This window comes from Coenobita brevimanus, chromosome 61 (genome assembly GCF_032717465.1).
Source record: "Coenobita brevimanus isolate Jiangsu-jjx chromosome 61, ASM3271746v2, whole genome shotgun sequence".
Classification (NCBI taxonomy): domain Eukaryota; kingdom Metazoa; phylum Arthropoda; class Malacostraca; order Decapoda; family Coenobitidae; genus Coenobita; species Coenobita brevimanus.
Genome location: NC_137014.1, coordinates 37738180 through 37864857, shown reverse-complemented (window position 1 = coordinate 37864857; position 126678 = coordinate 37738180). Strand labels below are relative to the sequence as shown.

Genomic DNA, 126678 nt, shown 5'->3' with positions numbered 1-126678 from the left:
TGTTGTGAATAGTCAATATATATCGCGTAGTACTCATTTACAAAGGCTGAAACTGCATTATAGAGAAAAAAGTCCATTTTCGGAGCCTATAAAAGGCTGTTCTTTCGCCTCTCTTCCGTACGGTTTGCACATCGACTGTGTGCTGATGACCCCATGAGAACAGTGTCAGCTTACCTGGGAGGGGTTAGGGGAAGTTTGGGGAAAATTGGTGGTAGATATTTTGGGGGATGATTTTTTTCGAAAATTTGTCAAAATGAAATTTTTACACTTTTATTTTTTTCTAAATTCAGTACTTATCTCATTTAAAGTGATAAGGAGTTCCTAATATGTTTACACAATGGTAAGGTGATTTAACTTTAAGGTGAAACAGTTTGGAATTAAAAATATTTATATATATTTATTTATTTTTTAATTTCCCAATATCGGGTATAACATACCCGAGTTTAGTGTAAGTGTGACCGGATTTTAAGCTTAGTGTTCTAGGGTTAAGAAGAAAAGTTTTACACAGCAATGAAAAGACTGAATTTTAATACAAGTGAAATAAATGACATGAAGGATGCTGTAGAAAAAAATTACCTAAACAGTACATTAGCTAACTTTACAACAATTGTGAGTAGATGTCTTGAAATATACCAGAACAAACATGTCACACTGCTATTCCATTGCGTTTCATGCACAGCTATGTGCACATAATCAAAACTGTGTCTTTACGGGAAGACAGCCACAAATGGTTGGACAAAGGCGCCTTTATCTCTGTTTCCCTGGGCCCACCATGATGCACTACAATACACGTGAAATATTTGTCAAGGAAACGTTGTATAGTATTTGCTCCAAGTTGTTGACATTTATGCATTTTCGTGCCAAGAGCCATGAGAGACACTAATCCACATCTCTCTCTCAGTAGACCAGAGTGGGATGAGGGAACACTCATTCCGACCTACCGGGCTTGAGGAGCGAGCCCGGTTCGTATGGCTGTGGGTGGAGGGGTGGTCTGTGCGTGCCATTGCCCAGCACACCGGCACCAGCGTCACCACGGTCTGCAGGTGGATCAAGCGATGGCGCAATGAGGGCAATGTCAACAACAGAGCACGAAGTGGCAGACCCTGTCGCCATCCAAAAAGGAATGAACGTTTTAACCTGGTGTCCTATGCTGCAGAAGCCAAAAGATATCCTGACGAACACTTTAAATTTTCAAATGATTATACAATTGCTTCATTAATCCAGCCTGTGGACTACTCTACCTCCTATGGAAAATTCATTACTGGCTGTCACAACCTTGCCCCAGATGTGTCGCAGAAAAGGACCATTTAAGTCCACGCCCTGCCCCTCCCCCAGCAGCCTGCCTGGACAGCAAACCTTCACGACCCACACTCCCGACATGACACTGGACACCTTACTATTTGTACTGGTCCACTCATTAGCCACTAAACCTCTGTCATGCTATTAAGTTGTCATTATAGTAGCCGCAGCGAGAAATGAACGCTGTGGTGGGGCAGCCGGTCATCCGGGGATTCCCCCACTGTAGCCATATCCACATGTCACCGACCATAGAGGTAGGATGTCACCGACCATCGGCCACCGCTGCAGCCCCGCTCCATGATCCTTACCCTGTGTCTCTGGCTTTCTCTTTCTCTCTCGGTTTCTATATAAACTGCTGTATTTCCGAAACTAATTATGAAATTATTATGACTTTTGTTCCACACCACCACTGAGGTAAAAATCAAGGAGAGTTTTCTGTATAAAGGTTTCCCCCCCTTTGTCTGAGGGCAGGTCAGTTCTGGCGAGTGTATAATTATAGGTCAGGCGGAGGTATCGGCAAGGCCGCACTCCCCCGCTCAAATGCCACATTTAGGAGGGGGGGGAAACCTTTATACAGAAAACTCTCCTTGATTTTTACCTCAAAGGTGGTGTGGAACAAAAGTCATAATAATTTCATAATTAGTTTCGGAAATACACCAGTTTATATAGAAACCGAGAGAGAAAGAGAAAGCCAGAGACACAGGGTAAGGATCATGGAGCGAGGCTGCAGCGGTGGCCGATGGTCGGTGACATGTAGATATGGCTACAGTGGGGGAATCCCCGGTCATCCCGGCTGCCCCACCACAGCGTTCATTTCTCGCTGCGGCTACTATAGCTGTCCCTAAGCCTATTGTAATTTGTCAGAGACTGTACACATTGAATTGACTTGGTTCAGTTTTTTACATTAGTTTCTTGACTTTGCTGGACGTCAAAAACTAATTAAGGTTTCACTAAATTCATTAACAGTGACTGTCACAAAAATGATTTCGTAATATTGCAAAACTCAACATGGTTTAGTGTATGGTAGTATTCTATGAAAGCTGAGCAACTGATAAAGCATTTGTTAGTAGAGATTACCCATGTACAAGGTGACCTTTATGTGCAAGTAATAAATAATCAATGTTTAATCCTGTTTTTATTATACACCCGCGAGCACTTCCAGCTCTTACAGTCAGCTGTGTCAACCTTTTCTCTCCATGAACCCGAACCCCGCGTTGGTCGACTCATTATCCGAACCACCACTAGTGAGGGGGAGAGGACAGGGGAGAATTGTCTGGAACAAAAGTTGGGGGGGTGGGGTTGGAGGTAGGAGGTGAGTGGTGAGTAGGAAGCTCGGAGAGAATAACTAAAATAGGTAGATAAGAAAAAGGAAGGATTTAATACAGTAAGACTCGTAATTTAGGCACGGTGAACACAATTCTGGAGTAAAGAATTTTTCACGAATTATTTATGAGTATGAGTATCTCATGAGGGAACTGCTTGGACACCTCAATATTCATTGTTAAAACACACACACACACACACACACACACACACACACACACACAGATGACAGTGGGATGACATGATCTATTGAAATAGCACTAAAATGGCGCCTATGCAGCTTGACCGGTAATGGTCGAGACAAAAATTTTTAGGCAACTCCAGTCAGAGTCTTGCTGGTCATGCACTGAAGCTGCACAGAACAAATACTGACACAATGTAATAGCGATGTTGGATCAGATGGCAATATCAGAATCTCCAGTGCACCAGGATATAATTTCAACATCGCCCAAACATATACAATAGGTACGCGCCTTGGGTACGTGCTTCCTCTTCGCACTTCACCCTTCCTCCAGACTTACCCTTATTACCCATGTGAGGCTATTTGTTTTCTTCAGTTACCTACACACAATAGGAAAATCAACCATTTTAGCCCCGTGGTATGCTATATATTCTATTACTGATGCCACCAGACAATTTCATTTAGCTTTGGAGAGACTTTCGAACTGGCGGAGTTAGAGACAACCTTCATGAACCTCTTCACTACTGAGAGTCTGTCCTAAGTTGGATAAAAATCATTTAGTGGCAACAATTAAATCAAATATATACGTCATTGAACTGAAGGGGTTAATGACTACCATGTTTGGAGGTAAATGATGAAGTATTATCACAATCACACTGAGCAGCGACATTTTTCTTTGACATGTCAGCAATCCTAACGGCAAATAGATGCAGTGAAGGACTTTTGCTATAATCACACTTGTCTTCATATTAGGATGAAGATGAGAGAACAAGCCAGCCATTTTAGGAGGTCCGCATTTCTTAATGGTTTGATAGCAATAACATCATGTCATGAAATGCCTTCTCACATGAACAACAGATTCAGCTGTCAACAATAAAAATTATAGCCACAGAGAAAGTGAGATACAAATATGTATAATTTATGAATACACAGATGTCTTAAAACACCAAGAGACACTTGACTTTGGATAACAGAATGGATACGTGAAAAAATATATACGATCAGTTCACATGGAGAATAATATATGTGCGTACAAGCTGAAGCCCCCACCACAAACATGGAAAAATAGAAAAAGAAAAAAAAAAGAAGAATAAAAAGGCCTGTATAAGGATTACAAATATAGGTCGCCTACACAAAGAAACAAAAGCACTCCCAATCAAATAATGAGAGGATCAAAAGTTAATTAACCTCATCTTTGTAAGTGGATAGATGAAGGTAGATTCAGACACTGGAACTTGTTACCCGTCCCCATCCCGGAGGGGCTTGGGGACGGGTATTGTTTTCACTCGGTTTGTCTATTTGTTTGCTTGTCTGTCTGTCTTTCTGTTAACAAGTTTACGCGAAAACTACTGGTGCGATTTTTACTGAAATTACAGGGATGATGGACTAAGACCTTTTGATCGCCTGATAAAATTTTTGGTCAAATCGGGCCATGGTCTAGGTTGTAGGTCCCCCCAAAAGATGTTAACAAAAACCTTGTTTTCGCCATAATTCCTTTAAAATTCGTCGTATCGACATGAAACCAAAACCTAAAGGTGCATCTTTCTAATCTGCATCCTATAACTTGCCTCATTACATCAGGGGGAGTCACCCCCGAGTTAGCGGCAGGGGGTCAGTGTATCGTAGCCGTCGTCGAGACGTTTCCAGAAATATTAGTTTGTAAGGATCTTAATAGGAGAGAATGTTCAAGTTGGTCTTGGTGTGGATGGCAGGAGAAAGTTAAAGCTAAGTCTGGGGTCTGATTTCAGTTTTATTCTCAAAACAAAGTTGTCTTGACAAGAGCAGTACTAAGGCGAGAGGGGTTTATGGTAGCTAACTCCAAGCCCTTTATTCCTGCCTTTTCCACAGTGCCTCTTGTCTCTCCTATTGCGTCCTAACCTCATGCGCCCTGTCTCTCCAATTTCCCCTGTATATGACTGGTTGGGTTATGTGTTAGGGCACGTGTGTGCGAGGAACTTTCCACACTTGTGGAGTTCTCCATCCGGCGTCATAGTGTGCTGTGTACAAAATTCCCTAGCTATAATCTGCACTGCTGTGTCCTCCAGCTCACTCTAGCTTAGGCATGACTTTCTGTTGTGTTATGATATTTTAGTGCCTTGACATATGTCAGGTGGGTCGGGCATAAAATTTTAAATGGGCAATGGAGAATGAAAGACTGACCAAGAGGGTGTATGTAGGTGAGGTGGAGGGAGGGAGAGGGAGGGGTAGACGGAGGATGAAGTGGAGGGATAGTGTTGAGAGGTATATGAGGGAGGGGGGGAGTGAGTTGGGGGGAGGGTAGTCAAATGGTGGGTGACAGAGCGACTTAGAGGCGTTTTGTCTGCGGCCACCCTTTGCGGGATGAGGGCGTCGGACTATAGACAGATAGACAGCTCGCATAAAATCGTCAGTTTTCACCCGACTTCATATTTGATATGTGACATCTTCGGCTAGATATCCTTTTGTGTTTATGCGTCAACACGAAAATGATTACGGGGTACAGGTTTACTGTGCCATGGCACCGCTTTTTGTTAAAGATAGAATCATGGCCATCGTATCAAATTTTGCAGACAGGAGGCAAAACACAAACATGGCTTAGTGGCAGTAAAAGACAACACTACGGCTCTACATCTTTCGCATAGCAATTCCTTGTGACTAACACCATATTCTAGTTTTAACCTATTGTTAAGCCTGTCACACATGAGCGACTGAAGGGCTGACCACGGCGCGACTCAAGGTCGTGACTCATTTTTTCATTGATCGTCCCTTGATTCACCGACTAAGCCCCGACTCTTTAGGGCGCTCATGAGCTGCTGGGACGACTCGTCGCGGCTCACGATTTTTTAATGCACATGTTAAAAAATTGTGGCCGCCTCACGACTTGCCAAAAGTTGTGTCACAGTTGCATCACAGTTGGGAGTGCTTTAGGACGGTCGTGAAGCAGTCTTAGCTAAATTGGATGCATCGTGATGCAGTCATGGTGTGTCACGATGCAGTCGCCGACAGACAAACCATTACGACTGTGTCACAATTGCGTGACGAGTCGCCGACCACGACCAGACCATGCCAAGACCCCGAGATGACCATGCCATGCACTTTGACCGTCCATTTGGTGAATCGGAATTATGGCTCACAACCACGTGACGACTGCAACAAGACCACATGAAGACTGGGCTATGCCTGAGTCAAGACCATACAAAGAGCATGCCAAGAGTCTTGGCAGGAAACCTGGCGTGGGTGGTGAGGTGGCAACACTGTTCACACATGGCAACTGCGAGTCCTCGAGTGCACAGCGTATAAACCACGACAGGGCCGTGCCTACCATCAGTTCACGCTTGGCTGCCTGTCTCCATGCGTCACCCCAGCCGTCTGCCATGCCTTCCATGCCTCCACAGGGGGTCGTGATGCATTCCCCAAACACATCATGCAGTCGTGTTGCGTTCGTGGGCAGTCGTGCCACGGTCATGGCTGACAAAAATCCGTTAAATTTCAAATTTCAAGAATCGTAGCTCTGTCGCCTCGTGGTCACCTCGCGATCTTGTCGAGTTCTTAAGGACGTCACCACCGGTCATAAGGCAGTCATAACACGGTCGTGAGGCAGTCGTGACGCAGTCGTGAGCACAGCAGACTCGGGGCCAGTCGGGAGGCGTGGAAGCCAACTAGGACATGACCTTGAGTCGTGCCACGGTCGGCCCTTGAGTCGCGTATATGTGACAGGGGCATTATAGTTCAGATTTTAAGATGGACAAATGACAACTTTAGTCCAAGTTAACGTAAAAACAGCACATTTCCTCCAGTCCAGTTAACTGTACTCATTTCTACATTTACTTCCAGCACCCGTCTCTCCGTTTTTCCAGCTGAGTGTGGCTGTGGGTGTGGATACTGATGGGGGTGGCAGTGTGGAGGAGCTGTGGTGGTGTGTGGTGGTCAGTGGTGGTGTGCATGTGGCTGTATACGATGGTGGTGGAGGCGCTACTGCTCACACCACAATCAACGGCGCCAGGTAAGACGGGGACACTACACACTCCGAGTACACACACTTTGAGTCATATTCTCGTCGGTTAAACAAGCTCCCTAACATCTTTTCCTAAGCGACTTATTTTGCCTATCACTCATTCCTCTTCTGTGTTATTTAAATCATTCTAATGCCGCCATTTTCAGGATATCAAACAGATATTTACCAGCAGTACCCAAAATTAATCACTAAGGAAAATGTGTTAGGGAGCTTCCTTAACCGTCGAGAATACCTGCCTTTGAGTTGTATGTTAAGTGACTTGGGAGATTTCGTAACACATTTTCCTTAGCAATTTAGAATGAAGTTGCCTTTCTTTTGCTGCCCCCCCCCCCAGTCCTCTTTCAGAAGGATAGAGAGGGAACTGAGGGACATTTGTATTACCAGGCAGCTCTAACGCTCAGTCATATCGGTACAATTGCATGAAGGTGTCCCTCCCTCATCAGCACCGTAAAGAAGGACACAGTTCTTGCTTACGCCTTCCTGTCTGCGCAGGGGATGAGATTTTGAAGGCGGGAGTCGAGGCGGCTGGTGCTGTGTTGGCGGCTGACCCGCAGCCTCGCTGTTCCCTCCTGCTCCTCACACACGCCCACACCTCACCAAGTGTCGTCACTGAGGTGACGTTGGGTTGTCCTTGTCGTCACGCCACTGACTCTGTTGTCACACCTGTCAGTTGTAACATACCACTGCCTGTTGTCACCAACTCAGTTCTGACGCCACTGTCATTATCACAGTTCTATCATTGTTTTCATCCTACTGTCATTGTTGTCACACCAGTCACTGTTGCCATACAACTGTGACTGTTGTCACACCACTGTCACAATTATCACATCTGTCACCTGATGCACCACTGCACTTTTCACACCTGGCACTTGTCACATCACTGACACTGTTGGCACACCACTGTCACAGTTGTCACACCCTTGTTAATCGCTGTTATTAGAAAACCTATACGTAACATATGTTTCTCCATTACCTCCCCTGTCACAACTGTATAGCATCAACCACTGTAGATGTTGACTTTTCCTCTTAGCATATTTTCATCATCATTATCGTCCTGACTCCTTCCCACCTGAAGATGGCGAGAGGTATGATCCAGAGTCAAAGAAAGTACAAAAATGGGAGAATAATCAACAGCATGACTAATGAAAGGGGCCACACAGTCATTTACACTTCATTCAAGCCCCTGGAATCTTGAATCTCACAGGCCTAACCATCTGCATGTACCGTACATTTTTTTCTGTTTTTTATTTTGATGTGCGTTACATACACCCGTAAATAAGAACACTCATATTTTTGCCAACGTTTGTAATACTGAAATGCAATTGCGTACAAGTGTTTGCGTCTCTCTTATGCTCGATATATTATTACGATTTTTCCTGTGCCTCTGACGCTGTCATCTGTCGCTATAGTTATTCGTTCTACTGGTATTGTAGCCCCAGGCTAATCTGGATGTGCATACAATGGACTGCAGGCTGAAATTACCCTGCTGCAATCGAACATCCACTTTTAGAGAATTACCAAGTAAAGGCGTCCCTCTCTAGGTTCGTTATGTGAAATGATTCAGTAACAGGTTTTCAGATCACATGCCATGCGATCCCATTGTTCTGGACGCTATTTCTTATATCCATAAGGCAAAACATTCTTACCTCTTCAGCCAGTGGACAATTTTTTCCTCAAATCTTGCTATCACCAGATTGTTTTATTTACCTCGATAAATTTTTCAAACTTGGCGGTTTACACACAGCTTTCATTAGTCGGTTTACCACCAGAAGTTCTACTATGCTGAATAAAATCGTCTGAGAACAGTAAGAGTAAACTACAAAACTGTCATATTGAGTGGTTAAAAGAAAATGCCCATCAGTGTGAATCTGTCAAGTAAGTGGGATACATAACAATAATAAAAACCTCTATGTGTGGCAGGCGTTGAGGCAGGTAAGGGCTGAGTGGGGGGCAGCAGTGCTGGAGGCAGGAGTCAGCAGCAACCACAACACAACACACCATCTTCTGTCCTCACTCCTCACCCACGTCAGCCAGGTGGGATCCTTACACCAGTTAAATTCCACTCTAGGGATAATTCACTCAGAGGGAGGGGGTAGAAAGGCGTGTATATATCTAGGTTCAACAGAGATTATGTTCAGGCATTCGTGAGGTTTATATAGAGCCATCTGATCCAGCTTGATATAATAATTTTCAGTGGCTTTGCATTAATCACATTACAACCAACTTGACACTGACCTTGAGATGCATCGGTATGTATTTAGACCAGCAAAGGATTACTGAATTAAAATCTCTAAATTGTTCCCTTCCCCAGCCTGGAATCGATCTCTCGTCCGCTAAGGCAGCAGCTCAGTAATCAACCACTGGACTTGAATACGCCAACTTATGAATGTCCATGAGCTGACCCAACTAGATCAGAATTGGCCTCTGTGGACTAGATTTGACTGGATTTTTGTCAAAATGGACATGAAGGACCTGAGGGGACCATAAATAACCTGAAGGGATCTGACGTGGCTTGCATGGACCTCACTGGACCTGAAGTGGTTGAGAAAAATAAAGAAACTGAATAGAGCCACATTTACCAGAACTGATGGAATTGAACCTGGATGAATCTCAAGGGGTCTAAATGAATGTAACTGGACCTGAATGACTTGATACTGACATGACTTGAGCTACAATAGCTGCAAATAGCATCAGTTGGGTTGACGTGGGCTGAAAGGACCTCACATGGTGTAACTGGACCTGAACAGACCTGGACCGACCCGTTTGAAGCACAACAGAACTGAAGCTGAATGAATATAATAATGGCCCTGAACTGACCTAACTTTGACTAAACTCATTTGTTTTTTGCCTTACAAATATATAGTGTGATTGAAAGTGACTCGTACTGCCTGGATATAAACTGGACATACATGATCCCCCATACAAAAGTACTATTCACACATCTACGACTGGGATCATTTCTTCATTACTACGTCAAGAGGCAAATACTGCAAGATTTTCTGTGGCTTTCCGAGTTTCTCGGGATTTTATGCAGTGTTGCGGGCAGGCAGTCTAAGTATACGCCTCTTAACAGATTTCTCAGTTATTAATTCGCGTGCGTGGTGTGTGTGTGTGTGTGTGTGTGTGTGTGTGTGTGTGTGTGTGTGTGTGTGTGTAATTAAAGTACTATTTATGCAGGTCTTGAATGACAGTGGATTTTTTGTGACCGAGTGGCGAAGTGGGAGGAGTGTCAGTATGGAGTAGGATGGGGACTTTTGTTATGGAGTGGTGTACTGGACCTTGCCAAGAGACTCCACGTACTTGTGTCCCGAGTCAGGGCATCAACAAAGATTGCTTCCAAGAATGGCATTGTGGGGCTCAGTGTTCATACCGACAGTCCTGTTTTCTTTTCATCATTTAAAGAACTACATCTTATCTTTCTTCTGATTATTTAGAATATTTCTTTCTGGACTTATTTTGGTTGGTCATGTTGGGACGATCCTGCGGTCCCTCTGGAACACATCGGTTTGGATTTTTTTTTTTCCAGCATACTCAATATGAATGAAACTCAGTCACAATGTCGGGCAGATATGCTTGCAAACGGGCTCCGAAGCCAGGGTTTATCTCTCTTTATAATATGTACACATTTGGGAATGTTTCCTACTGTGAAGCATCTGTATCATTTTTTATTTTTTTTTTATTTTTTTTTTTTTGAAGTAAGGTACTGCAGTCTAGGTATTGCAATATCAGTATATATGTTTCCGTTTTATAAGATTTCTGTGCTGAGGTGTGTTCCCCACGTACAGTTCCTGTGAAACCTCATCACTTTCAGGGTGTGCGTGAGTGGTGGTGCGTCACATTTTTAGTGGCGAGTGATGATCTTGACTTCACTGCCAGTTGGACCCACCTGGCCTTTAGTGAGGGTCTGCTGCTCTGGCCCACTCGCCTCCTGGCCCTCACCCGCCGACCCGACACCCATTCCGCCCCCCTCCACCACACCCTCTCTCAGGTCAACGCCCTCACACTCTCTTGTCAGGAAAGGTGACCAGCACACTTAACGTGTATGTGGTCCGGGTGGCAGTGATGATGATACCATAAGAAGAATCTACATATCTAGGTGTATTGGAAAGTTCCCATTGTGTGTGTGTGTGTGTGTGTGTGTGTGTGTGTGTGTGTGTGTGTGTGTGTGTGTGTGTGTGTGTGTGTGTTTGTGTGTGTGAAAAGCATGTGGCTGAATTTAAAGTACACATATTTCTCAGACACCACGTGAACGTCATTCATTTCATAATCATCATAATTATCATAGTCATTATTCAGTTTCACATTACTTTAAAGTGGCAAATAAGATCCAGAAATATTAAGAAAGTGACATGATCCAGAATATTTACTTCAGTTTTACAAGACATCGAAATTCTCTCTCCTGCAGACTGTACCATTTACCCTCAGCTTCATCTTGCCTCCTTTAGGGGTCCAGTGAGTTAGAACCATTCTCTTAACTGCCAGGTTATATATGTACCCCTTATGTACAGTACTTTATCCATCCAACACTATCTCTTGTTAGTTCTAATGCTTTCCCAAGTCCACATCTTACTCCCTCTCATTATCAAAATATTAAACCATTATCCTGACTTTCATTGCATTATATTTCCAACCTCGTATAAATATACCCTTTTCACGACTTTCGTTATATCCCATTTGTGTGTTACTTTATCGCTTCATCACATATAAGATGATGATGTCCTGCCTGTCTGATCCTGAGTTCCCCTTGTTTCATGTGCGTGGTTGCAGCTGCAGGGTGTTGTCGCACCTGCCATACTCCAGCCAGGTAGCGCAGGTGGCCAAATGGTCCTCCCACCGCGGCCTCACCCTCACCTCACACCTTCCGCTCTTCCCACAAAAGTTTCACAGGTGAGACCGAGTGACAAGTAGATCTATGTGGCACTGTTGTGAGTAGTCCTTATTGTGAGGCTGTTAATGTCAGATCTGTGTTAGTGCTGTTGTATGATTTACTGTAGAATGAGATGCTTTGTTAGTGACAAGGTCTGTGTAGCGCCGTTATGAGTGTGATGAATTATGAGAAGTTTGTTGTCGTCATATACAGTAGGTCTGTTTGGCGCTTGATGGATTATGAGATTAATAAGCTTCTTCATGAGAAAGCAATAGAATGATGAGAATTAAGCCGGCAATTACAGTGTTTGAATATTGCCCTTCAAATTCATTTTAGGTTCATAGAGAGACCAGTGTTACTGACAACAGCAGAGGAGTTCCCGCCTCATATCGTAGTGAAGGAAAGGGAGGACACATCATTGGCAGAGGCAGGTTCAGAGGCATTGAAAGGCGGGGTACTGGAGGCAGGGGAGGTACCTGGCAACAAGCACATCTTCTCCGGTTCCATGAAGCAAGTGGCTGACCTCATGGCAGCGTCCATGAATTTCAGGTGGGTGATCAGTGTGTATTTCTAGTTAGTCAAGGGCGTTTCTGGTTTCTGGTTGCCTCTTTATTTTGCTGACTTAATTTTGAACTCCCTTGTGAGAACTGGGCATGGATAATTCAACCATAGAGAATGTTATGGAGTCATATTGTATCCCTTGGTGAATGGAGGCATACCATATGGTTTTTAATGTCAGTCCCCTGCCATACTGGACGGCTTCTGGACACCAAACCTCAGTATGTGGTTTTCCTTTGCTTGTGCAGCTTTCATAACAGGCCAGACCTGCTGTTTTTCAAGGATTTAAATCATCTGTTCACTCCCCCTCCTTCCAGCAGCACCTTGCACATTACAGCTTGTGGATGCCACATTATAGTAACTGAACCACATTTCATTGTATATAATAATGTCACATACCCAACAGGCTTGTGGTAAAGGCCCAGCCTATTTATTTTCAGTATTCTAGATCTCCTTTCACCACAAAACCTCACCCTCACCCACGTATCACTGTTGCAGCTACACCATTCATCTGGCTCCGGATCGCTCCTTTGGTGTCAAAATGCCGAACGGATCCGTGTCAGGGATGGTGGGCATGGTGGCCAGGCAGGTCAGTGCATTCCCTTGTGGTTTTCGCTATTTACTTATTGATTTACTTATTTATTTATTCATTTATCTATATATCTGGTTACTTATTACTGTTTTATCACATAACCTTGGGTGCATTAACTCCACTTCTGTGCAGGATATACTTTAATAGAATAAGACGCAACATAACCAATTTCATTCTGGCATTGTGTTTAGGTGAAAGATTGTCGTCAGTTCTCATTTTCCCACCACAACTGCTGCAGGAGGTAAACTTTGGCCTGGGTCCCTTCGGCATCGCAGCTTGGCGAGCCAAGATAATCGACTACAGTGTCCCGGTGGTGAGTGACTTTCTGAGGATCATTGGGGGCAGGGGTCTGCCTGAGGTGGATCCCTGGGGTTTCCTGCTGCCTTTTGCCCCGTCGGTGTGGGCTGCCATTCTCGGGGCGCTGGTCCTTCTACTGGTCACTGTTGTCATGCTTGCTTCCCCCTTCTCTCTGGATATCCCCGACCTGGCACCCTACCTCAGGGTGCTGCTGCAGGAGAGTATGTAGTTCGATGTTTGTCTATACCTAGTGTTCTGTCATAAGTACTGGTACAGAAAAACTAGTCGTGTTAAGTTATTTAATTGCTTCTTTTTAATCTCCTCAATATGATGATTTTTTTTTCTTTACAGGCTACCATGTTGCGATTGTGTTTTGCGATTTTGTTTAACTCTGGTTACACAGATGTTCATTAGAGGTATATCTAACTGCTTCTGTTTAAGAAAGCTTTACTGAGGTAAATAAAATCTTCTGGAGATAGCGAGAATAAAATGTATTGGACGTTCTCAGGTTGAATGAGTTAAAGAGAGTATGAAGGAACTGCAATTACTCTTTCATGGTACAGCTTATATTATTAAGTTGCTGAGATAATGGCCTGCTCTTTGAGATGTAAAAAAAAAATCCAAATAAGTAATTCTCCTCAGTTGTCATAAATTACATGGACATTTCACTGATTAACTGTATGAGACCTGTAACTGCCTCTTCTTAACCTTCTTCCACTTAGAGCCCTCCTTATCTCTCACATTATTCTCTACCCCACAGCTTCTCTTTCTCACTGCCCCTTGTCTGCACCTCCCCGCATATCTGTTTTACCCTCTCTTACCCACCTCTCTCTCTCTCTCTCTCTCTCTCTCTCTCTCTCTCTCTCAGACACAACCCTGCCCGGTATGCGTCAGTGGGAGCGTCCTCTGCTGGGTGGGTGGATGGTGGTGATGTTGGTGATGACGCAGAGCTACACTGGTACACTCATGTCACTCCTCGCTGTCAGGTGAAAATGACTGCTACTGTTTATAAATCACGCTTATTAGGTCGTGCTCACAATTTTCCTTGGCCCTAAGTGTGTACAGGATTACCTCTCCATACTTTTACCTTCACGCAGAGCTATATGGGCAACCTCGTGTCACTCCTTCCTGATAAGTGAAATACAAACTCATGCCTGTCGTTGTTTAAGCCTAAGGACGTCCTTTCAGTTTTATTTTTTCTGTTGCCAGACTATATTGGATTCAGGTTAGGACAGCATCATTGTAGTTCGTGAAACTTATACCAGTAACTGTACTAAAACTGTGTGTGTGTGTGTGTGTGTGTGTGTGTGTGTGTGTGTGTGTGTGTGTGTGTGTTCATTTTTCTCTACTGGATTTAATCACGTTTGTTGTGTTCCATCTTCTGTTATTGTTATCATATATCTTTTTTTTTGGGGGGGGGAAATTTTGGTGCACACAACTTCACTTGGCAACTGCTTCCACGAGTCAGTTATCCTCATCCGAAAACTATATTTCCTTACATCCTTTTCAACCCATATTTTATGTTGTTTCAGGTTTGCAGGAATTATGTTTTTCTTATCAGTACATTCCTTCCAGTTACAAAGTTGTATATCTTACTTCCTCTTTTTCTACTTTACTAAGGAGAGATCCAATCCTTTATTCACGACCACAATCCCTCAAACGTTGTGATGTTATGGAGTACCTATAGTGTCGTGTCAATACATCCGGCAGCTGTGTCAGAGCGTTATACTGGATCACTCGCTCACCACCACCACGGAACAGTTGTGATCTGTAACACATCCATGTTAGTATCTATTAAGCCCCAGTCACACTGCAGGTACGACTTGTCGCAAACCTAAAAATCGCGAAACCAGTCCCCGACCACTGAGGTCTCCGAGCAGTCGTGCCACTGATCGGCTACCGGTGGTCATCCAGTGTCCACCCAGCGTCCGTTCAGTGGGCGGCCAAACGGCGACCATGGCCAGGTACACACAGGTTAAGACACCGACAGGTGGCCGGCCGGTCCGCGTCCTGTTGCAGTTTAGACCGCGACCACTAGACCGACACCAGCCGCGGATTGGCCGGCGGCTGGTCTTGATCCAGCCCACCACCTGTCACTTGACCAATCGCCGGCTGGACGGCGGCCGGACTTCAACCACCACCCCAGACAGGAGGCTTGTGGACAGCGGCCGCCGCAGTCCAGTTGTTGCCTTGACGGAGTGCAGACGGCCACTGCACAGAGCGGGCGGCGACCGGCCTCCATCTGAATGGCAATCACCACTTAAAAATCAGGTGTCACCGATCAGTCGCAGTCCGTAAGCCAGCCAGACGCAGTCCAGCCGCCCACCGGGCGGCTTCTGTGCCATGACATCGGTGGTCGCGGGGAGGTTTTTCGTGCAGCACGAAAAACCTCGCGACGATTTTTTGGTCCCCATGATGGCGTGCGGCTAGACCGAGACATATGAAGACCGGTCGTAAACCTCACCAAAACCACCCACGACTTGCAGGTCGCGGGTGGTTTGCGATAAGTCGTACCTGCAGTGTGACTGGGGCCTTAATCGTAGCATAATATTCTGGCATAGTGAGGACTGTGGGTATTTTTTATTCATTTATTCTTTTTTTTTTTTTTTTTGTCAGATACATCCCGCAGCCATTCCAAAGCCTGCGTATTCTGCTGGACCATCCCGCCACCACCATGATCTGGGAATACGATACAGTCTATGTGCAGCACTTCAGGGTAACCTATCTCCTCGCTGTATCCACCCTCATACTCTTGGGATCATATTCTCCTGGGTCGGGATTCTCATATTTATGTCTGATTTCTCATATTTACGTTCGATTTCATATCTTAACTTCCATCCATTTTTTGCAGGAAGTACCAGAGGCAAGGGAAAATTCGGCACCTATACCATGCTCATCCTACAGAAAACACATATATTCCAGGATAATTTTTCTTTCACTACTAAGGTTTGGAATTGTAGGAGGAATAGGAGACACTGAAAGACTAAATATTTTCCTCCTTTTCCTTCCTGCAAAAACAAAGGTACAACATGGAATCGACCGTAAATCTGTTGGAAATCCCAGTCCAGGGGATTTACGGGGTTTTCTGTATCACCCCTCTCTCGTCCACTCATTTTTGCCTGTGGTCACGTTAACATTACCTCGGACGTTATTCATGCAAAGTCTGTGGATATTAAGAAGATATAATTAACCTACAAAACAGTGCTAAGCTGCAGTAGGCAAAATAAATCATCAAGGAAAGCTGGAGCCATTGAGAATGCAGTTTTATGCTCGATTTCCTCACTGGATTCACAGGCTTTCGTACACCTCCCCCTTACCAGTTACGTTTTTGCACAGGAAGTTAATATTCTGTTTTGTTGTTGCTGTTATTTATGTGTAATACGTACTTGTTATTTTATGACTAAGATATAAGGACCTGAGGTGTAGTATGTAAAAATTAATTGCTAGGGATCATACTACAAAAAATACAAATCTTTGTGCCGTGTTCATGTGAACTTTGGACCATTTCCGGTGCGTCTCCACGTTCCCCTGCCACCGATTCTCCTCCCATGCCACAGATCCTCTTCCCCTGCCACGGATCCTCTTCCTCTGCCACCAGTGCTCACTGATCCTCTTCCCCTGACACTGATCCTCTTCCTTTACCACCAGTCCTTTTCTCCTGCCACTGATCCTCTTCCTCATCCACCGAACTTTTCCCCTGCCGCCAGAACACTGAGATGGGCATATTTCGCGAGGTACGTGACGTGGACGAGGCAGGAGGCATAACCTACGTGCTGGCCACCAACTACCCATCGATGCTGCGTGAGATGGTGAAGCCAGGCTCGCACGTGTTCATCGGTGAGCACCTCACCGCCATCGTCCTCATGGCACAGCAGTTCTCACAGACTGGTGGGTAAATAAAGTTACGTTCAGTTAGGTTAGGCTAGGTTTTCTGAGACTGGTAGGTGGCCGAGGTTAGACTAGGTTTCTGTGACTCATGGGTGGCTGAGGTTAGGTTAGATTAGGATAGGTTGGATTAGATTAGATTGGACTAGATTAGATTAGATTAAATGATGTTAGGTTAGGTTAGTTTTGGTTACATTGTCCAAACTGTTCAGTGGCCGTGATTAACTTGAATTTATGTTTGCATCTTCAGTTAACCTCTGAAATTTGGAACCTACTTGAATGTCACATGAATTAGTTTAGTGGGTGTGATAGAGTTAGCTGCAAATCCATCTGTAAAATGGTTACTGTTTCCACAAATTCAGGGATAAATGCGAGATAATTCCATCAGTTCAAACACTTCACTGAAATGTTGGTGTTTGCTTGAATTTATGACAGGATCCCAGTTAGCTCTGATTCACAGATGACTGTATTTTCTCTGATGGCACCCTCGAATCTGTGACTAACTAGGACTGAAACTTTGTGTTCCAGTTAACCCTTACTCAAATGCATTGCAAATTTTCACATAACAATGTATGTTCCAAAGTTGACAGTGATGCCAATTTGCCTAATATTAATAAAATCACCTGTGAAATATTAAATTATAGGCTGGTTTCCTTCAGTTTTGGGTGTATAACGGAGGAATAGTCAAGATTATGTTGCAAGAAGAAAAATTTCTGAGCGCTAAGACCAAAACGGCCAATCTCACCTCAGCAAATGTTCTCTTTGTCACCTCTGCTGCCTTACTGCTTCCTGAGAATTGCTCAGTATGTCAGTGTCTTGACAGACCTGCTTCCAGGATGCTCTGTCCTCACTTACCTCTCAGACTCGCTTACATTCCATCACACTGTCTATTGTTTAGTGTAAAGTGTCATTACTACATCACTTTGAGCTAAGAAGTCCAGTTACCCTTGGATATAATCGATTTAAATACACTAGCAGTGATTCACCTCTTATATTTCAGGCCAGTGTGACTACTATACGTCCCACGAGGGGTTCATGCCCTTCACCTACTGCATGATCGGACCCAAACACAGTCCCATCGTACCCGCCCTCAACACGCGGTGAGTGGGCCAGGGAGAGAAGAGAGGCAGGGAGAGTAGGTGGGGGTGCAGAAGGGTGAATGAAGGAACAGCGGGGCATGTGGAGGGAAGGGAGACTGGAGACTAGAAAGGAAAGCAGATAGAAGGACATGAAGACTGGAATGAAGATAGGCAATTTGGAAGACATACAACAGCTGGAGCAGAACTAAGACTGAATAAATGTAACATAAATTAGGATATGTAGTGCTTACCTTCGAGAAGTTGGATCATAACTAAGACTAAATCACTGTTAGGCAAAATTGGAAATAAAGTGCCCATTACATACTAGGGACTCCAAGATTTAATTTTTTTTCCTTGCCCGCCTAAGTTTCTGACCTCTTCCGCCACTTGCCGTTCGTCAGGGTGCGGTGGCTGACGGAGGCGGGGCTGTACGACCACTGGATGAAGAGTCTGGTCAGCAACTCCACCGTCTGTGTACGACCCCCCACCAGGATCACAGTCAGGACCACACTTTCCCTCCTCAACCTATGGGTACGTCACAAAGGCTTGTATTCCCGTCAGTTAAGGAAGCTAACACCTTTTCCCTGAGAAATTTATTTTGTCTATCACATCCTACTGTCATATTCTGTCATTTAAATCATTCAAACACCACCATACTCAACATAACATACAGATTGATATTAACTAGCCGTATCCAAAAACGAATCGCTAAGGAAGAGGCACTAGGGAACTTCCTTAACCGACAAGAATACGGGCCATAGAAAGAGATGTGAGGGAATGAAGGGCGGCGAATGAGAGACGAAGAGTAGAAGAGCTGATAGACTGAGAAGTGTTGAAGGAACCAGCAGGAGTGAATGTGGTGATGAATTGTGAAAATTGGATTACTGTATTTTAATTTATGGATGCTGTGTCGCGTGTTTTAATAAGCCTGTCTTTGCAAACTGGATCAGAATTTGTAATGTCTGTGAGTTATGAGGTCTGAATGTAAATACAGAAAAGAAATAAATGATGGTATAGGAGAAGTAAATCAAATAAAGAGTGTTGTGCTCTTGTAAACGAAGAGTGACTTATAAGTTTAGTATCTCGGTGCTCGTTGTGAAGAGGTAACCTTTATCTTAAATACACTCACCTGCACAGTAGATACGAGACAATTATTAAAATACAAATATGGAGATAATTATGACGCTAGAGTGACGGACAGAGAAATGCCAAACATATTAAAGATTTTAAGATATAATGATGTGTTCAAGTTAGAACTACAGACTAAAGGCAATAACACTGGTGATAAGAGACAGAGAGTTGCTGATAAAAATTTGAGTAAATGATGAGAAATAAGTAATAATGTTGTTTCAGGGGATGTTTGTGGTTCTGGGAGTTGGTTATCTCTTTGGTCTGTTGGTCTTCTGTCTGGAGAAGTTCTGGTCTCGATGTGGTCCTACCCTCATCACCACCACCCATCTCTCATCCTAATTTCTGCCTCCACCTTTGACCTCCAATTGTAATACACAATAACAATTTTCCAGGGGATGTTCGTGGTGCTGGGAGTTGGTCATCTGCTGGGGCTGTTGGTCTTCTGTCTGGAGGCGACCTGGCTCCGCTGTGGTCCCTCTCTCACCCTCCCTCTCATCTCGCTCTCACCCACACCACCTCCGTCTGATAGCCACATGCCCTAGGTCCAATGGAGACATGGGGAGTCCGTCAAAACGACCACTGCAAGAATATAAACAGTATATGAAAACAGTGAAAGTTATATAAGTACTGCATTCAAAGTCTGACCTCTGCTCTGATTGGCCAACAGAATTTTATCCTTTCAATTAACCTTACTATACACAGTGTGAATGACACTCACTAGGGTTAGAGGCTATGGAAGTTGACCAACAGAAAAATCTAGCATTATGAGCAGGCCTGCCTCCTAAAAACTACATCTTGTGTTGAAATAGTTCTAACAATAATAATAACAGCAGCTCTATTGATACATGATATATTGTAACTTTGCTCTGTTTTGTGAGTAAAAGTTAACATTGCAACAAATGTTTAATGCACCAATAATAATAATAATAATAATAATAATAATAATAATAGTGATAAAAATGAACATATTTTTTCTTGCACCGCACCTTCCTCACACATGGCGGAATTTATAATTAGCCAGGTTAGTAAGTACAATCTGTATTTTCGAGTGAAACATATTATCCGTTACTGCCATGAACTTCGATCGCTATAGAGAGATCAATAATGTATAGAGTATTTTTTTTCTTTTTATTAACTGTTTTATTTAAGTGACATGTAGCATCAACCAGAGACCCCCAAAGTGGAAAGTGACAAGTTACAACCTACACGTATACATTTTTTTTTTTCCGGCAATCCAATGGCAGTGCAGTAATCATTGCTTAATTACAAAGCAATTATATCTATTCCACATGTCTGCTGGCTGGGACGGTTCTCGCTGATATTGACGTTTTAGAGAGCAGAACTTTCCTCATCTGAATAAAATAGTCAGGCTGTAGGTAGAATAAAATACCTGAGAGTGTAAGAGAACATATAAAAGCACAGACAACAGCAACAACAACAACATCTTTGCGTTATCTCTCGTGTGCTTTCTTATATACAGAAGGGAAGGTATTGAAATAATACACTACATGTCCTGAGTCAACATTTACCCTTCTATATTATTTTGTTCATGACATTAAATAAAAAATAATAAATCCTATGCTTGAATCACCAAACACGAAAACTAGAATGAAACAATGCAGACGCAGAGTAATTGGAATATTGGGTTACGTTCTTGATTATGTTGGTAGTGCATAATCCCACACCTTTTTTTTTTTTTTTTTACTAATCCAAATAAATAACAGTGCCTGAGAATGACATACACATTACTTACAGCCCTCCATACTAGATCAGGCTCACTCATCACCACAAAAACGTTAGGCAACATTAGTCCTCAGTAGAGTTGGTAGTTCCTCTGTGTGCCTTGAAAAATTAATCCCATGCGCATCGGACAACTAACGTTAACGTAGCAGTGTGTGTGTGTGTGTGTGGTTCACAGTCCCCACCACTCAGAACACCACCCCTTTTTTGCCACCCCAGCCAATCACTGCCACGCAGCACGATACGCACGACCAATCCCGCTGCGTCCGCAAAAAAAAAAGTGAAGAATCTTGTGTTTATAAAAGGTGTTGGATGGGTTGAGGTGGGTACAGTGTTTGGTGAGCTGCCAACATCCCCACTACGGCAATCTCATTCCTCAGCCACCACTGGGCTTTTTTTAGGTATCGTCTTCACTATCGTCTGAGTTCAGTCGTCACCTCTTCCCTCACTACAGTCACCTCTCTTCTTGTTACAACTGAACAGCTAAAGGTATTGTTTTCAATTTCATCTCGGCTCCAATTCCACACCTTTACTGCCTCAACGCTCCTCACTGTGATCAACTCTCTCCAGCTCAGCTAAAAGAAGCATTGTCTTCAGCTTACTTTTCGGTTCGCTTGTATATGTTTCGCCCCTTCTGACTACATGGCCAAACAGTTATTTATTACCCACGCCTGGGATCCTTGTAAACATATTAGAGTCTTCTCCATGTTGTAATTTAGATTTTTATGGGAAGAACTAGAGACACGGGAAGATTCAGCACCCATTCCTTGTTCTTACTGCAGAAAACAGATATGTGATATTATTCTTTCGTAACTAAAGTCTCTTGTGGGGAGAACAGGCTATATGAGAAGATGACCTTTTCCTTTTCTTGTTCTTCCCGCAAAACAGATCCTAGTTAAGACTTGGACTTGATCGTATATATATATATATATATATATATATATATATATATATATATATATATATATATATATATATATATATATATATATATATATATATAGTCCGCTGCCCACCTGAGAACCACACCATATGCCCACCGGTTGAAGACCACTGCGGGCCTATGCTTACTGTACAGGGGCCCCATACTCCGGGTCCTATACTAATTGTATAGGGGCCCTTATGGTTGTGAATATATTATATAATGAAATACTCGGTGTTCACTTGAAACAAGGTTATACACTGGCACTTGAGCGACAAATTAGTGTCAATGGGCCCCCAAATACCGGTGGGTCCTAGGCCAATGGCCTACATAGCCCATTGGTAAATCCGGCCCTGACAATTATATCTTGCCACGTGCCAAACTGCAAGTGGGCAGAAGCGTGCAAATAGTGGGGTTGTGGTGGAAGTGGATTTTTGTCTTCGTTAAAGGGGTGGATGTGGTCGTTAGTCAGTTTAGGGTGGTGTAGTGTGTTTATTCTCATCGGGGAAAGATCTCCAACCTCTTTTCTCCTTCGTTGATGGCCATGTATAGTTAGATAAGGGAGTAAACTTGACTGGTAACACAGATGGCTCATTTCTATACTGTTTTTTACTTTAACTTTTTTACTCTACCTTGGCCAAAAATTGACACCTCTCTATCTTGAATGCTCAGTTGTAACAATAGATTAACACAACACCAGTGAATAAAATCAGGAAGGTAAACTCATACTTGGTTTACCTGAGAGTAAAGTTTAAAAAAGGTAAACTTATGCGTGGTTTACCTGAAAATAAAATAAAGGTAAACTCATACTTGGTTTACCTGAGAGTAAAGTTTAAGAAAGGTAAACTCATACGTGGTTTACCTGAGAATAAACTCATACGTGGTTTACCTGAGAATAAAATAAAGGTAAACTCATACATGGTTTACCTGAAAATAAAGTTTAAGAAAGGTAAACTCATGCTGACTCATAATAAGGTAAAATTTTGCTGACTGTGTCCTAATGATTCTTGAAGATATTGATTCAGAAAGGGGTCAGTTATTGAGATTAAGCTAACTATAATTCTCACCAACTTGGCCCAGATGTTCGTCCTTTTGTAGCTGATAACACGTAGGTCAGTGGCAGAAAAAAAGACAAAACTACGGCTCTACATCCTTTCCACGGAACTTCTTCCTGACTAGCATCATATTCTGGTGTCACTACAACTCAGCTATCAAGATGGAGGGATGGGAAGTCAAGGCCAAGTTGGTGTAAAAGTAGTATCGTCAGTCATTTGAGAAGAGGGAAAGGCGGTGGTGTAATGGTTTGCACATCCAACCCGCCCATAAATTAACCCGAGTTCAATTCCCGTACCAATCAGACTCGCGGACAAAGTTCGTTTCCCTTATGTCCCTGTTTACCTAGCAGTACAACTGAGGACGGGGATGTAAATTCGATTGTTGAGTGTCATATTCTAGGGAAAGATTCTGCACTGGTAGTAACTGACTGACTTTCTACCTTGATGCTACCCATGTTGTTGATAGGCATTCATCCAAAGCCTTCCTCTGGAGTTGAAAGCTTCATCTGCCTTCTCCATAAAACCTACACACACACACACACACACACACACACACACACTATACAGTGCCTTGATGGAGGAAAAAGATGGGGAAGAATTTATGATGAACATAACAAACGTCTTTAACAAGAAAAATTTTACTCAGCAATAAAACGACTGAATTTTAAGACAACTGAAATTAATGTCATGAAGGATGCTGCGGAAAAACTTCTCTAAACAGTACATTAGCTAACTTTACAACAATTGTAAGTAAACGTCTTGAAATACACCAGGATAAACATCTCAAATTGTTATTCCTTTGCGTTTCATGCACAGCTATGTGCACATAAACAAACCTGTTTCTTTATGGGAAGACAGGGCCCTTTGTTTTCCTGGGCCCACCATGATGCACTGCAATACACGTAAAATATTATTTTGTCAAGGAGTCGTATTTGCTTCACGTTATTGACATTTATGCATTTTCTTGCCAAGAGCCATGAGAGAACACTAATCGACAACCTCTCTCTCAGTAGACCAGAGTGGGATGAGGGAACAATCATTCCGACCTCTCGGGCTTGAGGAGCGAGCCCGGTTTGTGTGGCTGTGGGTGGAGGGGTGGTCGGTCCGTGCCATTGCCCAGCACACCGGCACCAGCGTCACCACGGTCTGCAGGTGGATCAAGCGATGGCGCAAGGAGGGCAATGTCAACAACAGAGCACGAAGCGGCAGACCCTGTCGCCACCCAAAATGGAATGAACGTTTTAACCTGGTGTCCTATGCTGCAGAAGCCAAAAGATATGCTGATAAACACTTAAAAGGTTCAACTGATTATACAATTGCTTCATTAATTCAGCCTGTGGACTACTCTACCTCCTATGGAAAATTCATAACTGGCGGCCACAGCCTTGCCCCAGATGTGTCACAGAAAAGGCCCATCTGAGTCCACGCCCCAGCAGCCGGCCTGGACAGCAAACCTTCACAACCCACACTCCCGCCATGACACTGGACACCTTACTAATTGTACTGGTCCACTCATTAGCCACTAAACCTCTGTCATGCTATTAAGTTGTCATTAGCTGTCCCTAAGCCTATTGTAATTTGCCACAGACTGTACACAACTGTTCTTCTTGATTTAACTCGATTAATTATTTTTACATTAGTTTCTTGTATTTGCTGGACGTACTGTACAAAAACTAATGAAGGTTTCACTGAATTCATTAACCCTGCTTGTCACAAAAATGATTTCGTAATATTGCAAAACTCAACATGGTTTAAGGTATGGTAGTATTCTATGAAAACTGAGCAACTGATCCAGTATTTGTTAGTAGAGATTACCCATGTACAAGGCGACCTTTACATACAAGTAATAAATAATGTTTAATCCTGTTTTTATTACACACCCGCGAGCACTTCCAGCTCTTACAGTCAGCTGTGTCAACCCCCTCTCTCTCCATGAATCCGAACCCAGCGTTGGTCGACTCATTATCCGAACCACCACTAGTGAGGAGGAGAGGACAGGGGAGAATTGTCTCGAAAATAGGTTGGGGGTGAGGGACGTGAGGTAGGAGATGAGTGGCGGAGTAGGAAGCTCGGGGAGAATAAGTTAAATAGGTAGATAAGAGAAAGAAAGGATTTAATACAGTAAGACATGTAACTTATGCACAGTGAACACAGTTTTGGAGTAAAGAATTTTTCACGAATTTGGAATATCTCATGAGAGAACTGATTGAGCACCGCAACATTCAATGTTAACACACACACACACACACACACACACACACACACACACACACACACACACACACATGACAGTGGGACGACATGGTCTCTTGAAAAAGCGCCTATGCAGCTTGACCGGTACTGGTCGAGACGAAAATTTTTAGGCAACTCTAGGTCAGAGTCGTGCTGGTCATGCATTGAAGCTGCACAGAACAAATGCTGACACACTGTAATAGCGATGTTGGATCAGATGGCAATATCAGAATCTCCCATGCACCAGGATATAATTTCTACATCACCCAAACATATAGGTACGCGCTTCCTTTCCTCTTCGCAATTCACCTTTCCTCCAGACTCAGCAAATTAACCTCTGCGACACTATTTATTAGCTTCAGTTACCTGCACATAACAGTGAGGGGAACATCAACTATTTTAGCCCTGTGATATGTTATATATTCTATTACTGATGCCACCAGACAATTTCATTCAGCTTTGGAGAGACTTTCAAACTGGCGGAGTTAGAGACAACCTCCATGAATCTCTTCACTACTGAGAATCTGTCCTAAGTTGGATAAAATCGTTTAGTGGTAACAATGAAATCAAATATATACGTCATTGAATTGAAGGGGTTAATGACTACCATGTTTGGAGGTAAATGATGAAGTATTATCACAATCACACTGAGCAGCGACATTTTCTTTGACATGTCAGCAATCCTAACGGCAAATAGATGCAGTGAAGGACTTTTGCTATAATCACACTTGTCTCCATATTAGGATGAAGATGAGAGAACAAGCCAGCCATTTTAGGAGGTCCGCATTTCTTAATGGTTTGACAGCGATAACATCATCTCATGAAATGCCTTCTTTCATGAAGAACAGATTCAGCTGTTAACAATAAAAGCCACAGAGAAAGTAACAAAAATATGTATGATTTATGAATACACAGATGTCTTAAAACACCAAGAGACACTTGACTGTGGATAACAGAATGATTCCATGAAGAAAATATACGATTAGTTCGCTTGGAGAATAATATATGTGCGTACAGGCTGCGGCCCCCACCACAAACATGAAAGAATCGTAAAAAGAAAAAAGAAGAAGAAGAATGGCCTGTACAGTATACTGTAAGGACTACAAATACAGGTCGCCTACACAAAGAAACAAAAAGCACTCCCAATCAAGAGCCACATAAAAATGAGAGGATCAAAAGTGGAGAAGGGTATTGTTTTCACTCGGTTTGTCTGTTTGTTTGCTTGTCTGTCTGTCAGTCTGTTAACACCTATATGCGGAAACTACTGGTGCGATTTTTACTAAAATTACGAGAATGATGGGCTATGACCTTCTGATCGCCTGATTAAATTTTTTGGCCAAATTGGGCGAAGGTCCAGGCTGTAGGCCCCAAAAATGTTTAAAAAAAAGTTTTAAAAATCGTTTTTTCCCGCCATAACTCCTTTAAGATTCGTCATATCGACATGAAACCAACACCTAAAGATACATCTTCCAAATCTGCATCCTATTACATCAGGGGGATCACCCACCCCCCCAGTCAGCGGTAAGGGGGACAATGGCAGGTGGATCGGGCCTAAAATTTCAAATGGGCATAAAATAGTAAATTTTCACCCGACTTATTGCAAATATGATGTGACATGTTCGACTAGATATCCTGTTGTGTTTATACGCTAACACTAAAATGGCTGCCGAGTACAGGTTTGCTGTGCCTTGGCACCGCTTCTTGTTAAGGATAGAATCATGGCCATCGTATCATAGTTTGCCGAGAGGAGGCAAAACACAAACATGGCTCAGTGGCAGTAAAAGGCTACTGTTCTTCATCTTTCCTTTGGCATTTCCTCGTGACTAACGCCATATTCTAGTTTTAACCTACTGTTATAGTTCAGATTTCAAGATGGACAGATGACAATTCTAGGTCAAATTAACGTAAAAACAGCACATTTCCTCCAACCCAGTTAACTGCACTTGCTTCTACATCTACTTCAAGCACCCGTCTATCCGTCTTTCCAGCTGAGTGTGGCTGTGGGTGTGGGTACTGATGGGGGTGGAGGTGTGGAGGAGCTGTGGAGGTATGTGGTGGTCAGTGGTGGTGTGCTTGTGGCTGTATACGGTGGTGGTGGTGGTGGTGGTGGAGGCGCTACTGCTCACACCACAGTCAACGGCGCCAGGTAAGACAGGGACACGACACACTCCGAGTACACACACTTTGAGTCATATTCCCGTTGGTTAAACAAGCTCCCTAACACCTTTTCCTAAGCGATTTATTTTGCCTATCACTTACTACTCTCCTCATCTGTGTCATTTAAATCATTCCAGTACCACCATTTTTAGCATAACAAACAAACTGATATTTACGAGCAGTAGGCCAATCCAAAAATAATCGCTAAGGAAAAGGTGTTAGGGAGCTTCCTTAACCGTTGAAAATACCTGCCTTTGGGTTGTATATTAACTGACTTTGGAGATTTCGTAACACATTTTCCTTGGCAATTTAGAATGAAGTTGCCTTTCTTTTGCTGACCACCATCCTCTTTCCGAAGGATAGGGAGGGGACTGAGGGACGTTCGTATAACCAGGCAGCTCTAGCGCTCAGTCATATCAGTACCATCGCATGAAGGTGTCCCTCATCAGCACCGTAAAGAAGGGCACATTTCTTGCTTACGCCTTCCTGTCTGCGCAGGGGATGAGATTTTGAAGGCGGGAATCGAGGCAGCTGGTGCTGTGTTGGCGGCTGACCTGCGGCCTCGCTGTTCCCTCCTGCTCCTCACACACGCCCACACCTCACCAAGTGTCGTCACTGAGGTGATGTTGTCATTGTAGTCACGCCACTGACTCTGTTGTCACACCTGTCACTTGTCACATACCACTGCCTGTTGTCACTACCATCATATCTTACATCTCTGTCATTATCACACCACTATCGCTGTTGTCATACCACTATCGTTGTTGTCACACAAGTCACCGTTGCCGTACCAGTGATTGTTGTCACACCACTGTCATGGTTATCACACCTGTCACTTGTTGCACCACTGCACTTATCACACCCGGCACTTGCCACTCCACTCTCACTGTTCTCACATCCTTGTTAATCACTGTTATCAGGAAACCAACATGCAATATCAATTTCTCCATTACCTCCCCTGTCACAAGTGTATAGCATCAACCGTTGGAGATGTTAATTTTTCCCTTTAGCATAATATTTTCATCATCAATATCGTCCTGACTCTCTCCCACCTAAGGATGGGGAGAATTAGAATCCAGAGTCAAGGAAAGTACAAAAGTGGTGGAACTGTCAACAATATTACCAGAGAAACAGGCCACACAGTCATTCCCACATCATTCAAGCCACAGGAATCATGGATCTCACAGACCTAACCATCTGCATATACCATATCTAATTTTTCTGTTTTGATGCGCGTCGTACACAGCTGTCAGTAAGTCCACTGACTTTCATAATTTTACTGATGTTTATAATAATACTATTATGGAACTGGTTATAAATGTCTACGTCTCTCATGCACTTAGTATATTATTTAATTGTTTTTCCTGTGCCTCTGACGCTGTCTTCTCTGGCTCTAGATACAGGTTCTGGTTCTTTGTATTGGTATTGTAACCTCAGGCTAATCTGACTGTGAAAACGTTGGACTGTGCGCTGAAATTACCCCGCTGCAGTTCACAATCCTCTTTGAAGGGATTACAACATGAGGGCATCCCACTCCTGGTTTGTTCTGCGAAATGCTTAAGTAACAGGTTTTTTGGAGCTAACACCAGGGGATCCCATAATTCTGGAGCCTATGTCCTTTGTCCTCTAGGCAAAACATAATAACCTTTTCAGCCAAAGAACCATATTTTGTTTGTAATTGCTATCCACATACTATTTTATTTAACTCAAGATAAATTTGTCAAACTTGACAGTTTACGCACAGCTTTCGTTATTCAGTTTATCACCAGAAGGTCTACTATGCTGAATAAAATCGTCTGAGAACAGTAAGAGTAATCTACAAAACTGTCATACTGAGTGGATAAGAGAAAATACCCATCAGTGTGAATCTGTCAAGTAAGTGGGATACATAACAATAATAAAAACCTTTGTGTGTGGCAGGCGTTGAGGCAGGTAAGGGCTGAGTGGGGGGCAGCAGTGCTGGAGGCAGGAGTCAGCAGCAGCCACAACACAACACACCATCTTCTGTCCTCACTCCTCACCCACGTCAGCCAGGTGGGATCCTTATACCAGTTAAATTCCACTCTAGGGATAATTCACTCAGAGGGAGGGGGTAGCAAGGCGTGTATCTATCTAGGTTCAACAGAGATTATATTCAGGCGTTTGTGAGGTTTATATAGAGCCATCTGATCCAGCTTGATATAATAATTTTCAGTTGCTTCGCATTAATCTCATTGCAACCAACTTGAAACTGACCTTAAGGTGCATTGGTATATGTTTTGACCAGCAAAGGGTTAATGAATCAAAATCCCTTGATTATTACCTTCCCCAGCCTAGAAACGATTTCTCGTCCTTTTAGACAGCAGAGCAGTAATCAACCACTGGGCCTGAATATGCTAAGTGATGAAAGGCTGCAAACTGACTGAATTAGAATAGATCTGGTCTCTGTCGACTAGACTTGGTTATTACTAAAATGGACATGAATGACCTAAAGGGACCACGAGTGAACTGAAGGGATCTGAAATTGCCTGAATGGACTTGAAATGGATGAAAGAAACTGAATGGATCCGAATGTACAATAACTGACCGAACTGAAACTGAGTGAAGCTGAACAGGCCCTTCACAAGCTATTATGCAGTGTGTTATAATATCCCACCACTGCCACCAATAATCTCGTAGTCGTCGCCGAGGTATTTCCAAAAATGTTAGATTGTAGGGGTTGTAAGAGGAGAGAATTTTCAAGTTGGTCTTGTCATGGATGGCAGGAGAAAGTTAAAGATGAGTCTGGGGTTTGATTACAGTTTTATTCTCAAGAGGGAGTTATCTTGACAAGAGCAGTACTAAGATGAGAGCGCTATATGTTAGCTAACACCGTGCCTTCCCCTCCTACCTTTTCCACCGTGCCTCTTCTCTTTCCTATCGCATCCTAACTCCTTCTGCTCTGTCTCTCCAATTTCACCTGTATATGGCTGGTTGTGTCATGTGTGTGGGTACGTGTGGTGATCTCCACACCTGTGGTTTGAGTTTTTCATTACGTCATTCTGTGCTGTGTGCAAAATTCTCAAGCTAGAATCTGCACTGCTGTTTCATCCAGCTCTCTCAAGCATGGACACAACTTTCTTCAAACCTCTGTATTATATATTAGCCCACCGCATCCTGGTAGATTTTTCACCAATGACCTCCCCCTATCCCGGCAGATTTTCTCTTTTTTTTTTTTTGGGGGGGGGGTGCCAAAACCGCCGCTTTTTATGAGAAACATCGACAATTCAGAGAGAAAGTGCTCACCTGAGCTTAGAAATGCTGGTACAGGTGACCCTACCCTCACCTGGTCACGTGTTCTCTCAAGCCGGGCTCCAGAGAAGACGTTTTGTATGGGAGGGGTAACTATTCCAAACCACTCAGAATGGGTAGATATTTATTTATTTGGTACGAATTTATATGTAGTACAAGACTATATAAGTTTTCACACAGTAATATAGGTGATATAAGCATTGTTTCACTCACCAAACACTTCAATATACCGCACACTCGTTGGCGATGTTACCTCCTCATCACTACCACACGTTTCTTCCTCTAACACCGCATAAAGTTTGTCCTCCACATTGTCATCGATTGGGGAATCACTCTTGCAATGAATTTCATACCATGGCGCGACACAACATGTCTTTACTGCCCAGGTCACTGGTAACAAGTGAGTTGCCAAGACATTGGCGTGTTGGGGGTGGAGGTCACACGGGGTAAGGCATTGTCCCCACCTGGCCTCGGGTAGAGGAAGGTGTCCCACGTATACATACCAAAAATCACGCACGAAATTTGAAAAATGTGCAAATGATGGGACTTGCAATTGCAGCGCATTTATAAACATCAACGGGAATCACTGTGATAAAACGTTCGGACGCATATGTACGTCAACGGGATGTGCCAGGTTAACAGTATTTATGTCACTAGCTATTATGTAGTATGTTATGATATTTTAGTGTCCTGACAGGCCTAAATAGATGGCACTGGACCTGAATGGCCTGAGACTAACATGACTGGACTACAGAGGCCGTGAATAGCCTCAATTGGACCTGAAGTGGACTGAAGGAACCTTACATGGTGTAACTGAACCTAAATAGACCTGGACTGACCCATCTGAGGCACAACAGAACTGAAGCTGAATGGATATAATAATGGCCCTGAAATGACCTAACTCTAAGTTAATTTGTCTTTTGCTTTATAAATATATAGTGTGATTGGAAGTGTCTCATACTGACTGAATATAAATTGGCCATACATGGTACCACATACAAAAGTACTATTCACACATCTACGACTGGGATGCAAGTCAGGAAGTAAATATTGCAAAATTTTCAGTGGTGTTCTGGGTTTCTGAGGATATTATGAAATGTTGCAGATAGACAGTCGGCCTACACGCTTGTTAACAGATTTCTCAAACATTCATGCCTGTGTGTGTGTGTGTGTGTGTGTGTGTGTGTGTGTGTGTGTGTGTGTACTGTGGCCAAGTGATGAAGTGTGAGTTACAGTGCGGGGTGGGATGGGGAATTATGTTGTTGTGGAGTAATATATTAGACTTTGCCAGTGGACTTCATATATTTGTGTCCCGAGTCAGGATATGAACAAAGAATGTGCCCATGAATGTCACTGTGGTGCTCACTGTACGTACTGAATGTCCTGTTTTCGTTTCATCATGCTAGTCAATTGCAGCTTATCTTCTTTGTGATTGTTCGGGAGGTATCATGCTTGAATTTGTTATAATTGATCATGCCCGGTCCATGCCTCGTCCCTTCTAGAACACATAGGTTTGTATTTTTTTTTTCTTTTCAACATCCTTAAAAAGACGAAGGGGAACTACAAGGCTTGGTGGATGAGTTTGGGAGAGTGTGTAAGAAACGGAATCTAAAGGTGAATGTAGGGAAGAGTAAAGTGATGGTCTTTGAGAGAGGTGAAGTCAGTGAATGTACAGTGAGGCTGGGTGGTGAGGAAATGGAAAATGTGAGTACGTTTAAGTAGTTGGGTAGTGTGATGAGTAAGGATGGAAGTTTGGAGGGTGAAGTGCTTGAAAGGGTACAACAAGGAAGAAAGGTTGCTGGTTCCTTGAAAACAGTGATAAGAAACAGGGAAGTGAGCATGGAAGTGAAAAAGCAACTACATGACAGTATTGTGATACCAACTCTGGCGTATGGAAGTGAAGCTTGGAACTTGTTGGAAGGACACAAGTCGAGAGTGAGTGCGGTGGAAATGAGGAGCCTGTGGAGTCACATGGAGAGACAGGCTGACAAATGAGGATTTAAAGGAGCGTTGTGGTGTGGATGTGGATGTGATAGGAAGCGTTAGGAGGAACACACTGAGGTGGTTTGGCCATGTGGAGAGGATGGAGGGTGAGAGACTGGCGAGGAGAGTGTATGTGAGTGAGGTGGAGGGGGTGAGAGGGAGGGGGAGGCCGAGGATGAGATGGAGGGATGGGGTGGAGAGGTATATGAGAGAGGGGGGGGTGAGTTGGGAGCAGGGCAGTGAAATGGCGGGGGACAGGGCGATGTGGAGGCGATTTGTTTGTGGCCACCCAGTACGGGATTGAGGCGTCTGGCAATAGATAGATAGATAGATCCTTTAAAAAGAATTTCACTAAAAATGTGTCAGTGTCATGCAGATATGCTTGAAGACGGGCTCCATGACCAGGGTTTATCTCTCTTTTCCGTATGTACACATTTGGGAATGTTTCCTACCGTCAGGCATCTACTTCATTCTTTTTTTTTTTTTAAGTAAGGTACCGTAGTATTCTATTCTAGTCACTGCAGGATCAATATACCCTATATACAGTATATATATTGCCATTTTGTGAGCATTCTGAGCTGAGTGTGTTCCCCACGTACAGTACCTGTGAAGCTGTCACTTTCAGGCTGTGCGTGAATGGTGGTGCGTCACATTCTTGGTGGTGAGTGATGATCTTCAGTTTATCACCACTTGGATCAATCTGGCCTTTAGTAAGGGTCTGCTGCTCTGGCCCACCCACCTCCTAGCCCTCACCCGTCAACCCATCACCCACTCTGCCTCCCTCCACAACGCCCTCTCTCAGGTCAACGCCTTAACACTCTCTTGTCAAGAAAGGTGAGCACACGTCATGTCATCTGCACACTTCAACTCCATATGGTCTGGTTGGCATTGATGATATGATGAGAAGAGTTTACTTATCTACGTGTAATGGAAAGGTCCCATAATGTGTGTGCAGTTATTTTGTTCAATTTTCAGATATCACGTGGCCTTCATTCTTTTTGTAATCATCATTAGTATCATAATCACTTTCAATTTCACATTAATTTAAATTCACAGATAGGATTCAGAAACAGGAAAAAAGTGACATGATCCAGATAATTTACCTCAATATTACAAGCCATCGAAATTCTCTATCATGCAGAATGTATCATTTACAAGTAGCTTCATTTTGCCTTCTTTAGGGGTTCAATTGAGTTAGAACCATTCTCTTAACTGCCAGGTTATATATGTACCCCTTATGTACAGTACTTAATCCATCCAACTCTATCTCTTGTCATTTCTAATGCTTTCCCGTCCAGATGTTACTCCCATTCACTATCAAAATACTAAACCATTATCTCAACTTTCAGTGCATTATATCTCCAGTCTCTCATGTATATACTCTTTTCACAACTCTAGTTATATCCCTTCTGTGTGCTGCTTTATCGCTTCATCACACATAAGATGATGTCCTGCCTGTCTGAGCTCCCCTTGTTGCATGTGTGTGGTTGCAGGTGCAAGGTGTTGTCGCACCTGCCGTACTCCAGTCAGGTGGTGCAGGTGGCAAAATGGTCCTCTCGCCACGGCCTTGCCCTCACCTCACACCTCCCGCTCTTCCCACAAAAGTTCCACAGGTGAGACCAAGTGAAACAGAGGTATATGTAGCTCTGCTGTAAGTAGGCCTTATTATGAGATGCTTCGTTAGGGACGTGGAGGTCAATGTGACGCTATTGTGAGTGGTCCTTATTATGACACGCTTTGTTAGTGACAACAGCAAGTCTAATGAGATGCATTGTTAGGGAGGTCTATGTTGCGCTATTGTGAGAAGTCCTTAATATAAGACTAATAATGACAGATCTGTGTGGTGGTGCTGTTGTATGACTGAGTATGAGAAGCTTTATTAGTGGCGTATAGGCCTGTGTGGCTAATGTCGGCATGATGGATCATGAGTATGCAATAGAATGATGAGAACTACGCTGGCAATAACAGTGTTTGACTACTGACCTTCAAATTCATTTTAGGTTCATAGTGAGACCAGTGTTATTGACAACAGCAAAGGAGTTCCCGCCCCACATCATAGTGAAGGAGAGGAAGGACACATCACTGGCAAAGTCAGGTCCAAAAGCATTGGAAGGCGGGGTACTGGAGGCAGGGGAGGTGCCTGGCAATAAGCACGTCATCACCGGTTCCATGAAGCAAGTGGCTGACCTCATGGCAGCGTCCATGAACTTTAGGTGCGTGATCAGCGTGTATTTCCAGTTAGTCATGGACGTTTCTGGTTTAAGCTGTCTCTTTATTTGCTGACTTAATTTTGGACTATCTTGTGAGGATGGGTCAAGGATAATTCAACCTACCTCAGGGAATGTTATGAAGTGTAATTGTATCCCTTGGAGAATGGAGGTATACTATATATAATTTTAGTGTCAGCCAGCCGCCATACTGGACAGATTGTGGACACCAAACCTCATTCTGGATTTCCTTTGCTTGTGCAGCTTTCATAACAGGCCTGTGTTCGAAACCAGACCTATTATTCAAGGTTTTAAGTTGTCTATTCACTGTCCCTCCTTCCAGGAGCACCTTGCACATCGCAGCTTATGGATGCCATATCATAGTAATTGAACTGCATTTCACTGTAAATAGTACAGTAATGTCACATACCCAATAGGCTTCTTGTAAAAGCCTAACCTGTTTACCTTTATTATTCTAGCTCTCCTTTCCCCCCCCTCCCCCCCAAACAAAAAAACACTCATCCTCGCCCATGTATCACTGTTGCAGCTATACCATTCGCCTGGCCCCGGACAGCACCTTTGGTGTCAAATTGCCCAACGGATCTGCGACTGGGATGGTGGGCATGGTGGCCAGGCAGGTCAGTGCAACTGCCTGTGATTTTCTCTGATCACTTACTGTATTTATGTATTTAATATATCATGGGATGCATTGACTCCACTTCTGTGTAGCATATATATTTTAATTGAATAAGAAAATTCACATAAAATTTTCTTCTGGCATTTCATTTAGGTTAGTGATTGTCGTCAGTTCTCATTTTCCCACCACAACTGCTGCAGGATGTAAACTTTGGCCTGGGTCCCTTTGGCATCGCAGAGTGGCGGACCAAGTTAATCGACTACAGTGACCCGGTGCTGAGTGACTTTCTGAGGATCATCGGGGGCAGGGGTCTGCCTGAGGTGAACACCTGGGGTTTCCTGTTGCCTTTTACCCCGACAGTGTGGGCTGCAATCCTCGGGGCGCTGGCCCTCTTACTGGTCACTGTCGTCATTCTCACCTCCTGCTTCTCTCTGGATATCCCCGATCTGGCACCCTACCTCAGGGTGCTGCTGCAGGAGAGTATGTAGTTCGATGTTTGTTCATACCTGGTGTTCTGTCATGAGTACTGGTACAGGAAAAGTACTCGTATTAAGTTATTTCATTGCTTCTTTTTAATTACCTCATTACGTTGATTTTTATTCTTTACAGGCTACCGTGAACCGATTTGGTTCAGAGATTTTATTTAACTCTGGTTACACAGATGTTCATTAGAGCTATATCTAACTGCTTCTGTTTAAAAAGTATTTTATAACGTGAATAAAATCTTCTGGAGATAGCTAGAATAAAATATATTGGACGTTCTCAGGTTGAATGAGTTAAGGAGCTTATGAAGGAACTGCAGATACTCTTTCATTGTAAAGTTTATACTATTAGGTTGCTGAGATAATGGCCTGCTTTGCAAGATGGAAAAAAAATCCAAATGATTAATTCTCCTCAGTTTGTCATAAATTACATGAACATGACCCGTAACTAGAATGCAGCTGCCTCTTCTTAACCGTCTTCCACCTACAGCCCTCATTATCTCACACTATTACTTACCCGACAGTTTCTTTTTCTTACTGTCCCCTTCCTTCACCTCCCTGCATATCTGTTTTACCCTCCCTGACCCACCTTTCTCTCTCTCTCTCTCTCTCTCCTTCCCAGACACAATCCTGACCTGTATGCGTGAGTGGGAGCGTCCCCTGCTGGGTGGGTGGATGATGGTGATATTGGTGATGACGCAGAGCTACAACGGGATACTCAGATCACTCCTCTCTGTCAGGTGAAAATGACTGCTACTGTTTAAAAATCATGCATATTAGGTCATAGTCATGATTTTTCTTGGCCCTCAGTGTGTACAGGATTATTTGTTCGTACTTTTATCTTCGCGCAGAGCTATATGGCTAACCTCATGTCACTCCTTGCTGTTCCGTGAAATACGAGTACACACTCATGCCTGTCGTTGTTTAAAGTCTAAGGACGTCCTTTCTGTTTTATATTTGTTGTTGCCAGACTGTATTGATTCAGGCTGGGACAGCGCCTTGTAGTTCGTGAAATTTAAACATTTGGTTAGCAGTTGTACTAAAACTATATGTGTGTGTGTGTATGTGTGTGTGTGTGTGTGTGTGTTCATTTTTCTCTTACTGGATTTAATTAGGTTTATTGCGTTTCGTTTTCTGTTATTAGGTTACCATATATATATATTTTTTTTTAACTTTAGCCGCACACAACTTCACTTGGCAACTGCTTCCACCAGTCAGTTGCCCTCAGCAGAAAACAATATGAGTATTTCCTTACATCCTAATCAACTCATATTTTATGCCGTTTCAGGTGTGCAGGAGTTTATGTAGTCATTCTTATCAGTTTCTTCTCTCCTGCTACACATATGTTTACCGTATATACTTCCTCTTTTTCAGCTTTACTTTAGTAAGGAGAGATTCAATCCTTTACTCAAGGCTACAGTCCCTCAAACCCTATGATGTTATGGAGTACCTATAATGTTGTGTTTGTTGTGTCTATAAATCCGGCAGCTGTTCCACAGCGTTTTATTGGATCACTCACCCACCACCACCATGGAACTGCTGTGAAAATCTATAATACATCCCTGTTAGTATCTATTAATGGCAGAATAGTATTCTGACATAGTGAGGACTGTGGATATATTTTATTTCTGTTTTCGTCAGATACATCCCACAGCCATACCAAAGCCTGCGTATTCTGCTGGACCATCCTGCCACCACCATGATCTGGGAGTACAATACGGCCTACGTGCAGGACTTCAGGGTACCCTATCTCCTCACTGTATCCACCCTCATACTTTTAGGGTCATATTCTCCTGGGTTGGGATTCTCATATTTATGTCTGATTTCTCATATTTACGTTCAATTTCTCATATTTATGTTGCCATGTCTTAACTTCCATCCATTTTTTGCAGGAAGTACAAGAATCAAGGGAAAATTCGATGCCTTTACCCTGCTCTTCCTGCAGAAAACTCATACAGTATATTCCAGGATAATTTTTCTTTCATAACTAAAGTCTGTAATTGTAGGAGGAATAGGAGACTGAAAGACTAAACTTTTCCTTCCCTGTCCTTCCTGCAAAAATAAAGTTAGAACATGGAATCGACCATAAATCTGTTAGAGAATCTCAGCCTAGAGGTTTTATGGGACTTTCCTTATCACCCCTTCCTTGTCCACTTATTTTTGCATGTGTCACGTTTTTGCACAGGAGGTTAATATTCTGTTTTATTTTATTTATGCAGGATATTGGTTTATTATTTTACAACAAGATATAAGGACCTGAAGTGTAATATATAAAAATTAATCGCTATGGATCATACTACAAAGAATACAAAAGTTTATGTTGCGTTCATGTGGACTTTGGACCCTTTCTGGTGCATCTCCATGTTCCCCTGCCACCGATCCTCCTTCCATGCCACCGGTCCTCTTCCCCTGCCAAGGATCCTCTTCCTCTGCCACCTATCTGCTTCCCCCGCCACCAATCAACTTTCCATGCCACCAATCCTCTTCCCATGCTACCAATCCTTTTATCTTGCACCCAATCCTCTTCCCCTGTCACCGATCCTGCCACCACACCTCTTTCCATGCCATCAATTCACTTCCTCTGCCACCAGTCCTTCTCCCTTGCCACCAATCCTCTTCCCCTGCCACCAATCCTCTTCCCCTACCGCCGATCCTCTTCTCCTGGTACTGATAATCTTCCCCTGCCATCAGTCCTACTCCTCATCACCAATCCTCTTCCCTTGCCACCAATCCTCTTTCCATGCTGTTGATCCTCTTCCCCTGCCACCAATCCTCTTCCTTTGCTGCCAGTCCTCTTTCCCTGCCACTGACTCTCTTCTCCATCCACCAGTCCTCTTCCCCTGCCACCAATCCTCTTCCTCTGCCACTGACCCTCTTCTGCCACCAAACCTCTTCCTCTGTCACAAATTCTCTTCCTCTATGACCAATTTTCATCCTCTGCCACTGACCCTCTTCCCCTGCCACCAATTCTCTTCCCCTGCCACCAATCCTCCTCCTCTGCCACTGACCCTCTTCTCCTGTCACCAATCCTCTTCCCCTGCCACCAATTCTCTTCCCCTGCCACCAATCCTCTTCCTCTGTCACTGACACTCTTCCCCTGCCACTGATCCTCTTCCCTTGCCACCAATCCTCTTCCCTTGCCGACAGAACACTGAGGTAGGCATATTTCGCGAGGTACGTGACGTGGACGAGGCAGGAGACATAACCTACGTGCTGGCTACTGAATACACGCCCATGCTGCTTGAGATGGTGAAGCCAGGCTCACACGTGTTCATTGCAGAACGCCTCACCGCCATCGTCCTCATGGCACAGCAGTTCTCACAGACTGGTGGGTGAATGAGGCTAGGTGAGGTTAGGTTAGGCTAGGTTTTCTGAGACTGATGGATGGCTGTTAGGTTAGATTACATTAGGTGGGACTAGATTAGATTGGACTGGATTAGATTAGATTAAATTAGATTGGATTAGGTCAGTTTTGGTCAGGTTTTCTGAGATTGTTCGTTGTCTGTGGCTAACATGAATTTATGTTTGCATTTGCAGTTAACCTCTGAAATTTGGAACCAACTCGAAAGTCACATGAATTAGACTAGTGGGTTTGACAGAGCTAATTGCAAATTCATCTGTAAAACAGTTACTGTTTCCACAAATTCAGGCATACTGAAAATGTGCGATAATTCCATCAGTTCAAATGCATCACTGGAATGTTGGGGTCAGCTTGATTTTATGAATGGGTCCATAGCTAGGTCTGTTTCATAGTTCTCTTTGTATTTCTCTGGTGGCACACTCAAATCTCTGACTACCTACAATAGTACTGAAACTCTGAGTTCCAGTCAACTCTCACTCAAACGCATTCCAAATTGTCACATAACAAAGCATGTTCCAAAGTTAACAGTGATGCCAATTTGCATAATATTAATAAAATCACCTGTTAAATATTAAGTTATAGGCTGGTTTCCTTCAGTCTTGGGTGTGTAATGGAGGAAAAGTCAAGATTAAGTCACAAGACGAAAAATTTCTGAGTGTTAAGGCCAGAACGGATAATCTCACCTTAGCAAATGTTCTCTTTGTCACCTCTGATGCCTTATTGCTTTCTGAGTCACTCAATATGTGATAGTTTTGACACTGTTCTCTCCAGGATGCTTTGTCCTCACTTGCCTCTGAGACTCGCTCATATTCCATCACACTGTCTGTTGTCTAGGGTCATGTGTCATTACACCATCGCTTTGAGCTAAGGAGACCAGTTACCCTTGGATATATTCGACTTTAAATACACTTGCAACAATTCATCTCTTATACTGCAGGCCAGTGTGACTACTACATGTCCCACGAGGAGTTTATGCACTTCACCTATTGCATGATCGGACCCAAACACAGTCCCATCGTACCCGCCTTCAACACGCGGTGAGTGTGCAAGGGGGACGAGAGGGGCAGGGAGAGTAGGTGGGGGTGCAGAAGGGTGAATGAAGGAACAGAGGGGCATGTGAAGGGAAGGGAGACTGGAGATTAGAAAGGAAAACAGATAGAAGGACATGAAGACAGGAATGAAGATAGGCAATTTGGAAGACATACTGTATAACAGCTGGAGCAGAACGAAGACAAAATAGGATATACAGTGCTTACCTTCGAGGACAGGTTCAAGACACAAGAGGTGGATCAAAATTATGACTAAAATTTAGTTTTAGTAATGATCCAGCTCTAACAGTGATTTAATCACTGTTAGGCAAAACTGGACGTAAAGTGCCCATTATGTACTAGTGACTCCAAGATGTTTTTTTTTCTTTGCTGCCTTATTTTCTGGCCCTTTCCGCCACTTCTCCTTCGTCAGGGTGCGATGGCTGATGGAGGCGGGGCTGTACAACCACTGGATGAAGAGTCTGATCAGCAACTCCACCGTCTGCATACGATCCCCTACCAAGATCACCGTCAGGACCAAACTCTCCCTCACCAACCTAAGGGTATGTCACAAAGGCCTGTGTTCTCGTCGGTTAAGCAAACTCTCTAACACCTTTTTCCTGAGCGATATATTTTGTCTATTACTTCATACTATCCTATTCTGTGTAAAATACCACCATACTCAGCATAACATATAGATTGATATTAACTAGCCGTATCCAAAAATGAATTGCTAAGGATGAGGTGCTAGTGAACTTCCTTAACCGACAAGAATACGGACCATAGAGAGAGATGTGAGGGAAGGAAGGAAGTCGAATGAGAGACGAGGAGTAGAAGAGCTGATAGATTGAGAAGTGTTGAACGAACCAGCAGGAGTGAATGTGGTGATGAATGGCAAAAATTGGATAATTGTATTTTAATTTATGGATGCTGTGTCACGTGTTTTAATAAGCCTATCTTTGCAGACTGGTTCAGAATTTGTAAATGTCTGTAAGTTATGAGGTCTGAATGTAAATACAGAAAAGAAGTAAATGATGATATAGAAGTGAAGCAAAATGAGAGTGTTATGTTCTAGTGAATGAAGTTATCTAAAAGAATGGAGGCTTTTTATTACCTCGGTGCTCGTTGTGAAGAGGTAAACCTTTATCTTAAATACACTCACGTTCACAATAGATACGAGACAACTATTAAAATACAATTATGGAGATAATTATGATGCTGGAATGACAGACAGAGGAACGCCAAACAGACTAAAGATTTTGAAGATATAATGATGTGTTCAAATTAGAAGTACACACTAAAAGCTAAACACTGGTGATAAGAGACAGAATTACTGATAAAAATTTGAGTTAATGATGAGAAATATGTAATAATGTTGTTTCAGTGGATGTTTGTGATTCTGGGAGTTGGTCATTTGTTTGGTCTGTTGGTCTTCGATCTGGAGAAGTTCTGGTCTCGATGTGGTCCTACCCTCATCACCACCACCCATCTCTCATCCTAATTTCTGCCTGCACCTTTGACCTCCAGTTGCAATAGGCAATAATATTGTTTCAGGGGGTGTTCGCGGTGCTGGGAGGTGGTTACCTGCTGGGGCTGTTGGCCCTCTGTCTGGAGGCGGCCTGGCTCCGCTGTGGTGCCTCTCTCACCCTCCCTTTCATCTCACCCTCACCCACACCACCTCCGTCTGATAGCCACATGCCCTAGGTCCAATGGAGTCATGAAGAGTCCGTCAAAACGACCAATGCAAGAATATAAACAGTATATGAAAACAGTGAAAGTTATATAAGTACTGCATGCAATGCTTGACCTCTGCTCTGATTGGCCAACAGATCTTAATTGTTTCAAATAACCTTACTACACAATGTAAATGTCACTAGGGTTAGAAACTATGGAAGAGGACCAGCAGAAAAGTCTAGCATTATATAAAAGAGCAGGCCTGGTTCATTAAAAACTACATCTTGTGCTGAATTAGTTCTAACAATAAATAACAACAGCAGTTTTATTGATACATAGCATATTGTAACTTTGTTTTGTGTGTAAAAGTTAACATTGCAACAAGTGTTTAATAATAATAATAATAATAATACAGCACGGCACAACTTATTAAGTGGGTAAATAGATGAAATCTGTATTTTCGAACGTAACCTGTCATCAATCGCTACCATTAACATTTATCGCTGTAGAGAGAGAAATAAGTGCATGGAGTAATATTTCTTTCCTTCTTTTTATTAATTGTTTTATTTGATTGACATGTAGCATCATCCAGAGACCCCCAAAGGGGAAAATGTTATCTTACAACCTACAGGTATACATTTTTTTTTTTCCTACAGTCCAGTGGCAGTGCAGTACCCATTAACAAATTACAAAACAGTTTATTCATTCCACATGTCTACTGGCTAGGATGGTTCTCTCTGATATTAACGTTTTAGAGAGCAGGACTTTCCTCATCTGAATGAAATCGTCAGGCTCTAGGCAAAACAGAATATCTAAGAATGCTCAGCTTTCTGAAGAGACAAGAGAACACATGATAGCACAGACAACAAAAGCATCCTTACGTTATGTCTCATGTACTTTCTAATATACAAAAGGGAAGGTGCTGAAATAATACACTGCACATCCCGATTCAACATTTAGTCTTCTGTATTATTTCGCTCATGATATTATAGTAATAAAATGGAAAAAAAATAAAAATCCTATACTTTAATCACCAAACATACAGAAAACTAAAGTGAAACAATGCAGACCCAGAGTAATTGGAATATTGGGTTACGTTCCTGATTTTGTTGGTTGTGCATAATCCCCCACCTTTTTTTTTTACTAGTCTAAATAAACAACAGTGCCTGTGAGTGACATACACATTACTAACAGCCGTCCATACTCGATCCGGCTCACTCATCACTACACACACGTTAGGCAACATTAATCCTCAGTAGAGTTGGTAGTTCCTCTGTGTGCCTTGAAAAATTAATCCCATGAGCATCGGAGAACTAACGTAAACGTAGCAGTGTGTGTGTGTGCGTGTGTGTGTGTGTGTGGTTCACAGTCCCCACCACCCAGAACACCACCCCTTTTTGCCACCCCAGCCAATCACCGCCACGCAGCCCGACACACACGACCAATCCCGCCGCGTCTGCAAAAAAAAAAAAAAAAAAGTTAAGAATCTTGTGTTTATAAATTGTGCTGGATGGGTTGAGGTGGGTACAGTGTTTGGCGAGCTGCCAACATCCCCACTACGACAATCTCATTCCTCAGCCACAACTGGGCTTTTTGAGGTATCGTCTTCATTATCGTCTGGGTTCAGTCGTCATCTCATCCCTCAGTACAGTCACCTCTCTTCTTGCTACTGCTGAACAGCTGAAGGTATTGTTTTCAACTTCATCTCAGAACCATTCTTACACCTTTACTACCTCAACAACTCCTCCCTGTGATCAACTCTCTCCAGCTCAGCTAAAAGAAGCATTGGCTTCAGCTTCTTCTCAGCTCGCTTTTAAATCTTTCACCCCTTCCGACTACCTGACCAGATTACTTGTATAATTTATTACCCACTCCTGGGATTCTCATAAACATATCAGAGTCTTCTCCATGTTGTAATTTATATTTTTTATAGGAGGAACTAGAGACATGGGAAGATTCAACACCCATTCCTTGCTCTTACTGCAGAAAACAGATGGTATTTTTCTTTCGCAACTAAAGTCTCTTGTTGGAAGAACAGGTTTTATGAGGAGATGGAATTTTCCTTTTCTTGTTCTTCCTGCAAAAAACAGAATCCTTTTTAAGACAGGGACTTGATCGTGAAAATACATGAGAATCTCAGCCCAGGCTCCTAGGATCCACTCTCAGTTTACGAAAATCATCTGGTGCGTCTATAACAAAATACTAGAGTTTTTCTAATGATATAAGTGTAAATGGTTCCTGTATTAACGTTTTCAGGCTCCTGTACTTACTCTGGTGTTAAATGGGAGAGAATACTCGAGTTTTTCCCGATTCTAAGATGATTAATAGTACCAGTATTAACACTTTGGCTCCAGTGGCTCATCATCATAATCATCATCATCATCATCGCAGCTTTTTTTTTTTTTTTCTCACTTCATCGATGGGATGAGGTCGGGTCCAGATCGTAAGAAAAGAGCAAAACACGTTACAGGGAGAACTAATCAACATCATGCTCAGTTAAATAGGCCATACACTCATTCGCTCACTGTTCTAGTCCCTGATTCCTAACTCCACCTTACAGGCAGAGTCAGGCAGATGATTATGAAACAAAAAAAAAAAAAAAAAAAAAATGTGACATTCCCTGCCACACAGTTTTTCGAACAAAACTCATCCACCCAGACACGCCTTCTGTCAGTTTGCCTCAGTAACCTTCACACCTCGTTTTCTCAACGCTTATTAACCACGTCTATCCACCTTCTTGGCCTTCCACTCCTTCCACCTCAAACTCACTCATGTATACCTTTTATCACCACTCTATTTGTACCCTCTCACTACAGTCAGTCTGGCGTTAGGTAGAAAAATACTAGCGTTTCTCTCGATCAGAAGAGGGTAAATTATATCTCCTTTCTGTACCTTCCCCCTCCTCGTCTCCCACATCCTTCCTCTGACTCATCCCTTCGAGTCGGTCTCCTTTCCAAAGTTCGTGATCCTGCCGGGATGACCCACAAAACATCATCAGTACTGTACCTCATTTGCACCGTGTCAGACTCTATCAGTATTGATGGTACCACAGCGACTATATCTCACCACGTGCCAAAGTACAAACAAGCAGAGGCATGGAGGTGTGGAAATATTGGGGTCGTGGTGGAAGTTGATTTTTGTCGCGTTAAAGGGGTTGATGTGGTCGTTGGTAAGTCTGGGGTGGTGTAGTGTGTATTCTCATCGGGCAAAGATCTCCAACCTCTTTTCTCCTTCGGTGATGGCCATGTGTAGTCAGATTGGAGAGTACACTTAACTGGTAACAAAGATGGCTCATTCCTGGGCTCTTTTTTTAAACTCAAACTTGGCCAAAAATTGACACCTCTCCATCATGAATGCTGGGTTGTAACTACAGATTAACACTAGAGAACGCCAGAGAATAAAATAAGAAAGATAAACTCATACATGGTTTAGCTGAGAATATAATAAAGGAAAACTCATACTTGGTTTACCCGAGAATAAAATAAGAAAGGTAAACTCATACTTGGTTTACCTGAGAATAAAATAAGAAAGATAAACTCATACATGGTTTAACTGAGAATAAAATAAACGAAAACTCATACTTGGTTTACCCGAGAATAAAATAAGGAAGGTAAACTCATACTCGGTTTACCTGAGAATTAAACAAAAGGTAAACTCATACTTGGTTTACCTGAGAATTAAACAAAAGGTAAACTCATACTTGGTTTACCTGGGAATAAAGGAAGAAAGGTAAACTCATGCTGACTCATAATAAGGTAAAATTTAGCTGACTGTATCCTAATAATACTTGCAGATATTGATTCAGAAAGGATTCATTTATTAAGATTAAGCTAACTATAGCTCTCTTACATCAAGTTGGCCCAGATTTTCGTCCTTTTGTAGCTGATAGCACGTAGGTCAGTGGCGGAAAAAAAGACAAAACTACGGCTGTTCATCATTTCTACGACACTTCTTCCTGAATAGCATCATATATAACATTATGTATTCCAATGCGAATCCGACGGCCTGCTAAAAGTAATAAACCCAAACGTTGGAATGCGAAAATTAAGCATTGCCTATCAGCTTAAAAACTTGCAAACAAAAATTATAGTATAACAAAGAATCAAAGTGAGATAAATATGATGCTCTTCTTTGAAAAGCAAAAAAAATTAATAAAGCAGAGTAAGAAAAACTTTGAAACTCACATTGCATGTATCTGTAAATCCAACCCAAAAGAATTTTTCAGCTATATCAGAAACAAGGAGGCAATATCACCAACAATTGGCCCACTAGTCACAGATAATGGAGAGTATACCGTAGATGAAACAGATATGGCTAACATTCTCAACACTTTCTTTGCATCTGTATTTACAATTGAAAATATGGAGTCCATTCCCACAGCTTTTCCTGTTACCTTAGAAGAGGGCAACATAATTAGTGACATTACTGTTAGCGAGAATGATGTACGACTTGCCATCGGAAACAAAGTGAGTAAAACACCAGGGCCAGACAGAATATCTCTGCGCATTGTAAAAGAAGCAGTGGATGTAATATCAAAGACATTAGCCGAGCTATTCAATAAATCACTAAGAAACAGGCAGCTGCCCCGTGAATGGAAACTAGCAAATGTAACCCTGATATTAAAAAAGGCAACAAATCACAGCCAGAAAATTATCAGCCAATAAGTTTAACTTCAGTGGTGTGCAGGTTGTTGGAAAATATTCTCAGAGATAAATTTGTTAAGCACTTAGAAATAAATAATCTCATCAAAGATTCACAACATGGTTTTCGAAATAATTGCTGCTGCCTCATGAATCACTTGGATTTCTCCTATGATATGTTCAGTATATATGATGAAACCAGATCTGCTGACATTGTATATCTCGATTTTCAAAAGGCATTTGATAAAGTTCCCCATAAATGATTACTTCAGAAATTGAATGTGCACGGGTTCAGAGTGAAGGTGCTCGGGTTGATTGATAATTGGCTTACAGAACATAAACAGAGGGTCGTAATAAATGGTAAAGAATAGGACTGAAAAGATGTTACTGGTGTTGTGCCACGGCACTCAGTACTGGGTCCAATTCAGTTTTTAATATACATAAATGATGTAGATGAGTATTTAATTTCTAAAATAACCAAATTTGCTGATGATACTATAATTGATAACAGAGCAGACACATCTTTACAGAGGCAGACAATATAGAGTGACCTCAAATGACTGTTTAATTGGGCCCAAACCTGGCAGATGGACTTTAATACTAGTAAATGCAAAGTGCTAAACATTTGAAATAATAATGGAAAAGCCAGTTACCATGAATAACATTCAGCTAGATAATGTCAATCATGAAAAGACTCAGGAATTATTATAACATATGATCTTAAACCATGAAAACAATGTACGGAGGCTGTTAAGGAAGATAACAAATTAATTGGATTCATTGGTAGAGCGTTCAAATATAAATCCAGTAATAACATTCTCACCTTATATAATTCTCAAGTTCGCCCACATTTAGAGTATTGTGTCCAGTTCTGGTCAACTTATTACAAAAAAAGATATACAGAAACTTTAAAGAGTACAATGACGGGTAACCAAAATGATACCTAGCTTGAGAAACAAACCCTGAGGAGCATTTAGAAGTCATGAATCTCTTCGCTCTAACTAAATGCAGATTACAAGGAGTTTTACTTCAAGTGTTTAAAATAGTCAAAGGGCACGATAACACGGCTGTTGATAAATACTTCACAGTCGATCACGTGAATTATACTAGAGGCAATGGGCACCAAATAATTGGCAAATGATTCCACTGTCACGAAGCTAAGCATTTCCTCTTTAACAGAGTTGTAAATATATGGAATAAATTGCCCACCAGTGTAGTAAATTTTGATACAGTACTAACCTTTAAAGGTCGCTTGGATAAATATTTGTCGTCTAACCCCCAGCTTAATATGTTTACTCCTGAATAAAACACTAGTGTATATATAAACTTTTTTTTCTCAGAGCCCAGATCAATTTATTAAATGCAAATATAGTATAAGCACAGATTGGGATATGCACAAATAGCCCTGAGTTAACGGCCTCTACTCTTACTTTCGACCTGTGATGTGCTGTGATCACTGAGGGTCCCTGTTGAAGTGACCACCACCAGGATTTTTTTTAATGTACCAGGGGTCACTGCTTCAGGAGGAAACTTGTATACATGTCCCACATGGGAAAGTCCCTTGTCCCGGTGGAGTGATTGGAGCTGGGACCTGATTGACTGCTGCCTACATTAAAAGCACCAGTCAAGGCTGCTGCACCACCCCTGAACATCCAGACTGTGCACTGTGCAATTTCCACACTGTGTCTACAGACTCCCCGTTAACCAACATACCCATACAGTACATGTCACGCCTTAGTTATTTATTATTTGATTATTCATTTTACTTTACTACTTTTTCTTTCAAGTTGTTCAAACTGGTAGCTTATAGATAAAGTATTATAGAATGTAACTTTTCCTTTCAGGCTTTCCTATGAAATTTCCATGTCAGTTTTTCTATGCTGCTTGGTGGTCTTTCTCACTTTTTCCTGTCAGTTTTAACTGGAGAGTCTGGCGGCGGGGGGAGCCTTCTTGTTTCACTATCCTTATCCTTCAGCATGTAGAATTAGATCTCGTAGTCTACTCTGTAACAAGCAGCCTCGAAAGGACCATAAGGTCTGTTGCTGTTTGCTTTACTTTGTGCTCCTTTGTACTCCTTTATATTCTGGTGTTAATATTTCACTACAGCTCAGCTATCAAGATGGAGAGATGGGAAATCTAGGCCAAGTTAGTGTAAAAATAGTATCGTCAGTAATTTGAGAAGATTGAAAGGCGGTGGTGGTTAGCACATCCAGCCCGCCCATAGATTAACCCGAGTTCGCTTCACGTACTGATCAGACTCGTGGACAAAGTTCGTTTCCCTTAGGTCCCTGTTTATCTAGCGGTACAGCTGGGAACGGGGATGTATATTCAATTGTTGCGTGTCTTATTGTAGGGAAAGATTCTACACTGGTAATAAGTGACTGACTTTCTACTTTGATGCTACCCGTGTTGTTGATAGGCATTCATCCTAAGCCTTCCTCTGGAGTTGAAAGCTTCATCTGCCCTATCTATAAAACCAACACACACACACACACACACACACACACACACACACACACACACCATACAGTGCCTTCATAGAGGAACAAGGGGAAGAACTTATGATGAACGTAACAGACTTCTTTAACAACAAAAAACTTACTCAGCAATAAAAAAAAACTGAACTTTAGGACAAGTGAAAGAAATGACATGAAAGATGCTGAAGAAAAAATTCTCTAAACCGTACATTAGCAACCTTTACAGCAATTGCAAGTAAATGTCTTGAAGTTTACCAGGACAAACTTGTCAAATTGAAATTCCTTTGCGTTTCATGCAGTTGCGTGCACATAAATAAACTTGTGTCTTTACGGAAAGACAGGCACAAATAGCTGGACAAAGGCGCCTTTGTCTCTGTTTCCCTGGGTCCACCGTGATGCACTACGATACAAGTGAAATATTTGTCAAGGAGACGTATTTGCTCCACGTTATTGACATTTATGCATTTTCTTGCAAAGAGCCATAAGAGAATACTAATCGACAACCTCTCTCTCAGTAGACCAGAGTGGGATGAGGGAACAATCATTTCGACCAATCGGGCTTGAGGAGCGAGCCCGGTTTGTGTGGCTGTGGGTGGAGGGGTGGTCTGTGCGTGCCATCGCCCAGCACACCGGCACCAGCGTCACCACGGTCTGCAGGTGGATCAAGCGATGGCGCAAGGAGGGCAATGTCAACAACAGAGCACGAAGTGGCAGACCTTGTCGCCATCCGAAAAGGAATGAACGTTTTAACCTGGTGTCCTATGCTGCAGAAGCCAAAAAATATGCTGATGAACACTTTAAACATTCAGCTGATTATACATTTGCTTCATTTCCTCAGCCTGTGGACTTCTCTACCTCCTATGGAAAATTCATTACTGGCGGCCACAACCTTGCCCCAGATGTGTCAGAAAAGGTTCATCTGAGTCCACACCCTGCCCCCTCCCCACAGCAGCCGGCCTGGACAGCAAACCTTCACGACCCACACTCCTGCCATGACACTGGACACCTCACTAATTGTACTGGTCCACTCATTAGCCACTAAACCTCTGTCATGCTATTAAGTTGTCATTAGCTGTCCCTAAGCCTATTGTAATTTGCCAGAGTGTACACATTAACTGTACTTCTTGAATTAACTTGGTTCAGTTTTTTTATTAGTTTCTTGTATTTTGCTGGACGTCAAAAACTAATTAAGGTTTCACAAAATTCATTAACAGTGACTGTCACAAAGATGATTTCAAAATGTTGTAAAACTCAGCATGGTTTAGTGTATTGTAGTATTCTACGAATACTGAGCAACTGATCCAGCATTTTTTAGTAGAGATTACCCATGTATAAGGCGACCTTTACATACAAGTAATAAATAATCAATGTTTAATCCTGTTTTTATTATACACCCGCGAGCACTTCCAGCTCTTACAGTCAGTTGTGTCAACCCCCTCTCTCCATGAATCCGAACCCCGCGTTGGTCGACTCATTATCCGAACCACCACTAGAGAGGAGAGGGCAGGGAGGAAATGTGCAGAACAAAGTTTGGGGGGTGGGACAGGACAGGAGGTAGGAGGTGAGTGGCGGAGTAGGAAGCTCGGGGAGAATAACTAAAATAGGTAGATAACAAAAAAGAATTATTTAATACAATAAGACTTGTAGTTCAGGCAGAGTGAACACAGTTTTGAAGTAAAAAAAACTTTCACAAGTTATTTGTATCTCATGAGTGAACTGGTTGGGCACTACAATATTCATTGTTAACACACACACACATGACAGCGGGACATCATTATCTCTTGAAAGAGCACTAAAAGTGGCGTGTGACCAGTATTGGACAAGACAAAAATTTTTAGGCAACTCCAGGTCAGAGTCTTGCTGGCCTTGCACTGAAGCTGCACAGAACAAATGTTAACACACTGTAATAGCGCTGTTGGATCAGATGGCAATATCAGAATCTCCCATGCACCAGGATGTAATTTCTACATCACCCAAACATATAAATACACACCTCCCTTCCTCCTCTCACTTCACCCTTCCTCCAGAGTCACTGTATTATCTATGTGATGCTATTTGATTTCTTCAGTGGGAACATCAACCATTTTAGTCCAGTGTTATATATTATATTCTGTTGTTGATGCCACCAGACAATTTCATTCAGCTTTGGAGGGACTTTCGAACTGTAGGAGTTAGAGACAACCTTCATGAACCCCGTCACTAGAGTCTGTCCTAAGTTGGATAAAATCGTTTAGTGGTAATAAATCAAATATATACGTCATTGAAGTGCAGGGGTTACTGACTACCATGTTTGGAGATATATGACGAAGTACTATCACAAGCACACTGAGCAGCGACATTTTTCTTTGACATGCAGCAATCCTAATGGCAAATAGATCCAGTGAAGGACTTTTGCTATAATCACACTTGTCTTCAAATTAGGATGAAGATGACAGAGCAAGCCAGCCATTTTAGGAGGTCCTCAGTTCACTCATGGTATGGCAGCAATGACGTCATCTCATTAAATGCCTTCTCACATGAACAACAGATTCAGCTGTTGACAATGAAAATTAAAATATAGCCACGGAGAAAGTGAGATAAAAATATGTATGATTTATTAATACACTGATGTCTTAAAACACTAACAGATGCTTGCCTTTGGATAAGTGAAGGAATCAATGAAAACACTGTATGAGCAGTTCGCCTGACGAATATACAAGGTCTAATATATGTATATACAAACTGCGGCCTCCACCTTAGTAGCGACGAACATGAAAAAAACTTGTTAAAAATCTATAACCGTGACGATAATAAGGTGCTGTATAAAGACCATACATGTAGATCACCTGTACAAAGAAACAAAAGCCCTCCCAGTCAAGGACCACATGAACACGAGAAGAACAAAATTGGATCCATCTCATCTTTGTCAGGGGAAAAATTAAGACAGATTAATATACTGGTATTTGTCAAAAAAAAAAAAAAAAAAAAAAAAAAAAAATTTACGGCCATCTTATCATATTTTCCGGAGACGAGACATAACACTAACATGGCTCAATGGCAGTAAAAGACAACACTACGACTCTACATCCGTTTCATAGCACTTCCTCGTGACTAGCACCATATTCAAGTTTTAACCTATTGTTACAGTTCTGATTTCAAGATGGAGAGAGATGGCAGTTTTAGGTCAAGTTAACTTAAAAACAGCACATTTTCTCCAATCCAGTTTTTTTTTTTTTTTTTTTTTTTTAAATAACAGAACGGAGGAAGGAAAAACAAATGGAGAAAAAAAATAATCCATACACCAGATTACTGGTGTCCTCTGTTCAAAAAATATCTGTAACAGTTAGACTTGAACAGTTGTAGGTTGAAATTTGGAGGAAAACAACTCTGGGGAAGCGAGTTCCAGAGAGATGCAGTTCGGGGAATGAAAGAATTCTGATAGGCAGAAGTTCTGCAATGTGGTTGAGTGACATTCCAGTCATGAGCGCTACCAGATGCCCGTGTAGCACGAGGGAAGGCATGGAGAGGTGGCACCATGGACGCAACTTCGTCGGAGCATTTGCCAAAAAAATATCTGTAAAATAATGCAAGGGAGGCAACATTCCTTCTTACTTGCAGGGGAGGTAGTTTATATGTAATGGCAGGATTGTTAATGATTCTAACAGCTTTATTCTGAATTTTGTCTAGTTGTCTTAATGCAACCTCTCCACAACCATTCCACAAGGGTGAGCAATATTCAAGCTGAGAGCACACATGACTCTTATAAATTATAGCTAACTGCTCATCAGCAAAGAAGTTACGGACTCTGTACAATAATCCAAGTTTCTTTGAGGCGGTTTTAGCAAGTGATCTGACATGAGAGGTCCAGCTGAGGGCACTGTTAAGTGAGACACCAAGAATTTCAATACTTTTGGAGATGGGAATATTAGTAGCACTGAAGGTAATGTACGAATCTGGCAATATCTGTCTATTAGTAAACTGTATATAAATAGTTTTACTAGCATTAAAAGAGACAAGGTTGTTTTGTCCCCATTCACTGATTGTAGATAGATCTTGATTTATGGAGATGGCTGTATTGAGTTGAGAGGTAGAGATATTAGACTTTGTAAATGGATGTCTGAGTGTGAATGAACTATGTAGTGTTGAGTCATCTGCATATGAGTGAATGGGATTGTGAGTGACAGATAAGAGATCATTAATATGAACCAGAAATAGGGTTGGCGCCAGAACTGATCCCTGTGGCACGCCGGCGTTAATTGAGTGGAAATTCGAATATACATCATCTACTTTTACTCTTATTTTCCTGTCACTAAGATAAGAAGAAATCAAAGGAACAAAAGACGTTAGTCCATAGCAAGGGAGTTTGGACAGCAGGGAACGGTGCCATACTCTGTCGAAAGCTTTAGAGATATCAAGAGCTACTGCATGAGTTTCTCCAAAAAGATCAATTGATTGATGGATGGTATGAGTTAACAGTACTCGCTTCTACATTTATTTCCAGTAAGCATCTGTCTGTCTTTCCAGCTGAGTGTGGCTGTAGGTGTGTGTAGCGATGGGGATGGTGGTGTGGAGGAGCTGTGGTGGCGTTTGGTGGTCAGTGGTGGTGTGCGTGTGGCTGTATACGATGGTGGTGGTGGTGAAGGGGCTACTGCTCACACCACAGTCAACGGCGCCAGGTAAGACAGGGACACTACACACTCTGAGTACACACACTTTGAGCCATATTCTCGTCGGTTAGGAAGTTCCCTAACACCTTTTCAAAAGAGATATATTTTGCCTATTACTTATTACTCTTCTCTTCTTCGTCATTTAAATCATTCCAGTACCACCATTTTCAGCATACCAAACAAACTGATACCAACCAGTCATATCCAAAATTAATCACTAAGGAACAGGTGTCAGGGAGCTTTCTTAACCGTCGAGAACACCTGCTTTTGGGTTACATAGTAAGTGGGTTAGGAGGTTTCGTAACACATTTCCCTTAGCAATTTAGAATGAAGTTGCCTTTCCTTTGCTGCCCACCATCCTCTTTTGGAAGGACAGGGAGGGGACTGAGAGACGTTTGTATAACAAGGCAACTCTAATGCTCGGTCGTATCTGTACAATTGCATGAAGGTGTCCCTCATCAGCACCGTAAAGAAGGGCACATTTCTTGCTTACACCTTCCTATCTGCGCAGGGGATGAGATTTTGGAGGCGGGAGTCGAGGCGGCTGGTGCTGTGTTGGCGGCTGACCCACAGCCTCGCTGTTCTCTCCTGCTCCTCACACACGCCCACACCTCACCAAGTGTCGTCATTGAGGTGATGTTGTGTTGCCCTTGTCGTCACACCACTGACTCTGTTGTCACACCTGTCAGTTGTAACATACCACTGCCTGTTGTCACTACCATCATTTCTTACACCGCTGTCATTATCACAGCATTATCACTGTTGTCATACCACTATCGTTGTTGTCACACAAGTCACCGTTGCCTTACCAGTGATTGTTGTCACACCACTGTCACGATGGTCACACCTGTCACTTGTCGCACCACTGCACTTATCACACCCGGCACTTGCCGCTCCACTGTCACTGTTGTCACATCCTTGTTAATCACTGTTATCAGGAAACCAACATGCAACATCAATTTCTCCATTACCTCCCCTGTCACAAGTGTATAGCATCAACCGTTGGAAATGTTAATTTTTCCTCATAGCATAACATTTTCATCATCACTATCGTCCTGACTCTCCCACCTAAGGATAGGGAGAAGTAGATTCCAAAGTCAAGGAAAGTACAAAAGTGGGAGGACAATCAACAGCATTACCAGAAAAACAGGCCACACAGTCATTCACACATCACTGAAGCCACAGGAATCCTGCATCTCACAGACCTAACCATCTGCATATCCCATGTTTTTTCTATTTTTCTGTTTTGATGCGTGTCATATACACCTGTCAGTAAGTCCACTGACTCTCATATTTTGCTGATATTTATAATAATATTGTTATGGAACTGGTTATAAATGTCTGCATCTCTCATACGCTTGGAATATTAGTAAATCGTTTTTCCTGTGCCTTTGATGCAGTCTTCTCTGACTCTAGATACAGGTTCTGGTTCTTTGTATTGGTATTGTAACCTCAGGCTAATCTGTCTGTGAAAACGATGGACTGTGGGCTGAAATTACCCCGCTGCAGTTCACAATCCTCTTTGAAGGGATTACAACATGAGGGCATCCCACTCCTGGTTTGTTCTGCGAAATGCTTAAGTAACACAGGTTTTTGGAGCTAACACCAGGGGATCCAGTAATTCTGGAGCCAATGTCCTTTGTCCTCTAGGCAAAACATACTAACCTTTTCAGCCAAAGAACCTTATTTTGTTTGTAATTGCTATCCTCATACTGTTTTATTTACCTCAAGATAAAGTTTTCAAACTTGGCAGTTAACGCACAGCATTCATTAGTCAGTTTATCACCAGAAGGTCTACTATGCTGAATAAAATCGTCTGAGAACAGTAAGAGTAATCTACAAAACTGTCATAAGGAGTGGATAAGAGAAAATACCCATCAGTGTGAATCTGTCAAGTAAGTGGGATACATAACAATAATAAAAACCTTTGTGTGTGGCAGGCGTTGAGGCAGGTAAGGGCTGAGTGGGGGGCAGCAGTGCTGGAGGCAGGAGTCAGCAGCAGCCACAACACAACACACCATCTTCTGTCCTCACTCCTCACCCACAGCAGCCAGGTGGGATCCTTACACCAGTTAAATTCCACTCTAGGGATAATTCACTCAGAGGGAGGGGGTAGAAAGGCGTGTATATATCTAGGTTCAACAGAGATTATGTTCAGGCATTTGTGAGGTTTATATAGAGCCATCTGATCCAGCTTGATATAATAATTTTCAGTTGCTTCGCATTAATCACATCACAACCAACTTGACACTGACCATGAGGTGCATTGGTATATGTTTTGACCAACAATGGGTTAGTGAATCAAAATCCCATGATTGTTCCCTACCCCAGCCTGGAATCGATTTCTCGTCCTTTTAGACAGCAGCTCAGTAATCAACCACTGGGCCTGAATATGCTAAGTAAAGAATGGCTGCAAACTAACTAAGGATTGAAGTGGTCTCTGTGGACTCAAAATGGACATGAAGGGCCTAAAGGGACCACAAGTGAACTGAAGGGATCTGAAGTTGCCTGAATGGACTTGAAATGGATGAAAGAAACTGAATGGACCCAAATACACAATAACTGATCGAACTGAAACTGAATGAATCTGAAGGGGCCTTTTCACTAGCTATTATGTAGTGGGTTATGATATCCCACCGCTGCCACCAATAATATTGTAGCCATTGCCGAGGCGTTCTAAAAATGTTAGATTATAGGGGTTGTAAGAGAAGAGAATTTTCAAGTTGGTCTTGTCGTGGATGGCAGGAGAAATATAAAGATGAGTCTTGGGTTTGACTGCAGTTTTATTCCCAAGAGGACATTATCTTGACGAGAGCACTTCTAAGGTGAGAGCAGTTTATGCTAGCTAATACCGTGCCCTCTCCTTCCACCTTTTCCACCGTGCCTCTTTTCTCTCCTATCGCATCCTAACCCCTTCTGCTCTGTCTCTCCAATTTCCCCTGTATATGACTGGTTGTGTTGTGTGTGGGCACGTGTGGTGATTTCCACATCTGTGGTGTGAGCTTTCCATTACATTATACTGTGCTGTGTGCGAAATTCCCTAGCTAGAATCTGCACTGCTTTTTCCTCCAGCTCTCTTGATATCAAACACGACTTTCTTCAAACTTCAAAATTACATATTCACAGCATTTATATCACTAGCTGTTATCTAGTGTTTTATGATATTTTAGTGTCCCGACAGGCCTAAATGGATGGCACTGGACCTGGACAACAGAGGCCATGAAAAGCCTCAAATGGACCTGTAGTGGGCTGAAGGGACCTCACATGGTGTAATTGGACCTAAATAGACCTGGACTGGCCCATCTGAGGCACAACAGAAATGAAGCTGAATGGATATAATAATGGCTGTGAACTGACCTAACTTTGACTAAGTTAATTTGTCTTTTACTTTATAAATATACAGTATAGTGTGACTGGAAGTGATTCGTACTGACTGGATATGAATTGGCCATACATGGTACCACATACAAAAGTACTATTCACACATCTACGACTGGGATGCAAGTCAGGAAGTACAGTAAATATTGCAAGATTTTCAATGGTGTTCCTGGTTTCTGGGGATCTTAGGCAATGTTGCAGATAGGCAGCTGACCTACAAGCTTGTTAACATATTTCCCAAACATTCATGCCTGTGTGTGTGTGTGTGTGTGTGTGTGTGTGTGTGTACTGTGGCCAAGTGATGAAGTGTGAGTTTCAGTGCGGGGTGGGATGAGGAATTATGTTGTTGTGGAGTAATATATTAGATCTTGCCAATAGAATTCATATATTTGTGTCCCAAGTCAGGGTATAAACAAAGAATGAGCCCATGAATGCCACTGTGGTGCTAACTGTCCTGTTTTCGTTTCATCAAGCTAGTGAATTGCAGCTAATCTTCTTTGTGATTGTTTGGGAGACCTCTTGCTTGACTTGTTTTAACTGATCATCCCCGGACCGTCCTTCGCCCCATCTGGAACACAGAGTTTGTATTTATTTCCAGCATCCTTAAAAAGAATTTCAATAAAAATGTGTCAGTGTCATGCAGATATGCTTGATGACGGCCTCCATGACCAGGGTTTATCTCTTTTTTTGGTATGTACACATTTGGGAATGTTTCCTACTGTGAGGCATCTGCATAATTCATTTTTTTTATCTTTTTTTTTTTTTTTTTTAAGCAAGGTACCGTAGTATTGTATTCTAGGTACTGCAGTATCAATATATATATATATATATATATATATATATATATATATATATATATATATATATATATATATATATATATATATATCAAGTATTTGCAGTGCAATAGGTAGCAGAGAAGGCTTGTGAGAAGGACCATAAGGTGTTTATGGCATTCATGGATCTGGAAAAAGCGTATGACAAAGTAGACAAAGAGGGATTGTGGAAAGGTTTGCGCATGTATGGTAATTCACCGGGTCGGTCAGGATCACTTGATGGTCGTGATCGTCAGCTTTTACCCTCCCGGAAGGGAGCTGAGAGCTCATATAGTCCGATCTAAGGGCAAGGCTGTGACCTTCACACACGCACACATACGTCCCCTTGCTCAAGGGGGACAGTAACCACCCACTTCGTCAGTGAAACTTTTCGCAACCTGAGCAAGGCGCGAACTCCCGTCCACCAGTTGGCAAGCGAGAGTGTTACCACTGCACCAGTGAGTGGTGTAGATGGTAAGCTGTTAGGTGCTGTCAAGAGTTTTTATGATGGTAGCGAAGCATGTGTAAGGGTTAATGGGCATCTAAGTGAGTGGTTCACGATCGGTGTGGGCATGCGACAAGGTTGTGTGATGTCCCCTTGGTTGTTCAATATATATATAGATGGGGTGATGAGAGAAGGAAAAACACGAGTAACGGAGAGAGGGATGGCGCTGGTAATGAAAGGTGATGGATGGAATATCTCAAATTTGTTGTATGCTGATGATGCAGTACTGCTTGCAAGTACCGGACAAGAAGTTGGTAGGCTAGTGCAGAGATTTGCTGGTGTCAGTGAGCGTCGTGCCTTGAGAGTAAATGTAGAGAAGAGTAAAGTGATGGTTACTGAAAGAGAAGGTGACTCCCAGTGTGATGTCACAGTGAATGGAGAGAGACTGGAATTGGTAAGAGAGTTCAAATACTTGGGTACAGTGATAGAAAAGAGAGGAAAATGTGCAAAAGAAGTTGAAAGTAGAATGACACAAGGAAGAGAAGTGGCTGGTACAATGAAAACCTTGATAAGAAACAGAGACTTGAATGTAGCAGCTGCACGAGGCTTACATGAGGAAGTGTTAGCGCCATCTCTTACATATGGGTGTGAGACTACGGTGTGGCATGAAAATGAAAAGTCAAGAGCAAGAGCAGTGGATGTGGGACTGCTGAGGAATGTATGTGGAGTACAGTGGGTGGATAGGATACGAAATAGTGTGATTCGTGAAAGGTGTAGAGTGAGGAAGTCGGTGGACACCAGAATCGAAGAGAGTGTCCTGAGATGGTATGGTCATGTGGAAAGAATGGATAAAAATAGAGTAGTAAAAAAGGTATACCTGAGCGAATTTGAAGCAGGGAGGAGGCGAGGTAGGCCAAGAAGGTGGAGAGATATGGTGGATGAGTATGTAAGGAAGAGAGGTTTGGAAGTCGGTGAAGCTAGGGAACTGACAAGAGATCGAGCTGGCTGGATGAATTTGTGAAGAGAAGTGCGTGATCAAGGATTTTGGCACCCCCTGTGAGCATGGCAGCATCCGGATTGACTCAATCGGATACGCTGTGTGAAGCTGCAGAATGTGGTGAATGTTTTTGGCATATCCGGTGGAGCCAGGATTCCGGGGGCTTGAATAATGAGTGAATGGAAGTGAGGCCTATTTGGATTGGGCAAGTTTGTGCTGTCTGGACATTGCTACTCCTCGCCCTGCCCTTGGGTGGGAAAGGAGGTCCGGATGATGATGATGATGATGATGATATATATATATATATATTTTATTTATATATATTTGCCATTTTGTAAACATTTTGAGCTGAGTGTGTTCCCCACGTACAGTACCTGTGAAGCTGTCACTTGCAGGCTGTGCGTGAATGGTGGTGCGTCACATTCTTGGTGGTGAGTGATGATCTTCAGTTTATCACCACTTGGACCAATCTGGCCTTTAGTAAGGGTCTGCTGCTCTGGCCCACCCACCTCCTAGCCCTCACCCGCCAACCCATCACCCACTCTGCCACCCTCCACAACGCCCTCTCTCAGGTCAACGCCTTAACACTCTCTTGTCAAGAAAGGTGAGCACACGTCATGTCATCTGCACACTTCAACTGCATATGGTCTGGTTGGCATTGATGATATGATGAGAAGAGTTTACTTATCTACGTGTAATGGCAAGGTCCCATAGTGTGTGTGAAAAGCATGTGTGAAGTTAAACTGCAGTTATTTTGTTCAATTTTCAGATATCACGTGGCCTTCATTCTTTTTGTAATCATCATTAGTATCATAATCACTTTCAATTTCACATTAGTTTAAAGTCACAGATAGGATTCAGAAACGGGAAAAAAGTGACATGATCAAGAAAATTTACCTCAGTATTACAAGCCATCGAAATTCTCTATCATGCAGACTGTATCATTTACAAGTAGCTTCATCTTGCCTCCTTTAGGGGTCCAGTGAGTTAGAACCATTCTCTTAACTGCCAGGTTATATATGTACCCCTTATGTACAGTACTTCATCCATCCAACTCTATCTCTCGTCAGTTCTAATGCTTTCCCAACGTCCACACCTTACTCCCTTTCACTATCAAAATACTATACCATTATCTCGACTTTAACTGCATTATATCTCCAACCTCTCATGTATATACTCTTTCCACTACTCTAGTTATATCCCTTCTGTGTGCTGCTTTATCGCTTCTTGAGGCATAAGATGATGTCCTGCCTGTCTGAGATCCCCTTGTTGCATGTGTGTGGTTGCAGGTGCAAGGTGTTGTCTCACCTGCCGTACTCCAGTCAGGTGGTGCAGGTGGCAAAATGGTCCTCCCGCCACGGCCTTACCCTCACCTCACACCTCCCGCTCTTCCCACAAAAGTTCCACAGGTGAGACCAAGTGACACAAAGGTATATGTAGCTCTGCTATAAGTAGGTCATACTATGAGACGCTTTGTTAAGGACGTGGAGGTCAATGTGATGCTGTTGTGAGTAGTCCTTATTATGAAATGCTTTGTTAGTAATAACAATAAGTAAGTCTTAGGAGATGCTTTGTTAGGGACATGGAGGTCTATGTTGCATTGTTGTGAGATGTCCTAATTATAAGACTAATAATGACAGATCTGTGTGGTGCTGTTGTATGATTATGAGAAGATTTATTAATAGCATGTAGGTCTGTGTGGCTACTGTCATCATGACAGATAATGAGTATGCAGTAGAATGATAACTATGCTGGCAATAACAGTGTTTGGCTACTGACCTTTAAATTCATTTTAGGTTCATAGAGAGGCCTGTGTTATTGATAACAGCAAAGGAGTTCCCGCCCCATATCGTAGTGAGGGAGAGGGAGGACACATCATTAGCAGAGGCAGGTCCAAAGGCATTGGAAGGTGGGGTACTGGAGGCAGGGGAGGTGCCTGGCAACAAACACATCTTCACCGGTTCCATGAAGCAACTGGCTGACCTCACGGCAGCGTCTATGAACTTTAGGTGGATGATCAGTGTGTATTTCCTGTTAGTCATGGACGTTTCTGGTTTAAGCTGTCTCTTTATTTGCTGACTTAATTTTGGACTTCCTTGTGAGGATGGGTCAAGGATAATTCAACCTCTGGGAATGTTATGGAATGTAATTGTATCCCTCATAGAATGAAAGTATTCTTTATATATTTTTAGTGTCAGTCAGCCGCCATACTGGACAGCTTCTGGGCACCAAACCTCATACTGGATTTCCTTTGCTTGTGCAGCTTTCATAACAGGCCTATGTTAAAAGCCAGACCTACTATATTTCATGGTTTTAAGTAGTCTGTTCACTCCCCCCTCCCTCCAGGAGCACCTTGCACATTACAGCTTGTGGATGCCACATCATAGTAATTGAACCACATTTCATTGTATATAGTAATGTCACTCAACAGGCTCCTGGTAAAGGCCTAACCTGTTTATTTTCGGTATTCTAGATCTCCTTTCTCCCCCAAAAGAAAAACTCACCCTCGCCCACGTATCACTGTTGCAGCTATATCATTCGTCTGGCGTCATTCTTTGGTGTCAAAATCCCCAACGGATCTGCATCGGGGATGGTGGGCATGGTGGCCAGGCAGGTCAGTGCAACCTCCTGTGATTTTCTCTGATCACTTACTGTGTCTATATATATAATAGTTACTGTTTTATTATATATCATGGGATGCACTGACTCCACTTCTGTGTAGTGTATATACTTTAACTGAATATGAAAATTCACAATAAATTTTCTTCTAGCATTTCATTTAGGTTAGAGATTGTTGTTAGTTCTCATATTCTCACCACAACTGATGCAGGAGGTAAACTTTGCCCTGGGTCCCTTCGGCATCACAGAGTGGCGGGCAAAGATGATCGACTTCAGTGTCCCAGTGACGAGTGACTTTATGACGATCCTTGGGAGCAGAGGTCTGCCTGAGGTGAACCCCTGGGGTTGCCTGCTGCCTTTTGCCCCGGCAGTGTGGGCTGCAATCCTTGGGGCACTGGCCCTCCTACTGGTCACTGTCGTCATTCTCGCCTCCTGCTTCTCTCTGGAAATCCCCGACCTGGCACCCTACTTCAGGGTGCTGCTGCAGGAGAGTATGTTGTTCAGTGTTTGTCCATACCCAGAGTTCTGTCATGAATACTGGTACAGAACAAGTACTCGTACTAATTTCTTTCATTGCTTCTTTTCAATGTTAACTTAATTTTTTTCTTTACAAGCTACCATGTAGTGATTTTGTTCAGTGATTTTATTTAACTCTGGTTACACAGATGTTCATTAGAGCTATATCTAACTGCTTCTGTTTAAAAAAAAAAGTATTTTATAAAGTGAATAAAATCTTCTGGAGATAGCTAGAATAAAATATATTGGACGTTCTCAGGTTGAATGAGTTAAGGAGATTATGAAGGAACTGCAGATACTCTTTCATGGTAAAGTTTGTATTATTGGGTTGCAGAGATAATGGCCTGCTTTGCAACATGTAAAAAAATCTAAATAATTAATTCTTCTCAGTTTACCATAAATTACATGAACATTTCACTGATTAATTGGATGAGACCTGTAACTAGAATGCAGCTGCCCCTTCTTAACAGTCTTTCACCTGCAGCCCTCCTTACCTCACTCTCTATTCCTTACCTGACAGCTACTCTTTCTCACTGCCCCCTGCCTACACCTCCATGCATATCTATTTCACCTTCTGTTACCCACCTCTCTCTCTCTCTCTCTCTCTCTCTCTCTCTCTCTCCTTCCCAGACACAGTCCTGCCCTGTATGCATGAGTGGGAGCGTCCTCTGCTGGGTGGGTGGAATGTGGTGATGTTGGTGATGACGCAGAGCTACACCGGCATACTCATGTCACTCCTTTCTGTCAGGTGAAAATGACTGCTACTGTTTAAAAATCATGCATATTAGGAAGTAGTCATGATTTTTCTTGGCCTTAAGTGTGTACAGAATTGCTTGTTCATACTTTTATCTTCACACAGAGCTATATGGCCAACCTCATGTCACTCCTTGCTGTTACGTGAAATACAGTCATACCTGTCGTTGTTTAAGTCTACGGACGTCCTTTCTATTTCATTTTTGTTGTTGCCAGACTACAGTATATTAGCTTCAGGCTGGGAGAGCACCTTAGTAGTTCATGAAATTTAAACATTTGGTTCGTAGTTGTAGTAAAACTATGTTGGTGTGTGTGTGTGTGTGTGTTCATTTTTCTCCTACTGGATTTAATTAGGTTTGTTGTGTTCCGTTTTCTGTTATTATGTTACCATATATCTTTTTTTTTTTTTTTTTTTTTTTTTTTTTTACTTTAGCTGCACACAACTTCACGTGGCAACTGCCTCCACGAGTCAGTTGCCCTCAACAGAAAACAGTATTTCTTTACATCCTAATCAGCTCATATTTTATGCCATTTCAGTTTTGCAGGAGTTTATGTAGTCGTGCCTATCACTTTCTTCCCTCCTGTTACACACCTGTATGCTGTACTTCCTCTTTTTCAGCTTTACTTTAGTAAGGAGAGATTCAATCCTTTACTCAAAGCTACAGTCCCTCAAACGCTATGATGTTATGGAGTACCTATAATGTTGTGTTTGTTGTGCCTATAAATCTGGCAGCTGTTCCACAGCGTTTTACTGGATCACTCACCCACCACCATCATGGAACAGCTGTGAAAATCTATAATACATCCCTGTTAGTATCTATTAATGGCAGCATAATGTTCTGACATAGTGAGGACTGTGGGTATTTTTCATTTATGTTTTTACCAGATACATCCATCAGCCATTTCAAAGCCTGCGTATGCTGCTGGACCATCCCACCACCACCATGATCTGGGAGCATGATACAGCCTATGTGCAACACTTCCAGGTACCCTATCTCCTCACTGTATCCACCTTCACACTTTTGGGGTCATATTCTCCTGGGTCCGGATTCTCATATTTACGTTTGATTTCTCATATTTACGATCGGTTCCATGTCTTTACTTCCATGCATTTTATTTGCAGGAAGTACGAGAATCAAGCAAAAATTCGGCACCATTACCTTGTTATTCCTACAGAAAACATATTCCAAAATAATTTTTCTTTCATAACTAAGGTGTATAATTGTAGGAGGAATAGGAAACATATTGTGACTAAATTTTTCTTTCTTTGTCTTTCCTGCAAAAACAAAGATACAACATGGAACTGACCGTAAAATCTGTTAGAGAATCCCAAACTAGAGGTTTTATGGGGCTTTCCGTTTCGCCCTTTCCTTGTCCACTTATTTCTTTCTGTATCACGTTAATATTACCTTGCACATTATTCATGCAAAGTGTGTGGATATTAAGAAGATATAATTAACCTACAAAACAATGCTAAGCTTCATTAGGCAAAATAAAATCATCAAGGAATGCTGGAGCCATTGAGAGTACGGTTTTATGATTTAATTTTCTCACTGGATTTACAGGCTTTCAAACACCTCTCCCTTACCAGTCACATTTTTGCACATTCCCCTTCCACTGATCCTCCTTTTATGCCACCATTCCTCTTCCCATGCCACCAATCCTATGCCCATGCCACCGATCCTCTTTCCATGCCCCCAATCTCTTCTCATGCCACCAATCCTCTTCCCATGCTACTGATCAACTTCCAATGCCACCAGTCCTCTTCCCATGCCACCAGTCCTCTTCCCATGTCACCAATCCTCTTCCCATGCCACCAATCCTCTTCCCATGTCACCAATCCTCTTCCCATGCCACTAATCCTCTTCCCATGCCACCGATCCTCATCCCATGCCACCACACCTCTCCCCATGCCATCAGTCCTCCTCCCATGCCACCTATCCTCTTTCCCTGCCACTGATCCTCTTCCCATGCCACTGATCCTCTTCCTTTGCCACGAGTCTTTTTCTCCTGTCACTGATCAGCTTCCTCTTCCACCGATCTCTTCCCCTGCCTCCAGACCACTGAGAAGGGCATACTTCGGGAGATACGTGATGTGGACGAGGCAGGAGGCATAACCTACATTCTGACCACAAACTACCCGTCCATGCTGCGTGAGATGGTGAAGCCAGGCTCGCACGTGTTCATTGGAGAGCACCTCTCCGCCACCATCCTCATGGCACAGCAGTTCTCACAGACTGGTGGGTGAATGAAGCTAGGTGAGCTTAGGTTAGGCTAGGTTTTCTGAGACTGGTGGATGGCTGAGGTTAGGTTAGATTAGGTTAGGTGGGATTAGATCAGATTGGACCAGCTTAGATTAGATTAAAATAGGTTAGGTTAGGTTAGTTTTGGTTAGGTTTTCCGGGACTGTTCAGTGGCTGTGCTTAACTTGAATTTATGTTTGCCTTTGCAGTTAATCTCTGAAATTTGGAACCACACGAATTAGCTTAGTGGGTTTGACAGAGCTAATTGCAAATCCATTTGTAAAACAGTTACTGTTTCCACCAATTCAGGCATACTGTAAATGCAAGATAAATCCATCAGCTCAAACGCATCACCAGAATGTTGGGGTCAGCTTAAATTTATGACTGGATCCACAGCTAGGTCTGTTTCATAGTTGGTTTTGTATTTTCTCTGGCGGCACGCTCAGATCTGTGACTTTCTACAAATGGACTGAAACTTTGAGTTCCATTTAACTCTCACTTAAACGCATTGCAAATTGTCGCATAACAAAGTATGTTCCAAAATTGACAGTAATGCCATTTTGCCTAATATTAATAAAATCACATGTGAAATATTAAGTTATAGGCTGGTTTCCTTCAGTTTTGGGTGTATGACAGAGGAAAAGTCAAGATTATGTTGCAAGACGATAAATTTCTGAGTGCTAAGGCCAAAACGGCCAATCTCACCTCAGCAAATGTTCTCTTTGTCACCCCTGATCCCTTACTGCTTCCTGAGAGTTGCTCAATATGTCAGTGTCTTGACAGAGCTGCCTCCAGGATGCTTTGTCCTCGCTTACCTCTGAGACTCGTTCATATTCCATCACATTGTCTAGTTTTATGTGTCATTACTACATCACTTTGAACTAAGAAGTCCAGTTACCCTTGGATATATTCGACTTTAAACACACTTGCAACAATTCATCTCTTATACTTCAGGCCAGTGCGACTACTATACGTCCCGTGAGGGGTTCATGCCCTTCATCTACTGCATGATCGGACCCAAACACAGTCCCATCGTACCCGCCCTCAACACGTGGTGAGTGGGCCAGAGGGAGAAGAGAGGCAGGGAGAGTAGGTGGGGGTGCAGAAGGGTGAATGAAGGAACAGCGGGGCATGTGGAATGTGGAGGGAAGGGAGACTGGAGACTAGAAAGGAAAGTAGATAGAAGAACATGAAGACTGGAATGAAGATAGGCAATTTAGAAGACAAAAACAGCTGGAGCGGAACTAAGACTAAATAAGTGTAAGACAAATTAGGATATGTAGTGCTTACCTCCAAGGACAGGTGATTCAAAAGACACAAGAGTTGGATCATAACTAAGACTAAAACACTGTTAGGCAAAATTGGAAATTAAGTGCCCATTACACACAAGTGACTGTAAGATTTGATTTTTTTCCTTGCTCGCCTTATTTTCTGACCTCTTCTGCCACTTGTCATTCATCAGGGTGCGGTGGCTGACGGAGGCAGGGCTTTACGACCACTGGATGAAGAGTCTGGTCAGCAACTCCACCGCCTGCGTACGACCCCCCACCAGGATCACCGTCAGAACCACACTTTCCCTAACCAATCTATGGGTATGTCACAAAGGCCTGTATTCTCGCCGGTTAAGGAAGCTCCCTAACACCTTTTCCCTGAGCAAATTATTATGTCTATTACATCATACTATCCTATTCTGTGTCATTTAAATCATTCAAATACCACCATACTCAGCATAAATAACAGACAGATTGATATTAACTAGCCGTATCCCAAAATGATTTGCTAAGGAAGAGGTGCTAGGGAACTTCCTTAGCCGACAAGTATACAGGTCATAGAGAGAGACGTGAGTGAAGGAAGGGCGGCGAATGAGAGACAGAGTGTAGAAGACCTGATAGTTTGAGAAGTGTTGGAGGAACCAACAGCGGTGAATATAGTGATGAATGTTAAAAATTGGATAATTTTAATTTATGGATGCAGATAATGCTGTGTCACAGGCTTGTAATAAACCTATCTTTGTAGACTGGAACAGAATTTGTAAATGTCTGTGAGTTATGAGATCTGAATGTAAATGAAGAAAAGAAATAAATGATGGTATAGGAGAAGTAAATCAAATAAAGAGTGTTGTGTTCTTGTAAATGAATAGTGTCTTAAAAGTTTAGTACCTCGGTGCTCGTTGTGAAGAGGTAACCTTTATCTTAAATACACTCACCTGCACAGTAGATACGAGATAATTATTAAAAATACAAAAATGGGGATAATTATGATGCTACAGTGACGGACAGAGAAACACTGAACATGATAAAGATTGTGTAATGACACGGTGGAATTAGAACTACAGACTAAAGGCAATAACAGTGGTAATAAGAGACAGAGAGTTACTGATAAAAATTTGAGTTGATAATGAGAAATAAATAATAATTGTTGTTTCAGGGGATGTTCGTGATTCTTGGAGTTGGTCACCTGTTGAGTCTGTTGGTCTTCGGTCTGGAGAAGGTCTGGTCTCGATGTGGTCCTACCCTCATCACCACCACCCATCTCTCATCCTAATTTCTGCCTCCACAGTAAAAACAAAGCTTAATGCTTGTCTCCTTTATTACACAGAATAAAAATATGCAGCTTGTCCAGTGCATATAAGGTTTTCCATGTTTGAGTGATAGTAGTCCTTGTTAGCCTACACTCTACTTTTTTGGTATATTGGCAGCTGTGAAAAGCACTGGATATACCATTATTATTACTACTGTTATTATTATTATTATTATTATTACTATTATTATTATTACTATTATTATTATTATTATTATTATTATTATTATTATTACTATTATTATTATTATTATTATTACTATTATTATTATTATTATTATTATTATTATTACTATTATTATTATTATTATTATTATTATTATTATTATCATCATCATCATCATCATTATCATCATTTTTTCTGTCCGTCTAAAGATTAATGAGTTGCCTCTCTATGCTCTTTTTTTTTTTTTTTTTTCGGTGAGATATTTGCACATTTCTTCACTTACACAAACCTAAGCTGCGGAATCATCAGACTTTCTAAAAGAGCCTTGCAATGGAATGCCCTACATGTGCAACTAAGGACCTCTGATAGTGCCTGTGCTACCTGATCTAGAGTCACATGGGTAGGCTGTAAGTTCCTGGCAATTATTTCCAAGCCATTTCTTGCTAGATATGGAACAGTCATTTGTGCATCCAGTGTCAGGCTCAGAAGGGAATGACAGCTATTTAAATGTGGTGCTTGAAACTGTCAGCTGTTGGTGGTACTCGTTTTTTTCTTCTTCTGTTTTCTGGTACAACATAGTATCCCTAAGAGCACATCACGTTCTCACAGCCGTTCATCTTACCAGAAATATGAAGTTAATTTTTTGCTGACAGATTCTGCAGTCTATCATCATTGCGTTTTTTAAGCAAATTTCACAGGGCTATCACAGTGGCTGAACAGCATCGTGAATGATAGACGCTAATTATCCTTGGACAAAAATTTACATATTTCAATCTGAGACAATTGGATTTACAGCAGGAGACATAAAATCCCGTTGAACGATAAATGAGATGCATTCTTCTTATTTGTGACTCTGATTAAAAAATATGAAGTTCAAAGTAGAATTACAGTTGGATTTATAGCGTGAGGAAGTGGACAGCACGAAGTTTCAGTAATAAATTTTGGTGCGTGCAAAAGGGGTCCCTTAAATTCCTTTACTAATGCAACCGTTTGCTTACTTTTCACGTTATTTCCTGGCTACACTAGTGGGCCGACCAGAAAACCCATCCATGCCGATTTCAATTTTCGAATATCGCTTAAACCTTTTACTCCAATTTGATAAAGCAGCAGTTCGGAAGCTCAGCAACACGAGTCTTATTAATTCTGCGAAGGGAAAGAACATAAGGACAACTATACCTTTTTAACTCTAACTTGGCCTAAAACTGCCGTCTCTCGGCCATGAATGCTGGACGGTAATAATAGATTAACACAAGAGAATGCTCTAGTCACGATGAAGTGCTGTGTAAAGGATGTAGAGCTGAAGTATTGCATTTTTCTGCCACTGAGCTACGTGAAGTAAGCTGCGAATGGACGAAAATCTAGGGGGGAAAAAAAACGGTAAAAAAGATACCACTGACAGCCCATAGAATGCAGTGGGGGAATAGGATAGGAATAAGTGCTGATATCTAGGAAATTTTGTCCAGTAGTGCATTACCTTAGGCTGTTTGGTTATGCTTATGACAGGGGGAGAAGGAGGACTGAGAATGGGTGCAATGAATATATAAAGAGTATGAGAATGAACACGCGAGAATAATATAGTCAGGTGGCAACCTGAATTTATTATTATTATTATTATTATTATTGTTATTATTATTATTATTCGTATTACTACCACTACTACCACGACCACTGCTGCTGCTAATAGTACTACTATTATTTCTACCACCACTGCTACTGCCGGTACTACTATCACTACTAATATCACTACTACTATGGATAAGATAGTGTCACAGGCTTACGGTATAGTAGGTCGTATTCTAGATGGCACAGGAAGCTTCGTAGTACTTGTTCTTTAGCTATTTGTCTTGCATATTACGTCTTACCATTCTCTTCTGTGTTATTTATATCGTGTTAATATCGCCAGAGCTTGCATCAGTAAAATACCTAGGATTAATATATACATAGGTTTCGTTATTAAATACAAGTGGATGCTCGGGTGAAACATGCAGAATAAATTACGTAAGAAAAGGGGTTACGAAATGTTCAGAGGGAACATAGATTACCATCCATTCCATCTTCATAAAAAAAAAAAAAAAAAAAAAGGCAACGCTTATGTTGCAACCCTCCACCTGACCAAGCACATACCACCCACCTAACCAAGCTCATAATGGCCCTCACTCCCCCCTCTATAACACAGAGACATTAAAACATAAAAATTTAAGTAGTTTATCCATGGTAATAAACAGCCATTTTTTATTATTATGCTGGAGATTCCTTGCTCAAGTCTTATTGAAATCTCTGAGAATTTTTATTTTTACTTTGTCATTATTTAAAAAAAAAAAAAAAAAAGCTTAAGACGGCATTTTACCTATCAAAAGGCACGAGTACACTATAAGACAAAACCATGTGCAATTTCATGACACTGCAGCTAATACTTTCTGAGATTTGCTCTGGACACGAAAATCTCTACGCCACCTACCTTGTTCATCCCAGTGATAACAATACCCTCCTCTAACTTCGTCAGGTGGAGGGTAAAAAAAAAGTTGTTGGTGTAGATTAGGTCCAAGGGTTATATTCTCAGAGTTTAAGGAGGCTCCCTAACACCTCTTCTTTAGCAATTTATTTTTGGGATATGGGTGCTTAATGTCTCTTTGTATAAATATGCAGAGTATGACAATATTGAAATGATTTGTGTAACCCAGAAGCGTACAGTAAGGTGTAATAAACAAGCTGTATTCTCGAGGTTTCCATAATTAATGGTTTCTGCTTATGCTTCGTTAATACCCCTTTTAATTTTCGTTGTCTTTTGGTAGTATGTCGACATTAGAGAGTTTTTTAACAACAGAGAAAGGAATGGGAATATACAGTACACAAAATAAATCGCTAAGAAATGGATGCTACGGAGAATACGAGCCCGAAAACATTGTGCAATATTCATCGTCTGTAATGTTTGAATATTTCGCGTGGAATGTGCATCAATACTTTTCTTTTGGGGGGGTGGGGGATGACGTCGCAGCTCGTACAAATGATTCATATGTTCTTAGAAGCTATTTTACTGTGTGTGTGTGTGTGTGTGTGTGTGTGTGTGTGTGTGCAGAAGGTTGTGTATGGTGTGGTTAGCATTTATCGTAATTTTTTAGAGCAACATTATTACAGATGATGTCGGTTTCCAAAGAGCTTAATAATTCAGCTTTTTTTTTTTTTTTTTTAATAGAATAATTTTTCTTCGCAGTTCTGTTTGGGGATGTGGTGGTCAGGTAAAGATGGGATACGCTACGCCATCCACACTGGCAGTCAGGTACGCTCATGGGACAGTCCCGCTCCAGTTATATATTTTGATGGACCGTAACTTGAGCATGAGAGGACCTTGGCTCGACCGTGATTGCCAGTGTGTACATTCCCATTTAAATGCATGTAATAATATTTGACTGGAATGTGAGTGGAGCGCGAATGGACCCATGGTGTGAATCAGGCCTAAAAGAAGACCGTACCGCGTGGGAGAAATCACATGCGCACCAAATGAGCTACCAATCAGTGTTCAGGGGTGGTGAGGCGGCCAATCAGAAGTGGGGCGGGGTGGTGGTTGGGTGTAGGGATGGGCGGGGTTGTGGTGGTGGGGTGGTGGTGGGGTTAGGTATATTAAGAACACAGGACATGAGTGTGGTGGTAGTCTCCAGGCAGCTTAGGCAGACTCCGTAGTACCTCCTCTAGCCCTTCCTGCCATCACTTCGCACACACAGTCTACTCCAAACACCTGTAAGTTCTTTCATTCTACACTTCATTCACTTTCATTTAGCTTAGAGATTTTCGTCCTTTTGCAGCGTATTTCCTGTAGCCCATTGACATAAAAAACAACAACGTTACTGCTCTGCACCGTTAAAAATACAATACTACGGCTCTACATCCCTTCCGCAGCACTTCTTCGTGACTAGAACCACATTAATCTGTTGTCATAGCATAGCATTCAGAATGAAGAGATGGCTTCTTCTTTTTTTTTCTTTTTCTGTCTAGTAAAGTAAATATCTCTGAGCCTCGGATGCACAAAGAAAGTTACTATTTAAAAATAATCCCATTACTTGCGTTTCATTCTGGAGAGAGAGGGATGGGGGGAAAGATGGAAAGTTTCAAGTTCCTCACTCTCCCTTCTCCTGTCGGTATGAGAAAAAAGAAAAAAAAAAAGATTCATGATTATTTTCGTCTCGTCACTAAGATTCTTTTTTAACTGAAAGATGGACACAAATCGCAGTTACGAGAGATAATTCGTCATAAGTCTGTGTGTGAATCCAGGCCCAGGCACCTACAAGTTCAGGGAATCGGAAAGAAAGTATCAGGAAAAAAAAAGTAACAACTTTTCCTAGGTTAGGTCAGGTTAGATTAGGTCAGGTTAGGTTAGGTTAGGTTAGATTAGGTCAGGTTAGGTTAGGTTAGATTAGGTTAGGTTAGGTTAGGTTAGATTAGCTCTTTCCCTTACGTTTTTTACTGTTACTTTTTTTCCTGATACTTTCTTTCCGGGAATCACAAGTTCACCATTCCGCATCTCATATTGTAAAAATTTTCAGTGCCTGCCACATTATTAGTAGTAGTAGGAGGAGGAGTAGTAGTAGTGGTAGTATTGCACGAAATTGGGGGTTGCAGAACCTCCCCTCCACAAAAACTAAATCCACAGTCGTTATCTACCTCAGTTATCCACTGTTTTCTCTACTAACAATTTTTTTTTTTTTTTTTTTTTTTTTTGCATCTAACGTTATTCCACAGAGGGAAGGTGGAGTTCCAATAACCGCCCTTCTTTATATATTACAATATTTTTAAATAGCATTTTGAGACAGTTCTTAATAGACCAATACCACCAGAAGAGGATATACCGTCTGCTCAGGAAGATTTAAATATAGAAACAGGAGAGTTGAGGCTTGCAGAAGTGGAGAAAGCAGTAAAACAGTTAAAGAATAATAAGGCACCAGGGGAGGATGGTTTATTTCCGGAAATGTTTAAAGTGGAGGGGGATAGATTAATAATGATCTTGACCAAGCTATTCAATAAGATATGGGTGACGGGGTTACTACCATCAGTTTGGAAGAATGGTGTAATTGTCAAAGTTCCGAAGAAGGGAGACCTGAGTGAATGTGGTAATTGGAGGGGAATCTCTTTGTCACCGATAGCTTTGAAAGTTTTCAGTAGAGTGTTGTTTAATAGGTTGGAGCCAGTGGTTGAGGGTATTCTGAGGGATGAACAGGCTGGTTTTAGAAAGGGACGTGGTTGCAATGATCAGATCTTTATAGTTAGGCATTTGATGCAGCAAGTTAATGAAATGAGAGTGCCGTTAAGTCTTTGTTTTGTTGATTTTGAGAAGGCTTTTGATAGTGTTTCGAGAGAGACTATGGGGAAGATCATGAGACATTATGGAATACCAGAGGAGTTTGTGAGGGTCATTATGAACATGCATGAGGACACATTTTGTAAAGTGATGGTTGATGGTTGTCTGAGTGATTCGTTTGAAGTCAAGTCCGGAGTAATTCAAGGTGGTGTTCTATCGCCTTTACTATTTATATTGGTCATTGATTACATTATGAAACGCGTTGGAACAGAAACCGGTGCAGGTATACTTTGGGGAGAGAACAGGAAACTTTTGGATTTAGATTATGCAGATGATATAGTTTTGATTTGTGATGGGCCAGAAGAGATGCAGAGAGTGTTGGACTGTTTGGTGAGTGAAGGTCGCAAGGTGGGTTTGGTTATTAATTGTGGAAAAACTGAAATAATCAATATGAATATGGAAAATGCGCAGGAATGTGTAATTGGAGGTATGGTTGTAAAGCAAGTTGGTAGGTTTAAATATTTAGGTACTTATTTAGCCAAGGATGGTTCTTTGAACTTTGAGTTCGAGGAAAGGTTAAAGAAGGCTAATCAGGCAATGGGAATGCTTAAAAATATTTGGAATAATAACAATTTCTCTGTGCATACAAAAATCAAACTTTATAAGGTAATGGTTAGGAGTATCTTAATTTATGGACACGAGTCTTGGTACAGCACAGTGACTATGGAAAATAAATTCTTGGTGTTTGAAAATAAAGCACTTAGAAGAATATTAGGAGTTAAGTGGTGGGAAAGGATACCAAATAGTAGAATTAGAGAAATAACGGGAGTGCAGCCGATCGATGAATATGTTAGATTCTCACGATGGAAGTGGCTAGGACATGTGTATAGGAGACAGGGAATAGTACGAGGTACACCAGGGTGGGTGGCACTTGGTAGGAGAGGTAGAGGAAGGCCAAAAGAGACGTGGGTGAGGACAATGAGACGGGAAGCTGGAGATGAGTGTTGGGGAGATCTTGAGGAGCTAGCACAAGATAGGATGTGGTGGTGTGAGTTCATCGAGGCCCTATGCATCCCCGAGGGTGCCACAGGAAATGATTGATTGATTGATTGATTTTAAAATCACATTGTGGAATTAAGAACGGAAAATTCGTCTTAATCAGTCAGAGTGTATCGCGGTTTCTGGCACTATTTGTTTATTTCTGGCACTCCTTATTTTCATTTAACAGAGGCAGACTGTTTCGTACACATTGCTAATTTCTATTCTCATTTATACCAATATTAATGTAAGAAATAACATTGCCATTACTTTTTTCTTTAGCTGTTCGTTTCTGCAATATTGGCAGGTCCGCACATCACTGATAGATTTATAGGCACAGTTTTAGGCCGGTATAGTAATGCTCACACATTATTATGTATAACTTCCTGAGCCTAGATTTCGATTTTGTTCTCTGGTATGTGCTGTCTTGAATCTTCTTAATCTGTGTGTGTGTGTGTGTGTGTGTGTGTGTGTGTGTGTGAAGTAGTAGTAGTGATAAAAGGTACTATACTCGCGTTGTTTTACCTGACGTAACAAGGACGCCCCCACAATGTAAACAGTAGGAATCAGTCTCCTTGGCTACTAGACATATCTACCTTCTATCAACCTAGCTAAGAAGGGCCTTGGATCTTTATCAGGTAAGAGTACACGCGCTATAGGTTATCCCATTCAACCCAAGGACGGTTTTATCTTTATTTTTTATTTTTATTTTTTTTTGGCTACCTCCAGACTTTTATGCAGATTAGGGTAGACTTTCCTAACCGGTGGAGTTAGAAATAGCCTTCAATAACCCCTTCACTACAAGAGCTCTCAACTAAGCTACATAAAGTCTGTTCTGTAGCAAGGAAAAATAATGAACGAAAAGTCCTTGCACTGGGAGACTTAACCAATATGGGGTATACAGAAGAGACTGGCGTGTGAATGAGTTAGGCAGCATTATACGGTTACATAAACATACTGACACTACGGCCACAACGAGAGATAGCAGGCTGGACCCCTCACTGTGGAATGTAAATAAATATACAACACATTTTCAACATATGAAGTGTAGATAAGTTCGTATAATGGATGCTGAATTAGCCACCTCATTAATCATACAGAGAAGTAACGAATCACTCAGCTACGTATCTCAGTAATTATTAGTAACTTCTATAGATTCATATCCGTAAAAGCCCTTTTCCTCGAAATCACCAACTCTTACAACCGTGGACTTTTTTTTTTTTTTTCCTTGAGAGGGGGCGGTGTCCTTAATTATATCCATTTAGGCACAGAGAGCTTATCGTGTTTGTATGTCACATTACTCCTCATTATCGACCATGACCTAAACTGCTTGACATTCAGAGACAAGATTTCTCGTGTGTGGTTGATGTCTCTAGCAAAGCGATCTTGGTTAAGCAGCCTGTCAGTGAAATCATACTTTACTCTTGAAAATGGCGACATGTGTAAGATGCTCTTCTTTTACAGTAAACCAGGGGTGTGATGTGGAACACACACACACACACACACACACACACACACACACACACACACACACACACACACACACACACACACACACACACAACGATCCCCTCTCAGAAAATATGGACACATTTATGAGTGCTTTGAGGTGGATTTTGAAGATCAGTGTCAAAATTTAAAGACTAGTAAGAATTATATCTATGGAAGAAAATAGGTTAACATATCTTCAGCTAGGAGGACTCGCATCATCATCATCATCAATAAACAGGAAAAGAAAGACAAATACAAGACATCAACAGAGCTCACAGAACAAGTAACGTAAATGGAATCACACATCATTTAAGCTGAAGCAGATGATATATTATACTGAAGCAGAAGTTAACCTATATTATGCCACTCCCGTCATCACGCGGACGTATACTATGCCCGTAATTACGCGGAAGTATACTGTGTCCATAATCACGTACCCATTTATTCGATCCAGGACAAATCATGTACAGAAACCCATTCCGACCGACCGAGATGGGTGAAAGGGCGATGCTGGTGTGGTTGTGGGTGGAGGGGTGGTCTGTGCGTGCCATCGCCCAGCACACCGGCACCAGCGTCACCACGGTCTACAGGTGGATCAGGCGATGGCAGAGAGAGGGCAGCTTGCAGACGAGATCCAGGAGCGGCAGACCTCGCTTCTCACTGGATCGTCAGGCGGGCACAAAATGGGGCTCACAGTTTGCTACGTCTAACTTCCATAACCTCCATCTGGGCTTGTGTCCGTCTGACCGTCTCCTTTACCATCACAACAGATCTCAGGGTGGCTCTTGTTCGTCGGGATATGAGGAACGCCTGGACCACCACAAAAGATTCGTCAACAACCAGCGCCAGCCCCCAGTGACAAGCAGCCCGACACCAATGATAATGTTGTAGAAAGAGCGAATCATTAATGTGCAGGGCCGCTTCAAACACCGTAGTATCCATCTTTAGACGTTAAGGCGTTCAGTAACCTTCACGTGGAACTGGACGCGTCAGCAGTATCAAATGTTTTCAGGGCCCATATTTCATTGGCACTGGTGATGCGTCAGATTCATATAAACTAGTCTAGAGGGAGAGTTTTTCATGTAATGCACCTTATATTATAACGCATAATTGTGGGACATACGTGGCACAAAATGAAACACGCCAACTCTCTCTTTCCTCACAGGCTCACCCGAGATACCCCAGAAGCTGTTGACTCATTTGTCATATTTTACCGGTACAGTTTTGCTTTTTATATATATATATATATATATAGCTCTTTGTTCGCATTAAAAAAAAAAATCCAAAACACCATTGGAAAATCCATAAGACTGCTATTGGACAAGTCCTTAAATTGTGTTAGCCTTTAGCAGTTATAACCTACACTAGGGAAAATGAGTACTGTACATATAATGTTTACATTAATTACATTACAACAGAGTCTCTTTGAATTTTGTTTTTGATTGTCAACCACAGAAAAAAATCGAAGTCAGGGGTATACGATATATGCAAATAGACAAAAATATAATAAGGAGGGAAATGGCCCGAGGATGATGATATCCCATCAGGCGGTGCAAACATGTGTGAATTTCTTACTTCAAAATTTATGGGGTGAGCACGAAGGGGTACTTTCATGATAGCTAGTGTGTCAAAAGAGTCTGTCTTCCTGGGTCCTTAGGCCAGATGTGTGTACTCAGTTTATCTTCAACGTTGCTGTGGCCACCTAAAAGCAACATACATTACTTCTCAGAATTCGTGAGCATGAACGCATCTGTAGTGAATATTACTAAACATTATTGGAGTTTAAAAGTTTCTCAAGTATTTATTTACATTTTTCCCTCATCATCAAATCTGAAAGTACCTGACCCCTTCCGTTTGTTTGTCCTTGCCTTGGTTTCTAGCAACGACCACCTCACGTGACGGCAAGAAATTTATAACACCAAGAAACAAATTTATTTACGTTGTTCTTCTTGCAGTCCCGGGGTTACTGTATCTAGACGTGAACCAGATGAGCTAAAAACTGCTTAATTTTCATAGATCGATTTATAAATATATTTTTAGATTTGTTTACATCTATTAATACAATATATGTATATAATCATGAAGTATGTTTTTGCACGGAGAACAAGGAAAGGAGAAAAAAAAATAAAAACAGAAGCTCTTCATGTCCTTTGTTTTTCCTACAAATCAGATTCTGAATTACGAGAGGGCAGTGGCAGTGTCTTCTGTGTGGAGCTCTTCTACACTTAACATAATATGTCATCGTTTGTTCTGTGTGGAAGTTTTACACACGTATATAATTTATCATAATGTGTGAACGTCTAACACACACATAAATTATCATATTTTATTCTGTGCGGTGGCTTAACAGACTCACGCATACTTCATCATGTTTCATTTCTTGTGAAGGTCTACCACACTTATACCTAGTTTATCATATTTTATTCTGTATGAAGGGCTAACACATACATAATATATAATCGTGTTTTCTGTGTAGTGGAAAGGATTTGGGGTCGTATTCTGGTCAGCGTAGGAGACTTTGCAACGCCTACATACTTGCATTTTATTTACACAGTACACCTTACTGTCCTCTTGCGTGATGTTGTTAATCTTATAATATGGACAACGGAGGAGGAGGAAGAGGTAGAGAATAATGAAAAAGAAGTCAGCGGATTCAAGATTTTACCATGAGCATAAGTTCCTCGACATTCTCCCATCAGGCCTGACTATGTAAGTAACTGTGACTGAAGCTGGCAGTAATTAATGACACAATTTTGACTAACTGTAATAATATCTCTAACTGAGCTCTGAAAATAAAGCCACTATATTTTGTAACTGTGATCTGATGCAAGTTTATTCCACAGTTACGCCATGAAGCCGGGGCATTATAAAATATGATGGATTACTGAAATATTTATAAAAGTGTGATAGGTGTCAATGTACCGTCGAGATCCCACTGACAGAACAAGTATCCAGGCGTTGGTACTGGAGTTTGACGTATGTAATATTCATAGGTGACGCAGCCTCGCATGTCCTTCGAGAATCGGGGACAGTAACCTGACGCATACCACACTCTTAAGTCTCGTTCATGTATTAGGACTAGAATTAATCACACAACACATCCAATGCTCGTAAGTCAGGTAGCCCAGTATGTCGCTTGTGAATTGGGACTACTGTAGAATTAATCACGTGACATATCCAGTACTCGTATACCTCAAGCGGCCCAACCTGCGTCCCTTCATGACACTATGCAGTCAGTGGTGAGCAAGGCAGGCAGTATAGTAGATGTGAACTCGGAAGACTGCTTGCTAAGTTGTCATTTTACAGCAGCCCTCCATCCTACTTAATTTTGCGAAATAGGGAACTAAAGGACATTTGTATAGCCAGGAAGGCGAGACACCACGTTATATCGGTGTCACCAAACTAAGGCGTCTCCCCAGTATCAGTTTTTTTTTTTTTTTTTTTTTTTACAATAACAGAACAGGGGAAGGAAAAACAAATGAATAAAAAAAATCTATACCAGGTTACAGGTGTCCTCCATTCATAAAAAATCCCTAACAGTTGAACTTGAACAGCTGCAGGTTGAAGTTTGGGGGAAAACCACTCTGGGGAAGCGAGTTCCAAAGAGATGTAATTCGGGGAATAGAAGAATTTTGGTAGGCCGATAATCTCCAGTTTGGCAGTGTGACAATGGCTGAATAGCATCACTTGGTTGCAGCAAGATTAAAATAATCATGACGTGCTCAAGTTGAAAGGCCTGGGCTGAGATTTGCATTATTAGCTGCAACATTCTTGACCCCGGTGTTGTTGCACATTATCTCAGGTGATGTTTATCGTGCCTGGGACGGTCAGCATATGAGCATAAATAATATACTTTGATGTGTGTCGGCCGTAGAGTTAGCCAGAGACTGAATAAATGATTGTATGGTTGAGAGGGGGGCAGGTACTGACAGAGGCGAATAAAGATTGTGGTTCATTTCACTTTATTTCACCGAAGGAACGATAATGAACAAGTGATTGTATGAGAGTAGTATTGTTTTGAGAGGAGGGAAATATAGAGCACAGGCAGCTGAGCAGGGACACTAAGAGTTATGTCGTGGATAAGAAAAGGTAGAAGCTGGTTTTCATGCATACAACCTTCGACCGAAGAAACTGCTCCAGCCCCATTTCCCACTGTAACTCTGTTCAGGTAGCGGTGGTAGTAGTTGACACCCCAGGCTCATTGGAATGTACACCCAGTGGATGTTAGCCTGAAGTTACCCATCTCCTGCAATCCATCACCCTCCTTTTGGGGGACAGAGAGGGAACTGAGAGACGTTAGTATGACCACGCAGCGAAGCTAAGTCATATGATTCTCCTCTCAGAGTAAAATCTGAAAGAGACACCCTAAGCAGAGGAGACCTAGAGGAAGGCTGCAGATCTCATGGTTGGAACAAGTCGACCTTTCCTGCCTGGTGTTCCTTGGAATGGGAAGAGTTGCTGGCTGGACACTTGCATGGAAGAACCCCTGCAGGTGAAGTCCGCGGATGACCAAGTCTTTGTGGCTATGTGACGTCCTTCTCAGTTGACTAAGTGAGTGCGTTTAGGTAGGAGCGAGACAAAGACTGACTGTATGATGGCTATGAGAGTCAGCGTCATATTAAAAGCAGTAAATCTGAAGCAAGGCGGAGGATGAGTGGTAAGGTTATTGGGAGAAGTGACTTAAGAGCAAGGGTGACAGGGTGAGAGTGAATGAGTTAGTAATTGTATAAGATGGGAACTATTACCTAAGAAAGATGACATAAATCAAGAATAGGGTAGAGGGGAAGGTTTGCATCGTACACTCGAGACCTGTAGTTCCTGCGCACCCTTGAAATCTGGTGCTGGAGAGGGACGCCTTCACGTAGTGGCACCAATATATCAGGGCGGATCCACTACCTGATTAGACAAACTTCTACTACTTCCCTCTCCTCCGAAAGGAGGATAGTAGACTTCTGTAGTAAAGGTAACTTTACTGCGCAGTCCACCCAGTACACGTTATAAATGAACCTAGGGATACAACAACAACAACACTTACTCTTTTCTTCCTCCCACAGCCACACCCACGCCCTCATCAACAGCTTGAGCAGTTCCTGCAACACATTTAGATACCCGAAGTGCGTTTCTAGTACAGTGATATTATGGAAAACCCTGTATTTTTCATATTTTCTTACACTGAAATGGGTCAGCAATGCATACCAACTTTTTTTCTGTTAACCACATTATGTATACCGAGAGAGAATGAATTATGGAGAGGGCGAAAATGAGACGGTAAGTGGGTTTATCGACCTGCACGCACGGAAGACACTAGGACGCCAAACTCAACGCTGATTATTATTATCATTATTATTATTATGGCTACCGGACAAGGCACTTCACTAAAATTTTGAACAGCCAGTAAGTATTTCCGTGCATTCGTTTCTCAATTTTTTTCCCTCATGTGTATTCGACTGTCAATATATTTTTCCATGCATTCGACTCTGAACACCTTCTGGCAACCCCCCCCCATCCCCGCTATACTCTTTGCACCGTAACTTGGCCCGGATTTTCGTTCTGTTGTAGTTAATTACACGTAGCTCAGTGGCAGAAAAGGACAGTATTACGGCCCCTCATCCTTTCCGTAGCACTTCTTCATTACTAGCTTTTATCGCGTTAATTTCCAAATCAGCACTGAGGGTGGAGAGATGACAGTTTTAGGCCAAGTTAAAATGAAAGGAGTACAGAATAGTCCACTAATACTCCAACAACGAAATTCCTAAAAGCCTTCACACGTCACCACTTTGATGATGATGATGATGATGATGATGATGAAGCATACAAACGTACATACATACATATTATACATACATACATATCGACATGCATATATACGCATATTGATAACAAAATGTGTATGTACAGTCCCGAGCAAAATTTCGTTCCTCCTGACCTTCAATAAGCCACCGCATCATAATACTTCGGGTTAAGCTGCATGTAGTCACTGTAAAAACTGTTTGATTAGTTAAGCAGTTACAGTGATTGTTCCTATTTATTACAAAAATTAGTAAAATGTTATGAGTTACTGAGGGAACGCAAGAGGAATGGAACTTTTGCAGGCATCTGTATTACTAACGCGATATATTGTCGCATCAGCAGAGGTAGTCAGATCCAGGAGGTGCCCCTAATTGTGTCACTCACTCACCGAATCAGCTGAATAAAATCGTCTGGAGGTTGCAAGTAAAAATATACGTCATTGGATTGAAAGGTATAACTAAATATTCTTATTCTTCATAATCACAATTCTAACTCTTGATACAAACTGTTTCATCTGATTTAGACCAAATTTGGAGGATATGTCAGGGGTCAGGCAAGGAAGAATTATACTGATTTCGAGAGCAATCGGTTGAAGTTCAAGGTCACTGGGCGAAGTCAAATTTTCGGCCCTCAGATCAGTTGGTCTGATTGACGCGGGTGTTACGCGCTCTGAGCTCTCCTTGATTTCACTTCCTCAAGGCAAGTTTGTTCAGTTTCGGACATATTTCTTACTTGAGGGGTTAAATTAGCTATAGGTGCTATAAAGAGAGAGAGAGAGAGAGAGAGAAAGATTAATATTGGATGGTAGTGTAAATAAATTAAGAATAAAAAGACCCCACGGTACAGAAGTAGTTAGAAAAATGACTTTTAATAATTAGAAGTTTGCCTTCACCTTTGTTTTCTCAGTTTAAATAAAAAGGTTCACAGTATAGCTCAGGCAGAGCGAGTGAAGGGCAATGATGTGTGGAGGATCGAGGAGCAGTATCCAATTCCGTGTACAAACAGTTGGTGCTCCCGCTGTATTAGTCCCGCTGTTTGATATTAGTCCCTCCTTGCTGGAAGTCACGAAGCTGTATATTTATCTTTTGTCCTGGGAGTGATTCTGGTAATAACGGTAGCCTGATGTAAATAATATTGTCATCACACACATACCAAAACACACGAAGGTAGACGGAGGTTCAGGATACAGACATTTGTTATTTCACCTCAAGGATGTGATGAATTTCTGTTATTTGATTACCGATAGGGTGGTCAGGTTGCTAGAGGTGAAGGCCATAAAAAATCTCTGCTGCTTTCGCTTGTATGTGCTAACTGTTGCTTCAATATCCACACACATTTGTAAATCATCTGCTCGTGAATAGACTTAAGCGCCCTGGATGTATCGTATTTTCTTTTCACCTTCTTCTGCTTCTTCTTCATCATCATCATCTTCTTCTTCTTCTACTTCTTCTTCCACTTCTTCTTCTTCTTCTTCTTCTTTTTAGGTGCCGTGGGAGCGATGTTGTGGGTGGTGACGTCATTGCTGTTGGTACCCGTGCGGCCTGCTTTCACTAGTCCCCCATACCCCACAGGTCAGTGTCCTCAAATTCATGGAGGGTGATGCCAACATAGAGTAGGTTTAGTGACAAATTATGCAAGTTATATGTGCCAGGCGGACGAGGGGAAATCCGACCTGTATGAGTCTTCTGTTTACTAATTTGGAAATGAGTGTTTATTAAAAGCCTGATCATGTGAGTCGTGTTGTAAGGGACGATTGAGACGTTGGTAAATATTATTGTTTGCCGTTAATGCCCATCGTACAGTCAGTAACTCTTCTTGTGTGTGTGTGTGTGTGTGCAGGTGATGGCGGTGTGGCGGGTGCTGATGCTGCTGGTGTTGTGTTGGCTACGGCTGGTGGTGTTGGGCGGCAGGCTGACTGTTCCCTCCTTCTCCTCACACATGCCCCTGTCTCACCCGCTGCTGTCACTAAGGTCAGGCGATGCTTTCTCAATTGTCACACCACCTAGTCATTATAGCCACACCATTGTTATTTTCTATGGTCACAGGCTGCTAATCCCTTCAGTCGTTTTAACCACTACACATCAGACGATTATATTCAACTCAGATATAAGAACCCAGTGGACTACGGCTTGAAGTTGCCTTTTTCCTACATCCTCCTCCTTTCTGGGGATAATGAGGGAGTTAAGGGGCGATTATGTAAATGGACAGGGAGGATGCTCGGTTATATGGGGTCCACCGCGTGAAGGCGTCCCTCTTCAGCCTTAGTGAATGATCAACTGAAGGCCAAACGTTACCCCTTCACTTCAGTTCCTCCTCAAAGCTATATAAAATGGTCTGAGAATGGCAAGAATAAACTGAAAAATAAAATCTATCTGACTGAAGAATCACCCCTTCAGTCTGATGACGTGCTTTTTATTTTCACTAACGGTTTTCTTTGGCTTAAGAGAGACTTTTCGAACTAGAGGTCCTTCCTAAATTGAAGAAAATCGTCTGGTGGTAGGAAAAAAGACTAACAAAAAAGAAAAAAACATGCATGCCGTATTGGCTCCCATAATGGCGTCAAATTTAGTCATTCATTTGGGATAACACCAGGCTCTTTCATACACCCGAGAGTGAGTCATAGGAACCTGAGTGTTATTTCTGTCATCATTAACCGTCTCGTGGTCGGGTCAGCTCTTGTATTCTGTTCCTGCTAACGCCACAGGAGCCTCCCAGCGTTACTGGCGTTATGTATTCTTTAATTATCAGAGTTTTCCTTATTGCTTCCGTCATCACTGCCCTTGAGTGTTATAAGAGAAATGAACGCACTTTTTATGCTGTTAATGTGTTCTGCCAAACTTCTTCCTATCTTGCTGGTTAGTGTGAATATTTTGGTAGAACGTGTGTGGGAGGGGAGAGGATTAGAGTATTAGTTAATGTATAAGATATTGTTTAAGAATTGTGTATGATGATAATGAATAATGTATATGTTTATTTATAATGATATTTTCGGTTTTATTTAATGCTTCGTATGATGATATTTGATGATCTTTATTGTAACTTGTGAAAGATGTGATGGGTCATTTTCAGTCCGATATTTGTAATCTATGACTCTACTGTGTTCATGCATACAGATATTTGGAAGCTCCTCATTCTGAGAGACAGTCCATGATATACTGTATCTAACTGTTTCATATCGTTCAAATAGTTCTTTCAGTTAGGTTTGTCGTGGTTTAGGTGATGAGCCAGATAGCCGGTGACTGGGGTGCCGCGGTGTTCGGAGCTTCAACCACTGTCGCCCACAACACCTCTCAGTCTCAGTCGCATCTCCTGTCTGCCGCACTCATACACATACGCCAGGTGAGCCATTCTCCTGCACTGACATTCAGTTAGAGAGGATGGTCAGAAAGCATAGCGACGCTGCACCTGGAGTCTGACGTTGGCCCGTGACTTTGATTTTTTATTCACCTGCACAAAAATCGAATCACGTTTTCCATAACCATAATGTAAATGCCAAGTTTGACCCTAATCAGGAAGTATTTCCCGCCCCCCCTCATATTTGACCTTGAACCGTCACTGATTTTTTTATTGAACTTTACTAGAATCGAACCACTTGTTCCCAGACTCACACACATGTGTCACTATTGATCCAAATCGGATCAGGCTTTCAAGAAATATTTGTTATCATTGCTACTTACATAAGCACATACACAGAAACGGACTCGATGAAGATATCTATAACTTTGATTAGCTGTTAATTCCTTTACATACCTGGGATTTATTTATGCTTTTCTACGCAACGAAATCACAGCGTACACGAGGAATTCAATATATGTTTGATTTATTTCTGGGCGCATTAGCCAGAAACTTATTATGAATGTAGCTGGAGCCAGTATCTCAAGACAGCTTTCTGTAGCTTTATCTCTTAGCCTTTAACCCTTTGATGCTGGGAATTGATGACACTGACCTACCTGGACTCAAGTGCCAGGTGTCATCGATCAAAGCAAGCACAAGTTTATTTATTTATTTATTTATTTATTTATTTATATCATCATGCCAAACTGTTCCAAGGTTATGTTCATTCTCCCGGCCCCTGCTCATCTCAAACAACACAAAACCTCAGCTTAATGGTAGCTTGAAGTTGACTGAATTTTAGTGGCTTTCTGTTGGTACCAAATATATGTCAGTGTAAATAAGTGCAATTATAGTGCTACTGTATGTAAGTCATTGTTAACAGAGTGTAAGAAAGAACGAAATAGTTTACCTTCTTTCAATTCGCCTTCATTTCTCTACTAATCAGTTTGGTGCCTCAGATCAACGGTATGTGAAGTTCAAGGTTAGTGCTTCTTCTGGTGCCAAACACGTTAGGAGTGTATGAGAAGTTCTGAGACACGGTTTTGAAAAGAGGTAAAAATCACTTGTTTTATCCATGCACAGTAAGAATACAGCGATGTTTCAGCTGGAGGGGAAGGGTTAAAATTATTTCCTAACCCAGAAAGCGTAAAATGATGGGCTCAGAATCACCAAAAAGCTGGGCGTGGAACCATCAGACCCCCCCCCCTCCCCCCACAAGAAAAAAGAAAGTGTGTTCCATATTGCTTAAAATATTCTTACGGTAATGGGTGAGTTCTAGTCAAATACACATTCTAGTCTGTTAAACATGTACAGTATATACAGGATAATACAGATTTGTGTTTTGTCTGTATGGGGATACAATGGGAGAAAGAAACCATGAAATGCCATCATTTGCTTGGAAATGTTGCCTCACGTTATAATATTATCATCTACAAATTTGGAAATTCTCTCCTAATCATGCTGCTTTGCTAGTTTGTTTATGCTTAGGGTGGTTGCTGCCTATTAATAGATGCGACATTGGCGGTGCGTGACGCTGGTGGTGGCGAGTGACAGCGCTGACTTCCTGACGGAGTGGGCCAGCCTGGCCTTCAGTAAGGGTGTGCTGGCCTGGCCTACTAGGGTTCTGGCCCTCACCCGCCGCCCCATCACAGACCTCAGCACCCTTCACCTCGCTTTCTCTCACGCCAACGCCCTTGTGATCTCTTGTCCCTCCTCCACTGGGTGGGTAGTCGCTCACCAACACCAACACTGCCAACGATGTAACCAAGTGTTGTTGCTGAGGTATTAGTTGTAGCTGTGAACTCAGATAATGAAACATAATTAATACGATATTAAGTACATACTGTATACAACAACTGGCAATAACAGTTGCCAACACAGAGGCGTCCACAGCAGATGTGACGTGTATTGTGATTGTGTCCCCCACGCAGGTGTGGCGTGTGGTGTTACCTGCCGTACAGTCCCCCTGAGGCCCAGGTGGTGCAGGTGGCCAGATGGACCCCCTACCGTGGCCTCTCCCTCACCTCACATCTCACCTTCTTCCCAGACAAATTCAATACGTGAGTCAACACACTTCACACTCTGCCATGTAAACTTTCATCCTCTGAATTTTTGTCTATTCACTCTTTGTAGGTGAGATAAGCTCCGTCCATTAGCATGTAAACCCTGTCCTGTGACATCAAGATCATCCACACACAGGCAGCATGCCATCTACAGTATCTACTCCAACGAAACGCTCTTTAGGATATTTACATTTCCTACAGGGAAAATGTTTTGTTTTTTCTCGGTTTGTCTTTGGAGTTAGTTGTCTCGTTATACTTACCTACGCCCATTGCCACACCCGCACGACTTTATATCTGGCTGATTAACCTTAAACATACTATGCATGCAGTACCTGGACCTGGTATCTCGAACAACTTAGGGAGGAACATCGACGAAATATACACCCCTGTCATTTACCCGCATAGCCAGGTAGAAAGGATTATGAGCAAAACAGAAGTAGGGAGTTATTGTAACGTTGACCTTCTGCGTCAGGTTTTCACCGAGACCGACACTAGTGGTGGCTGCCGAGGAGTTCCAGCCCCACGTCTTGGTGAGGCAGGCACAGGGTGAGGCAGACTTCACCATAGAGGGACCCATGGCCAGCCTCCTGCACATCCTCTCCCACAGTCTCAACTTTTCGTGAGTAACGCTGGCACACACACAGTCCTTCGCGTCATTTAAACTGATTACGGGAAGATGCAAGCAGGTCTCCAGCTTTTGACAGTCAGGTGTAGAAGATTTTGAGTATAAGGTAGCCTGTAATTTGTCACAGAATGTAATCACGAGTGAGGTAGGCTAAGGAAGCGAGATTATTGTTCCCTTCTCCTCTGTTCCATTAATGACATCTAAAGTTGGAGACCTACCAATTCCTTCACTATGTGTTTTAGGTATGCGGTAATTCACTTAACTCATACTTACTACACTTCCCTCTGTACACCCAACAACCAGTACCACACCTGCAGGCCAACCATTTATTCTTCATTTTAGCTACTCAAAACTGTATTCGTAAACTGCACGTCAAGTTAATGTTACCAGTATGAATATGGTACCGGTACTTATATAGGATCTGCCTGTATTGTACTCGTATAATTGACACAGGAAGCAAGGCCCATCAGTATTATATATTTCTTGTAAACTGCACATGACCAAACTGATAATGCTTTTAAGATGATGGTACTAACAAGAATGTGTCAGTTACTATGCTGTTTTACTTTTATTTACTAGTATGATTTTCTGTCCATTTAATTGGGGTGGAGTAAAAAAATTAGAAGACTTGCGTGATGCGTGAACTGACGTATGGCCTATTTCATTGGACATAGTTTATCTTTTTTTTTTTTCATTCCCAGTTACAGAATCTTACCCTCCCCACTAACTGGTAATGGGAGTCGAATTACATAAGTCACTGAGGTTTCTGGATTATACCTCCTGGCCAATCTTCTTTACAACACTAAGAATAAGATTAGGTTGATGGTGGGTATTGTCTTTTATATCATGTGTCACTGTTGAGTTGAGAGGTATATGAGGGAGAGGGGGTGAGCTGGGGGGAGGGTAGTCAAATGGTGGGTGACAGAGCGACTTGGAGGCGTTTTGTCTGCGGCCACCCTTTGCGGGCTTAGGGCGTCGGACTATAGATAGATAGATAGATAGTCACTGTTGATAGTTCTCGAGTTTATTTTTGTGTACCTACATTAAATCTGGATATTACCCACCCCATCCAGTATTTTAATAGGAAATATGATGATGATGATGGTGATGATGACTGGCACCTGCTGTGTCGTGCAGGTACACGTTCAAGCGTCCTCCTGACGGGTCGTGGGGCACCAAGCGACCTGACGGCACCTGGACAGGCATGGTGGGCATGGTGCGGCGCCAGGTCAGTACCCATCAAACAAGCCTTATGGCAGGTCATGCGAAGAGACACTGCAGCAACAGACACTGAAAATCTGCCGTTGTGGTGCATCTGTCACCTGCTGAGTTATTGTATAGTTCAGCGGGTGACAGGCACGCCATATAGAGGAGTTTATCCGGTCTTTCTTTGCTGTTGGGTTTCTGTATTTCTGAGGACTCCTGCGGGTAACACCAAGTCAGGCGTCGGAATATTTGACTTAAGTCTTCACGTAGTGGCACCAACATAATTGTGTAACTCTGCTGCCCAGTTATATAAACGTTCCTCCACGTCTCGACCAGTGATGGGTTAAAGTTTATCATTATTACTTTTAAAGTGCTTTGGGCTGATTTGTTGTTTTTTTTAATTTGGGGAGGTGAAATTATAAATTTGGGTTTTGACCAACGACAGGTTAATTGCTCATTTGTATATATAAACTATTTCAGTAAAGTTCAGGCAATATTAAGGTGAATCAGTTATCATAACGTAAGTTTTACAGCAGCAAACTTTCCTCCTGTCGTTCACTGATCAATCTTAAGAACATATTAGAAAACAAAGATGATGATATTCCTTAGTAACGATGAACGTCTTTAAAAGTAGTTGTTACCCAGGGACCACTGGAAAATGCGACAGTTATGATCTTGGTGTCGACAGGAGGCAGATATAAGTCTGGGTCCCTTTGGAATGAGTGCAGTTCGTGCCGAGGCGGTGGATTTCACTGTGCCCATCCTCATTGACTATGCCAGGATCTTAGCGAGCAGAGGACGTCCTGAGGTGGATCCCTGGGGCTTCTGGCTTCCTCTCACTCCCTCGGTGTGGGTGGCCTTCCTGGGGTCGATGGTGCTTCTGGTAATCATTGTGGTCCTGTTGGCCTCCTGCTGCCAACTGGAGGAGGGTCTGCAAGATGGCTTCCTGGGTGACACCACCTTTGCATATCTACGGGTGTTTCTTCAACAAGGCAAGTGATAGGGAGTTGGGGGAGCCTTAATGTAAACAGTTTGGCAACCGTGCCAGGGGAAAATGTGGAAGAAAATTTTTATTCATGATCATAATTTCCGTTGCTTTTAAAGTTTATGAAATTATATAAATCACATGTTTATACAGTACTGTACAGCTTTACTCGCACATGAAGTTTTTAGTGATTTATAACTTTACAAATAAACGCGAAGTGTGCTGACTTCCAACCAAAATCTGTGCAAGTTCTGCTGTTCACAACCACTGTAAATGTAACATAGTGTAGTGTTGTCTGGTATGGTGTTGAATAATGAATGAAGGCTTGTTCTGAGGGTCGTCTGACTTTCCTTGCTGATTTATTAATTAAAAAGCTCTTCCAACAAAACTCTGAGGAGCTTGTGTAGTATATGAGTGACAGAATTTAGAATAGTAGTATGGTGTTGATGTGCATTATTTGAAAAAGTAACAGTGTATCACACAACTTGACTGTAGTGACATGCATTACAGCTTAATTTGGTGTTTAAATATTGTAAAGACGGTTTATTACAATTTAGATATCATGTCAGCATGTAGTTCCTTGCCAAGCTAAAATTCGGATGGTCTCTTGGGTAAGGCAATAAACAACAGCAAATGAGAACTGTGGACCACATATACAAGGCTAGAGTGTTGCAGGGAATAGATGTGTATTGCAGTTTGCCCATTTTTCATTGGTACTGGCTCCCCTCAGCCTTAAACAAATTAATATGCCAAAATACCAAGTGCGCCTTAACCAAACCTCTATTTCTGTTGTTCATCAGACACGAAAGTTGCTGAGTTGAGATGGTGGCGGCGGCTGGTACTGGGATGCTGGATGCTGCTGACGCTGGTGCTGACCCGCAGTTACTCCAGCACCCTCATGTCCCTGCTGGCCGTGCGGTATATCCCACAGCCATTCCAGACGCTGAGTGACCTGCTGGACCGTCCCGCCACCACCATGATCTGGGAGGCCAACACTGCCTACGTCCAGTACTACAGGGTCAGGCATTCCATCAGTCTCACCTTAATAATTACTGACTTGCAGGAAATATCGAGAACTAGCTTTCTGATCCAGTTAAAGTTCAGTTAGATAATTTTGACCGATTGTTCCAGTAATCCATATTCCACCTTATATACTACTCTGGCTACCCGGTAATTATCAATTTCTGTCATTTTATCGATTTTTGTCCTACCATGAGCGTAAGGTTCCGGGGCTAGGCTACTCAACCCCTACTTTTGTGGCGAGGTGACCAGCCTCGCTTGACCCTAAATCGAATTATGTGAGCAGTAAACTTTGACCAACCCACCGAAATGAACCCTTAATGTCCCCATCTGGTTAGAGAGCCCTGAACCCAGCAGATCATCCTGTGTCATTTGGCTGTGGTTACCAGAAGGCTTGGTAAATGGCTTCTTGGGTTACAGGAAACCATTTAGCTGGTGTCCAGTAGAAGCACTTGCAGGTTGCATTACATCGGATGAGTAGATGGTGGGTGTTCCCACCTGTCAAGTAGAACACTGTGTCCTCTCATTTCAGTGTAGCGGTTCTAATGAGTACCCTATGCAACAGCAAGTAATACCCAACCACCTTTACAGTTTCCTAAAACCACACAGCAACAAGAACCAACAAAGCTCCGCTACTCGGCAGAGTGTGGTATCGGGCGTGTTCGTGGGCGTGAAGGAGGCTGAGAGGGAGGGCCGAATCAGGTTCGTGAAGAGCACTGAGTATGACCTCGCCCTAGACCAGCTGGTGAGGCCCGGCAGACATGCCTTCATCTTCGAGGACCTCACCGGCATGATACTCAAAGCCAGTGACTTTTCACGCACAGGTACGACTCCTCGCACACGGACAAGACTTCCTTGCTTTTTCCATGCCTGTTATACTCTTCTCTCTATTCTGGCAGTATTCATTCTTATAACAGCACCATCTAAGCAGTCTTGCACCGTTAGATCAATAGAATTCCGTACTGAATATCTTTAATCTCCTGTTTCTCCAGCCATTCAGTCTGCAGAACCCTAACGGTGCCAGTTCCTTAGCTGTAACAATTTCTTACATCCAAACAGCAACGTGGATATTAGCACCGTCATGCAGCCTTCTTGCAACCTCTGTACTTTACTTCCTGTACCATATCAAAACGGTCTTAACATCAAAACTACTTTTTGAACTATTCTATAACCATTGCTTGTCACACTTTTCCCTGTTTCCTCTTACTACACCACGGTACTTAAACTCTTCCAGTTCAGGTAATGGAGATGTCAGAATTTTATCCGCCTTAGTAGAGACCCCTTTGTAGTGAGGAGTCTTTCATGAGCTGAATAAAATGGTCTGGCTGCAGCAAGGATAAAAGTGTACAAAGTTTGTTATTGATGTTAGAATAAAATAAAAATATCTGATCCTTCACAATGCCTGCCATATGCTTAATAATATAGGCAGGTCTGATAGAGAAGAAGAAAAAATAGTATAATGCTTCGTGTTGTTCTTCCTGTGGTGGTGTCGGGCAGGGCGGTGTGACTTCTACTCCTCCCGCGAGATGTTCCTGCCCTTCATGTTCTGTATGATCGCCCAGAAGCACAGTCCACTCATCCACGCCATCAATCGCAGGTCTGTCCCACCACCAATACCTCTGCCACCCCACATACACCCCACCACCAATACTCCTCTTCCCCACACACCCCACCACCAATACCCTTTCCTTCTCCACATACACCCCACCACCAGTACCCCTCCTGCTCCACATACACTCCACCATCAATACCTCTCCCACCCCACATACACCCCACCACCAATACCCCTCCTACCCCACATACACCCCACCACCAATACCCCTCCCACCCCACATACACCCAACACACCTCCATCCTGACTTGGTGCATACCCTGTCCATAATTCTGACGTGTGTCCGTGTATGGTGACGCGGATGACGGAGGTGGGTCTGTTCCTGTTACGTATTTTGCCCCTTCATTTACTCTTTTAGTCTGCGGTTGTATTTTGTATTTAATTCGTGCGACCTCGAAACAGCTGTATTCACCTTAGGAGAGATTTTGAAACTGGAGGAGTTAGGTATAGACATTAGCCACTTCACTAGAATGAGCAGAAAAATACGTCATCGGATTGAGAGGGTTAATGTTTCTGAGTGTACGTGAATTTTGCCGTGTGTCCGTGCAGGGTGAAGCGCATGACGGAGGCGGGGATGTACGACCACTGGCTGGCACAAACCATCCCGAACTCCACCACCTGTCTCTCCGTCCCCACCACCGTCACCGTCACGTCAACACTCTCCCTCGCAAACACCTGGGTACGTCTTGAGCCTGTAGATGTGTGTGTGTGTGTGTGTGTGTGTGTGTGTGTGTGTGTGTAGCAATTCCAGACGACAAAATAAATACGTCAAATAGCTTTTACATTCAAACATTATAAATACTTAATGTGTTTGCCTCAGACATACTTTAAGCCTTTCAGACCAGAAGACTTACCATGGCTGATCAAAATCGTGTGTCAGCAGCAAGAGCAATAAAAAAGAAAGAAAAAAGAAAGAAAGAACAGCTCTCGTAAGAAGCATGCAACGTAATATCTTCTGACAATTGCAAGAACACAACACAAGCGCCGTCCTGTTACTGAAGGCTTTGTTGTGTTGCAGGGAATGTTCGCTGTGCTGGGTCTGGGTCTGCTCCTCGCCCTGCTGGTCTTTGTGTCTGAGGTGGTTGTTGCCCGATGCCTGTGACTACCAACCTGTGTTCTGTGATCTACCTCCCTTCCATTATCTACTGCCTTTGTCCTTGATTCCCTGTACCTCCCTCCACCCCCACCTCTTCCTGTTGGCCCCTTCCATCTGTCTCTGCTTGTTGCCCCCACCTGTAGCCTGTAATTTTTCTCCATAACCCCATATCGTATCTGCAAACATTTTCTACCCAGACTTTAATCCCCAGTTTCCTCTTTCATCTAAAAAATCGTACCTCCTCCTTACTCCCGTTTCTACTTTGTAACCCGCCACCTCCAGCTTGTGACCCTCCTCCTTTCCTGCCAATGTACTGTAGGCTACCTGTGTCTCCCCAAATTCTAGATATCATAATTCACCTGGCCTGTAACTTTATGTAAGGCTTAAAGAATATAGAACTACAGTAACACAACCTTCCTCCCATTCTTGTTTTCGCCCCTGTGAACAAAAAAAAAAAATAAATAAAAATAATAATAATAATAATAATTTTATGCTGAAAATGTTACAATAAAGCTTTTTCATCTCAGAGAGGAGAGTGCTCATTCCACAACTTCCCTCGTTATCTTTCATTACTATTTATTTCCTTGTTTTATGTTCAAATGTTGGTCGAATTCTAAAGACTAGGGGAATGTTTAGAGCTCTAGGGTTGTGGATGAAATGTTATGCAGAACTGAGATGCTTGAAATTACAGGCAAAATAAAAGGGGAGGGGAGAAAAAAAAGACTGGATTTTATAAGACTGTCGTTTTTATTGGGTGGATTATAGTACATCTGCTTGTCATTTTGGTTTGTATTAATATTAAACTTAAAGCAGAACATTTCGAATAATTATCAGTTGCGTGAGAATAATGACGTATGCGAAGTCACTGATTAAAGAGAGAGAGAGGGCGGGAGGGAGGGAGGCAGGGGTAAGAGGAGGAGGGGAAACTGAAAGACGAAAGACGAAAGGACATGAGACGAAACAAGACACTGGACAGACAAAAGGGAAGCCACAAGGACCATTATCACATCATTTCCTGTCCTTCAACAAGTCAAACTCCCAAAACACATCAAATTCTCATTGGTTCTGTGGTGTTATTTAGCAACTGGTTCTGCTGATTCCTGGTGCTGTGAGGACCTCCAGGCACAGCACCACAGCACTCAGCACCAGCCCGCCACACAGCACAGCAAACACCCCCTGCAGCACACACGAGAATTAAGAGATACGATTTTGTTAAGGCTTCAGTACAGGAGGTAAAACTGTCATGTAGGGATTTATAGGTACAGGAAAACCGGATTAGACGCAGGGAGGGAAATGAAATCACACTTAGTTAAATATTATATAGGGATTTTTATTACTAGAATGACGTTAACCCCTTCAGACTCAAGACGCATTCTTTATTCTATTCATGTTGTCTTGAGACGATTTTATTCAGATCAGGAGATATTTTTTTTAACGAATTTTAATGGTTAGATAGAGACTTTGTTTACTCCTTCACTGCCACGATGCTTTACTAACCTGAATAAAGTCGCCCGGAAATATAGGGATAAAAACATAAAACGCGTCATAGGAGTGAAGGGGTTAAAAAGACATATTACGCAAAAGACATGAGCACAGTACAAAGCATTAATACAAGTGAAAGTGTTGTTACTACCTTTTTTTTTTACTTGGCCTAAAATTACCATCTCTCCAGCTTAAGTACCGAGTTGCAATTATACGTTAACACTAGGATATGATGCAGCCCTCGAAGAACTGCTATGAAAAGAATGTAAAAAGGATGCAGCACCGTCTTTTTCTGTCACCGGTGCACGTGAAGTAAGCTGCAAAAGGACGAAAATCTTGGCCAAGTAAAGTGATGGAAGTATACCCAAGCACTTCCTCATGATGAATCTGTGCCATTTACGCGGAGGTTTGAGGCGTTTGAGATTGTTTGGATGCTTTTGTTTGTGTGTGTGTGTCCCAGGTTGGATCCAAATCCTGGATAATACACACACACACACACACACACACACACACACACACACACACACACACACACACACACACACACACACTTACCCACAAGTTGGTGAGCGACAGTGATGCCTCAACAGTGATTTTGGTGGCGGGTCGAAGGCAGGATATGGTGACATGCACTGTCGTATCCAGCCAGTGACTATAGAGCCCCGCCTCCGTCACTGCCCGCACCCTGAAATACGGAATACGGATGGAGGAGGGGGAATTATTTGGAGAGTGTGAGATTATGGGTAATGCGGAAAATTCGTTGAGTGTTGGAAGATTGTGGAATGCGTAAGGATAGTGTGCGTGCACTACGGAGGAAGAGAGAGCGTGCATAATGAAAGGAGAGATAGTAGGCAGTACGGAGACAGACAAACAGTAGTACGGAAGGTGAGAGACTGTAATAAGTAGAAAGACACATTTCAATGAGTAGGAAGGGAGACTGCAATAAGATGAGAGAGACACACTTCAATGAGGAAGAAGAGAGACTGCAATAAGAAGAGAGAGACTGTGCAGTTCGGAGGAGTGAAAAGGGCGGCAACACAAATGAAGAAAGACTGCAATACAAAGGGAGAGAGATTGTGCAGGGAAGAGGAGGAAAATCTGTACAATACGAAGGGAGAAATACTGTGCAATACAGCGAGAGTGGTGATGTGTTACCTGCTGTTGAAGGCTAGTACAAGAGGGTTGTGCTTCTGCCCGATCATGCCAAACATAAAAGGTAAAAATTCTTCCTTGGACGAATAGAAGTCACACCGACCTGCCGAGTGGAGAAGGTGGGTGTGAGTGTGACCGCCTTCAGGTGTACAAGGGCGAGTAGTTTGATCTTTTAAGGAGGCTTTTTGTCATCTCTTAGGAGGCTTTTTGACATCTCTTCCTAACCATTTTATTTCTGTGTATGGCACATGATGAAAAAGAAAATATCATGAAGTGGTTGAAAGATTTTGCTGATGAGGAAGTCATTCAGAAGAAAGCTACTGTTATGAGGAATTTGCTAACATGAGGAAGGTACTGTTAAAGGCAAGTTACTGTCATGAGATATTTACTTTCATGAACAAATTGTTGTCAAAGTTATTTACATAAGGAAGCTACTGTAATGAGGAGGTACTGTGTGTGTGTGTGTGTGTGTGTGTGTGTGTGTGTGTGTGTGTGTGTGTGTGTGTGTGTGTTGTCATATGAATAATCACCTGGCTCGAAAAATGTAATTACCTGTGTGTGAGAAGTCTCTTGCCCTGAACACCACGCCTGTGAGGTCCTCGAAGATGAAGACGTGCGTGCCGGCCCTCACTTGGTCCAGCATGGGGCCGTACTCCGTGCTCTTCACGTACATCAGCCGACCCTCTAACTCAGCCTCACGTACCTCTTTGAACACGCCGGACTCAACGTTCTGACGGTCCACATTCCGGTACCGTCCGGGTCGTTACACTTATTTTACTCTTACTTAGACTAAAATTGCCATATCTCCATCATCAGTGCCGAGTTATAAGAATACAGTAGCGCTAGAGAATGGCAGTCGTCATGAAGAAAAGCTGTGGAAGAATGTAGAGTATTTTCTTTTTCTGCCATTGAGTTACGTGAAAGAACCAGCAAAAGGGCGGTAATCTGGGCCAAGATAGAGTAAAAGGAATATACTTCGCTACAATGTCTTGAGGCCGTATCAAAATCTACTTAAATCAATTCAAGAGCGGCCACTATCAAACATGGGATTATACAGGGCAACAAACACTATCAGACTGGACCTGATAAAGTTAATTCCAGTTTACACCACAAGTGATCACTTTCACTAGCTAGCCCTGCCACCTGGCCTCGCGCACACCTCACTAAACACACCAGGACTCCACGTTCTGGAGGTCCATGTCACCATCTACACAATTATTCCCCACCCAGCCTCATCCACTCGCTCTCAGCTCCACTCACTCTCAGCTCCACTAGCCTCATTACTCACCGAGAGGAACTGGTTGTACATGGACCCGGCCTCCCACACCATAGTTGCAGCAGGATGATCCAGCACTGCCCTCAGCGTCTGGAACGGCTGTGGAATGTACTTGACGGCCAGCAGGGACATGAGGGTGCTGGAGTAGCTTCTGGTCAGCACCAGTGTCAGCAGCATCCAGCCCCCCAACACCAGTCGACGCCACCATCTTAGCTCTTGGGTCATCATGTCTGTTGTTGAACCCATGACAACTCACTGTACTGTACGCTGCGCTGAATAAGGCACTGAATAAGATCTCACACTGAAGTACATGGGCATTTGAATCCTATTAAGGCACGTTTCAATGGGAGATGTGGTTTTCTTTGAGATAACTCCAGGTGAGATATGTGGTTCAAGATTATTCAGGGAAATTTGTGATTCGATGACAGATGTATAGTTCCTGTTATTGTTTGTCTACTGTACCCTGTTCTGTCTAGCCAAGCGGACCTATCAGTCACAAGCAAGAAGCAATGCTACATGATGTAAACTCAGCACTATCACTCACCTTGCTGAAGTAACACACGTATATAATCGTAGGCTGTATCAACAACCCAGTCTCCGAGCCCCGTCCCCTCAGGCAGCACACAGGACGCCATTAGAGCCACCGTCGTCACCGTCCCCAGCAGCGCCCACAGCATGGCCCCCCAGAGCGCAGGCGTGAAGGGCAGGAGGAATCCCCAGGGGTCAACTTCAGGCTGGCCGCACCCCCCTAGGATCCTGGCGTGGTCCACTAGGATCGGCCGCGTGTAGTCGATCATCTCAGCTCTCACGGTGGTCACGGCGAAGGGGCCAAGTCCTAAGTCGGCCTCCTGAAGGTGTTGTAGTGATTTTTTAGAAATGATGGGGATGGTGGGAGATGAAATGATGGGACAATGAAGTAGCCGTGTTTTTCATGTTATTTACACCATTGCATTTGTTGAATGTAGAGAGTGAGAGCAGTGTGAGTATAAGTGGTTGGGGAATGGCTGGGAGAAGAAGAGATGAGAGGAGGGAGGAAGAGATCAGTAGGGCGGAAGTAGTGGAAGCGATGAAGAAGATTAAGCTGGGAAAGGCCCCAGGAATTGATGGAGTGTGTGGTGAAATGCTTAGGTATGGGGGTGAGATTGTTGTGGAGTGGATATGGAAGTTGTGTAGATTGGCTTGGGAAGAGGGAAGGGTTCCAGAGGACTAGAAATTAGGTATAATTGTTCCTCTGTACAAAGGAAAAGGGGAGAGAGAAGTATGTGGTAACCATAGGGGTATTTGCCTTCTTAGTGTGACTGGTAAAATATATGGTAGAATACTCATTGATAGGGTTAGGCATATGACAGAGGAGCTAGTTGGAGAAGAACAAGGGGGATTTAGGAAGGGAAAAGGGTGTGTAGATCAGATATTTGTTCTAAGATGTTTAGTGGAGAAGTATCTAGAGAAGGGAAGGAAAGTGTATTCTGCCTTCATGGACTTGGAGAAAGCTTATGACAGAATAGATAGGCAAGGTATGTGGAAGGTATTAAGAATATATGGAGTGGAGGGGAAATTGTTGAGTGCTGTGAAGAGTATGTACGAGGGAGCTAGGGCTACGGTGCGAGTGGATGGTGAGCTGAGTGAGTTCTTTGATCTCAATGTGGGACTGAAACAGGGGTGTGTGATGTCTCCATGGCTGTTTAATATATATATGGATGGGGCTGTAAAGGAGGTGCAAGGTAGGGCAGTGGATGTGGGGGTGGCCCTAATGAATGAGGGTGAGATTTGGAAGCTTCCGGTGTTGCTGTTTGCTGATGATACAGTATTGTTGAGTGAAGATGAATGGGAGTTGCAAGGTTTGGTGAATGAATTTGGGACAGTGTGTAGGAGGAGGAAGCTGAAAGTTAATGTAAGCAAAAGTAAAGTTATGGTGTTTGAGAGGAATGAAGTCACAGAGTGTGCAGTGAGGTTGGATGGTGAGGATATGGAGAATGTGAGTGCATTCAAGTACTTGGGTAGTGTGATGAGTAAGGATGGAACTTTGGGGGATGAAGTACGTGAAAGGGTACAGCAGGGAAGAAAGGTTGTTGGTACACTGAAAGCAGTGGTGAGAATTAGGGAGGTGAGTATGGAAGTTAAGAAGTCACTGCATGATAGTATTGTGATCCCTACCCTGACGTATGGAAGCGAGGCATGGACCTTGCAAGAGGGGAACAAGTCAAGAGTGAGAGCAGTGGAAATGAGTTACTTGAGAGGAGCATGTGGAGTGACGTGGAGGGACAGGTTGACGAATGAAGAAGTGAAGGAACGTTGTGGGGTAGATGTGGATGTGGTTGAAAAGATTAGGAGAAATACACTGAGGTGGTTTGAACATGTGGAGAGAATGGAGAATGAAAGACTGACTAAGAGGGTGTATGTAGGTGAGGTGGAGGGAGGGAGAGGGAGGGGTAGACCGAGGATGAGGTGGAGGGATGGAGTTGAGAGGTATATGAGGGAGGGGGGGGTGAGTTGGGGGGAGGGGAGTCAAATGGTGGGTGACAGAGTGACTTGGAGGCGTTTTGTCTGCGGCCACCCTTTGCGGGATTAGGGCGTCGGGCTATAGATAGATAGATAGATAGCATTTATCTGACTGCTTCTTATATGTACTATCACGATCAGATATTCCCCAGCACTTCCCTGCCTATTATTGCAATGGAAGGTACTACATGAACTATTTGTACCATGGAATACATTGCATGAAAAATTTGTTCTACTGTTTAGCCAGACAATAAAAGACTGCGAGAAGGAGGGATAGACGCTGACGTTCTAACAGGAATGAGATATATGGAAGGCAGGGCATGGTGCCAACACGTGATTGCTACTGCCTCACTTAGCTAGACTATTTGCCCTGTGCCTTAGTCTTATATAGCCCGGTACACTATTTGCACCATTCCATTGATGTGATCTCTTGCTTCATGAGTAGTATTAGATTCACTGTAATTAACTCCTCTCTTACGCTCGCTAATTTCACTGTGTTGTATTTACTGGATGTATATGTTGTGTATTCTGATTTTCTTTTATATAATCTTCAGAAAAAAAGGAAATTCCATGTTATTATCACCTCTTTTACGTTCTTTTTATTCATTTATGTATTATTTTTATTATTATTACTTTTTCTTGCCGTGATGTCCACTAACATGCCAGAAATATGCCTATTAAAGCTGCATTGGTCCCTGTGATTCTGAATTGCTCGTCTCTCTTGTTTCCAGTTTCGGATAGATGGAAAAAGTTGTGATATTTTGGAGCACATCACCGACACAGAGCAAGGACTTACAGGTCTCTTTCTCTCATATTTATTGATTTTTACTTCATTTTTTAGTTTTAGTTCTCTCTCTTTCTCTCTCTCTCTCTCTCTCTGGACCCCACCTCGCCCCATCCTTAGGTGAGAGTAGAGGCATGGATGATGATAATAATGACGATGATGATAATGACTCTATTGATCATGATGACGATGGTGATAGCGAAGATGGTGATAATGAAGATGACGATGATGATGATGCCGATCCCCTAACCGTACACGTCAGCACACCCACCTTCCTGCCCACCATACCGACCATCCCCGTCCACGACCCGTCCTTCCTCTTCACCCCCCACTGTCCGTCAGGCGGCCGCAGGAAGGTGTAACTGGCGGGAAGATTGAGTTATAAGCTTGAGATACACAGAATAGCTTGCGATGCTCTTCCTCTCGTAACTAAGATCTCATTTTTGCAGAGACAGTAGAAGGTACGGGAGGATTGTGTACTCATGCTATCCTCTTCTTACTACAAATATTTTTCGTAGTTATGAAAGGAACTTGGACGTAAGTTTGTGTATCCTCTACTTAATGACCGCCACTCCAAAATTAGAGGAAATTCCTTGCGTACGCACACAAAAATTGTGTGTACAGCTGGTCGTGAGTGTGATAAAATATACGCACATGGAAAGCAAACGCACACACATCCTTCCCAGTGACTGTCTTTGCAATGTAGCTCCGTCGGTGAAGGAAGTTCCCTAACATCCTCTCCTCAGTGACTTATTTTGCTTATTACTCCTTATTGTCCTATTCTGTGTTATATAAATTTTTCTAACATCGCAATACTCTGCACTAACAACGTACAAAAAGATCTAACCAGCCATACCCAAAAATAAATCGCTAAGAAAGGGGTGTTAGGGAGCCTCCTTTTCCCGCGAGGATACGGGCCTTTTGTGTTAAGAGTGAGTTTACATTTGTGGTAAGAGTGAGTTTACATTTGTGATAAGAGTGAGTTCACCTTTGTGATAAGAGTGAGTTCACCTTTGTGATAAGAGTGAGTTTACATTTGTGATGAGAGCGAGTTTACATCTGTTAAGAGGGAGTTTACATTTGTGGTAAGAGTGAGTTTACAATATGAATTTTACCTAAACCACTAGTCAGTATTGCCAGAATCCTTGTTTGCCTTTGCCTTGGTAAGATCAGATACTATATACCTGTTATTTCTGTCATGGGGGGTAAGTCTACAATCTGTTCAGAGAGAGAGAGAGCGAGAGAGAAGAGTGGCTTTCATGGAGACGAAATATTAAACACCAAACTCACGAGAAATTGACGCTGTGTGCCAGGTGGTGGAGGAGGTTGACCATGGGACCCTCCACAGTGAACCCTGCCTCACCTGCCTCACCCTGCACCTGCCTCACCTGCACGTGGGGCTGGAACTCCTCCGCCGCCACCACCAGAGTCGGAGGCCGGAGGAACCTGGAGGCAGATTTTCCCCCTATACGCCGTTTTTACACAACGCACCGTTTGATTTTTCTCGGGATAATCACCCTTCTTTTTTTTTCTCTTTTTTTTTTTTAACTCTAACCTACCTTAACCTATCCTAACCCAGCCTAACCTAGCAGATTTACCTGACTAACAAACTAATCTAATCTGATAATGAGAAAACAGATCTAACGTAACCTAGACTTTCCTGGAGAAGAAAAAGTGCAAAAAATGATACACGGAGCGGAAATCAGACACCCAGAACAGCAGGGGACTCACGCAGCAGGCCAGTTACCCTTCCATGAGTGGTGTCGCATTTTGGCACTTTTCTTGCTCAAATTAAGCGATTTTATTCATGTTAAGGATGAGAAATAGGCTGGTGTTCCACGTTAGCTTTCTCTTCCTATTGTCAGTACCGAAGGGTGGCGTCCCCCAGCCATGGCACCGATATATCTGGGCTTCGGAAGTGCCTGGATATACAAACTTCCCTTGACTTCCTCTCTGTCCCCCAAGAAAGAGGATAATGAACTGCAGGAGGACAGTTTCAGCCAACCTGCAGTCCACTGGGTTCACGTTTCAGATGAACGTGGACTTTACTACTACTATTACTACCACTACTACCTAACACTAAGCAGTTTTATTCAACTTAAGGATGAGAATGAGGCATAGATGCTGAAAGTAAAAGCAAGTGTGTTGACTCACGTGTGGAACTTGTCTGGGAAGAGGGTGAGGCGTGAGGTGAGGGAGAGGCCACGGGAGGGGGTCCACCTGGCCACCCGCACCGGCTGGGCCTCAGGGGAACTGTACGGCAGGTAACACCACACGCGACACCTACGGAAAAGGGGAGGGGTGGGACACAATGAATAGAAGCAAGTAAAGAATACTAATAAAAGCATAATGAAAACCAGTCCTTACGCAACTGGAAATATATAGAATTAGATCGTAGTAACTTATATATCTATTTTTCTTAAACTGGAGGGAGAATTTTATGAAAGCACTCCTCTCTCTTTATATAGAAGTAGTAGCAGTAGTTGCAACCCCAGGATCACCCAGACATGACCCTGTAGACTGCAAGCTTGAGTTGCCCCTCTGCAGTCCACCGTCCTTATTTCCTTGTATATAATGTACACTATATCCTTTTTATTCTAACTTGGCCTAAAATTGCTATCAGTCCACATTGAATTCTAAGCTATAAGAAGAGATAAACACTAGAATATGGCGTTAGTCACGAAGAAGCGCTATGGTAAGGATGAAGAGCTGTAGCAGTGTCTTTCTGCCACTGAGATACGAGTAATAAGCTGAAAATGAATGAAAGTCTAGGCCAAGTTATGGTGAACCGAGCATAACAAGAGTCTATCACAGGAGCGCACCCACACTCACACATTCACATCATATCCTAGATGTAAATAAAGACTCATATAGGCCTGTTAACTCAACTCTATAGACACACACTTCCCTATGTGAAGATTGTACATATGAAAGGTTATACGGAGGGCTTGTATTACTTCCAACAGTATAATGGCGGTGTGTGTGTGTGTGTGTGTGTGTGTGTGTGTGTGTGTTTGCTTATGTTAGGAGTAAACAGTATACGTATCAGAACGAAATATATGAGACAAGACACACACACACACACACACACACAGAAGGTTCTTTCATTAGACGATCAGCTCCCTGAACCTCATCATTCTCCTCATATCAGCGTAACCAGCCGTATATCAAGACCCCACCGCTTACCCATTTGGGGTGGGGCAGGAGAGGATGAGGGAGTTGGTGAAGGAGAAAGAGTGGTGGAGAGGGGTGAGGAGGTCGACGGGGAGGCGGGTGATGGCCAGGACCCGCGTTGGCCAGTCCAGGAGGCCGTCAGAGCGGGCCTTCTGTGTCCAGTTGGCCAGAAATGAGGGGTCTTCGCTCACCAATACCAGGGTCACGCACCACCTCTCATGTATACCCTAAAAAAATGAAGATGGTGGTAATAATGATAATAATGACGATGATGATAATAATAATAATAATGATATAAAAAAATATTAATAAAGAATATACCAAAACAACATAAACATACATTTCATAGATTGGGTGGATGGGAGACACAGGATAAAGCAAAAGTTCTTTATTTTCTCTGACTTCTGTGTAGCCCGAAACATTAGAGAAACCAAAGGATCCAAGCTGTGTCCTGTGCATCTCATCCATCCAGTTTGTTCATCTACCACGATGGATCAGCCACAGACAGTGCATAACCAGACACTGACCCCAGCACATTGTCAAATACAGTTACTAAAAAATATATGACCCTTTCCCTGTCATCCCTTTACGCGGCTAGACTCGCCTGGCACTAACTCAGCGGAATTCTAAGGATGCCGCTCAACCACTGAAAGAGTTATTCAGGATGGATGTTAAAACCTAAAGAGTTTTCTCACTTACGATAAAACCTCTCGGTATAAACAAGAATAATATTTAAAAGCGTTCAGTTAGACATAAATATTGATTTACTTGATTACGAAACATCAGGAGACAATGAGCAGTGGTTTTGGAACCTGATGAGGCAAAGCCCAATAGCCTCTTCAGAATATCAAGGAAGAGTTTCATAATTACTCAGAAAATAAAAATCGAACGATATTATTTTTGGCAGGTGCACACAGGGTAAAAAAAACAGCATCGGCGCAGAATATGCGTGAAACATTATGACTTCACGAAAAGGACACTGAAATGATAGTGGCCGACCTACCACACGTTGATATCCCTGCTGTTAGGTGGATGCCATATATCGCCAGCCAGCCACTGTATAAGGTAGGCGTTGGACCCTGTGTACAGATACTTTTTTTTACCTTGTGTACTTCATACCTGAATGTGTTTCCTTGGCCTAATGAGAGCGGGTGTGAGTGGGGCCTACCTGGCGTGCCCGGTCTGCCACCTGGTGTATTGTGGTGTTGGTGTTCTGGCCGCCATTGTCTGTCACACTCAACATGGTCGTCCCTCTCGTAAGACCCAGTTGCTCCATCATCTGAGGAAACCGGCACTTGTTTTTCCATCCCGTGCAATTGTAAAGGTAAACATATACTTACTTCAGTTGTGTATGTCAAAAGTGGGTGAGAACCATTTTAGAGTGTCGGTCATGTAGGCTATCTGCTGTATCGTATGTATTCTATAGCAGTTAAGAAATATAGTGCCTTATATATTTCGTCCAACCATTCATTGCCGTGTCAAGAACACAGCAGGCCAGGGCTAGCGTCCATAGTCCAGACATTTAATGGTAGTGACCAGTCCCCCTTTCGCTGACCAGTACTATACCAACTAGAAAGCGCACGGAGAGTGCATACCTCTCCGCCAATGCCATTGTCATTAAAAAGGATCCGGATCAGGATCCGCTCCAAAATTTAATCAATTCCGTCTTGGTCCTTGGCCCACTTTTCCACAAAATTGCATTAAAATTCATCGGGAACTTTTGGAGATATTGTGCGAGATACTCCGGATCCCAATCCGGATCCGCCCCCAAATTTAACCATTTTTTCCTTGGACCATGGCCCACCCTTCCACAAACTTTCATCAAAATCCGCGTATGACTTTTTGAATAATCCCGGATTCGGATCCGTGGATATAGGAACCGCATCCGCTCCAAAATTTAACCATTTCTTCCTTGGCACATGACCAACAACTCAAGTAAACTGATGCTGGGAGCCTCCACCTACCAGTACAGCTTGGTATGAACAAACATCTAAGAAATGTTTTAAGTAGACGGCATGACAGCAGGAACGCCTGACCTTAGTGACAGCAGGTGGTGAGGTGTAAGCGTGTGTGATGAGCAGGAGTGAGCAGGAAGGCTGCCACCCTGCACCACAGCCAGCAGACAACACAGCCCCGGCAGCAGACGCTCCCGCCTCCACCGTCTCATCACCTACACAGATTACATCATTAAATTCATACTATTTCTCACAGTTCATCAGTATTAAGGTCATGTATTTGTGACTTTGAAGGAAACTTTTACACATCCGCATGCAATCTATACAGTCCCCGTTTCTTGATATTCTTTTTTTCGATGGGTGTTAAAGAATCTCTCTCTCATTATAATGTGATAATGAGCGATTGGTGAAAAAGATAACTAGATCTGATGTGAGAGGTGTAAGACAGAGAGGAAGACCACGAATAGGATGGATGGACAGTGTGAAGAGAGCGCTGGATGCGAGAGGGATGTCTGTTGAGCAAGGAAGAGTGGCTGTGCGTGACAGAAATAAATGGAGAGAAATTGTGAATGAATAAGTGATGACGCAGCCCTGAGGGGATATTCTCCCGCATTTGGTCTGATCAGCTAGTCAGGTCAGGTGCGGGTAAGGGGATGGGTCTGTTATGATGTGGCAGGGGTAAACCAGTTCTGCTGTCGGGCCCTGCTGTGGATGTCACTGCTTGCATTGCGCAGTTGACCCTTGTGCGGTGTGATGCGGTGAAGATCTGTCCGTTCTCCCCTTTGGGGCTAAGATGCGAATGAATGTGTTTGAATGGATGAGTAAATGGAGAGTGAGTCGTCCTGTCTCGGCTACCTCCCTTTCCTTGGGGGAAGCAGCCTAGGTATATAGATAGATAGATAGTTAAAGAAGGCCTTACAACAGTCTTACAGATCAATGAAATTCTCTCCGCTCTTGTGTGTGTGTGTGTGTGTGTGTGTGTGAAGAAAATTTACAACTGGCGAAATGCAATGAAGACCCTATCTCTATTTGTGTGTATTTCAGGTGGTTCGATTTTTCCTCTGTGTATTCGTCATACTTTGGGAAGATACTTGTGTTTCTGTCTTTACAAAACTATTATTAATCCTTTGACTTGAAACAGTAATGTTCATGATGACTGTGGTAAGGACAGTTGTAGTTATGATGATTGTGGTAATGATTGTGGTGGTAGGTGTAGTCGTGTTAGGAATGATAGTGATACTGTTGATTAACTTTTGACCAATCAGAACACAAAGTAGTGAGAAAATAGCATCCTTACCCGAAGTGGTGGTGTAGGGGAGGGTGAGGCGAGGGACGGCCCCACACACACTCATCACCAACGCCACCAGAACGGGCGTCATTCTATTTCTACCCATTCTGTACAATAACAAAAGCAGTATTAATGTATTTCAATTGTGCGGTTGCACCGCCGGATTAAGGGGGGGGCCCTAGGGGCCCGGGCCCTGGGTCACCCACCAAGAGGGGGCCTCCCACCAGAGCAACTTGTGTTCATTTCATTTCGTGTTTATGCATTACATATTACAGCATTGGATGAATAGTCCCCGTTCAGTATTTCCTAACTAAAAGTGTCCTCTTTATATATTAGGATTTAGGTGCCTAAATGGCTCACTTGGTAAGCTGCTGTACTCACGCAGTTGCAAGCGCTGGTGGAGCGGCCTAGGACTCTACCGCACGTGTAGAGAGTTTTCATCCCTACGTGTCAAGTGGGGTTGGTGGAGGATTAGTGCCCCTTCCTGTAAAACAATTAACTCTAAGCCCTTGGCCACCCCGTCTGGGATACATGGCGTCTGGCAATGAATGAATGAATGAATTTAGGTTACCAGTCTGTGGTGTATGCCATTGGGGGAGTTGGAAAGGGGGCCTCCCTTCCAAGCGGGCCCCGGGCCTCCCACATGCTTAATCCAGCCGTGTGCGGTTGATAATCTGGTATCAAGGTTCTCATACATATCATTATTACTGATTTCTTATCCAGGATACAGTAGACCCTCAGGTGAGAAAGGCGCTTTTCCTGTGATTATGTTATTCAGAACAAAGTACTTATACTCGTATGTTCAGGGCTTAAGAATGCATTTTATTTTCATACAGTTCTTATGTTTCTTAAATACAAAGCAGAAGTGTTCTTACTATAGATTTTGTGCTTCAAAGTGTTCATAATGATTGTTTGTTAGATTGGGAGAGCCGAAAGTAATGTTTTAAAAATACCACTGCGGACAAATCTTTACTGAGACTCATTTTGCTTTCGTGAATCACATCACCAGAAGGAATAGCGGAGACTGACGATGACAGGTGGCAGCCGACCTGACCTCAATTTGTAAGCAGGGACAAATTCTTCTCGCTGATCTCAGATTTAATTAGTTACTAGTCCCTGAGATCACCACGTCTGTTATCCATGTCACTTTTTGTAGATTTTCTCGTAATGCATGACCTTCGCCGCAGATTTGGACATCCTCAACATTCCTTCTCTCACCAGCATGCTACCTTTCCGCTCCATTCACCGACCCATTTCCCTTACAGCAGTCGTTGATTGAATCATTGCCAGAATTGGAAAACCGACATTGGTTTTAAGAAGTACTACAAGAACGAAGTGTTGAGAACTGTGTGGAGGCAAACCGATGCAGTCTGGAATAAAAACTCGCCTTCTGTTCAACTGCGTCTATTCCACATTTTGAGCACGTCCATCACATTCATTTCTGACACACCATATCAAAGAGAATCATCCATCAGAAGAGGAGTATGCCGAGTCTCTCTCACTTTAGGAGTATTAGCCATCAGGGAGAAGTGAGAAGTGGAAGTGGTAAAACATTAGGTGCGCTTTTGTACCTGACTATATTCTTAACCTTTTCAGCCAGAAGACGTGATTTATACTTTATTCTCGCTACTTCCAGACGATTTTCTTCAACTTAAAAATGACCTCTCGTGTGGCAGGGTTTAACGAAGGCTGTATCTAACCTCTGCAGTGAATTTGCTAATGCCGGAAGCCTCTAAGGTTAATTCGGCGGAAGCAATGAACTGATGACGTGGCAAATGTGTACCTGTAGTCTGAGATGTAATTAACGAACAGTACTTAATGAACTGCGTTTATTGTATCAGTATTTAAATCTCTCTTCATTCCACACACAATTTCGTCATAATGATGGAATCAGAATATGCTTGTTTTTGAAATTTGACTTTTTCCCATTCATTATACATGTTTTAGCTAATTATACTCTTTCTCATAAATATAGCATAAAACATAGCGCGACAACGTTTTGGAACTTACTGCCAATAGGAAACTGAGGAAGACATCTAGAGTTCAGTGTATTTTTATTGGAATATTTCGTTGTGGACAACCACGTATCACTCCATCACACTGAGTCCAGTTCACCCATCTTGAGAAACTACTGAACGTGCGATTTTTTTTTTTTTTTTTTTTTTTTACATTTTCATACTAGAGTTGCAATCGGGACATTATGACCTTGTTTTAAATTTAATCCTGATATGTTACATTTGAAAAATTTCGCACAGCTAGGAAGGAAAAATGTTAAGGATGATGATGATGGTGAGAGAATTTCCAGCATGACTGAGTGAAAGGTACGTCAAAAATTCTGATTCCTGGACATTATTTTACAATTTCACACGTACAGCAAACTCCAGATAGGATGGCCTCACTGTACGCTTTTTACTCTAACTTGGCCTAAAGCTGCTATCTCTCCATCTTGAATGCCGAGTTGTGGCAAGAGACTGGCACTAGAATATGATGTTAGTCTCCAAGAAGTGTTATGAGAAGGATGTAGAGTCATGGCATTCATTGCCTTTCTGTGACACTAAGTACGTGGATAAAGCTGCAAGACAATGAAAATGTAGGCCAGGTTAAGATGAAAAGAGTATAGTAAAGCAGTGGGAGATTCAGTACCAGCAATACACGTCACACTGGAGCAAAAAAACAAAAAAACAAAAAACGCTAGAGCAGGTTAACAATTTTGAGTGAAGCACATCCTATTTTTTTCATATAAATGATTATTCTGTAACACCCGTACTGTCAGTATGGTTACAGTTATTGCCAATGTAATTATTATAACTTTTTAGAAAAAATTAGATAATTCTGTACATTTTGTGTAAGTATTCTCTTTCGTCATCCTCCCACCCTGTCTGTTTTTCTCATGTATCCGACAATACAGTTAAGAGGGTTCAGAAACAGGAGAAGAAAAACAGGGATATACGAGAAGCCATCAAACAGTGCCCTGTGAAATGAACCATATATCCATTTGCTGTCATTCAAGCCCCCGAAGTATTGGGTTCTGTTGCACAAGGGAATATACTCGTTGTCAGTCCTTAGTCTAATCAACAGGTTCACTTTGTTCAATAGTCCACTAAGGTCTGTATTGAGAGTCGGAACAGAATTTGGTTGTTTACTGTCGGAAATTCTGCTCCTGCCTGCGCATCAACACAACAGCGCCTCCGCCTGCAGCCTGTTCATCTCCCCCAGCCGTCTCCTCAGGTCCGACTGCACAGTGAACCCATCAAGTGAAAACTGACACAGTGTGGTGTTACCGTGGCCAAAGCGAGAGTAGCAGCTCTTAGGGTAATACACGTCGTCGCTGGAGGCAGAATATGCGTTGGGGAAGCGTCCACACTGACCTGTGTCGCCGTGCATGTGTGCGGCGTAGGCACTGGTGTTGACGTTGGTGTTTGGTGCAACGTGGAGGTGTATTCTGTTTGTGATGGATGCCTGTGCCGTGTGTGTAGGTGGTTTGAGAAGGGAAAGGCGAGGACGACCACTTCTAGGCCTGGTATCCACGTTGCCCTCCCGCTGCCACCGCCTGATCCACCTGTACACTGTGGTGGCGCTGGTTTTGTTCTTCACGGCGATGTCACGCACTGTGTGGCCCGACATCCACATCCACACGAACCTGGCGCGGTCTTGGTGCTCTGTGGGTCGGAATGCACGTCGGCTCCTGCTGCTGGTCATCATGCTGGCCTGAGGAGGTAGGGCGGGTCAGGCACAGGCACCTCTCATTTTCGTGGGCGTTAGTTTTCAAATTACGACAAATCGTTGAGAAAATTCATAAGCAATATATATTCTGATAACCTTTTTAGGATTCGAGGACCAGGCAATTCTTAAGGCGCCGGTCTTACCTCAGTAGTGAAGGAAGTCACCCTATGAAACTAGTGGCTCTTTTCAATTATTTATCTAATAAGGGATTTTCCTGCCTTGAAGGAAAATAAAAATAAAAATTCCTACAAAATGAGTCCTCGGCCATGAAAGTGTTAATGTGGCTCAAGTTTCGTGGGTCTGAAACCGAAACTGGAGATCTCCATGAATCCCTTCACTGTTTGTTTTTCCTAGGCTGTTTTAATGTCATCTGCTCTAGCGAGAATAAAAAAAAGGCTTTGTAATAAGGATGAAACAAAAAAGGGCGTTTGTAATAAGGATGAATTTAAAAAAAAGGAGTTTGTATAATAAGGAGGAAGATAAGAAGAGGTGGCTGTCTTTTGAACACGGAGGCTACAGCAATTTTATGTGTGTAAAGTTGAGGACGTGAAAGTATCCGACTTAGGCAATTTCGGTCGCTATGGACAGACAAGGACGAGTGTGTGTGTGTGTGTGTGTGTGTGTGTGTGTGTGTGTGTGTGTGTGTGTGTGTGTGTGTGTGTGCTTTTCCATGCCTAATTCCCATGTACACCGTCAATATTTAATAACTCTAGATGATGACACCCGTTCCCAGTTTTATGCATAGTTAATAATGCTCGTTCCCATATTCATTTTATAGTGGCCTTAATGGGAAGCTTCCTAACACCTCCTCTCTTACGGTTTATTCTGAATACTCCACCCTAGTATTATCGTGCATAGTACAATATCTACCTCGAAGTGGGAAAGAAGTTCCGGATGAATATGATGATGATGATGATGATGATGATGATGACGGTATCAGTATCCGGGTTATAACATAAGCTGATTGCATAGATAACATGAGAGAGAGTAATAACGGGCCATGCACGGGAATAAGTTGACTAGGAGTTGCTACACACCCCAGTTGGTTACCCATAACTTCCGGGAGAAAAAAAGTGATCCTCTTGCCTACAATCCTTTGCTCTAGCTTAGCAATAGGGAAAAACTAGAATATGGAGCTAGTCACGAAGAAGTGCCATGGAAACGACGTAGAGCTATAACATGGTCTTTCTCGGCCACAGGACTACGTGAAATGAGCTGGAAAAGGACGAAAATTTGCTCTTATTCACCTTTTCTCTCTCACGTTAAACACCTTCACTATCTCCTGTGTCATACGTGTCCCAAGGTTCTTCGCAACACAGGTACTGGGTGGCTGGTTGGCACATGCCACACCTAAACACTCGATAATTTCATCTACAGCATGTGTGAGGGCGGCATTTGATAGTAGTGGTGCCTTCAGTCATACGTACCTAATAATTCTGCTAGTACAGACACGAAGAGAAGATTTATTACTGCTCCAGTGCGACTGCTTTACTCTCCGGGAAGACCTTTGACTGCCAGTTTCCTCCCTGACGCATGATATCAAAGAGCATCATTTATCCATACGTAAAGAAACAAAACAAGCCTCTCTCACCTTAGAATCCTACCCAGCAGAGGACCAAAAGAAGTAGAAAAGGTGGAATATTAGACAAGCTTTAGTTCCCCGACTGTATTATATCAGGCAGGGGCAGCTGACACGCTCTGAGGCCAACGTGAATAATGCACCTATCCGCATCACTGAATGCAGCGCATGTCACACGTTCGTTTGCGATATGGCTCCAAGCACTCATTTCTGGTCTATTATTCATGCACCTAACTCCAGTCCTGCAGACACGCTATGTTCATTGCGAGTTTCCTGAATTCTCCCACTCGGAAGTATACTCGAGTCGCCATCAACAAGAAAGAGGTTCGATTCCCGGGACGACCATGAGTGTCATTATCCCAGCCTATTTGCACCTACGTGATGTAGGATCCGGAACAAGAAAAGTAAAAAATAGGCAAACTCAGCAGCACGATGGACCATACAACCATCCACACACCATCCAACCCCCAGCATCCTGACTTCACAAACCTAACCACACGCATACAATTTTTTTCCCCCTTTTAATGATGCATTTCACATACACCTACCAGAGTCAGTCCGTTGAGAAAAATATGAGTGCCAAACCTTTGTCTTGTGCCCTCAGTACAAACTTCATCAAACCATCTCAATCTTCTATCAGTTCCCCAGCCTCTTCTGCTTTCATACCACAGCTTCCCACATTTATTTACCATATCCATCCAACCTCTTCGTCACCCACGCCTCCTTCCACCCTCAGTCTCACATACTTATACGCTTTTCACCACCCTCTCACCATCCTACATCTGATCATACCATCTAACCACACTCTCTTTCATCCTTTACCTCTTTTCTCTGCATTTTTTTTACTAATCACAGTATTTCTTATCCTATCATCTCAGTGCACTCAATACACACTCCTCAGCAATCCCATTCCCACTGCTCCTACTCTTGGCTTTTCACACTTTACTATACCACAGTGTCACACCTGTATATTAATGTGAGCACTAACAACACTAACACACCTTCTGGTAATTCCCTTGCAGCCTCTAAACTCAGACCTCGATTTTGTGTCAAAGCCTTGGAGATCCATTAAAACGTAAAAAAGAAAGAAAACCAGTGAATCATTTTAACAGTGAACCATTGACCTGGATAACTCTTCCTGTCAGATAATGAACATCAGTAAAGATAATGAATAAGAAATGAAAGTCCAATTACTCCCAGAAAACATGACACGCGATTCATGTGCAAGATGAAAAGTGCATCGTCTGTACCCATTATTCTGGTAACCTGCTGCTCTGTGTCCTCTGAGAAGGTGCGAGAGGAACGTGTCAGATAAAACACAGAGATGCAAGGTGAAGCTAAGGGCATCATTGTCGCCGTTAGATGTGCTAACTCCAGGTGATGAGGTTGACAGTACAGGTTGTTGTCTTTGATCCCTTCACTAAGATGACGTTTCCCTGAAGTTTGTCCTCACTGCTGCCACACTACTTCATTCAGCTTACTAGATTCCTCTGGTAATGAAAGGGTTAATGAAGGCTGTCTGGAACCCCTCCAGTCCAAAAATTTGAATTAACTGAATGAAATCGTCCTTAGATGAAATGGAAAATAAATAAATATGACGTTTTCGTGAAGAACGGTTTAAACAGGTGACATGTTCAGTGCTGGGTGCCGTTCTTTGGGAAGAAATTAAGAGGGTAGGGTTCGGGTTACATGCAGCTGAAGAATATGGTGATAGTCATGCAGAAGTGCTATGGAAAGGATGTAATGTCATAGTATGTCTTATTCTGCCATCGGGATATGCTGCAAAAAGTGGAAACTCTCCATCAAGTTTAAATAAGGGAACTCTAGTAAAAACCCGCAATCTCTAAAGTATGTGATTTGACTAGCCTAAAGAAACCACTGTGTCCGCGATACTTAGGGCAGGAACAAACAGGGTAGGATTCTCACAGGTATGGGCAGGTAGCAGGGGTGTAGTGAGGGTGTATCAGGCAGGTGTGTAGGTGTAGACGGCATCAACTACACCTCAGCTCTCACGCCCACGCCCCTACACTCACGCCTTTAAGTAACCACGCCGCCTCACACCATCCCCCACCTTCTCCCCACTCCCCTCCTTCTCCTAACTTCTCCTCCCCCAGTTCCTCACTCCTCATCTTCCCAGTTACTGATTGGCTGGTAAACTGGGATACTATCTTGTGATTGGCCAGGTGAACCAGTGCGCACACCTGGTGGCCTGGCATGCGCTGTGAGAAGTGCCACCCTCCTGCCGTCTCACCCACTTCGAGACCCCTAGCGCCCAAAAAATTCTTATAGCATTAGTTTTGACACACACACACACACACACACACACACACACACACACACACACACACACACACACACACACATAAGTTCCACCTTTATAGACAGACCTCAAGTTCGTAATTGCATTTTAAAACAGAGAGTTTGTTCAGGAATTATCATTTACCAAGATTCCATAGAGTGCTCCCTACAGAGACGTTCACTCAGCCAAATATATATAAACAGAGATTTGGTGCGTTGTTTGAAACATAAAAGCCTTCTTGTAAGTGCGCAAATGAGAGGGGGAACTGTGCACGCAGGAAGGATCCAGTGATGTCGTAAATGATAAAACAACTCTTGATGCCCCAGGAACATTAATCTACATTCATATGGAAGTGAGTATAATTATGGATAGGATATGAAGCGCTACAAGCAAGCGATAAAGTGTACCGTCATGAAAGCAAGTGTGCTGTCATGAATGCTACAAGCAAGTGACAATGTTTACTGTCATGAAAGCAGGGATGCCAAGGTGGGAGGGATCATGGGACATTTGTTGTATCAATTTTCTTGTTAAATTGTTTCCCGCGCATTTTCCTCCAGTTTTTTTTTTTTTTTTTTTTTTTTGTTAAATTCTCCAGCTGAGTCTCAGAAGGGCCAGTGTCCAAATATGCCAGCTATGAGTTTGATCCTTGAAATGTCATCTTAATTGACTTTTTTTTTTTTTTTTTAGTGGTAAAAGGGTCAGTCTCTCTCCCCTTTGGTTGACTGAGAAGTTCACATTTCGCTGATTTAAGTCAGTTCGTCGAGGGGAATTTAAAATCTTTTGCTTCTAATGGATGATTAGGTTTCTGGACATTATTTTAATTCAAATTCGATTAAACTTGGGGGAATGACTGAAGGTAAGACAAGAAGTAATTCAGTTCTGTGAAGAAATAATCAAAGTCAAGGTCACAGAGGCAAGATCAGTGTTCGACCTGTGTGTGTGGGAGTTAACAATAGCCTCAGTTTGAATCCGATTTTAACCAAACTTGGTGGAAATGTTGAATGCCAGGCTTGAAGTAGCCTATATCTACTGTTTCTGAGAAAAACAGATCAAAAGTCAAGGTTACAGAACAAGGTCAAATTAAATAGTTTCCATCCAATGTCAACTAAACTTTGTGGAAGGGTTCAGATCAAAACAATGAAAAATATTCAGTTTTGAGAACAATCAAAGGTCAGTGTCACAGAGAAAGTCAAAGGTCAGCATCACTGGGCTCTAACAGTTTTGATCTAATTTTGAATCCAAAGCTGGTGCAAGTGTTAAGGGTTAGAGAAGAATTAGTTTATAGTTAAAAAATAATTTGTCCAAGGACAAGATCACAGTGTAAAGTAAAAATTTGGGCCCTTAAATAAACCAGTTGGTGGGCTCAGGTGTTGCAGTCCGTGAGTGCCCTTTCTTGTTTTGGTAAATAGCATTTTTCTTTCCCTTTAAAATATCCACTGATCTGCAGAACGCAGAGGGAGAGGCGTACGTTCCCCACACCCTTCAAGAAAAGAAAAAGACAAGTCACCCTCACACAAGGTGTTTTGTTTTCTTTAAAACATATTTTAAAGAAAACTAGTAAAACATTAAATTTCATGGGAAACTAAAATAACTTTGTTATCTCGCACAATGCCAGTCATGCTTTACTTGCCATATTGTAATCATTCCTGATTAACCTTCATTAACACTGTTCCCCTAGGTGTTGTGGCTGGTAGGCTAACGAATGGTAGATAAAGATTTTGACAAGAGGAGTACTCAGAGAGGGCAACACCCTCTCCCTACAGTTGGTCTTAAAATCGAACATTAGATCTTGCTTTGTGGCATGGAGCTTCGACCGACTGTTCTCAAAACTAATTACTCCATCTTTGCCTAGCCCTCAGCCCATCTACCAAGTCTGGTCCAAACTGGATAAAAACTGAGTTGACCTTGCCATGTGACCCTGACATATGACGTGTTGTTCTCAAAATCGATTCCCTGATCTTCTATTTTTCAATGAAGTTTGGCCTAAGGCAGATAAAAAAAAACTACTTGGGTTATACTGTTAACACACACACACACAGGCACTGCCACACACACGACCAGGAAAACAGTAGGCCAGCATTTCTGTCCTCTAGTGGTCTTCCTTGTTTGTATCTTCCCTCTGCACTCCCTGTGCTGGAGAGGGACACCTTCATGTGGTGGCATCGGCAGGCCCAGGTAGTTCAACTAGCATACCTGGTTATACAAGTGTCCCTCTGCTGCTTCCCTATCCCCCAGAAGGAGGACAGTAAATTGCAGAGCACTAAGAGAAGGGGGTAGAAATGTGTTCGATGGAATTTGTCAGCATATGAGTGGACAAGGCTAAAGTTCTTGAGACCGTCCATAAATAGCAGGAAGAGAATTGGTAAAAGTAGCGACCCCTGAGGAACACCATTACTGATAGCTCTAAGAGAAGAACAGTGAATTTTGTGTGGCGTGGAAAAAGAAAGGTACGTAATGGTTGCATACTGACTCCGCGCACTTTTACAGAATGTGCTTATAGCTTTACATTTTCAAGGACTCTCTCTCTCTCTCTCTCTCTCTTGTAATTTATCAGACCGAAAGAGATGTGTTTATAAACAAAAATCCACAAATGGTAGGTTACTTTACATACGAGGAAATGAATTCTTCACAACAGTAGTAGAACTTCACAAAGATCATATTAACAATATTTATTCAACGATTACAAATCGAAAGAACTTATATTCTAGTCACATTCCAACAGTGGAAATTCCTATGAGCAAAACTGTGAATGGTACTCGAACTTTAGGCTCCTCATACATACCTTGAAAATATAGAAACCTGCATGTGTACCTAAATTTGCATTGATTATGCTGAATTTCCCTATGTTGAAGGCTTTGAATTATACCAGGTTGAAGAGTGCTTTATTTACACACGTTAGAACAATCTCCAACACCTTCGTCACTATTATTTCTGTTTTATTCTTGCTACAGCTGACGATTGCCTTCAGCTTAAAAATCCTCGTTGTGAAGAGGTTAATGCAAACAGCGTGTGGTTAATTACTCACATATTAAACCATTCAGTTGTATCCCTTCTGACGTTACTTCCGAACAACACAGCATTGTCACACCAACTATGTCTTTACGTACAAATTCACAGTGATATTTATTAACCTCAGTGCACTTACATGCTAGTATTTACATATAAAGAAAGACCCTCACTAACCTCATCTACGTAAGGGGTTATTTCCACTAAAGGTCGCATAATTATTGCTATCACTGCTTTTTATATGATGTTGGCCAACGAAGCCTGCACTCTTCTGTTTCCGCGTCCGTAATTACCTTTGGCAGTGATGCCGGTGATTACACAAACCATTACCATGATCATTGTTCAAACGGTTGCCATGGAATCCTTACTAAACTCCATACTAGTTCAGTTAAGCTTGTCGTGTTGGGAACTCTTTTCGCTGAGATGCACCTGTTGAAGTGACCCTAAAACACTTCCAAACTTTTGTCATACCGATAGCGCAGCAGTACTCTATCCTGCTGGTGTCATATAATTCTGCTCCTCCACTTTATCCTTACTCCTCATTTTCAGTCTTGCTCTTGGCATTCTCCCACCAACTTTGCTTCCGCAGATTTTTTTTTTTTTTTTTACCTGCTATTCTCCATGTTTAAGCTACCTGCATATACTTAATTATAGGCTACTTGCTACACTACTTCCCATTCACTTTGGTTGCACACTCATTCATTTCTCTTCACGTATTTTCAGATCGCTCCGTATAAACTCAGGAACCTTCACATGCATTCATTACGTCCTCCCACGAATTCCATAAGCAAATCCATAGGCTATAACCTTACTTGCTTCTCATGTAACTCTACTTATACTCCTGGGGACACTTCACATACACTACTCAGGTACATAATCTTTAAGGCTTTCAGTAAGACATAAAGATTGGTTGTGTTTTTTCAGGTGAAGTAACACCGTCCCACCTGTTTTTTTTTTTTTTTTCTATACGTTTTCTGTGTTGGGTGTGTGGAATAATGACTTCAGAACCAGTGTGGATTTACGGCAACGCTGCAGGGGGGTGAGAACTGCAATACCCAATACAAAAGTCAGTAACTGGTTCACGTCCATTGTTGTTGATAAACACGTCGTCTGCTAGGGATTCGGGTCATGTGGCCAGACGAGTGAAGTGAACTCGATAAAGAAGAAGAAGGTGGCCGTCGACGCACACCGAGTGATAGGAAACGCTGACGTTGGACGTCCATTCTGTTCTGCACTCTGTGTACAGTGTCCCCGTGTGATAGCAGCTTCAGGATGGTGTCTGGAGCCGGGGATGGTGTGCAGAAGTGACTGGCTATCTTCTATCTGGTATGTATGTTTTTCTGTAACAGATGTTTGCTTTTTATGTACTGTTGTGTGCCCTTACTGTGTTTGTAATTGTACTCAGTATGATCATTTTTGCCACATGTATACGTCAGTGTATCCCTTTGCTTTCATGTACCCTTCCTGCTTGACCATCAGTGACAACGTTCCCTTGAGTGTTAGGGCTTCTACTGAATGGTAAATAAAGTCTAAATAGAAAAAATGGAGTTGGCGGTGTGAAGGGGTGGCTGTCTTATGGCCTGCGTCCTACGTCTCGTCCTGTATTTCTCATTTTACGTTTCTTTGTCGTATTATTTCCAGCTCTGTTTGGCCTTCACTGACATACCATTCCTCAGAGCTGGAGCCTGTAATGAGTAGCAAATTAGACAAAACTCTAAATAACAAAAAAACGTAATGTCATTGTTGTGTTGGTGTGCAACGGTGACTATTATGTCGTCCATCTTTGTTGTGTTGGTGTGAAGGGGTGACTATCCTACGGCCTGCGTCTGGTGTCCCTGTTAAACTCCCTGTCTCTGTACCGCTCCCGCCGCTCCCTTCTCTGCTGCCGCTGTTTCTCCCGCTCTTCTTCGCTCAGCCCCGCGTAGCTCAGCAGGGGCCATGGTCTCCTGCTGCCTCCTGCTGAAAACAAGAATCCCTCTAAAATACGTAGAAGTAACCTTAAAAAATAAAATAAAATAATTATACACTCGCCATTTGCAGTAATCTGTCCAGTACGAGGACAAAATTAATCGCTTCAGAGGAACAAGGACCTACCAAGAGATGTCGTCATACTGAAAAGGTTAATGAAGATTGTGCCGAGCCCCTTCACAACTCGACACCTCTTCTTTATTGAATGATATTGCATTGCGGTAATAAAACAATAAAAAATAAAAAAGAACCCGAACTGAATGAGAGGAAATGAGGTTTGGTCGCTCACACAGGTCCACCACTTATCGAAACCAGAAAATTAAGTGCCCACTGCAGAAACAAAAAAATAACATAAATAACTAAATACCTAATAAAAGTAATTAGTTACTGAGAAAGATTTTTTTTTTTTTTTTTTTTTACGTGAGATCAAAAATTCTTGAATCGTTGTATGGAGTAAAAGCGAGGTGAAAGTAATAAATGTGCGAAGTAAGATGCTATTCTGGCATACGCGAAGTGAAAACTCTGGAGCCGTCTCTATTACATGACATTTACGAAGCTTTCTTGGGAACTCGTAAAAAATGGCACATACACACGATGCACACGTCCACAGAGCACAGGCTGGCACGATAAGAACATAGAGCACACACACACGCAGACATAAATGCACTTGTGTATAGAAAGCGCACTGCATGACGGAGCACAGAATACAGTGATCATGAAAATCCGGCCCTCTTATCATGACACCCACCTCATTCATCACACCTGCGAGGGGGAGGCAGTGACAGGGTGTATACTGGATTGGACTGAGACTCGGGAACACGCTCATTCGTAGCCCGATTATTGCAAAGAACAGTTTGAATATTTGAGTCTCTTTCACCTTATTCGTACAACTTAAATGCATCATCGGCAGGAGGGAGCTGATAGTGCATCTAAGAACGACTTGCACTACTCCTCCATATGGTCCAAAGGAATATCAACACTCCCGAATACCTTCAGATTTACACTCACTGATACACCACTGCCATTTCTACATACAACCGCATCCACCCACCACCACTTCCACCTACCACAGCATCCACCTACCACCACATAAATCCATCACTGTATTCACCTACCACAACATCCATCAACCATCATACAGTACCATATTCAATTACTGCTGCACTTCTACTGTGTCTACCTAAAACCACATCCAGCTACACCGCTAAAATACACCGCACCCAAAACCACCACCACTACCACGTCAAAACCAAGCCACACCACACCCACACCCTCCACACCTCTCCATCACCACTTTCACGTTGTTGGTCTGGTGTGGCGTTTGCATGTGGTTTCCCTCGTTGTCTTACAATGGGTTTTCTCTCTTTAAGGTTATTGTCTCTTGGTTGTTCTTCTCATTTATTATTGTTTTATGTCTGTTGTCGTTAGTACTGCCGCCGAATACGTATCTCATAATCTGATCTAAGCTGCTTGGCATTAGCTCACATAAAAGAAAACACTGTCTTGTTGATGTGTGATGCCAAGGACGGAACTATAAAACTGAGTGATTATGTACGTGAGAGTCAGAGTGATTTGTAGGTGTAGTAAGCAAACCATTACCGGTAAGAATAAGTCTTATGGACTATAAGTGTAAATATAAACGTACTGTAGCCTGCAAAAGATTTTGCCTGGACATCTAAGCATTTGAATAATCCACTTATCCTGACACTGTCGCATAACAGTGACTGAACAGGAAGGGCTGTCACCAGACTTGTGGGTGGTGTCATGTCCTGCAAGGAGGATACGTGGCAGTAAAGATGCCTACTCAGAGGAACGAAACTTCCCATTTTCGAAATTTATAGAAGCAGTTAAACCCCAGCAGCATTGCCTGTCTTCTCAGGCTTGGGAAGTATCGTTCATGTGCCCGTCAACCAGACACCGTTTACTGAGATTACATTAGGATTTTTGTTTTCCTGGCTTGATTCACGAATTCAAGCTAAGGCTGTTGACTCCGTGCCCTGTTTGATGCAAACTTATCAATCTCACAAACGGGTCTCTACAAAGGGAAACCGAGGTGGCTAAAACTACCGTAAGAAAAACGCTGCAAATGTGCGACCATGCGTATTTCTGACGTATTCACCCGTTTGATTTTCACGGAGTTATCACATCAAGATTTCACCTTCTGAGAATATCTTCCAAGTAAAAACCGCAGAAAGACTAGGGGCGTCATTGTTGGTTTGTCGTAGTTTCGTCGTGGGTGTCATTTCTCAAACTCATCTTATTCTCCGTGAATCAGGGCAGCGGTCGTTTTGTTCTAGTTTCTTCACCTGCCTCCCTGCCTGCAATGCATACGTGACCTCTGATAATGCCCTACTCTCCTCCCTCTAACAAAAACCGTGATTTTTTTTTTTTTTACTTCATATCACATGTCTGAATGGGTCTTACTGCATCTATGTCACATCTGGCTTTATTTTCGTGTTGTCAGCAAGAAATCAATGATAGTTTTGTCCATGCTCAGAGGTGCATTCAGAAATTGGAAAGCAAGCAGCCCACACTCTCATCTGTCAGTTTTTGTGGCAACAGACATAACGATATAAGGAGATGATTTTACGCATGCACAGAGAAGCTCAATGCGAAGTAGTTCATCTGGAGATCCTGTTTATTGTAGCTGTCACACCTACAAATACACAGATTTATTCCCACACTCATACATTGAGATACACAGGCTGATTATCCCTTTCATTATTGAGGTAACTCAGATCTATGTCCTCGTTAATCATAACAAACAGCCACAAGAATTAAACTTAACAGTGACACCCAGTGTCCTAGCTGGTACGGTGTTGTTGTTGTAGAGATTCTCCTCCCGTGGGAGAGGAGAATCTTTACAACAAAAACAACAACATATCAGGGCACTGGGTGTTATTGTGTTCACGTGCACATATAAACACAGTTCATTTGTTGTTGCTATCAATCTTACGAAGCAGGATGGTATATTTTCGGCAACGCGCCCTTTGCCGATGCGCTAGATTCAGCCTTTTTATTTTTTATTTGTGTGTGTGTGTGTGTGTGTGTGTGTGTGTGTGTGTGTGTGTGTGTGTGTGTGTGTGTGCGTTAATACCTCATAGGCTTTTTGATGGACCTGAATGAAACTTGCCAGACAAGTTCCTTGTGCTTCTGGGAAGGTCTTCCACAAAAAAAAAAAAAAAAAAAAAAAAATCCAACCATGATTTTTAAGGGGGAGGCCAGCTTCCCTCACGAAATTAAAAATTCACAAATTCACAGAAATAGTGAAAGGAGGACAGATATGGCCTTGATATCTTAGTACATGCTGTACAATGGACTCTCATCCATAATGCGATATTTAGGGAGCGTGACCCCCTCCCAGTGATTCTTGAGGGTCAGTCCCCTCCCAGAAATAATAACGAACAGAAATAAGGGAAAGTGAGCCTATGGATTTCAACAAAATTTCTCAGGTCAATTCGTCTGGTTTCTTGATAATGCCTTCCAGTATATAAAATTTTCCTTTTTTTTTTTTTTTTTTTTTTTGTGGGAGGAGTCAGCTCCTTTAAGACTTATAAAGGATACAAAAGAGAGGGAGGAGAGCAGATATAACTTTGATATCTTACTGCATATTGCACAATGGACACTCACCCGTAATGCGACATTTGTGGAGCGTGATTCCCCAGTGATTCTTGGGGGTCAGTAGCCGTATGAAAAATTTTAACGATGAGAATTAGGGGAAAGTGAGTTCATGGATTTGAACGACATCGACATACGTATCGCAGGATTAGGTGTGCAGTTTCCATGTTTCCTCTGAATGTACAGGAAGGAAATGCACCTCTACTTTATTATTACTGTTGCTGTCGTTGGTGTCAGTGCTGTTTTTGTAGCCGTCTTTATTGCTGGTGTCGCTGTTAATGATAGCTGTTGGGAGACTCGTATACCCTGAGGGGAATATTAACTTACACGCTACGTACACTTTCTCTCGCCGCCTCATGGCCTTCACCCTCTCTCCCCTCCCCTCTACCACCCAACCCTACTCTTTCTCCATCCTCCTTCTCACCACCCTACCCACCCTTCCTCCATCCTTTTTTCCTACACTTTACCCATTTTCCATCCCCCTCGCACTTCCTTAACTCCTTCCTTCAGTCCTCCCTTCTCCTCTCTTCCCTATCTGTCTCTTTCCTTCATCCTTTCATTATTCCTTCCTTCCTCTTCCTTCCCTGCCTACTCTCTACTCCTTCCTTCAGTCATCCCTCCATCCCTTTCCTTCCGTCTCGCCCTTCTTTCTCCCCCTTCCTTCATCTTTTCTTCCTTCCCTCCTTCATCCGTTCATTATTCCATTTTCCTTCTGTCTTCCTTCCTGCTCAACCTTCCTTCACTCTTTCCTCCTTCCCTTCATTTCTCCCACCTACCTCTTCCTTCCCTCTCCACCTCCCTTCTCTCCGTTTCTTCTCTACCCTCATCTTCTCTTCTATGCCCTCCATCTCCTTCCTTCCCTCCTATTACTTTCCCCCGCCCCTCCCTCCTCCCTTAACTCCTTCCCCTCGCCCCTGGCTCAAAAGTAACCACGTAATAACAAAGAAACAACTTCCTGCCTCTGACTTTCACCCTCACTCTCCCTTTCTCTCCAGCCCCTCCCTCATCTCTCTCTCTCTCTCTCTCCCAGCAGTCCAGGACCCATTCGTTACACCCAAGAAAACCCCTTAGACTTTTTTTTTTTTAAATAGATTTAGTGTGACTGCCTCCAGGTCATTTAATTAACCATAGGAATCACCGTGACCTTTGGGACTTAAAGTTGACCTCAGATGACATGCTTCTCACCTGTATAATCACTGGCCACTCCATTAATTACAGGCAACTTATTGGCTTATTGAACCTTAACATTAACTCAGATTTGTGTGTGTGTGTGTGTGTGTGTGTGTGTGTGTGTGTGTGTGTGTGTGTGTGTGTGTGTGTGTGTGTGTGTACTGACCTGCGTAGAAAGTGGTGTAGTGGTTGGAAGTATCGCAGCAGTAGTGAAGATGGCGCCGGCAGCAGATGTCCTGGGTATAGATGCCAAACAGGGCAAGGATACTGGGCCAGGCGTTCACTGTCCTCACCATCACCATCACCGTTACTATCAACAGCATCATAGTCACAGTCACCAGCCTCATCTTCCTAGGCCTGAAATATTACAGAGAGTATGCACTTTTTTTGTTATCACCATCATCATTATCATCTTCATCATCATCATCCCCATGTTTCTGTCTTAAATAACTCGAAGATACAAGGATTTAAGATGGAAGAGCAAAAGAGAGAGAGAGAGAGAGAGAGAGAAGGGGGGAGAGGATTTTAAATCATCATTTGTACTAACCTTCTTACCGTCTGAAACTCTTGTATATTTTTCAGCCAAAGCCAGATGATTTATTCAGTTTACAGCGAGTCATAATGCCTGGGAGTGTTAATACCGTCACCATTACCCCTCTCATGGTCGGAGCAACTCTAGCATTCTTCTCAATCTAACGTCAAACAACTTATTTAGCGGAGTTAGTCATAGGACCCTGAGTCTTAGTCCCCAACGCTAGCTTCCATAATGAGGCACCGCACGGAAGGAAGTTAAGACTGATTTATGTTGTATCGTGCCCATTAACACCCTATTGTAACCTATTCACATCCCTTTAATATCATCATACTTTCATCAGTAACATGCAGTAGGACACTGAGGCGTACTATGCAGAATAGATCGCTAAGGAAGAGGTTTTACGAAATCTCAAATGCAGATAGTAATAGTCCAAGCATTGTTCAGTTCGGATCAGCGTCAAGCGTATCATGTACCCCTTCAGTCTATCATGTACGGTATCCCTGCCTCGCGTCACGGTACCTGACTTAACCACCGCCGTCACCAGCGTCATTAACGGAAACAGGGGACATTATGAAGTGGCGGGAAACTGGGCGTGACGGATGGGGAATACGTCATTTTAACCCCTTCGCTACGATAGGTCTCAACTCAATAATAACGTCTGGCGGTTTCGGGTATAAAATAAAGCAATTGTTATCGTATTAATAAAGTTAAAAGAATGCTGCTTAAGTGTTGTTCACAGCAAAAACTATACCAAAATGAACGAAACTCCCCCTGCCCACAGTTCTCGGTCAGCATTATGTTTACGAATATTCCTCACACCCAAACGCCAGTGTCCTTCCTTCTCATACCTTCCTGCCGTGTATTTTTTTTTTTTATCACAGCACCTTATATCACCACAGTACCTTATATCACCACGGTCTACAGGGAAGTGTCGACGAACTTTTGATTGTGACACTACCACAGATTATTCAGAGTTACAAAAGCCTTTAAAAGTTAGAGTATTATAATTTACAATACACAAGTCTCAGTTTTCTCCGTTTTTTACCAGTGAAGGAAGGGGGACACCAAGAGAAAGAAAACCTGGAACTGGTTAATTGTGATGGACAAAGGTGGTGAGGAGAGAAGACAGTGGGAGGGGAGCTGGTCAGTTAAATGTCCCTCAGAAGTAAGGTAACGACCGGAAGAACCACATTTGCCTGGTGCCACCAAACACACGTCCGGGGAGTTTCACCGATCTTTATACAACCCCACCCATTACCAGACCCCTCCCGCCACACCTTCCCCCCACCACACACACTCACAACCCTCCTCTCTATCCCCGCTTTCCCCCATCCTTCACTCCTCTTCCCTATCCTCACCTTCACCTATCCTCCACCCCTTCGTTCCTATCCC

At 42.7% G+C, this 126678-nt stretch overlaps 6 protein-coding genes and 1 long non-coding RNA gene across 7 annotated transcripts; 6 read left to right on the top strand and 1 right to left on the bottom strand.

Moving 5' to 3' along the window:
• Window positions 1-6739: 6739 nt before the first annotated feature.
• On the top strand, window positions 6740-19748 carry LOC145403765 (putative glutamate receptor). The gene is made up of 14 exons (XM_080275442.1): window positions 6740-6785; window positions 7290-7462; window positions 8718-8831; window positions 10609-10817; window positions 11565-11684; window positions 12001-12213; window positions 12721-12811; window positions 13053-13332; window positions 13980-14097; window positions 15728-15827; window positions 16819-16999; window positions 17997-18096; window positions 18477-18606; window positions 19599-19748. The coding sequence occupies exons 1-14, from the start codon at window positions 6740-6742 to the stop codon at window positions 19746-19748; spliced, it is 2025 nt and encodes a 674-aa protein (XP_080131568.1).
• An 8114-nt stretch (window positions 19749-27862) lies between these two features.
• LOC145403653 (uncharacterized) lies at window positions 27863-33264 on the top strand. Its single transcript, XR_013898042.1, has 3 exons — window positions 27863-27932; window positions 29233-29346; window positions 33191-33264. It is a non-coding gene; the product is annotated as an uncharacterized LOC145403653 (long non-coding RNA).
• A 1-nt stretch (window position 33265) lies between these two features.
• LOC145403764 (putative glutamate receptor) lies at window positions 33266-41781 on the top strand (the record flags this gene model as incomplete). Its single annotated transcript, XM_080275441.1, has 11 exons — window positions 33266-33399; window positions 34059-34178; window positions 34566-34778; window positions 35320-35410; window positions 35610-35889; window positions 36514-36631; window positions 37533-37632; window positions 39039-39219; window positions 40190-40289; window positions 40714-40843; window positions 41665-41781. Coding segments are annotated over 11 exons (1584 nt in total), but the record flags the coding sequence as incomplete, so codon positions are not given.
• A 1716-nt stretch (window positions 41782-43497) lies between these two features.
• On the top strand, window positions 43498-50264 carry LOC145403652 (uncharacterized). The gene is made up of 2 exons (XM_080275340.1): window positions 43498-43640; window positions 49595-50264. The coding sequence occupies exon 2, from the start codon at window positions 49601-49603 to the stop codon at window positions 50111-50113; it is 513 nt and encodes a 170-aa protein (XP_080131466.1). The 5' UTR covers window positions 43498-43640; window positions 49595-49600; the 3' UTR covers window positions 50114-50264.
• A 3410-nt stretch (window positions 50265-53674) lies between these two features.
• LOC145403763 (putative glutamate receptor) lies at window positions 53675-76545 on the top strand. The gene is made up of 15 exons (XM_080275440.1): window positions 53675-53726; window positions 54229-54401; window positions 55658-55771; window positions 59748-59956; window positions 60642-60761; window positions 61149-61361; window positions 61882-61966; window positions 62183-62462; window positions 63118-63235; window positions 64127-64226; window positions 65300-65480; window positions 66438-66537; window positions 66946-67075; window positions 67911-68041; window positions 76503-76545. Exons 1-14 carry the CDS (start codon window positions 53675-53677, stop codon window positions 68025-68027), a joined length of 1992 nt encoding a protein of 663 aa, XP_080131566.1. The 3' UTR covers window positions 68028-68041; window positions 76503-76545.
• A 10136-nt stretch (window positions 76546-86681) lies between these two features.
• On the top strand, window positions 86682-93784 carry LOC145403761 (putative glutamate receptor). The gene is made up of 10 exons (XM_080275439.1): window positions 86682-86893; window positions 87103-87231; window positions 87707-87853; window positions 88997-89087; window positions 89754-90057; window positions 90851-91068; window positions 91714-91894; window positions 92568-92667; window positions 93232-93361; window positions 93701-93784. Exons 1-10 carry the CDS (start codon window positions 86682-86684, stop codon window positions 93782-93784), a joined length of 1596 nt encoding a protein of 531 aa, XP_080131565.1.
• Window positions 93785-94855: 1071 nt separating this feature from the next.
• LOC145403760 (putative glutamate receptor) lies at window positions 94856-107479 on the bottom strand. The gene is made up of 13 exons (XM_080275438.1): window positions 107398-107479; window positions 106182-106315; window positions 105314-105424; window positions 104155-104372; window positions 103126-103260; window positions 102262-102417; window positions 101243-101333; window positions 98233-98536; window positions 97701-97918; window positions 96965-97142; window positions 96416-96515; window positions 95816-95945; window positions 94856-94954 (listed from the first exon to the last, which is right to left on the bottom strand). The coding sequence occupies exons 1-13, from the start codon at window positions 107477-107479 to the stop codon at window positions 94856-94858; spliced, it is 1956 nt and encodes a 651-aa protein (XP_080131564.1).
• Window positions 107480-126678: the final 19199 nt, after the last annotated feature.

Coding starts and splice junctions, on each gene's coding strand:
- LOC145403765 (XM_080275442.1), top strand. CDS start 6,740: ATGGTGGTGGAGGCGCTACTGCTCACACCACAATCAACGGCGCCAG. Junction 12,214..12,720: donor GCAGCGTCCATGAATTTCAG/GTGGGTGATCAG, acceptor TCACTGTTGCAG/CTACACCATTCATCTGGCTC. Junction 18,097..18,476: donor GTACCCGCCCTCAACACGCG/GTGAGTGGGCCA, acceptor GCCGTTCGTCAG/GGTGCGGTGGCTGACGGAGG.
- LOC145403652 (XM_080275340.1), top strand. CDS start 49,601: ATGAGGGAACAATCATTTCGACCAATCGGGCTTGAGGAGCGAGCCCGG.
- LOC145403763 (XM_080275440.1), top strand. CDS start 53,675: ATGGTGGTGGTGGTGAAGGGGCTACTGCTCACACCACAGTCAACGGCG. Junction 59,957..60,641: donor ACACTCTCTTGTCAAGAAAG/GTGAGCACACGT, acceptor GTGTGGTTGCAG/GTGCAAGGTGTTGTCTCACC. Junction 65,481..66,437: donor ACAGCAGTTCTCACAGACTG/GTGGGTGAATGA, acceptor CTTATACTTCAG/GCCAGTGCGACTACTATACG.
- LOC145403761 (XM_080275439.1), top strand. CDS start 86,682: ATGCGACATTGGCGGTGCGTGACGCTGGTGGTGGCGAGTGACAGCGCT. Junction 87,232..87,706: donor TTCCCAGACAAATTCAATAC/GTGAGTCAACAC, acceptor CTTCTGCGTCAG/GTTTTCACCGAGACCGACAC. Junction 90,058..90,850: donor ACGGGTGTTTCTTCAACAAG/GCAAGTGATAGG, acceptor GTTGTTCATCAG/ACACGAAAGTTGCTGAGTTG.
- LOC145403760 (XM_080275438.1), bottom strand. CDS start 107,479: ATGACGCCCGTTCTGGTGGCGTTGGTGATGAGTGTGTGTGGGGCCGTC. Junction 102,418..103,125: donor TTCCCAGACAAGTTCCACAC/GTGAGTCAACAC, acceptor ATCTGCCTCCAG/GTTCCTCCGGCCTCCGACTC. Junction 97,143..97,700: donor TGTACAACCAGTTCCTCTCG/GTGAGTAATGAG, acceptor GTGGACCGTCAG/AACGTTGAGTCCGGCGTGTT.